The 144,179-nt window shown below is 38.7% G+C and overlaps 1 non-coding gene across 1 annotated transcript; it reads left to right on the plus strand.

Moving 5' to 3' along the window:
* Window positions 1–96,879: 96,879 nt before the first annotated feature.
* LOC111762795 (U2 spliceosomal RNA) lies at window positions 96,880–97,069 on the plus strand. The gene has a single exon (XR_002795819.1). It is a non-coding gene; the product is annotated as a U2 spliceosomal RNA (small nuclear RNA).
* Window positions 97,070–144,179: the final 47,110 nt, after the last annotated feature.

The raw sequence follows: 144,179 nt of genomic DNA on the forward strand, positions 1-144,179 counted from the left end.
GAATCAGTATAATTCAGACATTCAGATATTCTCTTTTTTTTTCTTCTTTCTTGTCCTTCTTTATTATTTTTTAAAAATGTTACATTAAAAAAATATGAGGTCCCCTATACCCCCCCACCACCCTCACTCCACTCCTCCCACATCAACAACCTCTTTTATCATCATGGCACATTCATTGCATTTGGTGACCATATTTTGGAGCACTGCTGCACCACATGGATAGTGGTTTACATTGTAGTTTACACTCTCTTGTCCAGTCCTTCCCCATTGGGTATTGCCAGTTTTCCAGTCATCCCCCCCTACCGCCCAAAGTATATCAGGTTTCCTTGATCTGGTATTTCTCCCATAGACATTTTCTTATAAGATATCAGGGCAGAAGTAACTCACATATTAAGACAAATGTACAGTCTGATACTGTACATTCTAAGTATTTTATGTCATACCTTGTCTACTGGGCAGTGATTTGAGAAGAATTGCCAGTTCCTTATAAAAGGTGGGTACCATTTCTTCTTCTATAATTTCTATACCCATGTGCAACTATCAGGATGAGAAAATGACTTATGACATTCCAGAAATGAGGGGTATAAAGATTTTGAGAGATGTGGATCTTTGTAAATATATTTTTAATAATAGCACTTCAATAAATGCCAGGTCTCATTTTGCTATCATTAGTTTAAAAAAGAAAGAATATTAGCTTACTTTATTTGAATGTGATGAGAAAAATATAATTCCTAATAATATGAGCAACATTCACATTTTAAAGAAAAGTATAGTCTTTCTTTTAAATATATTATTATGAATGTTTCATTTTTAGTGTATCGAGGAATCAATATTACAAATTGTCCATTTTCCATGATGTCGTAATGAAAGTAAATTAGAAGACAGGTCTTGCTTGGCATAAATTTGCTTTACTGAAATTTCTTGCAATACCTCTTCTCCAATGGCAAGAAATATTTGACTGCCTACTGTGATTATGAGTGCCATGATCTGATTTACATTTTAAAAGGAGTAGAAAGGTTTTCCACATCTTTTTTTATAATAGTTCATTCATTCAATTCATTTATTCTCTCACTTGCTCATTCTATCATTCATTTATTGAAGAAATATGTATTGAGTAAATACTTTGTGTGGAAGTTTTATCCACTTAACATCTATTTCCCTTTCTAAGAGCCCCTTGATTGCCTTTTGAGGATTTAACTTCTTTCCATTGTTTGAAATCTTGGTTGGGTGGCCAATCAAAGTTGCGTTCCTCCTGCCAGAGAAGCCAATGGGTTCCATGGAGCCTCCTTTTCCCAGATCTTTCCTTTCACCATCCTAGAAAAGCCAAAGGGCAGGCACAGGCATAGGACTGAAATTGGCCATTCAGATGCTCTCTGCTAGGGTGATGAATTTGAAGAGAATGACATCTAGGCACTACAGAAAATTGGCTAAAACTTGTTCCTTCATTATGGGATGAGGGACCTGGAGTCTTTGAGCATTTCCTGCCTCTTTTCTGGTACTTCTTTAATCCTGCTCTTTTAGTTTCCTAGGCTGCTTAAAGCAATTCAACATGAAATAGTTTAGCTTAAACAATAGGAATTTATTAGTCTATGGTTAGAGTCTGGGAAAATGTCCACATCAAGGCATCATCAGGCAATGCTTTCTTTCTGAAGACTGGCTGCTGGCAATCCTGGGCTCCTCCGCCATATGGCAAGGCACATGGCGGCATTTGCTGCTCTCTCTGCTCTTCCAGGTTCCGTTGATTTCAGCTCCTTTGCTTCTGTGGCTTTCCCTGTCTCTGTGGATTCATTCTGTTTATACAGGACTCCATTAAGAGGATTAAGTCCCTTCCTGAATGAGATGGGTCACACTGTAACTGAAGTAGCTTCATCCAAAGATCCTACTTACAATGGGTTTACACCCAAAGGGATGGATTAGATTTAAGAACATGTTTTTCTGGGGTACATGCAGCTTTAAACCATCACACCTGCCTAATCCCAACTGGTTCTTTGGGCCTTCTCTTTTATCTTCCTTGTGAGCCCCTCCATATTCTTTCCTAATGTCCATTTTTGTTTAATTTTACCAGGATTCATTTCTGATGATTTCAATAAAGAACCCAAGTTAATAAACACGTAAACCCTGCCTTTGTGGGGTTTACAGACTAGTCAACACATAGAAATCTTCAGATCAGAACACTTTTGAATGACAATAGATACCTATTTTTGTCCCCTTGCATCATTTATTTTCAAGCCACCAGCATTTCAGACTTGTGAAGTGTCAGAAGCACACACAGTTCCCATTTTACTTATCCCATGGCAGGAGCACAGCAGTGTATTTCTTCTGAGTTGCTCTGTTTCTTTGGCAGGGTGGGATAGAGTAGCAAATAGGGGTGGATGTATAGCAAGTAAAAAGGAAGCAAAGATGACTTTGTCCACTACAATGGTCAGGGCTGATATTAAAAATAATTTTAGATCTCCTCTAGCTCTACTCATTTGATGGTGGATGAAATCTTCTACCACACAGACCAAATCTAACCATTCAAGTGAATGCATAGAACAATTTAATTTTTGTACTCCCAAAAAGCCTACTTTGCAGGACTTTTGACTTTTGATTCCATTAAACAAAAATGTCAATCAAAGGAATCAAGACATTCAATGCAATTTAATAAGAAATAAGTCTATTAGAGTCTATAATTTAAGAATAAGTTTAACATTTTTCTAAATGGATATAACTTGACCACTTTCTCTCACACAGCATCTGCCTTAGAATTTAAAGAGATTTTATGCATAAATGCCAATAATGGTTTTAAACAATATAAATACTTGCTTGAAGATGGATACTAATGCCCTCTTTGGAACTATTGTGGTCTCTCGGGTCAATAAGACTCATTTACAAAACTCTCCAAAAGTGTTTTCACCCTGAAGATAATGAAAGGGCCATTACAGTCTTCTGAGTCAATAATCTATGTTTTAATGCATACTCCCAAATTCATTTCCTTTTCTCTGTCAATGTCTATTTAAACTATTTCAATTAATTATTGTTAAGAGGAAGAGTTGTAATCGGTTTGAACTTTATCTTAAGTCATTCATCATTCAGTTCTCATAACCGGTTACTTACACTGAGAGGTTAAGATAAATGGTTATCTATAGCTTACAGCAGTGGAAGATGGCAAAAGTCATGTGGTAGAGTGAAACAAGAGTAAATATGGAAAAAATGGGCAAAAGCGGGTATGCATGCTCAATTGGTCAAGTTACTAATTGAGATAATTTAAGGTTTTTTGGAATTTTTTTTAAAATTTCATTTTCTAAAATGTTTATATCAGAGATATTAAGTCAGGCCAAACCAATACAAGCACGACCGAGAGACATAAAATTTCCTCCTTTGAGCTATACCTCATATTTATTAGCTTTTGTGAGTGTAAAAAATATCTTAATGTTTAAAATATGAAATTTTGAATATATTTTATATATTTAGTATTGATGATTGAAACTAAAATTGCTTGTATGCTTATAGAAACTGTGCCAAGGTTTTAAGGACAAAATTGTTAAATTTATTCTGGAGGGAAACACAGACAAGTTGAAATAAGGATACCTTTACTTTTTAAACATCTTGTTTGTATGTATGTATGCATGATTTAGAGCATTGGTATTCTATGATTTAACTGTACGATATAATGCTAACTGTACTTTTGGATGTTCATGAAAATATGTCACCTGTTCTCCTTGCTTCTCTACTGAGCAATATTTCAATAAATATTGTCTTCCCCTTCCTCTTTATTGTAGTTTCATTAAAATATCTTTTAGCCTAATTATTTAACTTTGAAACCAAGGGAGGGAGGGGATAGGCCAGAATGTTGGCTGTGCTCTGTTGTTTGCATCTGGCAAAGTTCACAAGTTTAATGAAGCTGAAGTTTCTAGCCTGCTGGTCTACCTTTGCTGGCTGCAGTGAGAGCCCTGTGGCAGTAAGCTAGAGCTTTGAGGGATCACACAGCTCTGGGAGTGAGAAAAGGAAGGTGGACCCCGGAGCGATCTGAAATTGTAGCAAGTAGGGAAGTAACGTGGACTTGGATGGAGCTAGGATTGGAGAGCAAGCAGGACTGCACACTGAAGACGTGCCAAAGATATGGGGACGTGGAAGTAAGGAAAGTCCTACAGTGTTCTTTGAATTGGGAACAGAAGTGGTGGCTAGTACAGGGCCTGAACTGTACAAAGATAAACTGTATTAGGAAAAGAAAAGCCAGGGCAGCTTGCCTGGGAGAAGGAATATGTGAGGCTCCTAGCGCAGATTCTGACTTCATAACCACCATAACCAGTTCTCTTCCATCTATCTTATAAGATCTGCTTAGAGCAGGTGTTTGAGTTTCCAAGACTAGCCCCTGAAATTAGAGCTGTTGACACAATTGGTTCATTCAACAATACTTATTGAGGACAACTATGTGCTGCTTCCTAACAGCTTGGGGAAAAGTGGTGAGCAAAAGCAAGATCTAGCCTCTGCCTTCATGGAGCTTAGTATTGGACAGACATTTACCAAAGCATCATAAGCAGAAGTGGAAAATCTCAACCTCCCACCCAAGAGAGAAAATAGGAGGAACTGACCTGGTCAGTGAAGGCTGCCCTTGGGAAGGAAGGGTTCAGGAGAAAGTTAAAAAATTGTTAGAAGGTAATAATAATGCTAATGCTAGTACTACTACAATTGCTAGTAACAGGTAATATTTGGCCTGTTTACTGATGAAGAAACAGGTAACATTTACCCAATATTTACTATATTTTGGCCACCATTTAAATGTAACAATTCATTTAATCTTCAAGTGTTTTCACTTGAACTTTTTAAGGTAGTTATTATATTTAGCCTCCATTTACATGTAAGGAAACTGAGGCACAGAGAATTTACATAACTTCTCCAAGATCACACAGTTCATAAAGGAGGAAGTGGAATTTCAATCAACACAGTCTAGCTTCAGAGTTCTTGCTTTTAACCCTCACCCTTGAAACTTCTTAGCAAATAAGATCCGGAATGCTAGTTCTTATAGCACTACAAAGTATTATAATAGCTCTTGCTTATAGAGTACTGTCCATGTGGCAGACACTGCTCTAATCCTTCTGGTCATATTAACTAATTTAATCCTCAAGTGATTCTATTATTATATTTTCCTCATTTCCTGATGAGGAAGTAAGTTATGGGCAGCCTCCAGAGTACCTGCTCTTAATCTCTTTGCTGTTGGGAGTTGTGGTAAATGTAGTAGAAGTACATGCCCCTCCCTCCACTCTCACAGCCATGCCACCAGAGGGGTCAATTCTCTACTCTGGATCAAAGAATGCCCTGGAGAGCTGTTTATAAGAGGCTGGAGGGAACAGTTAGAAGATAAAGGAGGCTGTACCGAAAAATGTCTCACTTCAATAGAGTTCATATGTATGAAATCTCATCACGAATAACAGGAATGGGGGATAAAGAAAAAGCTGGTCTTTAAAGTTAAAAACGTAACTTTGCAGACCAGCCTGCTGAGTAGAGATGTAAGGGATAAACTTATATACAAAGTAAACCAAAGGCTATCCATCATCTCTAATAATCTAGGAATTGCTTTACTGGGGCAAAGTCTTTTGAGATAGTTCTTTGAAGAATCAAGTGAATTTTAAAACATTTGATCCTTCATGTATCTCAAGATATTTACAGACAAATTGAGCTTACTGGTATTGTAGCACCATATCAATTCCTAAAACATGAGTTACTTGAGTGATGGCCATTAGATTTTCTGTAGAGTTAAATCAGAGATGTGCTATCTACAATTTCAGAACGTTAAACACAAATATTTTTATTAGTTAATATCTGTGTCTACAACTGCATATTGCTGCACACAATTTCAAAACAATTTACCTGAGACACTACGCATAATAATAGCCTATTTTCTTCCATATTAGATTCATATGCTTTAAAAAAGTTAAATCTTAAAAAGAAAACACAACTGTTACATTAAAGCTTGTTTTGATATTTTTGAACTGATTTTTATAGTGTTCATCTTTTGCTTGAATGTTGTGACAGTTTAAAGTTCTTTTTGAGTGTCCAAAAGAAAAAGATTATGAACTAATCCACTCCTGTGGGTGTGAGACCATTTTGATTGGACTATGTTAGTGACTCAGGCTGAGCCTCGCCATTTTGCTGGGTTTCACATAAATGAAGACACAGAGAGACACACACACAGGAAAAGGGAGCTCTGACATTGTTAATCCTACTATGTGAGAGAGGACTTGAGAATTTCTAGCAGCCAAAGCTTAAGCATGAAGCCCCCAAGAGGCTGAGTCCGTGGAGAAGCTCAAGGCTGAAGAGAAGAACCATATGACGAAAAGCCCAGAGCTGAACTCAGGAAGAAAGCAGAGCAACTGAGACTGAGAGAAGGCTCAGAAAGAGACAAATCCTAGGCTTAGTTGCCCATAGCTGAGCTCCAGGAGATGGTAGATTCTAGAGAGGATGTCAGAGACCTCAGCAGAGATCAGCGGCCATCTTGCTTCACCAGATGGCAGGACCCCAGGATCACCAGTAGCTGACTTTGATCAGAAAGCATCTCTGTTGATGCCTTGATTTGGACATTTCAATGGCCCTGGACCTGTAAGCTTTTACACTAAATAAAATTCCTGAGACAAATGGTCATTAAAAGATAACAGCAGAGTAAGCCAAAGTGGAAAAAAAAGGGGGAATTACTGAGGGGTTCATGGAATCTCCATTACCACAGATTGTGTATCTGGTCTTCACACAGCTGAAGAATAAGGAGGTCTAGTTCCCGAGATTTAAGAGTCATCCTGTTAGAATAAATGTTTTGGAAAAAGTCAGTTCTGATGCTCACTTGTAGATCTAGACTGTATCAGCTAGTCAGATGAAACAGAACCTTGAAGTAGAAAATCATTACACAACCTTGTGTTTGTGTAAATCTGCATATAGTCTTCCTCGACACGTGTGAAGGAATTCACATCCCTCTGAGGGTTGCTGAGCCAGGGTCAGGAATGTCCTCCTCGAGAGCCAATCCCAGCAGGACAATTCTGGAACAAGCTTCCCTAAAGGGCAGAGATGGTTGGTTCCTGCCGATTGCAGAGGCAAACATTCACCTCCATTTATATACACTTCAAATGTCAGAGGTAAAATTTTTAGCCAAGGTGATGACTGATTTCCTAGACCTCCGTTTTTCAATTTCTCAAAGGCCCATATTCCAAATCAAGAAGTTAGGAAAATCTGAGGTAGAGACGCACATACAACGTGCCTGCCTGGATCCCACAGGACACACAACCTTAAAGCCCTTAAATCTGGAGATGGGCTACTATGCACTTGACAGACATATTCCTAAAGACTTCCACAGTTCTTTAAGATCTTGTGAGGAATTTCAGGTCCCTCTGTTAAAAGATAGTCATAATTCCAGATTCTCAATTTCTGGTTTAGCAATATTGTAAATTCCCTTCTTGGTGTCACTTGTTCCTAGGCCCTCACAGATGAGAGAGAGTCTTTGGAACATATTTGGTGAATGAAAGCATATATATTTGGACTTGTCAGCTTTAAGACTTCCAATTAAGAAATGAAGATGCACAAAAATGAAAGCAATTATTAGAAAAAGCTAATTTTTAAAATGTATATTAGTAGAAAGCCCTGCCTACTATTTCTTCTATGAAGAGCATGAAATGTTACTTTTTCCATCATTAGATTTTTAGTTACTTTTTAATAGTCATTTTTTAAAAAACTATTTTAAAATCATCTATAAAAATAAGTTTTAAATACCTGTCTTCCTTTCATCGTAGCCTTTAGAATTTATGACGTGTTCTCCCTCTTCCTCTAAGCTTGTGATCTAAGAAATTCACAGACTTTTACTTAAACCATGTGAAAATAAAACCCAGGTACATAATTTCAGTCACATAATTTCAGTAGAGACATCTTTCTACTCCTTTCATTCTATTTGATCATGGACAATGAGATATATAGTTGCGTAGAAGTACATAGATTTGTCTTTCCACAAACGTAATCCTCACTAATGCTTTGTCCATCATTCACCTTGACTACTTTGATTTTTCTCCTCTCATTTCTTTCTCTCATATCCATACTGAAGATTTCTGTCCAGTCTACCATTTTTTAATTTTAGTTTCTTTTTTTTTTTAATTAGAAAATTTAGAAAAGTCTGTGAATTCCCATTGAGCAATCCTTTTCTGAGGGAGTGTTTCTTTATCAGAACAGTGAGGGCTGGCCATCTATATTTTGCTTAAAAGGGAGAACTTTCCTTCAGTAGAATTTCCTGGGAGAGGGAAACGTAGGTCCTTCCCTTCCCGTTGAGATTTTAATATGGGAGAATGTGAACGTAAATCTATGGCTAGACTGTTGAGTCCATAGTAAGGCACGTTTTCCAAAAGTACTCATGGGGTTTACTGCCTCAGTAATTCCCATTTTATTCCACATTCTGACAATCAGGTCCTGGAAGCAGAGAACTGAGCTTTGTTTTATAAAAATGACACCAGGGTTATTTATGAGGGTCATGTTTGAATTACCTATTCTTTCATGCTCATAAGTCAGAGGGGAATAGTAGCTACCGTCGACTCATCAACTTTTTTAATTCTGGGAAGCAAATCTCTCTAGAAAAATGAATATTAATAATTAGACAATATCCAATTAGGGGCCATAGGCCAGAGCTAATCCCTCAACTCAAAAACCCACAAAGCACAAGCAGTAGTAGAAACTTAAGTTAACAAACCCTATTAACATAAAATTAATGATAATAGTACAGCGAGATTTCAGGCCCCTCCAATTAAGAGCCTCTTGACGTCTTTTCTTCTTCCTTTTTTCAGGAATTCATTTTCAGCATAGACTTGAATGTTGCCCTTTGAAACAAACATATGATTTTCATTTAACATCGCTTTAAGGACCTGTATTTTGATCAATTCTTAAACGTGAGCACCTTTTCTCCCTCAAATTAAAGATCTTGTTCCAAGCTGTATTTTATTTCAACAGCTAAATTACAGTATCTCCAACAAGCTAAACAAGGAACTGCCCCATTCTTGCCTGATTTAGAAATGCCGGTGTTGTCATAATAAATCATTCCATCAGTAATTCAATTTACTGAAGACGTTTATGTCCATTATCACAGCAGTCTTTAAATGGTAGTTATGGACTCAATCTTACACATATTGTCTCTGATTAGTTAAATGAGTTGCACAGGATCACCAATAAATAGCAGCTGAATGAGCTGACATTTTCTTACACTTTCCCGTGCACGGCACTGCTTATCCACACCCATAAACGTCATTTCCTGCCAGCTACCCCTTTGACTCTGGCCTCATCGTCACCCCTGGCCTAGCCAAATGGAAACAAAATCGAGTTCCTTAAGCTCACGCCTGCGTTCCCTCTCTAGGCTAGGGGTTTTCTTGATTTCTTTACAATATAATAATATATTGTCCTATCTCACTCCTTCATGTTGCTGGCAAATAAGCAGGAATCATGAACAGACCTCAAAAATACGTATGTATCTGTCTTGTAGACACAAAACTGGAGTCGAACCCTCCATACTCCAGTTCACATATGTAAATAAAATCGACCAAATGCTACTGGGGAGGAAGGTAATGATTCAGCTTCTGCACAATGAAAGAAAAAGGACTCCAAATGTATTAGGGCCTAAATTATACAGTACATTCGAGTAGGCTCAGGGAGGAAGAGTCCACAAACTGTTCCCCTTATGTATAATTCAGTACGCAGATGCTTTTTATCTCACTAAATCAGAATTCAATCAGAAGTGCTAAAGTTTCATTATTAACCAAATTTCCCCACACCCCAAAACGTGCTGATGCTACTTTTCAGTTCCAGAACTTAGAAATTCTTTTCATGGATACATTTTGAGGATGCTGGATCTTGTTTCTTTCCTTAAAATTTTCTAGAAGACAAATGTCTATGGAATGCCAGTGTTTTTCTTTTGGCTAGTCCCATCTTTTCCAAATCAGAACCTGTTCATTGTGGTTGTCAATGGCTCTCGACTATTCCAAAGCAGACAAACGAGATGGAAGGACTAATTTTATCCCTTCCATCCATGTGCTCATGAAGTTTCATTTTGACATGGGATCAAAATGAAAACACTTATTTTAGCCCATAAAAAATTAAACCTCAATGGCTTTAAAAAGGCAGATTTAAAACAACAAAGAAACAACAGTTTTAGCCCATCAAATTGGCAAAGCTTAAGGAGAATGATAATGTTGTGTGTTGGCTAGCATGTGGAGAAATGGGTATAATTACCCACAGCTGGCAGGATTTTAAAATTGGTACAGCATGTCTGTAGAGCAATTTAGCAACATCTGTCAAAATATATTAAAATGCACCTAGCTTTTGATCCAGAAATTACACTTCTGGGAAAGTAATAAGGAAAGTATCAGAGGCGCATGTAAAGATATTTGTTCAGAGATTTTTCTCATGCAGTTATTTATAGTAGAGAAAACTTACCAAAAATGTCCGACAATGGCAGTGTAGTTGAGTACGCGTAGGAACATCCATATTATGTTAAAAATCATGTTGTGGAAGAGTATTTAACACATGAGTAAATGTTCATTATTTTTTATTTTTATACAGTATATTCAAGTAAAAGCAGTCTGTAGAACCACATGTACAGTGTAATTCTGTATAACTCTATTGAAATCTATTTCTGGAAAAAATGCTATTGGTGGTTATATCCATGTAGTGGATTTCAGATAATTTCCTTTTTTCTTTTCTTATTTCTCCTCTTTCTTTCTCTTCTCCTTCCCTCCCTCCTTCCTTTCTTTTCATTTCTTTTTCCTACTCTTGTTTGTTTTAAGGAAATTTAAAAAAAAAAGCAAAAAAGATTTTTTGATGTCTCCACTGGAAAATTATGCATTGTTTGGAGCCCATTTTTCCAGGTTCCCTGAATTTAGCCTTTCATTGCCTGTGTGTTATTTTACATCTCTGTACATTGTAGGCAACTGAGAGCAGAGAAAAATATGTTTTGATTATGGATGTGTGTCTTAGTTTGCCAGAGCTGCTATGACAAATACCATTCAATAGGTTGGCTCAAACAACAAGAATTTTCCATCTCACAGTTTGGAGGCTCAAAATCCCTGGTCAAAGTCATGCTTTCTTCTGGACTCAGTAGCATTTTAGTGATGGCAATTCACCATTACAGGGCAATCTCTTCTCTCCATCTTCTACATCCAGCTTCTAGTAGTTTCCCACTTCCCTGGCTGCCTCTGAATTTCCTCTTTATAAGGCCTCCAGTCAAATGGTGGAACCCACCCTGATTCAGTTTGGCCACACGAATACGCCACATCAATCCTAGTCACCAATGGATCCACACCCTAACTGATAAGATGTCTTCATATTTAAAATGGATCTCCACCCAGGGGAACACAGACTAAGACTTGATCAGGTCCTCTGTTGGGTATCTGAGTCAATCCCAAGCAACACGCTAAATAATTTTGTACAGTGGATACATCTCCTTTTCTGCAGCAAAAACAGTCTTCTGTCCATTCATAAATTCATTCTAACATTCCTTTGGTTCATGTCAATCTGTGCCTCTTTAACTTCCCCTTTGAGCTGATTGTGACATCTCTTCTGATTCCCTCATTTAAATCAAGTATTTGATGTGCTCATTTTTGATCTGCATGAGAGTCATGATTTTACCTTCTTTGAAAGCTATCCTATAACTTTGTTTTATAAATTGAGCATGTGTCATTTTTTATTAGAAAAAGAAAAGAAAATGTGATTTAAAATAATAAATTGGGTTTCAAGTCCAATGTTAAATGGCATTTTTATAAAACATCTAATATGAAATTTTTGTAACATTTCTATAAGTAAATGTAATAAACCCTTATCAAAACATGTTTCAGGTCAGTGTGCCAGACTGATATAAAGATTAATAAACAATGGCCCTCATGCTAAATATCTTGTAGGATCTACTCTTTCAGTACTATTAATTGATAGTAAATATCTACTATTTCATTGATAAATATCTAAAAATCCCTACTATTTCAATATCTATTTTTTTCAAAATAGCCTTGGCTCCATGTCACAAAATGAATACAATTTTCAGAAAGAACAGAAGCTGCTTGAGGCACAGCAGTTGTTGATTTACAAAATTAGCACTCGTGGGTTCCTATAGCCTTACTTTTCACAAAAAGCTATTTGACTTTTACAATACAGTCTAGCAGAGATCAAAAAGTTCAGTATGGCGGTGCTAAAGAAAGTGTGAGCCAGGGGAGCTAAATCAACTGTGTTTATGCATAAAAATAATGCACTAGAGATTGGAGAAAATACTGGCTCTGATCTCCCCGGGATTTGTTTCAATAATAAATTATCTTTTATGAGAAGGGAAAGACTTTTTTGTTTGCTTTTGTCAAAAGACCATCATGTAGAATGTGTGGATGGAGAGAAACGCTGTTACTGGGTGTTTGGGGAAACTTCTCCTTCCCCATCCCCTCGGTGTTCTTGAGAAGTCTCTCCTAAATCCTTCCAGCTTTTTGCCCCTCTCCTACTCTTTCTTTTGGAGATGGAGTGAGGGGGGCTGTGTGTTGGCCAGGAGCATTGAGTACGAGGAAGGGAACATTAGAAAAGAGAAGCAGGCTCTTCTCCTTAGGTGTGATGGCGGGTGGGCAACTGCTCTGTGGGAGTCTGGACTTGACTTCGTCTGGATATGCTGGTTCCTGGGAAAGCTCTGCATCTCCTCTCTGTCCCCACTGCCTGGGTACCCCTTCTGCAGGCTCGCTCTCTAGCTGCCATTCATCCCAGCCTGAAAAGACAGAAAGAACCCAGCACATGCACGACCACATCATCCCGCTAACTCCTGTCTCATCCCAGGAAAGAACCCATAGTGAGCAAAGGGTGAGTCCTATTTTCTTTTACATCATTAGGCTAGTTAATAGCATGTGATATAAAAAGGCCTGGAAACCATCAAATGAGTCTCCCTTTCCAAAGCCCCCAAGCGAATGATCTCTCATTTACTCAGCAAGATCTAGAAGTAAATAATGGATGCTCTTGAATTTCCAAGAATGTGCTTGGTTTCCCAGAGAGACATATTTCCTGATCCAATTGATTTGAAGTACAAACAGAATGAGGCAGCTACCTATTTGAATTGTCATGACAGCGGGTCTTATTTTCTGTCTCCCTTCTTTTTTTGTATCATCAGGTAGAAGCCATTCACTTTCAATTTCCCCAGCCCCAGTAGCAAACATTTCAACCACCGAGGTCTCCAAAATAAAGATAGAATCTCTTCAACGGGACACAGAAAATCGGTCAAGATTTTCAAAAATTCCTCTCTGTGCTCTTTAAACTCCTTAAAGTCCTCCACCATCAGACCTTTGTGCTACCCACTGAAGCACATTTGTTAATCTTCAATGAAAATTTGTATGCAGCACCTTCTGCTTCATCTTTTTCCTTTGTTGAACAATGGAACTCTTTGCCCAGAGTTTTCTGTGAAATCTGAATTGCACATTTCGTGACTTCTTTTCAACATTTCTTCACTTTTATTTTCTAACATTTTCAAATTAATATCCCGTTTCATAACTACAAAATTTCATTCATTGTATAATGGTTATAGATTGTTTTCCTAAGAATAAAGCAGTCTTTTTTTAACAGTAGAGAACCTAGAAAAGACTGAAAAGTACCAGAAGGTGCGAGGAGGGAAGAGATCAATTCTATTTCTTAATTCTTATTGACATTTTTGCATGTTTTGTTAAACTTTCTCCCCCTTAAAATTATAATATTTTTAAAAATATTTTCTTTAATCGTGCTACACAGAGATGTGTGTTGCAAAAGTAGAACTGAAGTGTCCCATTTGCGCCTTGCTCAGTCGAGATTACCCCAGCCCCTCCTGCATTTATTCCACCAGGCTCCAGCCATCAGGGAGACACAGTGCACAGTGTGACTAGCAGTCTGGTGCTTTGTTGTGTAGATGTGCATTTCCACGTTCTTTTCTCCCAGAGACTCCTTTTTCTTCAGGCTTTGGCAGGGTCATGGGGCAGCACCTGCAGGTCTGGATGGGGATCGTTGGGTCTCTCCCCGTTCAGGAGGAGGCTGTGGATGGCACAATGCAGCAGGCGAGCGGTCTCCTAAGCAGCTCAGGACGCAGGTAGGTGCCTGGCCACTGGCTTTGGAGATGCCCCTGGCGGCTGTGGCCCTGATGGCCTCATCCCAGGTGGCAGGGTTACAGTTCACGCACCACACGGGCTGCTGTGGGGCAGCCCTTTGGGGCACTGGCGATTTCTCTTCTTTCCTTGGTCATCTTGCACGCGAGCCCCCAGGGGCGTGAGAGGTTTGTGTTTTTTCTTTTTAATTTTTCTGGCCCAGGCTGGCGACGGTTCCAGGAAGGTGAGAGAAGGGCTGGGTGGTTTCTGAAATTGTGCCCTGCTCTGAATTTCTGATTAAAAAAGTAATTCGTTAATCTTATTTTTAAAAGAAGTGCATGATCATGAGTGAAGACACAGAAACCATGAATAAACACAAAGAAATAATTTTTTTTCAAGAAGCAGTGAAACAAACAAACACAGCAAAACACTCCCCCCCCCAACCGCACAAAGACGGCGAACGCCCCTCCTTTGGATGTATTTACTCGTTCAACCTGTAGGTATTTAAATGTGCACTTTATGCCAGGCTCTCTTCTAGGCACATCAGTAAACACAACATAAAAATTTCTTGTTCACCAGGAGCTTAAATTCTGATAGAGAGAAGTGGACTTTAAATAGAAAACCAATTAGGAGGAAAATCATTTTACGTTTGTGTTTAGATTGCTGTGAAGGCAAGAAACGGAGATATAATAGTTGCAGGAGGAAGAGAATATTTATTTCCTTCTATCCATTCAACCATCCATCCACCCACCCACTTCTGTCTATCATCGATCTATCTAATCTATCACCTACTATCAATCTTTCATATACATACATATGTATGTATCTGTCTAGGAACATATATTTTCTTCTTTGCAATTTCTGTGAAATCCTCATTCTCCCATTGAGGGGAGTTGAACTATTTTCCCTTCGAGGGGGAGAAATTGGGCTAAGTTTCAGAAATACCTTAAAGATCACAGAATTATGACAGGGTAGTGTTGGTCAAATAGTTTTATTCTATGCAAATCACATTTCTTGTCTGTTAAAAAGTGATACAGATGCATATCTTAATCCGTTATCCGTGGAAGGAGGCTGCCTCCTGAAATAGTGTGCAGACTTCTATTTTTGCACTGTCGAAGGAGATGGTCTAAAGATTTCGTTCAAGTTTCAAAGAAATCCATAGACTCACGCTGAAGAACAACTAACTGGATTTACTGTCTAAGGCCTTCCTTTAATTCCAACGTTCTATGAAATCTTGGCCATGGGAACTTAAAAGTTGGTGACATCCTGATAAACAGTATCAGGATGCATCAATATTTACAGTAATGTCACATCTGGGACAGATGAGTTGGTTAAGGTTTGGAGCAATATTTTAGTATTTCAAGTAAATTTTACTTCCGGTGTTTCTCTAGAGAATCTGCTCTCTGCTTTTGTGTCCTCCAATCACTGCAGATTTTCTTCTCTGCTCTTGCAGAGTGGGTTTTTTCTTGTGTAGCTGCTGTGCCTTTGAATAAAGAACCACACACACACCCCCCATGTAAGTTCTGATGAATTCAAAGAGCAGAACTAAAAATGGCAAATGACTGCACAATCATAGGCTATGGTCTAGAATATGATAATTTTCATTAGTGATCACGAAACAAAGTATGTGTGTGTTGAAAACTATGAAAATGGGAGGCAGTTGCCTCACCCCCTTATTAGAGCAGGCAGAGTTATGTATAAATGAAGCAACAACAAGCAAGCAACGATGCGAGCATCTCTACTCTTTAGAATAGGCAGAAGCTTCTGGATTCCTTTATGTGTGCATTTTTTATTCTTACAAATCAACAATTCCATCTCTTTGCAGCTCATTCTTCCCAATAGAAAATGTAATCAATGATAGCTGTATTTATTTATGTAGAATTTTATTCCTCATTGACATTCTCAAAACAAGATCTTCAACATTCATTAGGAAAGCTCTCCAGTACATGTCAAGGAATGTAAAGTATCCCGACTGACCAGTATTAGCCACAGAAACTGACCCTGTCCAAGGAAAATATTTGTGTTCCCTCACTGACTTGAAAAGCATCCTCAGTCTTTTGTCTTCCTAATATTTATTGTTTGCATTGATCCCTTTTCCCTAAAATTCAAAAGAAGAAAGTTTCAGATTTTAGATTAAGAGAAAAAAACTTGTCAATGTGTGTATTTTAGTGACAAAGGAAAAAAAGCTCAAGAGCTCACATTAGAAGTCTGCCAACTAACTGTATCATCTAGCTCATTTTGCTCTTACTATCATTTCTTACATGGACAGGTACAACTCATACATCTTTGTGCATACCAAATTTCTCTAAGTTAATTCATATTTAAAATTCACTTTAAATGCTACCTTACTCAACTCCATGAGGGCAGGTATCTGGTCTACCCTATTCACTCTCAAGTTCCAAATATTAGCAAGTGCCTGACATGTTCGATGGAGCCACTTAATAGAATTTTTGAATGCATAAATAGATGAATATATGAGTTAATTGATCAGACATTAGGAGATATTGCTAGTTAAAACTTACAGTGACTTCTTTAATTTATCTTCTGTGTAAATATATGTTTTCATGATATCAAGTTCTCAAAACTTCTTATATATGCTAATGATCCTTTTATTAGAGGACCCCTTTTTCTTCCCTCACTTTTGTCAATGGCTGCAATAACCTAAGGCTTTTGTACAATATCTCTACAAGAATTCTTTTTTTGTTTAAGTCTGGGTTGACTGGGCAATATTGCAAGCCTCTAGCAGATCCTCATTTATAATACAAGGAGTTGTTCTTAGTTATTTTATTGTCTTCTTGAACCTTTCTATGGCTTTTATAACAGTTTTCTGTACATTATAATTTTTTTTAACTTATTTTTACTCGACTGAGTTAGAATTGGTGCTAAAAGATTTTTGATGTACAATATCAAAATGAAGCTGATATCAATAAAATATGCATGAAAGAAGTTAATAAGGTCTTTTAAAATGATATTTTATAATATAGATTTACATAGATGTCTATGTGTATGTATTTATATAATACAGACAGCATCTTATCATTTGTAACAAACCAAATTAGGGAATTATGTTAGGCTGGAATTGTTATCCTTGTCTCATAGACAAGAAAACAGAACTTTAGAGAGCTTAAGTGACTTTGGTGTTTAAATCTGGTGGTTGACCTTGAAATCGCGTCTTCTCTGTACTCTGAGAATTCAGAGCCCTTTTCTATTCATTCTTAGGATGCCTTCAGGAGGCCCCTTGGAAAGAAGGGTCTTCAGATTTTCTTTTAACTAGGCCGTAAAGATCCAATTCCAAAGTTTGAATTCAGAAAAATTGTGAGAGAAACCTTCCTTGAGATACAAATTATTTATTAGACTGAGACCTTGAAAATAAGACCCAAATGCTTTCAGTGTTACATCCTCAAGAGTTAGCACAGGACTTGGCACAAAAGACATTCTTGAATTAAATGGAAGTGAGTACATGAACAAGTTGGGGTGCGAAGGCACACAAACAATACAATCAAGATTGGCATAGATTCCAGTGGTCCAGCCTGCTGCAAGGAATTGGGCCTCCAAGGAATGGTTGATATTGGCATGAGGAGGAGGATGGCCGTTGCTGGTCTAGGGAAACACAGAGCCCCAGAAGCACAAGAATTAGATTACTGTGATAAGCATGGCTGGGAATATGCCTTATGCGTTCTCCTCTTCCCTCTAGAACCCACTGAGAAATCTATACCTCTATAGCTTCCAGGAAGGTGAGACTTCTTACCTGTGGAGAGGCTGAAGGCAGGGACATGGAGCTGGAGAAACCTACCTGGTTTGGGAGCTAGCCATCCATCTTAAGTCAATGGTTTTGTCCAGAGGCTTGATGTGGACAGGAACCAAAAGCAATGATGTAAACTGGTGGTTGAAGCAGGAATACAGGTAGCCTAGGATGGTCAAAAGTAAACAGGTGATGGCGATGTGATTTCAGGGCCAGATCCTAGGTGGGATGCTACAAGATGGAGGCAGACCTCATGACAAGACATTGCTTGTGGAGTCTGCTTTCTTGGCCTGGAATCAAGAGGATATGGCCTGGGAGAGGTCACAATGTGGAGAAGGAACACATAGACACCAAAAGGAAAATCCAGGCCTGTCCTACACCAGCTCTAAGCTGCTGAGCCTACCTTTGGATGGTAAGGCTGGTTTCATCCTCCAGGCTGAGAGTCACAATGTCCTTCTAGCTCCCTTCTATAATGCTGCTGAAGGAGAACTGAGATGTGGGAAGGGCAAGGACAGACAAAGCCAAGTCCATCGAAAAAGTCAGTTCCAAGGTGAGTCCAAGAATGCTCATCCATTTGTAAAGAAGCTCTAAATACTATTGTTAATAATAGAAAAGGGGTGATGCACCCCAGTGCTTTCCCTCCTACAAAAACCATTTCTCCAGACACCAGCTTAGTATTTAGATAGGAGCTCAGCCCTGGGGCAGGCTTTTCTCTGCTGGGTCTTACTCCACCTCAGGAAGGTTCTAGAACCCGATATCAACCCTGACCTCTGCTTCAGGCATGTGCTTTTTCACCTCAGTCCATGCTGTTCTAGGTGCCTGAAGGAAAGAGAAGGGACGAGATCATTGAAGTGACGGCGGGAAGGTCTTGTTTCCGGTTCTACTGCCTGGGCACCAACATGGCCCAATTCCTGGCCATCAGGATCAGTCCATCTGCTCAACTTATGTGAATTTACGAGATTCCCTCTTGGCTGCATTCATTTTCCCATAGCAAGAACCACTGATTGGCTTAAATATACTGAGAGCATTCAGAATCTTGACACCATGAATATTAAATTTCTGGATGACTGAGTTTTTTCCCCTCTTCGTCATGTTAGTACAAAGTGTTGACTTGGCCAAGGTCAGCTAGGATGGCCAAAAAAAGTAGCCTTATCTAGACCTAATGACCGATAAAAGAAGACGTGATATCTGGGTGCAAACAAAACCATCAGGAAGTGCAGTAGCACTTTTTTTTCCCCGAGAACACATAAAAAAATAAAGATCCATATGCTGCCAGGCCTCTGGCCTTTGAGGCAACAGAGGCTGGCGCAAGCATAAATATACTGCTTCTGATTAAGAAAACACTTTTTAAAAAATTCATATGAAGTATTTATTAGGTATTGGATTTTATAAACTGTTTGGTCCTGGAGTCTTTATTTTAAAAAGGTTATTCTGAATGCATTACCAAATATCCTGTGGAATATTTCACATAAAAGGAAGCAGAAAATGTATAAATGTAAACAGGCTAATTGTATGCAGATATAAATTATGGATGTTGGTCTTATGAAAAAGCATTGCTGATTTGCAGGGGTCTTACTCAGCAGCTCTGCGTCTTGTCTAAAGGGATATTAGTATGGCTGTGATGTGCAGAATTTAAAACAAAACTTTGCATTCTGGAGAATAAAATATAGCCCAACTGTGATAAGACCACACTTTTGGGAGAATGCGGTTTTTATTTTATTTTATTTCGGTTGAAGTCGACACTCATTAGGCCTGATACCCTACGTGTGTTCTTGTCTCTAGAGGCTGTTCAAAGGCATGGCTTGGTGAGGGCTATTCATGGTTATAGCTACTTCTCAGTAGTCATTGCAGGTAATCCTGTCTCCAAACTGTCCATTGTTGTCATTGCTCAAGAAGTCATGTGTTGGAACAACTAGTCAGCACTTGTATACACTGCCGGGTGAATGCAGAATGGTTCAGCCACTCTGGAAAACAGTTTGACAGTTTTTTTAAAAGAAGTTAAACACATACAACCCAGCATTCTCATTCCTGGGTATTTACCCTAGAGAAACAAAAACTTATGTCCATGTGAGAACCTGCATATGAATGTGTATAGCAGCTCTATTTGCAATCACTGAAGACTGTAAACAACCTGATGTCCTTTACTGGGTGAATAGATAAGCCACGTGGTGCAGCCACACACTGGAACACTACTGGGCAAGAAAAAAAGCTGTCAATACATGTAACAACTTGGATGAGTGTCAAATACCATATGCTGAGCGAAATAAGCCATTTGCAGAAATGTTATGTACTATAGGATTCCATTTATATGCCATTCTCTAAAAGACAAGGCTATAGAGAGGGATGATAAACAGATCAGTGATTGCCAGGGAAGCTAGCGGGTATGACTGCAAAAGGAGAGCATAAGAGGATTTTGGGGAGGAAAAGAGGGTGTGTCCTATTCTCAACCGTTAGGCTAGGGAGACACCTGAGGTCTCTGGGCACATGGTTATTAAAGCTCCTTTTTCACTATCAAAAAGATTTTATAATCATGACACTTAGAAAGAATGACATAAGATGATAAGACAGTCAAGTTGATTGGTGCAAACTAAAGAGCTGTATCTTTATTCCTTGTGCTGGATGACCTACCCCTCCAGTATCCATTTTTCTCTAAGTTATACCCTTTAAACTCTTGAGTTAAAGAAATTGTCCCTATCCCATTCCAGAGCACTGAGGAAGAATGGGAAATGAACAACTTTTAAGTAAAATAATGCGCTTAATATTTTATGATATATGACACAAAATATAACAGAGATTTACGAGGCTAGCATAAACCTGTAGCTGACCTGTGATGTTAATGCTTTGTGGTAAATAATGAACTAGAGCAGGCTAACTTCCCTTTCTGCAATCATCCATTTGTTAGTCCAGAGGAAAAGCACGGATCTGAAATATGAACATGGCAGTGTTTTGTTATTCTAAATTATGAGTATTAAACTTAGTGTTTAGCAACAAGAGGAACTTCTGAGATAGACAGCGATAAAATATATTTTAAAATAATTTCATATTATAGTGTAAAGAAGGCAGCATAATTATTAACTCTCTGAAAGGAATGTAATTTATTTCATTGCAGAGTTTTCCTTACAGGCTAGAATTAAAAAAAAAACAAAAAACACAAGGTTTATAGTTGTGCAAAGGATCTACGCTTTCCCTTGAATTGTCGTGTCTGTATCTGAGTCACTCACCAAGAGAATGTTTTATTGGGTGGATCAGAACAATTACCTGGAATAAGTTTGTCCTTGGTTTCCAGTTATTTTCTTAACATGCTTTATCTTCATCTTGCCGCTCTTTGCCTACCCAAGTTCAAGAGCTTCTCCATAGTGAATTTCTCTTCTCAGCAAACTCAAAATTTCTTAGCCCGGACATGATATCCAGTACATGCACCAAAAATTTAATGGGTTATCTGATTTGAATAAACTAATTCTTACTAAAGCATTAATAGATTGGCTTCCCGGAGCTGACATACTTACCTTGCCATTGGTAGCTTCCAAAATAAACTTTGAGTTAGGACTATTGAAGCACCTATTTGGCAAATTTTTGTTGAGTGCTTACTGTGACCCAGTATGATGCAAAAATTTTTCTCTCAATAATCCTGCAAAGGAGGCATTAGCCCAGTTTTCAGATGATAGAAATTAGGTTCAGAGATATTAAGTATTTGCTGATGCATTATGCTTGTCCTTTATGATTGTCCTTGAATGTTGTATCTGCAAAGCTCTGAGTCAAGCAGAGCCTAGCAAATTATTCGGTTGATTTAAGATGTGGACGGCCAAATCTCATTCCAATGAGTCCTTGTTAATCTAGTTCAATAATCTGTACTGCCTAAAATTGCCCAGGTAATTGCCAGAAAGACCCTTAATTGTGTGCTGGATATTCAGTTTTGTTATTTTTTTTGAAATTGGAGGCATCTGTGATTTCCATGGACAAATACTGCAATTTCTCCAAGTTTAGGTCTAAAGGAGGTTCTTGAAAGAGCTGGAGGAAGGTGTGACTTTTTGTTTGGTTTCAGGGGACCTAAGCCCTTTCCCACCCACACAGAAAGAGTCTCACTTGAGACAGCCATTCATTCTGTGCCAGAATAGAGCTGATGAGTAAATGATGAAGTATAGGACACAATTTAATACCTACTAGGTTGGACAAGTTAGTTCAACCAAGGAAATAATTTTCTGAAACCTAAAATCTAAAACAAATTTTTATTACTACTAAGATTTATCTGTAAATATAACAACAACTGTTAATAAAGACTATTGCATCTGAAAATCATTGCTATAATAACTAGAACTCAATAAAACTTCCAAGAAACTCGATGGCTTATTCTCCCTTGATAAAAATTATCCTTGTACATAAAAACTTTCTGATGGTGTAAAAATGCAGTAATAGGATGCTGGAAGGCCACTTCCTTGTGGAGCACATAAGAACTGAATTATCAAAGGGAACCCCAGAAAAGTGGAGGGAGGTCATCTGAACTTGGAAAGGCTTAACGAGCTTGTCTTTGACCTTTCTTTGACCTTTACTCAGCAAATGAGCTGACAGCCAGAGTCATTTCACAGAAAGAAACCTGGACTTTGGTGAGCAGCCACCAAAGAGTACATGACCTTTGATTCAGAAGAAAATGAAGAGCTATTTCTGGCTATTGAGATGCTAAGGTAGTGTAGGCATCCCCCTGAGAAGCACAAGCCCTGAACTTGAGGTTACTCAGTCATCTGTAACAGTAGACCTAGATTTATTTTGGACTAGTAAGTGGCAAAGACAATTTTACCAAAGCATCAGAACACTGTTCTTATTCTTTGTGTTGGCTAATTCTCAAGATGAGTTTGGACCATGAGTTTAGATTCCTATTTATCATCCAATTAATTAAAAGTAGTGCTTTGGAGATGAGGTACATTATAATTTTTTTTTCAAATGTACTGCCTCTCTTGGGTCCATCCAAAAATTTGAAGAACTGATTACCCCTTTTAGATGTCAAAACATTCAATGCCACCATGTTTAGTTTCAGAAACAGGTCAACTTTAAATTTCAGATCCTAAAGATGAATTATGAGCACTAGACATGAAAATATTTATAATATCCTGTAGCTCTTCTCATTAAAATGCTGAATACATTTAATCGTAAGGTAAATAAGAATAGGGCATTCCGTTGGAAAAAAAATATCCAGTACGTCTATGCTTGAACAAGAACCTGATATAGATAGTTAGAAAATGAAGAGCAGGGACAAACTAACTGAAAAATATAAAATTTTTGTTTGAAAGTTGTGTGAACAGAAAGCCTGGCTTGTCTAGTAACATGTATGTGCCTTATGAAGAAGAAAAATTGTTCAGAATCACTTATTTCAGTGCGTGAACAATGTAGCTTGCACAGTGTGTGTAAACTCATAATTTCCATTGATTTATGTGATTCATGTCTAATTTATTCATCAGGACATACTGAATAAATACATGTGAAACAAGATTTTAAATATGTGGACCTAACATATAACAAATTTTTTGGTTACTCATCCTTATATCGCTAACCTCAAAACTTAGGTTATATTATTCAGAATCCAGGACTGATTTAGTCCTTCCCTTATAACGGCACCACGCTGGGCACACAGTAGTTAAAAGAAGTGTTGGTGAACTGATTGACTTATTTCAGGAATGTAGCTCAGACTACTATCAACAACTAAACATAGTTTTCCTTACTCAAAGTCTCTAAGATGTGTTTCCCCTGCATGTTTGTTGGTTCAATTCTTGATTTCTACTCTTTTTTTAAACTGGAAAATGTTTCTCTAATCTTTACAGGATGTGTCCCTGGTTTGCTTCAGCTTCTAATTTCTCTAATAATGCCAGAAGAAATCCAATATTATGGGAACTGTGCCAGCCTTGTAGGCTTTCACTGGCTTTTTCTAAAGAACCCAATCCCCTCACACCCTGTAGCTCTACACATCCACCTCTTGGAGATGACCGCACTGTGGTAGGAACAAAATAAATAAGCTGCCATTAAATATAATATTCTTCCTTCCACATCATAGCTGTTTTCACATAATGGTAACATATAATTTTATCATTTATAAGCTTACAGGAGATACTCTTGATTTCATTATAATTAGATCAAGTACATATTTCGTTTTAGATGCAGAGGGATTACCTACTTCGATTTACTGATGACACACCACTTATTCCTTAATCTCTTTTCTTACCAGTGTTATTATGTATTTTTCTGTTTGATAGTTTCAGCCCAAAGCAAAGCCAAAGAAGACTGAACTGTAATAACGTTTTCCATTTATATGTTAAATTTCAGTTTACAAAGCATTTGGAGAATTTTCACATGTTTATTGTCACAACAACTTTACTAAGTAAGAAAGACAAACATTATTATCCCTATTTTACTGATTAGGAACATCATGGAGTTGAGTGACCTGCCCAGGAGCCCATGGCGAGTATACGGTAGAGCTAGCAGTCAGGTCTCCGGGCTCCAAGCTGTGTGGGGAGCTTTCAAAGGGGAACATCAGAGTGCGCTTGGGGAGAATGAGAAGCCGCTGTGGGAACATGTGCTTCTTCTCGAATGTCATTTCTCAAGGGTAATTTCTTTCCCTCCTTTTCTCCTTTCATCCCTCCCTCGCCTCTCCCTCCACCTCTCTTTCTATCAATAAACATTTATTGAACATGTACAATGTCTATATGAGTCAGCCAAAGGGGTGTTGATGCAAAATACCAGAAATTGGTTGGTTTTTATAAAGGGTATTTATCTGGGGTAGGAGCTTATAGATACCAGGCCATAAAACATAAGTTACTTCCCTCACCAAAGTCTATTTGGAGCAAGATGGCTGCCGACAGCTGTGAGGGTTCAGGCTTCCTGGGTTCCTATGTTCCTGGGACTTGCTTTTCTCTAGGTTTAAGGTTCCTTTCTTCCTAGGGCTGGCTTCTCTTTCCTCTATGTGCTGACTTCCCCAGTCTCCTGCTTAAGTCTTCAGCATCAAACTCCAACATCAAAACTCCAACATCAGAAAACCCTCAACTCTGTTCTTCACCATGCCTTTTATCTCAATGCCCTAATCATTACTCAGTCATGCCCAGATTACAAGCATAATCCAATGTCTATGTTTGGAATTCATAACCATATCGAACTGCTACAATGTCCTAGGCACTGTCCTAGCTTTTGAAGGCACAAAGGAAAAAAAGGAAAACTAGGCATGATAGGCTATAGTATGCTGTGGTACCAAACTAATCTGTACAACTCAGGGGCTCAATATGACAAAGTTTATTTCTTGTTCATGTGCAGTCCAGGGCAGGACTTCCTTCTACCCGTGGCTATGCAGCCTGGAAAAGGTAGCCCTTCAGACGGGGCAAGAGAAGTACAGAGGAATCATCCTGGCTCTTAACTGTTTGGTCCAAAAGTGAAGTCACTTCTGCTCACAGTCCATTGGCCTCAACCTACCGGAAAGGGAGGCTGAGGGATATTTGGTGAGCACAACTGTCTGCACAGCTCCTGTCCTCAAGGAACTTTGAGTCTGTGGGTGGGGGAAGACACAGACAAACAAGTAAGCATGTAAGTGATTGCAAACTGTTCAGTGCAGTGACAGATAATAATAGATAGCATGCAACTGAAATTGAGGAGTCAACAAGTCCTCTCTGAGGAGTTGCATCCAAGCCACAAATGACTAGGAGGAGTCAGGTGAAAAAGGTCCCAGTCAGATGAAGCCACATTTCCTGTTTCAAACATCTTTCAACAGTGTACTGGGTAGACTTTAAGGTGGCCCGTGATCATGCCTCTTGGCAGGCATGACTTTGTGTTAGCTCTGTCTTAGCATGAAGGCGGGACATGTGACTTGCTTCTAACCAATGGAATGTGAGGGAGGGGATGGGTGGTGATTCTTGTGGTCACATGGTCGCACTGCATTGTTTAAGAGTCCATCTTGCTGGCAGACACTCTCCTAGGGTCTCTCTCTGTTGCAGCCTTTGAAGAATCAAGCTGCCACCAATCCTGCAGCCTAAAGGAAATGAATGCTTCAACAACTTGAGGGAGATTGGAAGTGGCTTCTTCCCTGGTCCAGCTTTTGATGAGAATCCAGTCCAAACCAATACCTTGACTACAGCCTTTTGATTTGGAATCCAGGCAAGACATGACCACACTCCTTTCCCATAGCAACTGTGAGACTGGAGATGTGTATTGTTTAAGTCACTAAGTTTGTTGTGATTTGATATGCAGCAGTATATAACTAACACAGACACTGACACAGGGTTCTTATAATCTCTTAATAACTACTCTAAATAAGTTTTTATTGTGGTTGTTGGTTTGACTTCCTGTTTTTAATATTTCTGTTAAAATTTGAATACATATAAGTAAATATTTAATGCTTGTGTAAAGAATATAAAGTAAAAAAATAATACAAATACCTCCTAGCTTACAAGATAGAGTTTACCGATTCCCATTAGCCCCTTGCATGTACCCCCCAACCCCTATCTACTAGATGTAAACAAAATCCTGAATTTTTGGTTTTTACTCCCTTGTTTTTCTTTATAGTTTTAGCACATATGTATCCTATAAACAAAGTGAATTTTGCTTTGCAGGCTTTTGTACTTTATATAAAAGACTCATGCAGTGGGTGTTTATCTACAAATGCTTTTCTTGTTCAATATTATATTTGAATTCTATCCATGACAATGTGTATAATCTTAGTTATTTTATTTTATGTTTTTACATCACTGGATAGTATTTTCTCTTATGCACATACCATGATGTATTTATCCATCTTCTGTCACTGGTCATTTGGGTTGTCTGTTTCCAGATTTTTTCTATTTTAAGCACTTCTGGAATGTACATTCTTGTATGAGACTGCAGGTGCTTCAGCTGCATTGTGGGTTATGCACATTTTCAAGGCTATTAGAAAATGCCAAGCTACTTTCTTAAGTGATTGAATCAAATTACTCTCTCCCACTATTGGTTCATGAGAATTCCCAATATTCTACATTCTTGCCCAAACTTGTTGCTATCAGGCATTTGAATTTTTTGCCAAACTGGCAATGTGATGTGCTATCCCTTGCATTTCATTTGGCATTTCCATGACCAGTGATGCTGTTGAGCCACTTTCATGTGCTTCTTGACCATTTGGACTTCCCCTTTCTTGAGGTGCTTCTTAAAGTCATTGACCAAAACAGCCATGATGCAAGGAGGAAACAGATGGCACACTCACAGAGGAAATTTGGGGACATTTTCATAAAAGGATGCTTTACAAATATGTGGGCAGGACTGCTGGGCAGGTAACAGTGCTGCTTCTAGTTAGCACCTTTGGGTCTGAAGAGATGAAGGGAAGGGAGCAGTGAGAGGCTCAGAGACAGGGAAGTGATACAGAGGGGATATAGCCAGCCTCAGATGGCCCCCCAGGAAAGGTCTGAGGGGAGGCAGATGAACGCTGACCTCAGTCTCTTTCCTTCCACCGATGTTCTGCAGGTGCTTCCATTATTTGAACCCAATGGGAGCCTCAGGGTACCAGGGCTTTCATTTCTTTTTCTAGTTGTATTCTAGAATTGAGATTGTCAGCCTGGAGGGTAATTCTATAGGTTTAACTTTCTGAGAAACTGCCAAACTGTTCTTCAGTTTGCAACTGCACCATTTTACATTCCCACCAACAATGTAAAAGGTTTCCTGCCACAACCTGTTTTATTTTTAGCCATCTTTGTGAGTGTGAAGTGGTATCTCATTGTGGTTTTGATTTGCATTTCCCTAATGACCAATGATGGTGAGAATCTATTCATGTGCTTATTGGCCATTTCTATATTTTCTTTGGATAAATGCCTATCTAAGATATTTGTCCATTTTTTAAAAAATTGGCTTTTTTTTTTTTTTTGCTGTTGACTTGTAGGAGATTGTATATATTTTGGATATTATGCTTTCTAAATATATTCTCCCATTCTATAGGTTAAAGGACATTTTCAAGAAAATGCACAAATGTTTTTAATTTTGTTAATGTCCAGTTTATCTATCTTTGTTGTTGTTGCATATGCTTTAGAGGTAAAATCTAGAACACTATTGCCTGACAAAATAACCAGAAGATACTTCCCTATGTTTTATTCCAGAAGTTTTAGTTTTGGTCTGTTACCTCCTTCGCTAAATTTATTCCTATGTATTTGATTCTTGTAATTGTTACTGTAGATGGAATTTTCCTTGATTTCCTCTTCAGATTCTTCATCACCAGTGTATGGAAACACTACTGAGTTTTGCATCTTGATCTTTGACCCTGCCAATTTGCTGATTTTTTATTAGTTCTATTACTGGTTTGTGAGTATTTCAAAATTTCTATATATAGGATCATGCCATCTGCAAATAGGAAAAGGGTAATTTCTTCCTTTCTAACTTGTATGCCTTTTACATCTTTCTTTTTCTTGCCTCATTGCTCTGGTCACAATTTCCAGTAGAGTGTAGAATAAACTGGGGATAGTAGGAACACTTGTCTTGTTCCTGATCTTGGAGGCAAATCTTTCAAGCTTTCATCATTGAGGATGATTTCCACTGTGGGTTTTTCAATATGTCCTATATCATGTTGAAGTGGTTTTCCTTCCCAAGTTTTCTAAGTGTTTTTATAAAGAATGGGTGCTGAATTTGTCAATTGCCTATTTGTCAATTGAGATGGTTATGTTTTTTTCCTTTATCCTAATAATGTGATATATTACCTTAACTGATTTTCCTTTGTTGAACAATGAATCCATACCTGGGGTAAATCCCATTTGATCAAGTTATATAATTCAATTAATATGCTGCTATTGGATTTGGTTTGCTAGTATTTTGTTGTATGTATTTGCTTCTATATTCATGAGAGATATGGGTCTGTGATTTTCTATTCTTGTGGTACATCTATCTGGCGTTAGTATTGGGGTGATGTTGACCTATAGAATTATTTAGAAATTATTCTTCTTCCTTAGTATTTTGGAAGAATTTGAACAGGATCAGTGTTAATTCTTCTTTGAATGTTTGGTAAAATTCACCAATGAAGCCATCTGGTCCTGGGCTTTTCTTCATAGGGAGGTTTTTGGATGACTGATTCAATCTCTTTTCTTTGTTATTGATCTGCTGAGATTTTCTATTTCTTCTTGAGAATCTTATTTCTGAGATATTCTACACATAAAGAGGTATAAGTGTGCTATCTATTATATATATATATATATATAGGTAATATGACTATTTCTAGGTATTTGTGCATTTCATATAGGTTATCTAATTTGTTGGTGTGCAATTATTCATAGTATCCTCTTATAATTTTTTTTATTTCTGTAATGTCAGTATTAATATCCCCCTTTTCATTTCTGGTTTTAGTTATTTGCCTCCTCTGTCTCTTTTTCTATCTGTCCAGCTAAATTTTTGTTAGTTTTATTGATCTTTTCAAAGAAGTAACTTTTGGTTTCATTGATTCTCTCTACTGTTTCTTTATATTCTCTATTTCATTTATCTCTGCTCTAAATTTTATTATCTTCCTTCTGCTCTCCTTCCTTTTTAGATCTTCCAATTGTGAGGTTAAGTCTCTGATTTGATATATTTCTCCTTTTTTAATGTAAGAATTTAGAGTTATAAATTTCCCTTTCAACATTGCCTTTGCTGCATTCTGTAAATTTTGGTATGTTGTGTTTTGTTTCCATTTTCCTAAAGATATTTCCTAATTTCTCTTGTCATTTCAGTTTGATCCATTGGTTTGTTGAGTATATTATTTAGTTCCCACATATTTGTGAATTTTTCTGCTCTCTCAATTATTGATTTCTAGCTTCATTCCATTGTGGAGAGAGAAGATACACTATGTGACTTCGATATTTTTAAATTTTTTGAGATTTGTTTTGTGACCTAACATAGGATCCATCTTGGATAATTATATATGTTTATTAGAGATGAGTGTATAATCGGTAGTCTAGTTGGGTTATTGCATTGTTCAAGTATTTGATTTTCTTACTGATCTTCTGTCTAGATCTATCCATTATTGAAAGTGGTGTACTGGGGAAACGGACTTTGGCCCAGTGGTTAGGGCGTCCATCTACCACATGGGAAGTCCGCGGTTCAAACCCCGGGCCTTCTTGACCCGTGTGGAGCTGGCCCATGCGCAGTGCTGATGCGCGCAAGGAGTGCCGTGCCACGCAGGGGTGTCCCCCGCGTAGGGGAGCCCCACGCGCAAGGAGTGCACCTCTAAAGGAGAGCCGCCCAGCGCGAGAGAAAGTGCAGCCTGCCCAGGAATGGCGCCACCCACACTTCCCGAGCCACTGACGACAACAGAAGCGGACAAAGAAACAAGAGGCAGCAAAAAGACACAGAAAACAGACAACCGGGGGAGGGGAGGGGAATTAAATAAATAAAAATAAATCTTTAAAAAAAAAAAAAGAAAGTGGTGTACTGAAGTCTCCTACTACTAATATAGAACTATCTATTTCTCCTTTGAAATCTGTCAATATTGCTTCATATATTTGTGACTCTGCTAATAGGTGCATATATTTATGTGTGTTATGTCTTTTTGTTGAGTTGATATCTTTATCAGTATACAATGACCAACTTTGTCCTTTTTAGCAGTTTTTTACTTAAATTCTGTTTTACCTGATATTAGAATAGCCACCCAGCTTTCTTTTAGTTACTATTTGCATGGTGTATTTTTTCCAGCCTTTCACTTTCAACCTACTTAATTTAATTTAAGGTAAGTGTCTTGTAAACAGCATATAGTTAGGTCATTCTTTTATATCCATTCCACCAATGACTGGAAAGTTTTGGTGGAAAATTTTGACTGGAAAGTTTAATCCATCTGCATTTCTAAAAAAACTACTGATAATACAGAACTTCTGCTATTTTCTATTTAGTCTTTGTAAACCTTATACATTTTTGTCCTTCAGTTTTTCCATTAATGCCTACTTCCATATTTATTTGATTTTTTTGTGTTGTATCATTTTGAGTTCCTTCTCATTTCTTTCTGTGTATATTTTGCATATATTTTTTTCTTTTGCAGTTACAATTGGGCTTAAATTTAATAACCTAAAACTATAACAATGTTTGATTTGATATCAACTTTATTCAATAGCATACACATACACCATTCCTATACCCTTCTTAGGTCCACCTCTTTGCTGTACTTGTTAGAAATTATGTCTGCATTCATTGTATGTCCAAAATCATGGGTAAATCATGACAGTTTTCATTTATGTTTTAGAAGCTTCAAGCAGGAAGAAGTGGAGTTACATACCAAAAATTGCAATACAATACTACTGGCATTTATAATTATCCACATCGTTACTTTAACTGGAAGTCTTTATTTCCTTATGCCACATCAATCCATTGTATAGTGTCCATTCTTTTCAGTCTGGAGAACTGCCTCCAGCACTGCTGTGCGGCAAGTTTAGAGGTGACAAACTCCTTTAGCTTATCTGGGAAGTCTTAATCCCTCCCTCCTTTTTGAAAGGCATTCTTAAGGATATAAAATTCTTAGTAGGCAATTGTTTTTTTTCAAACTTTAAATATTTCCTCCCACTACCTTCTTGCCTCCATGGTTTCTGATGAGAAACTGGCATTTCATCTTATTGGGACTCCCTTCTATGGAACATTGTTTTATTTTTCTTGCAGCTTTTAGAACTCTCTCCTTGTCCTTGACATTCAAGAGTTTGACTACTATGTGTCTGAGTGTCATTCTCTTTGAGTTTATTCTGTTTGGTATTCACTTGACTTCTTGAATGTGCATATTCATGTCTTTCATTAATTTTGGGAAATTTTTGCCATTAATTCTTTGACTTGTCCTTCTGCCTCTTTCTCTTTGTTCTCTTTCTTGGACTCCCATAATGAGTATAATGGCATGCTTAATGGTGTCCCACAATCTCTTAGGTTCTGCCCAATTTTTTCATCCTTTCTTCCCAGTTCTAGAGCAAGCACAGTAGTCCTTTGCACCAGACTACTTTGATTTGTTTTTCATACCACTGTAGGTGTTCATAAGCTGCTTCTGCCTGAAGGGCAAGTTCTGAGAAAGCGAGCCTGATACTGGCTCATTCTTTCATGTTGCAAGCTCATAGATTGGCACTGACATACAGGCATCACAGCATGTGCATAAGGGTTACTCTGTTTCCCCTGGAACAGGGCCAGGGACCCACAATGGGAGCGGAGGCTGGCTCCACAGCATGCCAGTGTCTCCTACCATTTTTAAAGCTGTGTTTTCATCATTTGGCACTCAGTTACTGCAACCCTTTAACAGTTTTCTGGAATTTTCACTAAGGTGGCTCTGCCAGTCTTTGCTAGTTGTTCAAAGATCTTGTGGGGAAATGGCACCCTGAAGCATCTCACACCCCTGTCTTGGTTGTTAGTGTCACCTGCTTTTTCCTGAGCTTGTGTTATGTCCAGGGCATGTGCACATGACCTTAAAAATTCCCCTGTTTATACATATCTGAATACATTTTTCCCTAAGAAATAGTCTTTCTTTCATTTGCTGTGTTTAATGTCTTGAAGCTGGTAATCTTTTGCCCCCAGGCTTCTGCAATATGCTTACTTTCTAACAGCAAAGTAGCTACACTTGTAGGCTTCTATGTGCTGGGAAAGTTCTGGGATGATAAGCCTGTAATGTGTGTCCTTGAAAGTACTGCAGGGTACCAGGAAATAGGTTGGTACAGACATCCGTGTACCCTTGTATGTGCACAAGGGTTGCTGTGCTTGCTCTAGAACCGGGTCCAGGGACCCACATGGGAGCATAGGACAGCTCTGCACTGATAGGGATGCTATAGAGGGAGGACCAGCAAATTGCCAGGAGATTCTCCTACCATTTTTATGTTTCCTTTTTCTGATTCAGTGCTTGACCCTTTGCTTCCACATTTTAGCTCTTTTCCAGAATTCTGAGAGAGGTGCTTTTGCTTATTTAAATTTACTTTAGGAGGACAAAATCCAGGAGTATCTCACTATATCATCTTGGTGACATCACTCCTCAGCCTTTTATAAATCAGGCTTCCTCTCGCAGTGACCTGCTTCTGAGCTTCAGTTTTTAAATTTAATCTAATTAACTAGTTAACTAAATCTAGTTAATGCAGGATATTTGGTGGTCATTTATTAGCACATTTCTTGTACAAATCTGATCATAAACATTTTTTTCTCCAATAAGCAGCATGTTACACGTGTTCTCATTTCTGCTGTCTGATGAATTTTTGTGCAACCTGCTATGGTGATTGGCTTATATCAGTCAAAATATTTTTAGTTACTAATGTAGTAATTTTCTTGGCTTCTCCGTGGATTTCTGGGGAGAGTCGTTGCTGGATCATAGAGCTACATTGGCAGACTTTCATTTTGTTTTACACTGTACCCTCCCCTCCATGTTTGCTTCAGATGGCCTGCAACATATTCATAGGATTCTTGGAGCCCCGAACATTTGGCTACATTAATGCCTGCCTCACACATTGTCATTCAACATGACAGTATAGCAAGGTTTCCCTGGAATAGTAAAAGCAGAGAAGCAATATTTGCCTTAAGGAGTAATATTATGCTTTACTCAGCATTATCATTTGAAGGTACATGAGAATGACACAAAAGGTTTAAAATCACAATGACAGAATCTGTAATGTTTACTAACAGGCAAAGATAAATGATAATTTAGTGGTTGAAATTCTGGGGCTGAGCACACTCAATTTGGATTAGATGCACATTACCAAAATGAATACCTTTTATTTCTGCATAATGTTGGATCATGAATCAGATTTTTATTTTTTTCCCCTAGACTACAGAAGTAATCAAAATTCTGAATTCACCCCAGATTAATTAACAACAGAAGTGTAACAGGTTTTCATATTTCAAAAGGAACTAGGTTATTTAAGGGTAACTATTTAATCATAGTATTAAGATATTTGGACATCAAATCTATCTCTAATCTGGGGAAAACATTGCATGTCACAAGGAGAACTGCTCAATATTGTACTGGAACGATGATAACTCACGTTTTATATATGGATAAAGGAAGATACCATGGATGGTGCATTGCCTAGCAAAGAGGAAAGCATAATCAGGAAACACATGATTGTAGAAGACAGTTGGTATTAACTGGGTCTAACTTGGAAAGAGGTTTTGAAATATTCAGTGAAAATGTTATCTGCCATAATCCAGAAAGCAATAAAACTTTTCTTGGGCATCCCAGGAGGGAGTTGCCAGTGGGGACTTGGAGATTTGAGGGATGTTCATGAATATATTTAGTGAATGAGAATTACATAAGGTATGAGCTGTCAGTTCAGAAAGGAGGCCAGCCTGCAGAGCATGTGTCTCATCCACAGTGGGATGGAGCGCTTTGAATTACATGTACTTTCTACTCAACCAAGTATTTTAAGGTTTTCTATTCCAAGTAATATATAATTTATTATGCCATATTTTCCTCTTCTATCTCCACTGGATATACACATACGTACAGACATTCTGGAATCTGAGCATATCTATTAATACTGAAATATTGTGTAAAGTAAATATACATGGCACACCAAACAATTACTCACTTCCTCTGTCCCCTCTCCATTTTAATTATTGAAAGCATTTTCACATGACATATTTCAAAGCACAGCTCAGAGTAAGTGAAATGTCTTCTCGGAATATATTTTTAAAGGAATATCTTACAGAGACTAAAAAATATTTAGCTTATCCACCCAACTAACTCCACATATACACGAATAAAATATATATAACTTTAAAGGCACCTTGCTACTGTTTACTACAGGATTTTTTTCTTTAAAATTTCTTTCTATTTAAAAAGAAATATATGAGTTATAAAATAGGTTGGGATATTGTAAAACACTTCCATTAAAATTGAGTTAATTCACATTATTACCTGGCTATTGACTAGTTTTCCTTTAAAACATATTTAGTTAATTTTTTTAAAAAATTATTATTTATTTATTTATTCATTCATTCCCCTGTCTTGCAGCTTCCTTGCTGTCTGCTCTCTGTGTCCATTCGCTGTGCTTTCTTCTGTGCCTGCTTCTCTCCCTTTGTTGCGTCATATTGCTGCACCAGCTCTCTGTGGGCATAGGTCATTAGGTCTCCACAGGCATGGGCCAGCTTGCCTTCACAAGGAGGCCCTGGGATGCGAACCCAGCACCTCCCATATGGTAGATGGGAGCCCAATCAATTGAGCCACAGCTGCTTCCCTCCAGTTAAATTTTATAGTATGAAATTTCAGTAAAGTAGAAAGATTTAATAAGAAATATTTCTGTCTTAGTCTTGTCTACACTTTCTAACAAATTTATTTTATTGAAGATTCTCCATGTTGGCTTAATAGTTTGTTTCATTTTCTCAAAATTAACTATACAATGGCTTAGTAATTCCTTCGTGTCCAGGAAATTGTTCCCATTCCCCCATGTTGTTTGCAGCAAAACTTTGAATACCCAGCTTCCTGCGCTGTAGCAATTTCTTAAGGTTTTCGCCATGGACTAACCCACATATGGATTGTTCTACCAGTCATTTCTGGTCTTCCACTAATCACAGGGTATGATTTATCCTTTCTTCTTGCTTTGACACCCTACTCCTTAGTCCAAAGAATTACCTCTTCATTTACCCTGAAGTTTCTTATGTACAATAAATCCAATATGTCTCTGCTACTCCCTAGATTGTTTATATTCTAGAAATATTCAGGATTTCACTGTTTCATCATATCTCTCAAAGAGTCTATGTTATTTATTTGAGAATTTCTACTCCCCCTACTCATTTTATCCTATAATTACATGTCTCTATCATTACTATCTTGTAATTCTCTTTTCCACATCTAGTGCCTTTTCTTTAGATGATATATACAGAACCACCATTTAAAGCATAAAATGACATACCCAAAATGAAGTAAGTGAACAGGATGGCAGTAGAAGAGCAGGGAAACAATTCTAAACCTTTAAGGACTATTATTGTTCATGAACTTTTTAAAATACTTAACAAGTGCCCATTTGGGACACAAATGATTAGTCCCATGTTAAAGATCTTTTACAAGGTTTAGAAAAATAAAAGAACTTGCTTACAGTCATACAACTATTAAATGATCACATAGGAATATTAAATGAAATTTTCTAATTGTGTCATCCATTGCCTTTACACTAGACTGTGCCACCTCCTTGTGAGTACAAATAGATGTCGTATCTCGTGGTGGTCGGTCCTTTATAGCACACTCTGGATCAAGTAGATTTAGTTCCAAAGGTCATGAAACAGGCTCGAGTTTGACTACCTTTGAGATAAGGCTTGATATTATTTGAAGGGCAAGCCGTGGACTGGCAGGATACCAGATAGTTACATTATTTTGAACAGCTCTATAAGTAATCCTAAATTCTGGGATGATTCTAATAGAACACCTGTGTTCTACTAGTGGCTAAAGTTGGAACACAATCCCGAAGTTAGCTCTCCCTTATGTCTGATTTTAAATGAGAATGGCATCAGAAGTCCAGAGGTCTCATAAAAGTAAGACCACTGGTAGGGAATCGAGGTGTTTCAGACATTAAGAAATGACCAAAATGCTCCCATTAAGAAGAATGCTAACAAATTTTACCACTTTAAAGGAAAAAAAAAATACATGGTAAAACAATATAATGTCAAAAGACAAAGAATAAAGTAGGATATATTTATTTTTTATATCACAAACCAAGGGCTAAATTCTTAATATACAAATATCCATAAAATAGGTAGGAAAAGAAATAGACAATTTACAGCAAAAGAAGTATAAACAGTGCTTAAATATATGACAGGAGGTTCAACATCAATGATAAGAAAACAAGTAAAAATGAATGCTATACAGATCTCCTGGGTGGGGTGTTTCAAGAACTTCATATGTGACAGAGAGTAAGCTATGTGCTAATATGAGTCTGTCAGATTTGGTAATTAAGTAGTCACTTCTGATATCAGTTACAGCAGCTTCAGAGTTATGATGGATGCCAAATATCAGTGGGTTAAAAGGTGAATGGAAAAGGAAGATGTGGTGATAGTAATTACAGCCTGTTCTTTTGAAGAACTTGGCTGTGAAGATAAGGCATTCGATAAAACAGACTTAAAGGAGACACACAGAAATGGAGATTATTTTTATGAAAATTTTAATGTTAGACATGAACATGTTTGTAGATTAAAGTACAGAGCCAGAAGAGGAAAGTTCAGCTTTTGAAAACTGAAGTTAGGTATTTTTGATCAACTTCTCTATGAAGATTAGAAAATTTGAGCCAAAAATAAATCTGCTTGAATACTTTGACAGCTAACAAAGCAAGGAAGAATTGTAAAGACAAGATCAGAAAGAAGACAGAAACACAGAGAGGTGACCATAGTTTATCCTCTAGGGATGTCCATTGATTACAGAAGATACGTTTAAGTGGCTGAGAAGTTGAGCTGGAGTTGTTGGACTCAGTAATAGGATGCACAAAATGGGGTCAAGGTAACATTGAAGACCAAAACATATGATAACTCCCAATGCTTTGGATTGGAAACAAGGAATCATTCATTTGTTGAAATGGAAACTGGCATCTTAGGAGGAAGAGATAGTCAGAGTTAAATTGGCCTTTACAGGAACAGAAACCCTGACTGGAGGAGGTAATCTAGAATAAGACAACATTATACTAGGCTTCAAATTAGTTCTACTAATTTTTAAATAAAATATCAAGCACTTAAGTAAAAATAAACAGTCAAGGCGACTGGCAATAAGAACAAAATACAACAAAATCAGACAAGGGAAAGAGATCACAGGAAATTTCAATAGACTTTAAAATAACTATTTTTTAAAAATATTTTCAAGGAGACAAAATGTAAGATTTAGAATTAGGATTGGAAACTATTTTAGAGAAATTGAATTTATAAATAGAAATTTCAGAACTGAAAAATACAATAATCACAATTAAAACCTCAGTAAATAGGTTTAGCAGCATTTTAGAGATGACAGAAGAGAGAATTAGTGAATCAGAAAATGGGTATAAGAAAATATATGAAATGACACATGGAGAGACAAAAGGATGAAAAATACAGGGAAGAGATAAGAAACATATAAGATACAATTGAGAAAGTCTAACATAAATATCACTGGAGTCTCAAACAGGAAAGAAAGAGAAAGAGAGAATGGATTAGAAGCATATTAAAAACTTTTCCTAAAGGCATCAAGTCACAGAATCCAGAACTCTTATAAGACCTGAGTAGAAAAAATATAAAGAAAACCACAACTTGGCACATTAGAGTAAAAACAAGGACAAAGAGAAAAATTTTGAAAGACAGCCAGCAGGGATAGGGGTAAATCACATCATTTTCAAAAAAGCAACCATTCAACTGAGAAATGACTTCTCAACAGGAACAATGTAAGTCAAAAGACAGTAAGATGATATCTGCAGAGTATATCTAAAATTTTATACCTGGCGGAAAAAATATTTGAAGAAGAAAGTTTACATAAAGATGGTTTCTTCTAACAAATCAGGAATTTATCATTATCAGATCTACACTAATGGAAATAGTAAACAATGATCTTCAGGCAGAAGATAAATAAAGATGAGGGAAGAAATAGAAAGGGTAAATTTGTGACTAAGTAAAAATTATAATTAATTTACATAAAATAGTGGGATATAAGTTTGGAAGAGGGAAAATGAAGATTATATCTGGAAATGTGGTAAAGATACTAAGTAATACTAGATTTGGATATATCAAAGATATTTTAACCGCTAGTATAATTCACCTCAAGAAAAAAATAAAAGAATACATAACTGCTAAACAAATAGAAGGGAAAACAGAGGGATAAAAAAATCCAAAAGATAGGAAAAAGGAAAATCATATGCAGTGAATGATATAAATATAAAGCTACTAGTAAGATACTTAAACCCAAATAAATCAATAATCACAATCAACATGATTGGAGACTAAGTGCTCCAATTAAAATATGAAGATTGACAGACCAAATAAAAAATAAAAGTTAAGTACATGCCATTTACAAAAGACACATTTGCGGCGGCTTGCTTGGTCGGTAGAGGTGGGGTCTGGCTGCGGACGAGGGGTCGGTCCAGCTCTGGACGAGGGGTCGGTCCCGCTTGGGACCAGGGGTCGGTCCGGCAGCAGACGAGGGATCGGTCTCACAGGGGTTGCGTGGTTCGGCTGATGGGGTCACCCGGCAAAGCCGGCGACGAAGGGGTCGCCCGGAGAAGCAGGCAATGAACTGGGACAAGGGAGGCCAGGCCCTTGTCGGGGGCTCTCAGGACTGGAGGGCGCACAGCAGAAGAACTACCGCGGAGACAAGGTAAACACGCAAGTCCACTTTATTGAGGGAGAGGCAACAGTTTTATAGGGGCTGGGGAAGGCTGATTGGTCAAAGCCACGCCCTGTTCTGATTGGTTGCCGGCGAAAGGTCAGTGGGCGGTACTGGACGGGGGAGGGGTGGTGGTTAGGGATTGGCTGTCGCTGTTGCTGGGGGAAGGGGCAGGGTTTAGGGATTGGTGGCTGCTGTTGCTGGGGTGGAGGGCAGACTTGAGTTTCCCGCCCACGCCTGGCTGTTGCTGCTGTCGGGGGAGGGGAAAAGGGCAGACTGGAATTTTCCGCCCTGCGCCTGCGCAGGGAGAAAGAAGAAGAAGGGTGCCGCCCCACAGGCATCGTGTGGCGCCATCCGGGAGGAGGGGCGGCCGCGGAAGCATGGCTGCCGAGAAGGGGAGACCCGAGGGCACTCTGCGCCCATGCCGAGCTCCCTTCAGGGGTGGCGGTGAGGCCGACCAGCCACCCTATTATGGGGCAGCGGCTTGGCCTGCCGCGGCTGCTCCCCCGCCAGGCCAGCAAACCACACTTCAGCCCGAGGGGTGACCGCACACATTCAATATATAAAGTTACAAAAACAAAGAAAGTAAAAAACAAAAAAATATATTCCATGCAAATACTAGCCAAAATGAGCTGATTTGATAATGCTAACATCAGATGGAGTAGACTTTAAGGAAAGCATCATTATTAGAGTAAAGAAGGACAACTAATAATGATACATGACTTAAATCACCAAGAAGACATAATCCTAAATTCTCAATTTGTATGCATGAGTAAGAAAGTCATAAAACGTGTACGGCAAAGATTACTAATGCTAAAAAGAGAAACAAATTCCCAATCATAGTGGGAGATTTTTTTAACACGGATATTTCATTAACTGATAGAATACAGAGGCAAAAATACTCTACCCAACCCCTGCATTATTTTCAAGAGCCAAAGGGAAAAAAAAGATGAAAGTTTAAGAGTCTGAGAAAGAGGCCTTCTCTAATAGCACAAGCCACAACCACAGGGAATGACTTTGGTCTCTTGAACATGCCATGATCTTCCACATTTCCACATTTTCCACTTTCTATTTTCTCTTATTTAAATATCCTAATTTACTTATAGTCTCAGTTCATATATAATTCCTCTCTTCTGGGCTCTCATTGACTCTGTTGTAACAGCATTGATATTATGACAAACTTTGTATTTCAGTACAGGATTTACTTAGGCATTGAACTCTTTGAAGAAAGGGACTATCGATGCACAGGAAGCAAAATTCTTAGTATTTAAAAGAGGATCTATACATTTATTAAATTTATTTACCATATACAACATCCATTCTTTTTCTCTCTCCACCTCTACTTTAAAAGTAAACATTTCCACACATGTGCACCAACAGCTCAGATTATCAAAAGTTTAGAAATATTTAGAAATCTGGAGGCACTGACAGTTTGCTGGCGTGTGTAGGAAATCCTTGGTTGCATCCTGAGTATCAAGGTTAAAGCCTAAATACCAGCCAATATTAAAAGTGAAGGATGAATAATTAGGAAATCGGTTAACTGTACCATTTTAAAGTTTCTATTATCAAGGCTTAACAGTTAAGTAAGGCCTCCCGCTTTTGGCATAAAACAATTAATTTAGGATTAATAGTGCTTGGAAATGTATTTTCAAGGTCTGAAAGGGTGAAGTGAGAGATGTGTCACCGTTTGTCAGATGCCCTGCCTGCAACTTTGTCTTGTTATTTCAGTCCCATGGAAAAAGGAATATTCCTTTCTAGTGAGTTCATCCAGCAGTATTCCAGGAAACTCTTGGACCAGGTAGCACATGTGGTATTTTGGACTCAGAAAATTATGATGTTTCTATCTTCTTTGGAAATAACCAAAGGAAACAATAAAACAAAAGCAAGTTAAAAAAAAATCGAACCTTAACTTTTTCTTTGCAAATGCTTAGAAATTATTTTATAATTTGTAATTATTAAATGTCTGTATGATTTCCAAAAATGTTTTTTCTTCCCAGTGTCCTCAGTTTGGGACATTATCTGGTTCATGGTCTGTAATCAATAAATGTTGGACTGAATGAGTAAATAAATGTCTCATTCCACAGTACCTTAAAAGATCTTGATTTTAAACCATAAAATGGAAAAGATACATGTTTTCAAAGAAAAAAAAAATGCAAAAACAATTCTAATGTCGTTAAGTGTGATAGGATCTTTTGTTTCCAAATTTATTTATTTATTTATTTATTTATTTAAAAAGATTTATTTATTTATTTAATTCCCCTCCCCTCCCCTGGTTGTCTGTTCTTGGTGTCTATTTGCTGCGTCTTGTTTCTTTGTCCGCTTCTGTTGTCGTCAGCGGCACGGGAAGTGTGGGCGGCGCCATTCCTGGGCAGGCTGCTCTTTCTTTTCACGCTGGGTGGCTCTCCTCACGGGCGCACTCCTTGCGCGTGGGGCTCCCCTATGCGGGGGACACCCTTGCGTGGCACGGCACTCCTTGCGCGCATCAGCACTGTGCATGGGCCAGCTCCACATGGGTCAAGGAGGCCCGGGGTTTGAACCGCGGACCTCCCATATGGTAGACGGACGCCCTAACCACTGGGCCAAAGTCCGTTTCCCCAAATTTATTTTTGAACACTTTTTTCATTTCCTCCTAGTTCAGATCTTGAACACAAGAAATTTAAAAGCCATATCTTAACAACTCACCCTGAAAGTGGCTGGCTCTCTTTGAAATTTGTTACTGTCTTTCTTCTTTCAGACATCTGAGTCTTCCCACAAACTCTTGCTTTCTCTAGAAGTTCTCTCAACACAGTGATTCCTCAAAAGTGAAACTTCCATACCAACAATGGTCAGAAATCTCCATTTAAATTTTATTTTTCCTTGTGAAGAGTGATCTTTCCCTCCTGATATCATTAAACCTTTAAATACCTAAAGGAAAAGTAGTTAATAATTTATCCAAATTTAAAAACTTGTTTGTTTACCTAAAACTAGTGGAATTCAATTTCACTCATAAAATGAAAAGCTTTTTTTACACTGTATACTGTCCAGACATCAACGTTTATAACCTTTTAGCAAAACAAATAGAGAATTAAATCTCCTGATGGGTGTGTAAACATTAGGCTGCTCTTCTCTTCTTGCTGCAGCAGGTATTCCAAGCTATTTGTCTTTTTTAAGCTTTGCAAATGTAAAATACATTAATGTACATTACTCGGTCTATTACAAATTCAACTCACTGTCTATTAACATATCTCAGCTCTAACTCAATGGCACTTCTACCTGTATTATTCATTTTTCATTATCCCATAAGCCAGGTCTCTCTGCCGAGATTCTAAGAACACAATTGTTAGGCTCCAGCTCAGGGAGATCTCTCTGCTGGGACATGGGTTAGATCATTAAGTTAAAAACCTACTGCCATTCACTGATAATGTGGGTCTCCCACCAATGCCAATGCTGGCTATAGTCCATGATTAAAAGTTTCCTTATCTACTTCAAAGTGCCTCTTGCACTGACTCCTGTTAACTTGACAAGGTATTGTTCATTTCTAGTTAGTTAGCCAATAAACTGGCAGCTTATTTCTCTTTCTGTATATATTTTCCTTCAAATGAGGCTTCACAGAGATCAGTTTCCCAAAAGAGACTTCACACTGGACTGGAGACAAAAACTTCACATTTTATCAATCTCCAGTCAGAACATCATCTGTCAAAATCAATTGTTTTTCTTCTCACTTTTCTCCTTATTAAGGATTCCTAAAAAATATGTGTGAGGTGAAACAACAGAACAAACATTGTAGCCCAGAAAGTTTTAGAGTTTTAAAGTCTTCTCAGTGTCCAGGCAGAAAGAATGAACCAGAGCTATGAGTTACTGAGGTTTATTAGAGCACTTTTTAAAATGTTGGTAAGTTGGAAAAACCTAATTGTCCAGCAATGGGGGATGGGTTAAATAAATCATAATGTATCCATTCAGTGGAATGTGAAGTGATTGTTAAAAGTCATGATGGAAACAATGTTTTTATTGCCCTGAAATGCAAAGCATTTTACTTCTATTGTGTGTGTCTACACAATTAAGGGAGATTATTACAAGTCATTATTTCTAGGTTAGAAAATTTCAATTAACCTTGTTTTTCTTCTACTTTTCTGCATTATCAATATTTATTTTTATTGAGAACGGTCAACCCATAGACATTTGCATCCAGCCATGATGGAAAAATAGGGACCAAATATACCCTTCTGCTGTAAGCAACCAAAAACCTATGTTGTATATTTGTACAAAATATACAAATCAATGGTTTTCAAACATTGGACATTAAGCAATGCAGGGTCTCACTGAGCAGAGGGGAACAAATGAGGTGAGCTTGAAAACTATCCCAGCTTACTGCCTCGAGTGTTTGCAGGCTGTAGTACAGGAAAGAAGAGCCCAAACTGAGCCTGGAAGTATCCTGGAATTGAGGAGAGAGTGTTGAGAATTGGGGAATCCAAGGTGGCTAGAATAGTAGAGGACTAGAGAGGAGAGGCTGCAGCTCAGCACCACTAAGCACATGTGTGGGAGGACACTAGATGAAGTTAGAGAAAGCCTCATGAGAAAGGAGAAGTCATATAAGGATGGGAATCATTCATGCTCTCAACAACCAGTGTGGAGAGACTTCAAAATACACACTATCAGGTTGATTACTCAGCGGGATATTGCCCCAGGAGTGGGATCAAATTAACCCTAGATTAAATGCTCATCTTCTTCTTCCTAGCAAAGTTTAAAAGAATGCCTAAGAAGGGTCAGAAGGATCAGTTTGTATCCAAGTGACATAACTGTATCATAGGACAAAGCTCTAAAATAGTTTTTAAAAAACCTCAGCATCCAACATGATAAATCTCATAATGTTTGGGATCTAATTAGAAAATACAAGGCAAGCAAAGAAGCAGGAAAAAAAAAGATTGATAATAATAAAAGTGAATCATTAGAAAAAGTACAGAAATGAAAACTATGTAGGATTAGTGACAAAGATGCTTTAAAATGTTAAATATACTCCATATGTTCACCCAAGTAGAAAAAGCACAGGTAGTACATTAAGAAGAAAAATGGAAGATAGAAAAAGACTGAAATTGAAATACTAGAGTGAAAAATACAATGACTGAGCTGAAAATACACTAGATGGAATTACCTTCCAAAGAATATGACAAAATGCAATCATTAAAATTGCTCAATTAACCCTAAAGTTGGCATAAAAGTAGAAAAATAGAACAAAGAACATACAAGATAAATAGAAAGAAACAGCAGGATGGTTGAGTAATACCTGTGATGGTTAATTTCATGTATCAACATGACTAGGTTATGTGATCCATGTGTTTGGTCAAACAAGCACTATCCTGATGCCACACATGGATTTAAATCATTAGTCCATTAGTTGTTTACATCTACAACCAACAAAGGAAGTTTCCTTCAGCAGTGAGAAGAATCTTCTATTCCAATCAGTTGAAGGCCAGCCTTAAAAGCAAGAATTGATGATTTCAGCAGTCAGAAAGAAGAAATTCTATCTCTACTCCAGCCAGCCCAGTTTTCCTAGGGAATTCAATGTCAGCTTCATTGTGGAGTTTCCAACACGCAACCTGCCCTATGGAATTCAGACTTGTCAATTCCATTGTCTTGGTGCCAATTCCTATTATCAATTACTTAATATATATCCTGTTGGCTTTGTTTCTCTGAAGGTGGCAACCAGCAAGACAACAGGGACCTCAACCCTACAATTTCACAGAATTGGAATCTGTCACAGTCACATAAAATTGACACTGAACTCCAATGGGAATGCAACCTAGCCAACACCTTGATTTTAGCCTTGTGAGACCCTGAGAACAGAACCCAGTCACTCGGGATCTCAGCTTATAACCTACAGAGCTGTGAGCAGCTAACACGTGCGTGTCTGTTAAGCTGCTAAGTTCATGGCAATTTGTTACACAGCAGTAGAAAAGAAAGACACTGACCATTCCACATGTGGGTGCAGATGTGGAGCGACTGCAAGGCTCACACACTGCGGGTGGGATTGTAGAACTCTCAGTGAAATATCCTCTACCTCAAACACAGGTAATCCAGTCCCCAGTATTCCTTCAACAGAAGTGAAAACAAGCCCCCCAAGACATACGCTAATGTTCATATGTAGTGTATTTATTTATAATACCCCTGAACTGGACACATCTGAAACGTCTATCAACAGGTTGATGGATGAACAAACTGTGGTATGGAATACAACTCAGCAATAAAAATGAATGAAGTATTAATAAATGCAATGACATGGCCATATCTCAAATAATTTTACTAAGTTTTATAACAGGTCAAAAAAAGAGTGTCAACTAGGTGCAGATATACTATGATTCCACTTTAAGTAAAATTCTGGAAGATGCAAATTACAAAATCCTGATAATTAGTTGCTGGGACAGGTTGGAGAATATAGGGGCTAGATTATACAAGAGCAGGAAGAAACTTTTAGGTGTGCAGGGTTGTATTTATTATCTTGGTTGTGGTGGTGGCTTCATGGGCATATGATATGTCAAAGCTCATCAGATTGCCTACTTAGAATATATGGTGTTTATGACATGACAAGTATTTTTAATAAAGTTGTTTTAAAAATCCCAGGTATGGTCTGTAAAATAAAATAAAAACAAAGGGGATAGGGAGCAGATGTGGCTCAACCAGTTGGATGCCCACCATGGGAGGTCCCAGGTTCAGGTTCCAGTGCCTCCTAAAGAAGATGAGTGGACACTGGACCTGCTGCAACAAGCAGATGCCACAAACCAGCAGACACTGTAGCCCAAAGGAAGTGGATGTGGCTCAGGGCATTTGGTACTTGACTCCCATGTGGGAGGTCCCAAGTTCAGTTCCCGGTGCCTCCTGGAGAAGGCAAGCAAACAACGGGCAGACAGACAAGAAAACCATCTGGGCAGGGGAATTAGTTTATTTTTTTTAAGTAAATACATCTTAAAAAAAAAACAAAAAACCAAAGAGGATAAAGTTTATGGTTTCCCAGTTATGTTCTTAATTATTTAGGTGAAGTTAGGCAAATAACATACCTAATGTCAAAACACTCCTCTGTAAAATGGACTGGTAGGGTAAGATGATATTTAAGGATCTTTTCAGTTCAAACTGTCTATGACTCTGTAATAATATCTGCTACCTTTTATCATATGTTTACTAAACATCAAGCACTGTATTCATTACTTCACAACAGGAGATGTGGCTTAGAGAAATCAATGACATTTCCAAGATCACAAAGTGAGTAAGTGGAGGATTCAGAATCCAAACAGTTGTGTTGGCCTCTGCAGCCTGCACTTCCGCCACTCTGCTATGCATTAGTAAATATAATTGTTTGACCAGCATGTTCACTCTCTCCTAACAATTTAGATTTGACATGTTCTATTACCTATCTTTTGACCTCCCCAGTCCCCTCCTATTTCTCCTATTTGCTTTCTTTTCCCTTGGTTTAACAGCCAGTGCAGATAATTTGTCATGCGATTTGTGGAATTTAGTAGCACAGCTCTTATTAAGGTTAATATGTGGCACGGAGCAGAACTATATCCACTGTGCTGAGAATATGTACTAGCTACAATTTCATCACTAACAACAGCTCACAGATTACAAAAGCATAATATAATTCTGAACCTTACTTCTTATTTTCTATCATTGCCTTTTCACTCAAGAAGAAAAGTGGAAGGAAAAAAATCCATTGTATATAGGACAATGTGCGATTTATTTCTCTTATGGAATTTACCTTCACTTGGAGAAGGGATGCTAGAAATCCCTGAAGAGACCACTCAGAGGACAGATGGGTTATCTTAAGCTTTCCCTTTCTTTTGCATGTATGTATTTCTCAAGAGACAGCTTATGAGTGTGTGTCTACATATAATCAAATAAAAAAATACAATGCTAATTAATTAATTAGCTTATGAAACAAAGGAGAATAGATTCATCAGAAACTTTCACCATCACAAATCAGTCCTTGGACCCTCTTCCCATCCTAAGTGGACTGTGTTGCTGCTGAATTTATAATTGGCAAGAGGATGAGTTGATTAAGAATAATCTGTTTTGCCTTTAAACCCTGACAGAGCAGTTCTTGTTCTTTATTCATACAGTGGTTTACACTTTTTTTTAAAAGGGTTAACTGTGTCATACAGTCCTGTATTTTATCTTTAATTTTTATTCTAGTAACCTATCCAGCCTAAAGTTTCCCCTTTTAACCACATTCACCTGTTAATTTCACTCACAATGATGTGTTATCCATCAGTACCATCCATTTCTTTTTCAATCAACCTAAATAGAAATTCTATACAAATTAAGCATCAGCTCCCCATTCTCTAGCCCCGGCTTATCCCCTGGTTGCCTATATTCTAGATTCAAACTCTGAGTTTGCTTATTACAAATAGTTCATATCAGCGAGATCACGTGGTACTTGTCCTTTTGTGTCTGGCTTATTTCACTCAGCATAACGTCCTCAGGGTCGATCCAGATGGGTGCGTGTCACAAGACTTCATTCCTTTTTAGGGCTGAATAATATTCCACCATGTGGATAAACCGCCTGAGGTTGTTTATGCATTCCTGGGCTGCTTCCAGCTTTTGGCAGTTGTGAATAATGCCACTGTGAACATTGGCCTGCAAACATCTTTTCGAGTCCATGCTTTCAATTCTTGTGGGTATATTTCCAGTAGTGGATTGCAGGGTCATAGCGCAGTTTGCTAGGCTGTCCTCAGCAGCGGCTGCACCATTTTACACTGCCACCAGCAATGAAGGAGTGTTTCTGTTAATCCGCATCCTCTCTGTCACGTGTAGGATTCTGTTAATGGCAGCTATTCTAGTGGATGTGAGGTTTACACTCTTTTATGCTGGGTCCAAATAAGGGTTTCAGGAAGTAAGGGGAAGACCTTGCCAAATCAATTCCATGGGGACAGGATGTGGGCACCACGTCTGTTTAACCCTTTCCTTGCCTCCACCTTTTCATCATTCCCCCATCCAGGCTTTTTCTTTTTTTATCCTCTCCAAAATGATTCTATCATTTCATGGTTAGAAATGGGAGACTAAAGACACTCAGAGCCTGAGGGACAGGCCTCATGTCTCGTATCCTCTTTGTTCCTTTTATTCCAAAGTGCTTCTGGAGGTCCACGGGTTCTGCTGGCCTGATCATCGCCTGATGATCATCCTGCTCTATGCCATTTGCATCAGGCGTATGGGACAAGCGATGCTGGAAAGCCTTTAGAAGTAGGAAATACATTTATTTCAATTTGATTTTTCCAATATTAGAGGAACTGTATTACTTATAAAACCCATTAAATGGGAAGCGGATTTGGCCCAGTGGATAGGGCGTCCGTTTACCACATGGGAGGTTCAAGGTTCAAAACCTGAGCCCATGTGGAGCTGGCCCACCAGCAGGGCTGATGCGCACAAGGAGTGCCGTGCCACGCAGGGGTGCCCCCCGCGCAAGGAGTGCGTCCCGTAAAGAGAGCTGCCCAGGGCGAAAGAAAGTGCAGCCTGCCCAGGAATGGCATCGCACACACGGAGAGCTGATGCAGCAAATGACACAACAAAAAGAAACACAGATTCCCATGTCGCTGACAACAACAAAAGCGGACAAAAAAGGACACACAGCAAATGGACACAGAGAACAGACAACTAGGGTGGGGGGTGGGAAGGGGAGAGAAATAAATAAAATAAATCTTTAAAAAAAATAGCCTCATTGCTGTTCAGTTAGCATGCAACAAGGTGCACCCATTTAGAGTGCACGAGGACACATTTTGATGCATGTGGACATGGCGAAGCCAGCACCATGGTCAACACAAGAAACGTCTTCACCACACACAAGAGCAAAACCCACTTACGACGTCACGCTTCCCTCCCCCAGCTGGCCACCCCCTCCTTCTCAGCCTCGTCCCCTGTGATGCAGTTTCTCCCTGCAGCCACCTCCTGGGCTGGAGAGAGCCCCTCCCTCCCTGATTCAGGTCCACCCAGAGCTCTGGGCTGTGATCTTCTGATGTGCTTAGCCACGATGAGGTCCTGCTGGACTGGGTGGGGCCTTGATGCAATGCCTGGTGTCCTCCTGAGAAAAGGGAGAGCTGGACACAGGACACAGGGACACGGCCATGAGAAGAGATTGATGTGCCACAAGCCAAGGAGGCCGGGGCCACCAGAAGCTGTACGAGGCAGCAAGGGGCCTCTCTGGAGGCTGCACAGCAAGCTGACGCCTTAACTTCCTGCTTCATTAAGTCAGCCATCAGTTGTCTTGAAGGGATGGTGACACAGAACTTTATGAAATAAAAGACAGAGAGAGACACACACAAGAGAGGAGGTAAAGATGGGACCAGGGGACTCAACAGCATCTGGAACTGAGAGCCTCAACCGTAGTTTTCACATTGTATTTATTTGAAAGCTAATGAGCAGCTGTTTGCTATAGGAAGCAACCTGCAACATCATCTACAATAGCAGGAAGCAACTTGCAACATCTACAGTAAGGTAATTTACAATAACAGGAAGCAACTTGCACCTCTTCTACAATAACCGGATGCAACTTGCAACATCATCTCCAATAACAGGAAGGAACAAATTAAGTAAGCCAGTTTCCCACAACACTTCTGACCTCCGGCCTCCAGCCCTGCGAGAGGAGAACACGTTTCCGTTGTTTGAACCTTCTAGTCTGTGGCCCTCCGTTATGGCTGCCCTAGGAAGTAAACGCATCCACAGGTGTGTTCTGTTTGGCCATCCCAGAGTGTGAACATTTCTGAATCAGTTTTAAAAAATATTTGGTAACATGATGCAGCCTAAAATGTCCCCTTTGCACCATATTCAGATATGCAACTCGGTAGCATTATTTACATCTAAATTGGTTTTCAGTATTAAAAATTGGTCTATTTCACATAAAAGTCCAGATCTCTGTCTTCTCTTTAATCCCAATTCTGGGCCGGCACTTCAGCTGGAAGCCACGTGTTTGCTGGAGCTGTGCCTGCTGGCCTCTCCAACAAGAGTCGCTCTTTCTGGGATGCCCCTGTCTCCATATGATGGCTTTACTAATGGATACGTCTGTCTAGTCTTTGTAGGCAACTCTTATCTATCCTTTCTCCAAAGGTAAGCATGTTCAGGCTCCCCAAATGCCATAAACATGCCTGCTTTTGTCTTTTATACCTTTCTGGAAAGTCTCTGTTCTCTACATAGTGAACTCAGCCATTACCTCTTGAGTAATGCTTTTCTTTTTTTAACCTCTTTTGGTGGTCCTTCCTTGTGGCATTCTTTCTTACATTACTTGGGAACACTTTGCAGTTAGTTCTTTGTTTGCATGCCCATCCCTCCTGCTGGAGTGTGAGCCCTCCAAACCAGGACAGATACTTTGTAGGCCATCTCCCCAGCATCTACCTTAGTGCCCTATGCATAGCGCGCCTACAATCATTTTTTTTAATGTAAAATTAAATAGACTCTTAAAAACGTAATGCCTTTATTCTACAAGAGTCTAGGAGAAGAAATCTCTGCACACACCCCCAATTTTTTTTCAAAATGATTTTATTGGCAATTTTGGTATATATAAAAGACTGCTGCTGTTGAGTGATTCGGACACAGTAAATGAATCCAAAACCATACCTAGTAAATGCTCTTTGTTTAAGCCAGCCCATTGTGAGATTTATCATAGCAGCTTGGAAAACTAAGACAGTTTGGAAGTTTCCAAAGATAAAAAGATCTTTCATGTTTTACAAGAAACACTCCTGGCTGGTTTGTCTGCATTTTGTTGATTGTCTGGTTGAATCCATCATCTTTCTGACCAGAAGTGATCATATTTCTGCTGGTCTACTCAGTAAAAGTCTTTAAAAAAATCATGCTGCAAACCTACTCTTTGATAAAGGATGTTGGAGTTGAATGCCATTTCTCAGCAGCATTCATGAAAAAAAAAAATACCAGCTTACATTTTTCAATCCAATTCTTTAAAAAAAGCATTTTGTGACTGCCCACCACACTCAAAAGGCTCTATAAGCACTGTGGAGCACAAAGAAATGAATAATGCCTCGTCCATCCCGTCAAGGATCTCGCAATCTAGCAGGAGTACCTGAAAAATACATGAGAATTTCAGGTGATGGAAACAGCTCAAACAAAAGCTGAGAGATTGGGACGCCAACCAGTATATTCATGAAATAGCCAAATACACCACCCCTTCTTGAAACACCCTGCCTGGGCTGGGGTGGAGAGAAGGCGTGGGGAGCTGGGAGTTGGGAAGGAGTGGGAGTCAAATATATCCCCCGTGTTGAAGGTTTAAATGCCAATTGGCCGCATTTGGGTTTTTATTGCATAGAGGTAATAGACAACTATTAATTTTTGTAGAGTGAAGGGTTTGGATTGGAAATGAATATCTGAACCTCTCTGCTTGTCAGGACCTGTGTTCAGCATTTATACATGGAATTTTAAGGTAAGGGAGGTTTTGCTTGCTCTCTGCCTCTTTGTAGCTCTTTCTAGATGCCTTTCTCTCTCTTTGTCTTTAAATAAAGTAGACATTTATTGAAGATCCCAAGGGTAGTTTCAAAATTAGTAACAGGCTAGCAAAGACCTCATGAAAATGAGCCATCTCTACAACACCCAAAATTCAGTCCCCAAGAATAATTTTGTAGCATGTTTGGAATTTATGTGTCCATATAGTTCTAAGCACATTTTATTTTTCTTGAAAGAACGCTGTTACATTTGTTTTGATCTGGTGTACAAAGTGACTCCTACCCGGTGAGCCCTGAGCCTCCGGAGGTGTAGCCTGTTAGCCCCTGCACCGATGAATTGGGCTGTGTTAAGAGCAGACGTTTGGGAAGGAGGCAGAGAGCGAGCACAGGCAGGGCTGCGACGCAGAGTGACAGTCGTAAGGCTTGCTTCCTGTCTTCTTCATCACGCTGATGGATGGTAATAATTTCCTTTTTCTCTGCTGATAATAAATTTATGCTCTCCTCTCTCAGTGTGAGAATGTTTTCCAGGGTTTTTTTCAGCTCAGCCTTGATCAAATGATCCTTTGGAGGAAGCTGATAGAGCTCTCTCCCCGCCGGGGCTCCCCAGGGACAGACATTTGGGGATTGCCTTCTACCCCTACCCTCGAAAATGAACCAAAAAAACCAGCGTTGAGACTTTTTAAGCCAAGCTGAGCATTCCCCGTATAACACAAATGTCTCTTTTTGTCCCAACCCAGGGTGAAGGACCCAATGAAATTACTTTCAAAAGGGCAAAACAGATGATGGTATTCCATGCGCGAGGAAATAGCTGGTCCGGGAAGCCAAGGAGGTGGCAGCCTGCTGGCCGTGCTGCCCTAGACACTGGGGAGCTGGCTTTGACACTCCACTTTCAGTACTCCAGTTGAATGGAGGGAGCCAAACGCCAGCCGGAGAACCTTCTGGAACCCCATCTCAAGAGTGTGACCTCACTGATATGAAGAAATTCGAATAAGCAAACTTGTCGAGTCAGAATCTAGAATATAGGTTATTAGGGGCTGGGATGGGGATAGGGAATGGGAAGCTGAGGCTTAAAAAGTATCTGGTTTCTCTCTGGAATGATGGAAATGTTTGGTAATGGTGGTGATGGTAGCACAACCCTGTGCATGCAATTAACAGCACTGTGGTAGATACATGAATGTGGTTAGAAGGGAAAATGTTAGGTTGTATATATGGTGACAAAATTTTTAAAAAATCCATGGAACTGCGCTACACAAATAGATGATCCTTAATTAAGCGGTGGCCTGTAGTTAAAAGTACAATTTTAAAATGTGTTTTCATCAGTTGTAACAAATGTAACAAATCATCAGTTGTGACATCAATGCAAGGTGTTAATGGTATATAGGGATCCTGTCTTTTATGCATGACTGTCTCATAAACCCACAACTTCGCTAATAAAGAAAAATAAATAAAGAGTGGCCAGGTTACCCCCAAGTCTGCGTCATCAAGACTTGTCTCACGGGCCTCTCGCCTGCTAACTGTGATGATGGCAGACTGCAGTGTCCCATGTCCTCAAATGTTCCCCCACCCACACCAGTTGTTTCCTGGCTTGAAAACATGTTTTGTTTTGTTTACATAGACGTCGGTGGAAAAATATTAAGCGTGGGGTTGCCTGAAGTCCTTGGCTCGGTCATGTCAGTGCGCGATGATGCAGGGACCGGGAGTCCCAGCCTTCAAGTGGAAACAACAACGTTTTGAGAAGACTTGGGATGCTCTGCTCTCCTGCCAGTTACCTGTCCCTGTCCTCCCAGCTTACAAGTAGAATATCAGTGACGCCGTGTGAGCGTACTTTTAAGGAAATCACTGTTAGCGAGAACCTCTAGCTGCCAAGGTTCCTATTTCATCACTGAAGAAACCATGAGCTGAACCTGCTCACAGTGGTAATGTGAGGTTTAATTCATTAAGGTCTAAAGTGCTTTGGAAACACAAAGGACTATAGAACTGCTAAAGAGTATTAAATGTTAATAGCCATGTTCTCAAATAACACTGATATTCATTTAAATTCCTAAGCCTTATTATCAGAATGAAATGCATGCTAATGAGGCCTTCCTAATAAATATTTTGTTTATGATGTATTTACAATGATATTGCTTATCTTGCTAGAGCAAGTATAAATTACAGCGCATGGCAAAAGGGCTGCTGCCTTTCTCCATGATAATTAAAATGGAAATGTAGAAAAATATAATGAATATATTAGGCCAAAATAAACCACAACTGTTAGAACCACTGAGGTTCACTTTATGATTCTGAGCCAGGGATCCCATTTCTCCATCGAGAAGTCCCATTATTTTGTTGTCATATTTGCCTAGTGGGTCTGGTCTAATAGAACGTACTGAAATACAGTTACATTTTAAAACAAAGTGACTTAAAATAAAAATTTTCAAGGAAGTTTCTGAACATCTCACATTACCTTTGAGATATCTGGAGATTGCCCCGATCCTCTCCATCAAGCTCGGGCACTCCTGTTTTATTCTGCTTCTTGCCTGGGCTAGCTGACATGCCACTATATTGCCACACAGACAGGAGGCGGGTTTGCTTTGCTTTTCATTTAGTGCCTTCACTGGGTAATCATTTCAGAGCCTGCTTCTTGGGGCGCTGAAAAACTTGTGCTTCATTCAATTAGTGAAGCCCTCAGTGAAATCATCTGGTAAAATGTACTCATACATTTATTTATTCATGGTTTTTGCAAACTGCTGTGGCTGCTTATATTTCAGATGAAGTTGGGTTACTTAAAGGATCCCCTTTCAGTTTAGAAGTCTGAAACGATATATACTCCAGAATAGAACACAGAAAACTTAGCTTTTAACGCTCTCCTTATTGATAGGATGGCCAATATTCTTAGCCTCCCATATAAAAATAATACCTAATATGTATTAAGTTATGTGGTAGCACAGTGCTAAATCATTCACATGCATTAACTAATTAGATCTTCATGCAAACTCTATAAAATAGGTAATGATATTTTCTCATTTAAAAAAATGTCCAAATGTACACACCTGTTTAGTCTGAAGCTTCAAGTTTTAACAACATGCTTTTGAAAAGAAATATTTCCATTCTTCAGTTTTGTTTTTTTATAATTTATTTATTTTTAAAAGATTTATTTATTATTTATTTCTCTCCCCTTTCCCCCGACCCCGGTTGTCTTTTCTCTGTGTCTATTTGCTGCATCTTCTTTGTCCGCTTCTGTTGTCAGCGGCACGGGATTCTGTGTTTCTTTTTGCTGCGTCATCTTATAGTGTCATTTCTCCGTGTGGGCGGCGCCATTCTTGGGCAGGCTGCACTTTCTTTCGCGCTGGGTGGCTCTCCTTCCGGGGCGCACTCCTTGCGCGTGGGGCTCCCCTATGCGGGGGACACCCCTGCGTGGCAGGGCACTCCTTGCGCGCATCAGCACTGCGCATGGACCAGCTCCACACGGGTCAAGGAGGCCCGGGGTTTGAACTGCGGACCTCCCATGTGGTAGACGGATGCCCTAACTGCTGGGCCAAGTCCGCTGCCTGGTTTTTTATAATTTAGAGTGAGGTAAATTATTGATTTGATTTTATACATTAGGGATAGTAAGCCTTTTATGTTTTGTTTTAGGCAAATAATTTTCTAGAAGAAAGAATTTTTTTTTTAATTGGACTACTAAAATTTAAAAAAAAGGTAGTTGTATATGGCCATATTTTCCTTTGGGACCTCCTCTTCTATGTTTAGAAAGCCTTTCTCCATTAAAATATCAGAAAATTATACATGAATAATGTTTTCTAGTTCTTTAACTACCTGAAATTGTTTAAAGATTCTTTCTCTTTTTTACATTGACCTCATTACTCAGTCTGAAATTTATGATGATGTATTATATAAGGCTAAGCTCCAAACAGATCTTCTTTCCTTCAAAGCGTTAACCATTTTTTTCTAAAAGCTTTATAAAACATGGCTAGAAATTGGAAAAGAAACCAGGCTCACCAGTGTTATCAGTAATTCTAGAAAGTGCCTCAATGCTTCATCTGGCCAACAAGGTCTTGTAACGCAATAATCTGTCAAACTAGAACTAAGGAGCCCTCAGAATGGCTGCCAGGCTTGGGGCGTTTTGGTTGAATCCTCAGGAAGGGCCAACTATGTCCTCATGTCATGACCTGGAATGGTTGGCGTGACCCACAGAGATGGCTGCCCTGGGAGATGGCGACCTGGGCTCTGTGATGCTCCTACCATTTTTTCTAAGAAGGCCAGGACTTAAAGCCACATGTTGATATAGACAGCTGGGGAACATCTCCAGACAACGTGCCAGTGATACACCAAGCCAGGATGAGGCTGCGGTGTAGACGATCTGTGTGCGCAACGGCCCCAAATGCTGTCGAAACATGGCTACGTCCAGGGCTATAGGAAATGGACCTGGGTGGCCTGAAGGCTGTTTCCCAAACAACAGCTACAAGTAAGGCCAGTAGATAATAGATCTGCCATTAAACAGAAAAATACAGCCTTTTTCTGGAATTGTTACTCCCAGAAGATGAAAAAGAAATTAACCCATGTCCCATCTGGATGGCCAAGCTGGTCTCTGCTCTCACACGCTGACCACTCACTTGTGGGGGCTCTCTGCTGGGCAGTCGATGCCTCTTCCATCAGAATAATCTTGTGCAGGAGCATCCATCATCACCTGTAACAATCATCCTTTTTTTCTTAAAAGATTTATTTAATTTATATCTCTCCCCTTCCCCCGCCCCCCCATTTCTGCTCTCTGTGCCCATCTGCTATGTGTTCTTCTGCATCTGCTTGTATTATCCAGCAGCACTGGGAAACTATGTCGCTTTTTTGTTGCATCATCTTGCTGCGCCAGCTCTCCATGTGTGTGGTGCCACTCCTGGGTGGGCTGTGCTTTTTTCACATGGGGCGGCTCTCCTTGCAGGGCACACACCTTGCGCATGGGGCATTCCTATGCGGGAGACACCTCTGCATGGCACGGCACTTCTTGTGCGCGGCAGCACTGTGCATGGGCCAGCTCACCACATGGGTCAGGAGGCCCTGGGGATCAGACCCTGGACCCTCCAGGGTGCTCTATCAGTTGAGCCACAACCGCTTCCCAATTCATTCTAAGTGTACAGACACCTACCTAGTAGGGAACTAGTGAACCCAGTTTGATTCCAGAACACATGCACGTAGCACTAAATTGCCCATTTGAATTGGGTACAATGATACTTAATAATTTTTTGAATAAATGAATGAATGACTATATTAAATTATGGGAAAAGTATGCAAAATAACATTATAAATATTTAAGAGCAATGGAATTACTTTAATTATCAGAGCAGGATTTACCTGTTTAGTACAACCTATAAAATCTATTTAAATAACTTTACAAGGTGAAAATGTATCTTTGGCTTATAGAATAATGGAATAAACACAAAGTAACATCTATCAGAAAAGACCAAATGGCACCATCCTATTTTAATAACATCAATTATAAAGAAAGAATTTAATTTAATCTGCCCATTTAGTCTTTTAAATATAGATTATACAGAGCTATCAGTAAAGAGGCTGAAACTGATTCCATGAGGTTTAGCTCCCTAAAACAATTGATAATTTCAGTCTAGTTTTTTTCTTACTACATTTATGTACACAGTAAAAGAAGTAAAGGATGCCTAAGAGAAATACAAACCAGGAAATAGTCATGAAAATGGATTATTTTGAGTGGTTAGCTCAAGTATAAATGGGAAAAACTAATAAAAAACTAGATTGCAGATCTTATAGAGATATGTATAGGTGTACCTAAAATAAATATTCTCAGTTTCTATTTCCAAAACTAAAAGCTATTAAGTCAATAAATCCATAGCCACTTAAATAAAGAATTAACAAATTCCACAGGTAACTACTGAGGAAATGTTGCATCTATTCACATGATCTTTCTTTTAAAAAATCTCAAAGAAAATATTATAAAATCAAGACACATGATGCATTGTTACTAAAACTTATAAATTCAAATATTTAGGAAGCATTTTAATTTCACATTGTAAAAATTATTTCAAAATGAAAACTAAAAAAGAAAAGCACCATTATTTTAATGTTTCCTATTTGTCTTGAGCTGATCATTACGAACATCAGGGATTTGTTCTGGGATGAGGACATGAAGAACATAATAAGTAAATGTGAAATGGAAAGCTCTTTGGCCTGGTGGATGACGTGGGACAAAGAAATAAAGATACAGGGAAAAGACTAAAGTTTGAAAGCATCGTGATAAATAATGGCAGATAATTCCAACAGGATAGTGATCAATTGGCAACCCCAGCATCAAAAGATAAAGACAAGTGAAGGTAGGTTTCAGCTCCCAGCCTTCTAACTGAGGTCTTCCAGCAGAGCATACATGAAGTGCCCATTCCACATCGGCCTAGTATTTTCTCAACACACAGCCCAGTCTAGCATCTAAAAGTTCCCAAACTTTGAAGATGCTACACTGAAGTAAAGATGATGATGTATCTCAGGCAATTATCATGCTGTTACAATCTTGGTCAGATTCTTCTTTGTGCTTTCCTGTACCTCCTCAAATTTATATAGCAAAAATGTATTTTCTGGAATTATTTAAAAGAAGAAATATGTCCTCTCATAGAAATTTACAGTCTTGCAATTCTTTATAATGGAATACAAATAGTATTTAAATGTACAATTTTCAATGCAAGGCTTTCTAATCAATTATGGTACTTCATTCATTCATCAATCATTCAAAAATATTTATTAAGTGTCCACAACAGGTCAGACTCTGTCTTACCCTTGGGGTGGTAAGACCACCCCAATTTATTCTTACCAGAGGTAAAGTTCCACTAATTCAGGAGTTCAACATTTAGTAGGGGAAATAGACATAGCATAAGGCAATTGAAATAGGTTAAACTATGATTAAAACTCTAGCAGCGGGTCTCATTGAGGCAAAAAGGAGGATGTGGACAATTCAGTTTGGATGCACAAGGAAGAGTTTGCAAAGAAGACTCCGCTGAACTGAGGGACTGCCCATCCAGCTGTTGGGCATCTCTAACTCCTGGTCCCATGGGACCAACATGGTGAGCAAAGGGTGCTTTTATGGAAGGGTGGGGGGATTATGTCAGAGACAGGGGTGCTGCAGGGACGCTCACGTTCCCACTCACGTTCCTCCTTACCACCCTCGAGGAAGGAAATGAATTGGAAAGGTTCACAGACATGCTTGGGTTGCCACGGGCCCTGATGCTATAGCTCTTCTTGTCCCGAAAGGACTTACACGTCAGAACAGGCTTTCTTTGCACACCTCTGCTTTGGGGGGACCTGTAAGGTGAGAGGAGCTGTTGATGCCCCTCTGGGAGAGGACCCGGCTGTCTTCCTCCCACTTTGTCCCCTAACTTTGGCTCTTGTCTCACGTTTCTTCACATGGGTCTGATGGATCCAGGGCTCCACTCTTCTTGTAAAGACTCCGTTCCCCCTTACCACCCCATCCGTTGGCACCCCTTCCACCCTTTTAGAAATGCAAGTGGGAGATGGAGTGAGAGCTTGGGGACAGGACTTATGGAAGCCCACCTAACCTAGGCGAGGATCCTTCCTGGCTGCCTGTGCTGTACCCCAGTCCACCAACTTCCACCTTCGTGTTGGGGCCAGAGTCCCTGCTAGTAGTAAAAGGTGCCTTTGCATGATATTGGCCTCTGTTCATATATTTCTCCCTGGGAAACTTTTCGAGAACAGTGCAGTGATTCAAAACTTGAATGCTCTCAAGTTTCCTAATCGTAATCTCTCTCTCTCTCTCTTTCTCTGTATGTATGTATGTATGTATCTGTTTATCTATCTATCTATCTATCTATCTATCTATCTATCTATCTATCTATCTATCTATCTATCTATCTACCTACCTACCTACCTACCTACCTACCTACCTATCTATCTACCTACCTACCTACCTACCTACCTATCTATCTATCTATCTATCTATCTATCTATCTATCTATCTATCTATCTATCTATCTATCTACCTACCTACCTACCTATCTATCTATCTATCTATCTATCTATCTATCTATCTATCTATCTATCTATCTATCTATCTATCTATCTATCTCCAGCTAGAAAGGGCAATGCCACAAGGGTACATGTAATGCCATGTGCCATGTGGTACATGTAAGTGTCCACTGAAGGTTTTAAACCAGGTAATCAGATAAGCTTCTCCAAATGATCACCACATGACCATTTGGGCATCTGTGTTGAGAATGGATTGTGGTGGGTAGTAGCTAGGGTAATAATACAAGAAGCAGAGGGCACCAGCAAAGTTGAGGAGGAAAATGGTAGAAGATATGTCAGTCCCTAAGCTTAGCAGTGAAGGCAGTGCAGGATCTGACCCAGAAACTGGGTGATCCAACTCATGAACTGGAGAACTTGCTCAACGTGGAAAAAGACAACGAATCTTATTTTGAACATGGAAAGTTTGAGATGCCTGTGGGAAATAAAGGTGAAGACTTCCAGGTGGCAGATAGGAGAGACAGGTCCAGCCCTTCCTTGTGAGAGAAATCAAAGTGTGTGGGAGTTGTTGAAATATAAAGGCCAGTGAGCTAAGAGTGGAAACTTTGGGAACATCCATCTTTAAGGTGAGTAGAGTAAGACAATGAGAGAGTAAAGAAACTTAGAAGAAACTTGCAAAGACAAATTTCTTTCAGAATTTCTCTATAACTTTAGAGCAGAGGTTGGGAAATTATGGACTGTAGGTCAAATCCAGCCTTAAGCTCTTTTATGTTAAAAAGTAGCTTTAGTAGAACGCAGCCACCTTCAATCATTTGCTTATTGTCTACAAGGCCTTCATGCTAATCTTGGCAGAGTTGAGTAATTGTGTAGTTGCATCAGAGACATTTTAGTCTACAAAGCCCAAAATATTTTCAGCTCCAGGGGCATGACATGGCTATAATTTTTCTTATGTATCAACTATAAAAAGAGTGCTAAAGACTACTTCAGGGGCTCATCTGTCTGTTGATCTTTGCAACCAGTGGGAGAAGTGAATTCTGACAGCTGTAGAGTAAGTTCTTCAGCTCCAGTGTAGACTGATGACACAAGGGATGATGCGTTTTATCAAGAAAAATCGTGTGCTCACTAATCAGTGTTCCATCACTGGGAGAATTAAACAGATCTCGTCTTCAGTTTGGAGGCCTTCACTCTCTTCTCGGCAGCCAGGCTCAGCGAGCAAAAGAGAACATTGCGGGAGCCAGAAGACACTGAATACCTGGGGAAATGTCAAAACAGGACACTTCAAAGCAGTCCCATATTCAGAAACCTAAGGATTGAGACAAGCTACGCTACTGATGTATATGTATTTTAAACAAGACACAGGTTGCTTCAGCAAGTCCACGCAGGAGTAGAAGCTGATTATAGGAGTGTGAAAGTTTGACGCATGTAGCAGTCAGTGGAATGCTGCGAGGAAAGCCCACGTCCTTTCTCCACTGTGGCCCTGGTGTCCCAGGATGACTTTTGAAAAGTAGATGCTGATGACGTTGGAGGTGCTCTTAGCAGAAATGATGATTTTTTAATATCACTGCTGAAATATCCAAAATTTCATATTTAAAATGTCAATATCTAAAATTAATTGGAGCAACATATGTGAATTTAAGAGAAACAAAATAATCTACCTTCTGTGAAAGACTCAAGAAGATTAAAGGGAACTCAGTGAGCTGGCCCTGAGCTTTAGCCCCTCGTCTTTGATTATCTGCTCCCAGATAATGTGGTTTATTGGTTGGAAAGAAAAGATATCAATGATTGCATTCTGTTGAGAACCCTAATATAATCACATCATTTGTCAGACTTTGCAGGAATCAGAAGATGGTGTCTTACTATCTCTTACAGACAAAGCCAGCTACATAATTTGGGGGGCCAGGGCAAAATGAAAAGATGGGACCCCTTGTTCAAAAAGTATGAAAAAAATGCATTTAGAGATACTATAACAGAGTTCTTTCCTTTCTTCTATGGTTTCTCAACCAACTTATCACAATGTTGTTGTTTTTTTACTTTGTTATTTACTGTTGTTCCAAGTAAATGAAATTGAAATGTTAAATCATCATCGCCTACAGTTACAGTGTGTCTTGCCAGTTTAAAATGCAAGTATAAGGGCATTTAACTAGTACTCAGAATCACTAAAATTACAAAAATTGTACATGCTCGTACACACATACACAATTTATCCTTACCGGAATAATGGAAATTCTACACGAAACGAAATCAAATTTTTAAATTTCACTTTGTGAAATGTGACCATTCTACCAGCACTCTTTATCTTAAGCTTACTTAGGAGTAAAGGAAGGACAGAAAGGAAAGAGCCCTGTGAGTTGCCCTCTCTTTCCTTTTCCTCTGAGTCTCCACGAGTGGGTGGCTAACACACAGAAGCAATACAAGTAAGAGAGGATGATGTTTCCTAGAAGGCCATTATCTTCTTTCTGGATTCAGGGTAAGCTCTGGTTCGAATGGAGAGTGGCCTCTCGGGGACAGCAGCACCCGAGCTTGCTCAGCAGTCGACGTCCAACTTGCTTACCTTGTACTTGCATTGCTTCTCGTTGCACTCCCACCCATGCTGGATTTCTGCTCATGGGCATCATGAATTCTGTATGCTAGCAGGCATCATGGAGGGGCAGATACACACACTGCGCATGTGTCCTCTGCATGCGTGCTGCGTCATCCCATTGGACTTCACCTACAGAACACAAGTTCAAAGACAAAATTATCAGGAACCTCAAGACAGCGGCAGCAGAGTCCAAGCTGCTCAGTTCCTTCTCAACGTCATCCAGCTGCAACTGTGCAGGTCGAATGCCCATGGAGCTAGCTTGCTCCAGGGTTCCAGAAGGAGGCTTGCTGGTGGCCTGTCCTCTCTAGCATCAGCGGGCACTGATGGTGCAGGGACTTCAGTCCATTCTTTTTTTTTTTTTAAAGATTTATTTATTTCTCTCCCCTCTCCCCGCCCCCCCCCCTCCCCCGCTGTGGTTGTCTGTTCTCTGTGCCTATTTGCTGTGTCTTCTTCGTTCGCTTCTGTTGTTGTCAGCAGCACGGGAATCTGTGTCTCTTTTTGTTGCGTCATCTTGTTGTGTCAGCTCTCCGTGTGTGAGGTGTCATTCTTAGGCAGGCTGTACTTTCGCGCTGGGCAGCTCTCCTTACGGGGCGCACTCCTTGTACGTGGGGCTCCCCTATGTGGGGGATAACCCTGCATGGCAGGGCACTCCTTGCGTGCATCAGCACTGCGCATGGGCCAGCTCCACACGGGTCAAGGAGGCCTGGGGTTTGAACCGCGGACCTCCCATGTGGTAGACGGACGCCCTAACCACTGGGCCAAGTCCGTTTCCCCAGTCCATTCTAAGCCCTCTCACTTTCCACTTCTCCAGGTCCAGCTGCAGCCAAGGTGATGCATTGTGGTCCCACGGGCTGCTCTCCTGCTCTGCTCAGCTCCACCTGTTCTTTCAGAAGCACCTAACTGAGCTTCCTTCCTGAATGTGAATTATTTTGTGCTCATGTGACTCTGATGAGGATGTGACTGGGCGTTAGAAATATCCAGCTGTCAAGAACCAATGAAGGTTTCTCTTTGCCAGGGAGAATGCCACCCAGACCCATTCCTGCCCCAGCACCCAAGCCCTCTGGGGCCACACTGGCAATTTGTCTCTCCTGCCTCAAGCGGTGCCTTGTTTGACCAGGATGTGCAGCTTTGGAAGCAATCTGTGCTCAGGCACCCACAGAGCTGGGCACTAGGGCGGCAGTGCCTGGGATGCTGGACACTGCCCCCGAAGCTCCCAGTCCCCAGGGCCCTGTGGTAGAGTATTGAGAACAGGTAGCATGACCTTGAGGCCCCCGCCAACACCTCGTCCAGTTTGCTGTGTCCGTGATGGATCACAGGCCTTGTCTTAGTTTGCCGGGGCTGCTGTACAAGCGCCACTGATGGGCTGGCTCACCGGGCAGGAGTTTGCTCTGGTTTTGGGGGCTAGAAGTCCAAAGCCAAGGTGTCGATAGGATCACTTCTGTGGAAGCCCATCCTGTTCTGGTGGGGGCTTGCCAGCCATTGTAGATCAGTCTCTGCCCCCGTCTCACGGCCATCCTCTCCCCATCTGCCTCCCACTGCGTCAAATTTCCTCTGCTCATGGGGACTCCAGGCATATTGGATTAGGGTCCTCCCTGTTTCTGTTTGGCCCCACTTTAACGCCTACCATTTTTAAAGATCCTATTTATAAACACAGTCCCGGCCACGGGACCAGGGCTAGGACTTGAACATGACTTAGGAGAGCACGATTCAATCCAGGACCGACGCGGACCTCATCTGAACCTCCTAAGATTGCCAACTTGGTGACTTGCCTTTCAATGCAATTCTCAACGGTTGTAAGCATGTCCCGTTGCACAAAGATGAATAAGACAGAGCCTACATCTGGACTGTCTATTGAATGATCAAATCTGCCTTCCTTGAGCTTCGAACATTAATCTTATTTACATAATTTTTATATACTTCGTGCTTCACCTATTTCTCCACTGAAGTTCCTCTAATGATGGGGGAAGAAGTTTGAGGGCAACGCTGGAAGCAGCCACCTCAGAAAATAGCTTTGAAGTCTCATGTTTTAATCTTGCAAATTCATGTGAATTTTGCATTCTATCCATAAATTATAGACATTTGTCTTAATATAGATCTACTTTAATTAACTGTTAAATTACCTAACTTTGCTCTAAAACTTTTCAGGGAAGTTGACCCTTGAGAAAGAAATTTATCCCGTGGCCTTACATAACATTTCTGTCCAATTCGTGAAGTACAGATGTACACTGTTTATTCATTTTTTAAAATAATTGAGCACTCACTGTGGAGAGGCAACATGCCGCTCACTGGGGATGCAAAGGTAAGCAAAATCAGATGCCGTGCCTAGACTCCAAACATTTATCGTCTGACACTGGCCAGGACGAAGGATTGAAATAAGGCTGTGATTCCATTTGAATCACATAATATCATTTGGTATTCTTAATAACGGAGACTCATAAAAAAGTAAGACCTGGTGTCCTCTGAAACCACTCTTGTTCTGAGGTCTTTCCAATTCTTAATTTTCATTCTTATCTCCCTTAGCATAAGAAATGTTGACTTGAGGGGGAAGTGGGGTAGCAGGTAGCGCATTTGGTCCTCGAACTGGGGTTTCGAGGTGGATTCATTAGTAAAAATGAGCCACCTCCCTGGTTAACTGATCTGAGTTTAATTTCTATGAAATAATTCAGCACCAACTGGTTGGGTCAAATGACCTTCCTCCTTGTATTTCGTTTCTGGATTTTTATGAGATTTTGCTGCCCGGCTGGAAAGCCGTTTTAGTCAATCAATTTTATGTATTTGGTTTGGATCACTTTCCTGAGGAAGATTAAGATCCAAGTGTGCTCTGTGTTTTGAGCTCTATTAAGTGCTTGATCAACTCCCACCTCTGAGAAGCTCGGTGAAATGTTTGCACTTATCCCGGTATTCCTCTGCTTTGCCTCTTTTCATTTATTAACCCTGTCCTTGCCATGCAAATTATACACATTCTGCATTTCCGGCACTAGTAAGTTACATTGAATTCCATTCAAAGCTTTCATGTACGATTGAGCTTGTGTATATTCTTCTTTTCTGATCAAATGACAGCTCTACAATCTGTCTCTGACCCAATGGTGAGGTAAGCAAAATTTATCCTTATGAAAATAATTTCCACCTGCTTCAAAATGGAGGAAAGAGGAAGAAAAAGTGTCATCAAAAGCAGATATTTTTCTTTTTCTTTGAACAACTGAATTCCTAGAATTTTTCAAAGTTTAATAAAGCATTTTGTAAGAATCAATAACCCAATGAGAAAAAATACACTATCATTTGAATGTTTTAAATTCTCATATCAAGGATAACTATTATTGACAGTTTTCAAAAACTCTGTAAGGTAAAAACAAAACATTGAAATAATTCAAAATGGATTTGGATATTCAGGAATTCCATGTTATAAACGGGAATTTACCTCAGTTTTGCCATGAATAAAAAAATCTTCCTCTTAGAATTTGTGGGGACGTTTTTAGTCTGATCACAAAGGATAGTGTTAAGTAAAAATGGACAAATTCTTTCTAGAGAATTATAAATAATGAGATTGTAATGAATAAACAATCCATCTCCCATTTTGTACAATATCTTTAGGTATGTCAAATATATTTTTTAATATGTTAAAATAGGACACAATTAAGAATTAATTGATTTGCTAAAGCATTTTAAATTTTGATATTCTCTTACCAAAGAAGTACAATTAATTTGGAAGACTTGTCTTACAATAATAACTCTTTACTTGAGAAGAAAAACAAAGAACGTTATAAGCATAATTGGCCTTGGATAATAACCTGAAATTTCTTTAAACACCAGGTGTGCAGATTTAAATTCTTATGAATATTTCCTATGCCCCATTTCTGATTTCTTAAACTCCTAATAAATGAACTCACATTATATATTTTTGTCTTTCTTGTCATTCCATTGGTTGTTCTGGTTCCACTAGACTCCACCTAGACTGAATTAGCTGTTGGTCCCCAAATATCTCTATATTCCCAGTGCTTTGGTTCATGTATTTCCTTTTGCCTAGAATAGATTTTCCAGCATCTATGTCTACCAACATTCAGCCTGCTCTCATTTCTTAACATGGATACCTGCTTCTCTGTAAAATTTTCCTGAAAGTGAATTCTAACACCTTTGAAACATTATATTTAGAATATTCTGAAGTGTGCCATTAGACAAAATGACAAGAACTGGATGTTGGACTCAGAGGTGGGTTTAAATTGCAGCTGAGCTTGGCTGTACATTCTGATCTTTGGAGTTTAAGTTTCCTCATCTGTAAAATATCCTCATCTGTATAATACTGCTGTGAGAATCAAATGAGATAATTTACATAAAACTTTGGGTCCAGCAACCGTCCAATAGAAATGGCTCAAGATTGGTAGCTATTATATCACTTCTCAAATTTCTTCAAGAGGAATTGTCTGCTTTAGTTGGAAGAGGACAAGTCTATTTCCCTAACCAATTGGTTATTCTAAGCTAATATCTGACATTTATTTTTTATAGTGCTATACGATGTCATGATACTTAGTATATCTTTAACGACAGATTCTCCTTAAATGGTTATTCATTAAAAATTTTTAAAAAAAGAAAAAAGAAGAAAAGGAAAAGAAATCCAACCTGTATTTGTCTGCCAAAGGGCTGCCAATGGAAAGTACCAGAAATATGTTGGCTATTATAAAGGGGATTTATTTGGGGTAAAAGCTTACAGTTCCAAGGTCATGAAAATTCCAAACTGAGGTACTGTCAGAGGGGTTTTCTCACCAAAGTCAGCTTCTGTTGATCCTGGCCTGTTGCCACATGGTAAAGCAAGATGGCTGCCCATCTTTGTCAAAGTTTCTCCTTCCTGTCTAGGCCTGCCGCCCTTTCCTCCTGAGCTCTGTGGGCCCAGCCACTTGAGACTTCACACTTAATTGACCCTGTACTCCTCTCTTTCCTGGCATAGGGCTTGTTCTTCCAGGCCTCCTCTATCAGTCTCAGCTGTTCTGGTCTCTTCCCAATCTCAGCCGTAAACTATCAGACAAAATGGCTCATATCTCCCCCGGCCTCAGCTGTTTGAGCCTTCTCCTTTCTGTCACATGGACAGGGCAAAAAAAGACAGAGCTCTCTCTTCCCGTGATTGTCCGTGTGAGTGTCCCTTTACATCAGGCCCAGCAAGGGGGCGGGGACTCAACCAGAGTCATACCCAACGGCATCAAAAGCCCAAAGCAATCTTATCAAATAATCTACTCAAAAGCCCCTCAGCTTAATTTAATGCACGCAAAGGGCATCACACACAGAGGAACAGATTAGTTTGCAAATGTAATCTTTCTATTTCTGGGATTCATAAAATAAGCTTCACTCCTGCATGGGCAGGCCAGCACTCCACGTGGGCCAGCTCACCTTCACTAGGAGGCCCTGGGCATCGAACCCTGGACCTCCTACGTGGTAGACGGGAGCCCAGTTGCTTGAGCCACATCCACTTCCCTCAAATTGCCACACAACCATTTTTCTTGCATGTGTGTGTGTTTGTATGCTCAAGTATGCTTATCTGGCAACTTCTGAATTGAAATTCAGCTAACTTTGTGCTCCTATAACAAAATAAAAACGAATACTTCCAATGGAGGGTCATTCTCACCAATAAACAAAATGTAATTAGATACACCAGTATTTGCAGAGCACTTTTCACTAGAAAATAACTCAAAACAACTTTTCCTAGTAATATATTCTTAACGATGTAATCTAGCCAATGATATTTAGCTGAAAATCAAGTTTTCAACCTTTTTATAGCTTTTGAAAATTATAATTTCTGAGTAAGTAAAACTTGAGAAATAAAAGACATCTTGCTAGCATAATTTGTAATACATTCAGTGGTTAAAAAAGAAAAATTAGCCTTTGAGTGAAACTTAAAACACATTTGTCAAAAGCTAGCAGCCAAAACACAGGAAAGCAATTTATCTAAAATTAGATTGCTTTGGAATAGTAAGGTTAATGGAATCAAGAGGAGGAAAAGGTGGTGAGATAATTTGGCATCGTTAAAACCTTCAACCTAGATGGAAGATAATCTAAGTTAACTATGGGAACATTAACTGATGTCTTAAAATGCTCTAAACAGTTGGGAGCTGTTAGGAAAATATCGCAAGAAAAAGAAGCGCACAGGGCGGTTTTTCTCTCTGTCTTTTTCAAGGGATAATGCAAAGCCCCTTGGTATCCTATTCTGGTGGAGCTGTTTTCAACTTATAAATAATATGATTTAAAGTCCAAGTCTACAGAAAGAAAATCAAGGAGTTAACAGTAATATAAATACGAGTCTAATTTGTAGACTTATTTGAGAAAAGGTGGGTGTTCCATCTAAGGGACTGAAACAGAGCTCTGGCTGTTATTTGGGGCCTTTGGAGTGATGGAGGAAAATGACATAATTAAAACTTTGGAGTTTGGACATGAGGCTGCCTCAGAGAATCTGCATCATTTACTTACATTCATTCCCCTCGGAAGTATTTAAATGCAACCTAAGGCATATGAGCATTGCAAAAACAACAGAAATCTGTATCATGAACTCTGCTTTCCTTATGTAGAAATGAATGAGAACCATGTTTAATATATCAGGTTCCCTTGGGTTGGAGTCAGCATTTAACATATACCTTTTATTTCCAGTAATTCTACTAGAGTGACCTTTTCACCCTTACCAAGCAGAAAAATAGAAATTAAATGTAGTTGTATCCAAAGCTATAGCATTTATATATTTTTTTGAAAAGAGTAATATTATTTGTTAGAGATCTTGTTCAGTCATTTATAAATAGTCACCTTTGTAAAGCAAGAAATAACCTTGCTTTAAAAAAACACGGACATAGTTGTTCTATTGTTACCTGCTGGTAATTGAAAATGTGTTTCTGTCAGTGCTACCTCCGATGGGATGTAATTCTTCCTAAGATCTTGATCTTAAATTGGTAGCAAGAAAGCCAAAGAGGAAAAGCAAGAAGTCTTTACTTGTTCTTTGCACGAGTAATTTTGTACTGCTCTTTCTGATAATGTGAGTTATTTTTCTTACTGGCTCTAAGAAGGAAGCCATGGCTTCTATTTTGTTGTGTGTGGTTTTTTTTTGTGTTTTTTTTTTTTTACAACTCTGTTTTAATCAGTTGATAAGGAATGTGTCTCTTCCTGACTTTGGAGCACACATTTGTAATGTTTATTTTAAAATAAAACCCAGATTGGTTTGTTAGAATCTAGACATGGTAAATAGCTAAATCCTTGCACAGTCTCCTCAGCTTCGTGCCTTCTGAGAGGCCACCAACTTCTTCCAAAACATGTGTGACCTGATAGCCCAGAGGACAACAACAATTCAATATTATAGGAAATTGGTCTTGGATGGGCTCAAGATCATGCATCTAGAAGTCAGACTGTTATCAGCCTCCATGGGATAACGACCCACACCTGAGGGTTTTAGAATGATCACATTCTGTGGTGCTTATCTAAAGTGCAAGGAAGGCAAACAGAATTTTAATTATACTGGCAACACTGCCTGAGGTAATCATCTCACAGAAAAATACTGACTAGCTCCTCCGAAATTTATTTATTTTTCCTCTTCAGTGGAATAGAGGAGGACATCTGGAAACGAGAGCACATTTCTCTCTTAACCATCAAGGAATTTGAAAAACAAACTAACAGGCAGATTTGGAAGAGATTACACCTTCTCATCCACCACGTATAAGAAATCACTTAATTGTGGAGTTGGAATAAACTGATGACGTCATGTAAGCACATTTCTCACAGGGCACCTGTTTCCTCTACATATTTTTGGATGCAGGTCCCTGTGGCTATTTAAATGCTTCTAGAAACAGGAAGTTTCCTATTTGAGCAATGCAGACCAGCCTAACCCATGTATTTAGAGTTCAAAATATTAAACAGTTCCTCATATCGAGGCAGAAAATTCCTTTCCCCTCGAACGTCTTTTTATAGTTCTTCACACTGCCCTCTGGAGTTGGAGTAAATTTAATGAAACTCTGTTTCACATGACAGTCTTTCAAATATTTGAGGATACTTGTCATGACCAGTGTTTGTGGGTGCTGTGGTTCAGTGGTTGAAATTTAGTTCTTTTGATCTCCTGCAGTCCACAGGGAGCTGGGGGTGGGTTAGCTCCTCCTCCTTTTTCTTTTTACCACAGTAAGGGTTTTCTTTGTTTCTTCCAATGCTTTGAACATGTCCTTTGTTAACTACAGTGCCCATTTTAGCTCTTCAATAGATATGATATTTTTTAATGTAAGTATATAGACTTTCAGCGTGTTTAAATTTTCTAATAATTAGGCAAAAAAAAACACACCCCACATTGGAATTTTTTAAACAAAGGGCCATCTTGAAGATACCATGTATGAAATAAGTGCAATGATTATAGTGTAGGTTAAAAGACCAGACTTGAATATGCCATGGTTTTTTGTCCTTAAAGCATTATTTTAAAAAGGGTTTTTTGTGGAGTATGAGTGTTGGAAAAATAAATCTGAAGCCAAACCATCCTATGCTCAACTGCTTCAAGGGAATGTGATAAATAAGATGCAGCACATAGCTGCATGCTCATTTATCTAGTTAGTATAAGGAAGACAGATATATGCATAGGTGGATGGCAGGAATGTAGTATGTCATTCTCAAAATTGAAGATACACTTATGATGCACATGTAGTAAGTTTTCCTGGGAAATTTTCTTGCTAAGGCATTCTGACATCAGCATTTTTGCTGAAGGTGCATAGATGACTTAACCGAGCCTGCTGCTCCTTTTCAAAATCCTGAATCCCTTTCACACAGTGTCGCCATGCCACAGGGGCAGGGACAGTGCCGTGTGACCTGGGAAAGATCAAAGGGAAATTTTCCCAATTCCGTGTTGTGGTAGGAGTGCGGGCATTTGTCATACCTAATCGGACTATGCATTTCAGTATATACAAATTATACCTCTAGCAAAAAGTCAAAGAACACAATCCAATGCATTTTAAAGGAATCTTCGTGAGACCGCATTACAATGGCCAGACGTGGCTTTGTTTTATTTTTTGTTCAACAGACATGGTTTGCAAAATCATCAAATTCTCTTAATAAGGTCTTCCGAAAGTTACTGTCTGAAGCATGAGAGCTTCAATGCGCTGTGGGAGCAGGAGGAGAAGGAAGATTTAATTTATGAGGGACCTTCCATACAGCCAGGGGATGAAACCTGGTTTTGTGGTCTCACTGGAGCAGAAATCCCATAAAGCTAGTCAGCCATCGGCTAATGTGCTGAAATCCCTCAAGCACTCAGTGCCAGGGAAAGAAGTCCCATTTAACCGGGCATCTAAGATGCTTTACTGATAATGCAGGACCAACAATTCTGTCTGAGATGTTTCTGCAGAGAGTTCCCCCAAGCTAATGGGATCATGGTACTTTTAATAGCCTTCCTTTGGAAGCTTCCATTTAATGATGCTTTGGTTAGGAATTAACTTTCGTTTTCTTTTGGTGCCCAAAACTTCTCTCTGGTTAAGGTCTCTCCATTTAATAGCATTTTTCTCATTTCTTCTCAGATGTACCAACAAGAGAGAGGTCTCAGTTCCTTGCCTCATGGAGCTGGGCAATCACATTCCCAAATGGGAGTTCCCATTAAACAAGCCATGAAGAGCACGCAGTAAAAATGCAGAACCTACGGTTTCCTGGACCAACTGTAAATACAGTCACATAAAGATTAATGATTCTAGAAAAGGTTCAGAGTCAAGGATGGCAAGACTTTTCTATATAAAATTTTCAAAAACAAAATCTCAGATTGCACATATATCTCTAATTTTCTCTGTCTGAAATTGTATTTAAAATATGGAGTCAAAAGCCTTCTAACATTTAGTGTTTTTAAAGATTTACTTAACCAGAATTTTAGAGAGCAGAATTTAAAGAGTAATTGAGATTTCTTACAAGAACATGACTTGTAGTTAAATATGCTTTCTTCTTATATGGTGTCCACTTAAAATTTGGTGCTAAAGAGTTAGGAAATTAAGAATATCAATTTTCAATCAAATATCATTTATCAATGTATGAATTTAAATGTGAAGAATAGAAAATAAATATATGAAAAGGTCCTTACTTTAATGATATTTTGATGTGGTTAGGAGAGTAAAACTAACACACTTAAGCTAATATTTAAATGATACCAAGACAGGAATAAGTGCTAAATAATCTGGGAAAAAATTAAAATGCCAGAGGGATCTAAATTCTAAGAAAAGAGGTAGTATGGATGGCAGTTGCCATGGCTGGGAGGACAGAAGACGCCAGTGGTTCTGTTTTAGTTTCCTAGGCTGCTCAAGCCAATACCAAGCAATGGTTTAGCTGAAACAATGGGAAGTTATTTGCTTATGGTTTTGCAGCTAAGAGATAGTCAAAATCAAGTCCTCATCAAGGTGATGCTCTCTTCCTGAAGGCCGGCATTTAGGGGCTGGCTGCTGGCAGGCCTTGGTCCTTAGCTCGTCACGTGACGATGCACCTGGCAGCATGCCCTGGCCTCTCCCTCCTCTTCCATTGGCTCCAGCTTCTGGCTCCTCCCTCTGTGGCTTTCTCTCTCTCTGTCCGAATTTCATCCTGCTTAGAAAGAACTCTATTTATGGGATTCAGACCCTTCCGGATTGAGGTGAGCTATTCCTTCTTAACTGAAGCAACCCCATCAAACATCCTGCTTACAGTAGATCCATCCCCATGGGACGGATTAAATTTAACGTGCTTCCACGGTCTGGAAGCATGGTAAGGTTGGATTTGATGAGGGTGAGGAAATGAACATTTTCATGGAAATTTTGGCAGCGCAGTGAAAGGGTGTTTCTTATTGATAATGAAGAATAGTAGATATTTTAGAGACAAAAGTTTTTGAAGGCCACAATGTCAAGCATCAGATTTAATGTGAGAAGGAATAGTCATCTTTGATAGGTTTTTAAGGAGGGTAGAAATAAGATGGGAGTGTGTAGAGGAGGCAAAGCAGAGTAGGGGAAGGGGCACGACACTTACACCCTGAGGTTCTGGGTGGAACGCAGGCTGCATCCCACCACCAGGGCCAGCCAGGACTTCACCTGAGTCTACTTGAGTAATATGACCAAGGGATGGAACAGTATTTGGTAAAGGATATAGCATCCCATCGTCATGGCTTTTTTTGTTTTATATATATATATATTTTTTCTTTTTATTCATTTTTTAAAAATATTACATTCAAAAAATATGAGGTCCTCATTCATCCCCACCGCCCCCACCCCACCACTCCCCCCACAGCAACACTCTCCCCCATCATCATAACACATCCATTGCATTTCGTGAGTACATCTCTGGGCATCGCTGCACCTCATGGTCAATGGTCCACACCATAGCCCACACTCTCCCATCCAGTGGGCCATGGGAGGATCTACAATGTCCAGTAATTGTCCCCGCAGCACCACCCAGGACAACTGTCATGGCTTTTTAATAGTACTCTAAGAATAGTGTGCACAGGAATGAAGAAGGTTGGCAGGCTGTTGTTACAGGCATTTGTGTGTAAGGGGGAAAGAATCTGGACCAAATGTGTGTGTGTGTGTGTGTGTATCAATATACATCAATACATATATACTTCATTTTTTAAGGTACTGGGGGCCGAGAATTGAACCTGGGACCTCGCATGTGGGAAGCCAGTGCTCAGCACCGGATCCCCTGAGTTATTTTTTCGTTTATTTTGGTTGTTATTTTCTGGGTTTTTTGTTATTGTTGTCTGTCTTTTAGGAGGCACCTGGGTCTGAACCCAGGACCTCCTATGTGGGAAGCAGGCGCGCAACCACTTGAGCCGCATCTGCTCTTGGACTAAATATATTATTGACTCAAGGTAGAAATGGGGACCAAAATATAGGGATTGAAAGGATTTAGTCCTGCTATATTCTAACTTCAGGTTTCCATCTAACGAGGCCAATGTCTTTCCTACTTTACTAGTCTCAATGTATGTATCAGGTCATCAACTTATAACTCTGCATTTGCTGACATTTTAGGTAAAACTATCATTTGTCATAATATGTTCAATTATTGCCTAGGAAAATATCCTACAAGTAGCACGCGCTAAAATGTTGGTCTTTAGACAGTGATTGTGTCTAACATAAATTAGCTAAAATGTCCCCTCCCCAATAGTAATGAATGAATAATGCGCTGGCTCCCTTATTTTCGTTTGAGAGATTTTCCAAATCTATACTGCTCATCAGACAGCGTGCGAACAGACATGACGATTCTACTACCCGGCCAGCCAGGAGGGTGGAGAGGACTAGCAAAAGCCTTCTAAAATGAAAGTGAGCATTTTATCCCCACCGGAAAGCCAGCAAAGGCTGCTTTTTAAAAATCCACTAGGAGAGGGAGATAAGCAAAGTCTTGTTTCAAATCCATAAAATCCCAGCGAGGCAGATAGTTGGGAGTTGGGGCTGCAATTTGACAGCGTTTATATATTTGCACACATACTGTTAGTGGTGAAGAAAGAAAATGAAAAAATCCGGTGCGTATATTTTCTCTTTATTCCAGAGAACCCTATGAATTGTGCGAATCTATCACACAAGCTTGTGATAGCAATAAGAGATAAGACCACGAGTAAAGGAAGGCCTTCCGTAAAAAGTGCCTTGGGAACTGTTCATCACACAAGACTGATAAAACCTCAACATGCAGCGCTCGTGAAGGATGCCCAGGGCTGAAATGAGATTGGATCCCAATAGAACGGTGTCTGGTAGAGCCAGTTTGTAACAAAGGATGAGATGAGGTGAGGGTGTGGATAACGGGAAAAATACTTTAGAACCTTCCTGCAAGGGAACCTGCTCCTAAAACAATACTGAGAGGCTAACCAGTTACAAGAGCTTTTCACTAAGGCTCGCCTTTCCTCTTCAAGAGCCTTTCCAATGGTCTGCTCTACATTTTTTGTTTTTAGTCATGTGCCAACTATCATCCGGTGTTTACTGTCTTGTGCGAATGCCCTGTTTTCCTCCATGAAATGGCAATCTCCAGGAAGGTAGGGTCCCTGTGCTCTACTGTCTTTTCTGTCGTGTATCCCCAAGTTCCTAGCTCACTGTTAAATAGAAACTGAGCCCTTCATCACAACCACTAATGACAGCGAGATTCCTGAGCAGTGTTGTGGAGTACAAAGTTAGGTCTACTGAACAGGTGGCAAATGGGTGCTAAAATCTGCTGGATGCTAATTGCCAAATGGATGAGGCCTCTGGAGTGTATTTGTCCTAAAGCAAATTGCTGTATGTTTTACTTCGTAATTGTTACCTAATGATTTCTGTGTTATCTACGTCGATAAAATATTTTACTTGAGTGATGCAACTAACAAGAATGAACCAGGACAAGAGGAAAATGAAATGGGAAATGTTAAGGAGCAGAAGGATAGGAAAGATCGAGTTTCAGCAAAACAAGTTATTATGGTTATTATAACTGAGTTTTAAATAGACCTCTGAGCTTACTGGCAGCCAAGGAAAAAGGGTTTTATGGCTGGTTTTGGACAGAAAGGGAAACATTTAACTTTACCTGAAGAGATGAATTTTCTCTGACAGTACAGCCTTTAAGAATTTTTTATGTCAATTCTTTTTTTCCCCCAGTATGGATGTCATGTGACTTTACTGAGTTTTTTTTTTTTCAAATTAAACTTTTAATTTTGAAATACTTTCAAACTTATAGGACAGTTGCAAAAAATAATACAAATCCCGTACAGAGAACTCCAATATACCTATGGATATACAAATCCAATATACCTATGTCCCCAAGATACCAAGACCCACCAGCTTTAACAGTTTGCCACATTCATGTTTGCCATACAATTCTATCTATCCATCAATATATCAATCTATCCATCCATCCATCCATCCTCCATCCATCCATCCATCCATCCACCTTTTGATTAGTCTGTTTTCTGAACACTTTAGCATAGGCTATATACATCTTGCTCTTTGAACACTTAAACTGCCATGCGTATTTCTTACAAACAAGGTCGTTCACTTATATATCCACCTTAAGTGCAAGTGTCAAGTTCAAAAAATTTAGAATTGACATCAAGCTTACAGCCTATACTCCAATTTTTCACATGTTCCAATATGTTCTTTTGAGCCTTCTCTCCACACTTGTTAGATCCCATCCAGAATCAGCTATTGCATTTATTTGTCATTGTCTCTTTAGTTGCTCTTTCTTTTATATATATATATGACATAAATTTTCCCATTGCAACCACTCCCAAACACTACCAAAATAGAATTCAGATTCATAGCCATTTGCTTCTCCACCTCTCTACCACTGGCTGGAAGAGAAATTTCCAGTCTGAGGTTAGAGAACATCAAGAATGATCTTCTACACCGGACTTCAGATTTATTGTTTTATGTTTTTTTCCCCCTTCTTTTTCCTAGAGTGCCCTGAAAATACTACACATAACTTGCACTGAAAGCTAATTTACCAATAAAAACTCCATGAAGTCTTCAGCTGAGATCTGTTTCCACCTTCCTACTCTAACCTCCTACTCTCCCCCCATGATATAACTTCAGCCTATTGTGCTTAGATATATTGATTCTTTTCCTTTTGCATAAACCTCTTACACTAACACCTAGAGAATATTCCCAATTGACTCTTCCATATTCTTGGATTTTCCCTTCAGTGTGTATACCTTAGAGGGGTGGGGATAGAATAATAAAGAGACACAGTAGAAAAATGGGAGAATGATAAAATATGTAAAGAAGGAAAAAAACACATAATCTCATTACACAGAGATAACCAATGCTTAAGTTTTGATGTGTATCTTTCTAGTGTTTTCTCTGTATTATATATTTTTAAACAAAACAAAAATGAATGTTGCTTAATATTATGTTGTGAACTTGCTTCATATCATTAAATATTTCTTGAAAATAATGACTTTTTAAATTCATAAGTATAAGTGCATATGTTTCTAAGAATAAACACATTTTGTTAAATTACATTATTGTACTCCCAAATTTAGTCAATACAGTGATAGAATGGTATTTTCTAATTAGTACATATTCAAAATTTCCAAGTTGCCCTGGTAATGACACTTTTAAAAATTTAATTTTTAAAGAAGCTTTAGATTCCATAAATGAAATATCAAAATTACAGGGGAATTCCCATATACCCCACCCGTCCCCCTCTCACACTTTTCCCCATTAACAACATCTTTCATTACTGTGGTACATTTGTTACAACTGATGAACACATCGCAAAGCATTGCTACTAACCACAGTCAATAGTTCACATTATAGCGTATTCTTTGCACCACACATTTTTATAGGTTTTGGCAAAATGTGTAATGGCCTATATCTGTCATTGCTATGTCATCCAGAACAATTCCAATGTCCCAAAAATGCATCTATTCCTAATGTGAATTTTGATGTGACATATATATTCAAGAAACCAAATTGTTAGTTTCTTTGACAACTGTTTTGCAAAAGACTTTGACAGGTTTTGCAAAATGGACGTTCTTTAAGTAAATCCTAAAAGCATATTGATGATATTTATGGATTTAAGTCATTCATTCATCCCACAAGAATTTTAAGTGCCCAAAATGTGTTGGGTCCTGTGCAGGGTATGGTCACATTTATACACCATCTCTTTCCTTAGACAAGTGCCTGGTTAGCGGGAAGAAAACTCCTAAGACAGAAATTATAATAAAACTTGGTAGGCACAATGTCAAGAAAATGGGCTGGACACAAGTGTCTGGCATACATGGGCTTGGTAGGATGTGAGAGTCATCAATATAGAGATGGTACTTAAAGTTGCAGGCCTTAACGAGATCACTTAGGGCTGGAATGCAGGTAGATAAGAAAAACACTTCTACCTGTAGGGATTTGGTAGGAGCCTACACAGGATGATAGGAATGGAGTGACCAGTGGAGAAGTGGAAATCCAGGGTAAGGGGTATCAGGACAGCCTAGAAAAGCCAGGAGAGTTGACCTCATCACCTGCTACTGACAAGTGAAGTAGGGCTTGACTCTCCAAGCTGCAGGTCATTGATAACCTTGATGAGAGCTGGTTCAGCAGCACAGTGGGGGTCAGCTGCTAATTTGACAGGAAGCTAGAGAATAATCTAGGGACTGTATAACAGTGATCAGGATGGTGGATCAAGATTGTGGTTAATAGTATAAATGTAAGAATGTTCTTCTTTTACACAATGTTAAGAATTTGGTGATAGATGGGAAAATTACCACTATATAATTTGTGGACGATCGTTAACAGTAATATTGTAGTATTTTGCAGCAATGACAAAGAAGATATATCAATTTTAAGGGACAGCAATAGGGTGGATAAGGGGGAACAGGATTTTTCCTTTTGGAGTCATGAAAACATTCTAAAATTGACTGAGGTGATGAAGGATAACTGTGATGAAAACGAGAGCCACTGGGAGTACACTTTGAATGGATTTTACAAAACATGGGGCAGTATAACACAGTGAATTCTGTGGTGGAAGGTGGACTGTGGTTAACAGGACAAATATGAGAACTTTCTCTGATGAACTGTAACAAATATATACCACTAGTGCAGGGTGTTATTGATCGGGTAGGTTGGGGAAAAGTACACCAAATATAAGATACGGACTATAGTTAGTAATATTTTGACAATGCTCTTTCATAGTTTGTAACAAATGTTTCACAATTATACAAGGTGTTAGTGGTGGGACGATGTGTGGGAACCTTGTATGATAATGTGCATGTTTGTTTTGTAAGTTCACAACTTTTACTATGTATTTATTGTTTATGTATGTTCATGGATGAATGAGCTACTTCAATAAAGTTTTTTAAATAAAAAAATGGATTGAGAATAGAATGGGAGGTAAGGAAGAGAAGCAGTGAGTTTAGTTAATCTTTTGAGGAATTTTGTTATGAACGTAAAAAAAACAGGGTGATGTCTAAATATCTAGAGGGAGATGTAGAGACAAGGTAGATTTCGTTTTATTTTATTTTTTACAAATCAGTTTTATTGATGCATATTAATAAGGCATACAATTCATCCAAAATTCACAATCAGTGCTATTTGATATAATAACATAGTTGTGCATTCATCATTTCAATCATTATTAGACCATTTTCATTATTTCAATAATAGTAACAATAATAAACAAAAAACAGACAAACCAGCAAGAAAATTCTTCACCTCTCAGTCTCTCTGTGTTTCCCTTGCTGTACATACCTGCTATTTCCGGCTACTCTTACACAGTTATTTATTTATTTACTTAGTAGTTTTATGGAGATATACTCACATGCCATACGATCTATCTTAATTGTATAATCAAAGGCTTTTAATCACAATGTTTTTAATCACACTGTTGTACATTCATCATCACAAAAAATTTTAGAATTATTTCATTACTTCAGAAAGAAAACCTCCATATCCCTTAACATGCCTTCCCTAGCCCTACATAACCACTAATCAAATTTCATCTCTATAAATTGATTTATATTTACATTTTATATAAATGAAATCATACAATATGTTACCCAATATATTTAGTTCATAGTGACCCAATCATACAGTATTTGTCCTTTTGTGTCTGGCTTGCTTGATTCAACATAATGTCCTTTAGGTTCATCCATTTCGTCATGTTTTACAACTTCACTTCTTCTTACAGCTGCGTTAATAGTCCATCATGAGAATCCACCAGTTTGTTTATCCACTCATCAGTTGGTGAACACCTGGGTTGGTTCCAACTTTTGGCAATTGTGAATAAAGCTGCTATGAACATAGGTGTGCAGATGTCTATTCACATCACTGCTCTCAGTTCTTCTGAGTATATGCCCAATAGTGGTATTGCAGGGTCACATGGCAAATCTATATCCAACTTCTTTAGGAATTGCCAAACAGTCCTCCACAGTGGCTGTACCATTCTACATTCCCACCAACAGTGAATATGTGTTCCTATCTCTCCACATCCTCTCCAACACTTGTAGTTCTCTATCTTTTTAATAGTGGCCATACTGATAGGTGGGAAATGATATCCCATTGTAGTTTTGTTTGCATTTCCCTAAGCATTAGTGATGTTGAACATTTTTTCATGTGCTTTTTAAAGTATTTTTATTTTTATAAAGATACTTAGATTACATAAATGTTGCATAAAAAATATACGGGATTCCTGCATGCCCTGCTCCCCACATCTCCCATAGTTTCCTGCATTAACAGCATCCCTCATTAGTGTGGTACAATCATTACAGTTGATGAACACATTTTGGAGCATTGCCACTAAGCATGGATTACAGTTTACATTGTAGTTTATGCTCTCCCTCATGCAGTTCTGTAGGTTATTGCAAGATATACAATGGCAATAACCACTGCCATTGTCATTGCCGTGTCTTTCAGAACAAGTCCCAAGTCCCCAAATGCCCCTGTATTACACCTGTTTTTCCTTCTCCCTGCACTCAGAACCTCCAGTGTTCACTGCCTCCACATCAATGATATAATTTCTTCCATTGCTAGAATCACAATAAGTCTATAGTAGAATACCAGTAAGTCTACTTTAGTCCCTAGTTCATTCCCCAATCCTGAGGACCCTGGGATGGTGATACTCCACCACTAATTGAGAGGGGGCTTCAATCCCATGAGCCGATGGATGGGACTCTTGCTTGCAGTTGTAGACGTGGATGGGACTTTCTTACTTGCAGCTGTAGACCCTCTCGGTTTAATTGGTGTAGTGGTTGTCCTTTATCACTTTATGTCCTTTATGTCCTTGTTAGTTTTCCTGCTTGTGACAAATGAACTGGAGAGAAGCTGTTGCAACTCTGTTGAGACTCAGAGCCCATCTGGCAAATGGACAGCGCAAAGATTCAAGTCTCTTGGACGTATAACCTACCAACTCTAGTACTAATTATAAGTTCAACTAGTAGGACAGAAGAGTCACGAGTAGGGAAACTACAAGTGAATCTAACTGTGTCACATGGAGGGGAATAAATTCTGAAGTAGAGCCCACTGACAAGGCACATAACTCCTGAGCTATCTGCCCTGTCTGTAGTGTCTGGACATCTCCAGAGTCCTCAGGAGTCCCTCTATTTGGGTTGTATCTACTTTGACAGTCAATGAGATTCTGCTGAGACGTGCCTAAGTATAACCTCTGGAATGACCTCCAACTCACTTTGAAGTCTCTTAGCCATATACACTCATTTGTCTTTACCTTTTCTCCCTTTTGGTCATGGAGATTTTGTTTTAAAAGATGGGCTATATCAAGACATGATTGGCAGTCCTGGGGAAGGAGCTAGTAAAGATGATTTGAGTGATGTTGCAGGAGAGAAAAGGGAATAAAGTACTGACAAAGATTTGAGGGGAAGGATTCCAATCACAGGTTTAGGACAATCTGTGTGGCTGCTGATGCAGGTTGGTTGGTGGGATTGGGGATAAAAGGTGTTGTAGTAATTATTTGTTTCTATTTCTCTGTAAGGCATGAAGAAAAGCCATCAGCTGTGGGAGGAGGGGCACCCGGCTTGCCTCAGTGGCAAACAGTGCGGCAAGAGGTGACACCGCCTCTGCCCACTGGGCCTAGACAAGGTGACCACGCCTGACTGGGCCTTTGCTGCTAACGGCTGGCCGGCACCGCCCTCCCCCTTCCTATCTCCCGCCTAGCCCAGCTCTCACTTCCCCTCCCCCCTCCCTTAAACCTAATCTCTTAGTACGCTGTTTGCCCAGCAACAGCTTACAACCACCTATCAGCTTAGTAACAGTGTCAGCCTATCAAGAGTTAGCACATACTCTACTGGCCAATCACTAGCCCAATGCCAGAACATTGCCTTATATGGAAACAGCATTTGCCCTAGCCAATCAGAACCCGCCACACCACTCCCCAATCCTATAAATCTGCATCCCCTTCTGCAATAAACCAGACTTGTGCCATCAGCCTGTCTCCGCGACTTCTTCCTGGGTCGTGCGCCCTCCACGCCTTCGGAGCCCCCGAGGGAAGCCTCAGCGGCCGTACGAGGCTTTCTTCCCCACGCCAGGGACCCCTCTCGTCCCACAACGGGACCCCACTCGTCCCGTAACAGGGACCCTGCTCGTCCCATAACAGGGACCCCGTTTCGTCCCTCAATCAGCCAATAGTGAGAGGTGTAGGGGATGGTGGACATTTCATAAGAGGAACGCAGTGAAAAGTCACCTCTGAAAACAGGGAAGTAAATTTATAAGTGAAATGTTGCTAATTGTTGGCTGGATCATTCCAATCATGATTTGAGTCATATTTGAGATGCTACTTTCCTAAAAAATCTTCTCTTAGCTGCTCTAACACTCAGCATGTCCCCTGTCACAGCCCCTACCCCATTATGTTGCCATGGATGTATACTTGCCTCTATTCCCTCTTACCACTCCCTGCCTAAATCTGTGTCTGGTTTCAGAGTTAGAAACCCAGTACCTGACACCAGGTTTGGTATAGAACACTCTCAACAAATACTTGTCCGTTGAGTTGTTGAATTCTAGTTGTATGTTGCATGGAAACAATCCTGTGTCAAAAGAGTTGATATCTAACTCCAGTAGATTTTAAGGCACAAACGATTATTTTCGACCAAGTCTAAAAGAACCCCGTGAAGGGTGGAAGCAAATAAAGGTTGATTGTTAAGCAACCAATAATATGTCACCTTGACTAAAGATTTAAATATAATTCCTCCTAGAGAAAACTCACAGGTTGTTTTTAAATAGTCGTAGCAATTGTGCATAATAGTCTGTAAGATAAATGCCTTTAAAATATAGAAAGCTAGTATGGGAGAAATGTCTCACATGGATGCAATGTTCACAGTCCAGATTTTGGAAGAAGAAAATCTCAGCAAACCAATGTCAATGTTAGCATTTAAGTTGATGAAATCATATTTGGAGTGAAATTAGTTCAGAAAATATTACCTTGTTCTAGACTTCTATGGGCTCCTTATGCTCTTGAGAGACTGAAAATACTTCTTTTTCCTTCAAGAAGCTATATCTAGATTTGAAGGAATAAGTTAATATTATATGTACCAATTAATCCTCTAATAACTGAAATCAGTGTGGTCATCTGACATTTAGATGCTCTGAAAATTACTTCTAAAATGTTGTTGTGAAATTACGTAAATATTGGTGTGAGGGAATATGTTCTAAAAAAGCTAAATCTGTTACAAGTAGATTCTCTTTAGATTCTACTCTTCCCACACCAAAAAGGATATTTTTTTTAACTTTTGGAAAATATACCTCAACTCACACTCTAGACTAAGGGGAAAATATAAAACATTTATCTTTTGGGCTTAGAGTTATATTAATAAAATTATAGTTTTAAAATTCTGACTTACTTGAGTTAAAACATATCTTCTTTTCCTCCATTTCTTCTTTCCTCCTTTCCATATTTCCTCCCTCCCTCCTTTCCTTCCAGGCTTCCATCCTTCCTGCCTGTCTTCTTCATTATTTTTCTTTTAAACAAGGGCCTACTCTGCACTGGGAATGCACAAACAACTTAAACATGGAAGTCACACTCTACTGTATCAGAAAAATACACCAAGGAATAAAAGACAAAGGGATATGTGCCATAATAAAAGAAAAAGTAAAGTTCTGTAAGAGAGGGTCTGTGAAGGAATTCATGTTTTTGAAGATAAGGATCAAAAGCTAGAAGTGTGCCAGAACATCCTCAGGGAAAGGGTAATAGCTGAGTGGAACCAGTAGGCAAATAAGTAGAAGGTTTATTGGACTTACCCTGGCCAGCTAACAGGGAGATGAAGATCAACCACCACACCAGGGACCTAAGAGTGCCTACAACAGCAAGCAGGAGAATTGCAACCATCATCCATGTGGAATCTAAGCCCCCTTTTGATGTAGAGGGGGACTGGAGTTAACCATCCCAGGGTCCACAGGATGGAGGAATACAGTATAGATTAGAATGGACTTACTGGTGTTCTTCTGGGGAACTACTGTGATTATTAAAGGAAGAAATTGTAAATTTGATGTGGAAAAAGTGGCCACAGTGGCTGCTGAGAGTAGGGAGAGGGAAGAAGAGATATGATGTGGGTGCATTTTCAGGATTTGGAGTTGTCCTGGGTGGTGCTGCAGGGACAGATGCTGGACATTGTGTGTCCTGCCATGGCCCACTGGGTGGACTGGGGGAGAGTGTAGACTACAATGAAGACCACTGTCCATGTGGTGCAGCAGTGCTCCAAAATGTATTCCCCAGGTGCAGTGAATGTGCCACAATGATGGAAGAGGTTGTTGATGTGGGAGGAGTGGGGTAGGGGGGTTGGGGTGCATATAAGGACCTCATATTTTTTGAGTGTAACATTTAAAAGAAAAAAAAGAAGAAAAAAAAGAATAGATTAAGGCAACTAATATGCTGCTTTAAAGAATCACAAATAAAATTTTAATGGGATATGATTGGTTATTTAAAAGTATGTTGGACTTTTTCTAGATAGATTATTGTTAGTGATTTCTAATTTTTATCCCATTGTAGCTAAGGATTTTGAAGGTTATTAAAATCTGATTAATTGCCTAGCATATGGCTTATCTTGCTGAAAGTTCATGCTCACTTGTAAATAAAGTGCAATATGAAATTTTTGGATATGTTGTTCTAAAAATAATAAAGTCATCATGGCTGACAGTGTTTTTCAATTCCTCTTATGTCATTCTAATTTTTTTGCCTTGTTGTGTCAATTACCTCAGAAATTCATGCTTAAATCACTATCCATGATTGTTTATTTATCTATTTCTCCCTTTTAATTCTGTCAAATTTTACTTCAACTATTTTGAAGTTCTGTAATTAGACATACACTTCTGATTTTTATGTCTTTTTGATGATTTGACTCTTTTATCATTTTGAAATATCTCATTTATCTTTGACAAAACTTTGTCCGGAAGACTACTTTATTCATAATAATACATCCATGGCATTCTCCTCAGACTCAATAATATGTCCTTGGCAACCCTTGCAAACTCATTACTATATGTTTTCCATCCTTTTACAATGAATTTATTTGTGTTTTTATATTTAAAATGTTTCTGTTGTTGAGAGTGTATAGTGGGGTTTTGCTTTTCTATTCTGTTAATTCTGCCTTTTAATTGGAATTTTCAGTCCATTAACATTTAATATAACTACTAATATGTTTGGATTTATGTGTACCACTTTACTATTTGTTTTCTATTTTTTTGTTTTTTTCTTCCTTTCTTGATATTTGGGGGTTAAATAAATTTTAGATTCAGTATAATCTACTAGAGTCTAAAAATCTATTAGAATTTTAATTTATTTTTTAGATTTTTATAACTATACCTATTTGCATTATTTTTTAGCGTTTGCTCTAGATATTACAATAAACATTTCTCTTTAAACTTAACACCTTTTTTAGCATCAATATTGTTCTACTTCATGTCAAGGGGGAGAATCTTAGAACTGTGTAAGTCCATTTATCCCTGTCACCGTCCTTTCTACTATATTTGTCATGCTTTTTTACATTTATGAATATTATAAACACTGCAGTTCAGCATTATAATTTTTGCTTTAAGCAAAATTTTAAGGGTTCCTGTTCCTGGGATTTTTATAATTTCCCATGATAGGATTTTCTTTTGTTATTCATGGTGGACTCAGGAACATATCTGATAGTTGATATTCTAAAGATTGACAATGGGATGGGGCCAACCACATCTGTAATAATAGGTTGCCTGTAGACCACCAGAAAGGTCATGTCATATCAGCCCAACCTCCCTAAACTCTGAGAGTGGTGTAAGCTGCAGATTGAGTGCAGCTTCATGTGTATCGATTCTACCAGTCATGCCTATGTAAAGAAACCCCATATAAACTAGGAACATTTGAAACTCTAGTGAGTGTCCCTGATTTTTAATAATAGTACTATGATGAAAAGATGATGTGTTCTGACTCAACATGAAGAGGAAACAGAAGCTTCCATCTGAGAACTTTTGAGACCTTTTGTGTCTCTTTTGGCTTCTTTTTATTTATATACTTTTATTATAATAAACCTCCAATTATACCTATATCACTTTCAGTGAGTTCCATGGGTCATTCTAGAGAATCATCACATCCAAGGGGGTGGTGGGAACACTCAAATTTGTAACCAGGTGGTCAGAAGTGTGGGTTGTCTTTGTTCCCAAATTTGCAACTCAGGCCTGAAGGGTTGTCTTGTAGAGGATGACTCTCAACCTGTGAGGTCTGCCCTGACTCTGGTTAGTTAGTCAGAATTGAATTAAATTAAGTTACTGCAGTATTTCCAGTTGTTATCAGAAGCTGTTGAGAGTTGACTGAAGATTTTTAATCCAAATAATCTGTATGTTTATCATTTCTAGTGTTCTTAATTTTTCCTGAAAATGTAATTTTCCTTCATTTCACTACAGCCTGGACAATATTCTTATGCATTTATCTGTAGTGCTGGTCTGTTAGTGATTAATTATCTTCATTCTAGTTTATCTGATGCTTTATATTTCCTTCATTCATGAAGGATATTTTTGCTGCACATAAATTTTGGATTGACAGTCTCCCAGCACTTTGAGGGTATCTTTCCACACTGTTCTGGACTCTTTTTCTCCAGTGAGAAGTCAATGTCATTGTTTTTCTATATGATATGTGCTCTTTATCTCTAGCTTCTTTCAAGTTTTTCTCTTTGTCTTTGGTTTACAGCAGTTTGACTATGATGTGCCTATGGTACATTTTAAAAATATTTTATTTTTGTTTTTATGCATCTACTCTTCTTGGGCTTTACTCAGTTTCTTGATACTGTGACTTTATGTCTTTCACCATAGCTTGAAATTTATGGATTTTTAAAAAAATATATATGTTTCCCCATTTTTTTCTTTCTTCTACTTCTAGGGATCCAAATATAGCTACCGATATAATCCCATGGATTACTGAGGCTCTTTTTTCTAACTTCTTTCTTCTCTATCCTTCAGTTTGATTATTTCTATTGATTCATCGCCAAGTCCACTGGATACTTCTGTGATCTCCAATGCTTTAATTTTTTTTTTCAGTTCTAGAACTTTCATTTTTTAATCAACTTTATTGCGTAATAATTTACATACCATACAATTCACTCATTTCAAGAATATAATCTAATGACTCAAGTTTATAAAGTTGTGTAACCATCACCACAATTTAATTTTAAAACAGTTTAGTCATCCCTAAAGAACACCTCATATTCATTTGCAGTCTCTGTTCTCACCCCCAGTCCCAGACAGCCACTAATCTTTCTGTCTCTATAGATTTGCATATTCTGATGTTTCTTATAAACAGAACCATATAATAATGTGCTCTTTTGCATCTGGCTTCCTTAGCATAATGTTTTGGAAGTTAATTCATGTTATACTATGTATCAGTATTTTGTTCCTTTTTATGGTTGTAAAGGATCCCATTATATGAATATATCACATTTTCTTTATCACAATTTGATAGACATTTAGGTAGTTTCTACTTTTCGGCTATTATGAATAATACTGCAATGAACGTTCATATATGGGTCTTTGTGTGGACATGTCTTTATTTCTCTTAGATAGATACTTAGGGGTAGAACTGCTGAGTCATACTGTTAATCTCTCTTTAATAGCCTAAGAACCCATCAAACTGTTTTACATAGTGACTGTACCATTTAGTATTCCTATCAGCAATTTATGAGGGTTCTTGTCTCTCCACATGCTCTCAAACATTTGCTATTTTATGTATTTTTTATTTCAACCATTCTTGTAGATATGAAGTGGTATTTCTTTGTGGCTTTAACTTGCCTTTCCCTAAATAATCTTTTCATGTGCTTATTGGCCATTATATAGCTTTATAATATATGTGTATTTTGATTTTGCCCATTTTAAAATTGGATTATTAGTCTTAGTATTTAGTTGTAAGAATTCTTTTTATGTTTCAGAAACATATAATTTGCAAATATTTTCCTCCATACTGTAGCTTATGTTATGTTTCTTAATTATACCTTTTAAAGTGCAAAAGTTTTAAATTTTGGTGAAGTCTAATTTATCTTCTTTTTATTTTTCCATTGAATGCTTGTGTGTTTTTTGTTGCTTCCAAGACATTTTGCCTACCTCAAGTTCACAAAGGTGTACTCCTGTTTTCCATTTAAGAATTTTAGCTCTTATATTTAGGTCCATGATCCATTATGAATTAATTTTTATATTGTCCACTGAGAGAGATTCTAAAATATATATTTTTTCCATATAGAAATCCAGTTATTTCAGCATCACTCATTGAAAAATCTATCCTTTCGTCATTGAATTCTTTGGCACCTTTTTTGAAAATCACTTGACCATAGAAGTAAGGGTTTATTTCTGTACTCTCAATTATGTTCCATTAATCTATATGTCTATTATTATGCCACGACCCTACACTCTTGATTATTTTAATTTTGTAGTAAATTTTGAAATCAGCAATTGTAAATCTTTCAAATTTATTTTTCTCTGGTCATCTTAAGTAGTTTATTTTTAATAGTTTCTGTTCATTTGCTGAGATTTCCTATTTGTTTGTCAGGAGTAATTCTATAGCTGTTTTAAAGTTCTTGTCTAGTAATCTCAGCATCCAGATAATCTCAGGGTTCCACTGATTTCCTTTTCTCTTTGTATTAGGTCATTTTCTAACTTATGTCTTTGTATGTCAGCTAATTTTGAACTATGTTCTGGACATTTTGAATGCTATGAAATATGTCTGAATTTTGTTATATTCTTCAGTTTCAAAGAATATCATCCACTAAATGTAGAATGATAAAATTAAGAAAAATCACTCTTTGCAACTCTTAATATTCATTCAAGAACTAATCATCAAAGGAGGCAGTATCCATTGGAGCAGAATAATTGCATAAGACCAATATATAGGCCTGCAGATTACTTGGTAATTATAAAGAGAAAAATGTAGTTGACAATGAAATGATTTTAACTTCCTAGTTCAAGTGATCAATCTAACATTACTCAGAGTAAGGGACAACCTTACATAGGTCTTTCCTGATATGATATGAAATCCACAACTTCACCTTTGATGTATTCTGTAAATATGTTTAATCTGAATTTAATAAGACCTTTAGCCAGCTAACAGGAGAGAAACAATGAGAAAAATCCAAAATATGCAACATTTCTATGACTAATTAGAAAGCTAATTTCATGGAGTTTTAAAAGAGGGGAGAGGGGTTTCTAGAATAAAATAACTAAAGAACTATAATCAAATGCACATAATATAAACTTGTTTGGAGTTTGTTGAAAAAGACCAGCTTTAAAAGTTGTTCTTATTTAGATAAAAGAATTGAGGAAATTTTCATAGGGATAAGCATTATCTCACATTAGGATTTTTAAAATTAATTTTATTAAATATGGTATGGGTCATATGTTTATAATATAAGAAGATGCTTTTATTTTTAGAAGATGAAAAAAATAAAAGCATACTGAAGTATTTTTGGGTGTCACGTTGCTTATAACCCTTTAAGTCTTTCAGAAAAAAAACACAAAACAAGAGATAGAGATTGGATATCTAGATAACTAAATCAAAGATAACAATGTGAATAATTGCTGAACCTAGGTAATGGGCATTTGAGTGCTCACTGCATTGTTCTGTTATTCTTTCTACTTTCCTATATGCCTGAAAAATTTCATAATAAAATACTAAAGGAAGCCCAGCCATTTCAGCACTTGCTCACTCAACTTATGCCAGCCAACAGGTACAAGTGAGACCTGATCCCAACATGGTTTTGCTGTTCTTTCTTCTCCCAGTTCTTTGTTATTATTTTTCCTATGGAAAGGATACAAAGTAATCTCCATGTCAGTGTCTTCCTGTATCCTGATACCTGGAAATAATTCTTTCTTTATCCACATATAATATCAGACAAAAAAAAAATTGAGGCCAGGGGAGAGAAGCTTCCAGTGTCTCCGAGGCTTTCCATTGCAATGAATGCTGAAGAACCAACCTTATCTCCCAGTTCTAGATGTAAAATCCAATCTTAGTGCCATAAGCACAAGCCTATGCTGACCCCAGAATGTGATAGTATAATTGGTGGTAGTTTGATGAAAGTTCCCTGTGACAGTTTGAATTTGGTGAATCAAAAAAAAAAAAAAGAAGAAAGAAAAAAAGGTTATGTTTTTGAACTAATCCATTCCAGTGGGTGTGAGACCCTTTGGTTGCATTAGATTCCGTTAAGGGACCTTGATTAGTTACTTGATTATATTGCTTTTGATTGGTCTATGTCAATGAGGCCTGACTCAAGTTGGGTCTCTGCCCTCTTATAGGAGTCACATATAAATGGAGACACAGAGAGAAATAAGACACAGAGAAAAGGGAGCTTTGCTGTTTTGACCCAGCCATGTGAGAAAGAGGGCTCAAGGATTGCTAGCAGCTGAAGCTGAAGCACGAAGCCCACAAGAAGCTGGGCCATGGCGCAGCTCAAGGTTGAAGAGATGAGCCAAATGCCTCATCAGCACATCTGGGCTCAGGGAGAAAGCGGAGCACCTGAGGCTGAGAGAGAAGCCCCAGAAAGAGACCAGTTCCTAGTGATCCTGAGCCTCGAGGGGAAGGCAGGACCTCTGCCATCCTGCCATACCCTGTGGCAGGATGCCAGGGTCACCAGTAGCCAACTTTGGTAAGAAAGCACCTCTGATGGTACTTTCATTTGGACATTTCACAGCCTCAGAACTATAAGCTTTCACCCTAATTAATTTTCCATTATAAAAGTCAACCCATATCTGGTATTTTGCATTGGCTGCTTTTGGCAAACTAAGACACTCCCTTTGAAGGTATTCTGTCAGTGGTTCCATCTTTCCACTGCCCAAGAAGGTCCCTCCCCAACCATTCATTCCCGAAATAAAAGCTGTTGAATACTTCAATCAGTTTCATTGGGTTCAAGTGTCAAGTGTTATTATGATCTCCACTGTGATTTGATGCTTTCCCATCACTTTGTTATATCTCGGCTCCTAATTGCACCCTATATTTTTGACATCTCTATTTGACTGATGCTAATGTCAAGTTGTCCTGATTCATGTGCTTCACTGAAATCTGGTACTGAGGCGGCTGAAATATGAATCAGTTGAGGACTTTTTGAAGTGCTCTGCCTATGAGCCTTTCTTTTTTTTACTTCTGTAGCACCTAGAAGTAGTTTTATTTTTGAAAAAAGAATAAAGGCTTATGAGTTTGAAGTTTTATATGATGTTGAAAGTGCATCAACTCATGCTCAAATTAGAAAGGGAAAGGCATGAAAAGTTGTAAAATAATAATAGTGTGTAACTTTTTGGACAAACTGAAATCGTTTTTAAAAAATTATAAAAATACATGCTCATAGGCAGAAAATAGAATAAAAGAAAGTGAAACGAGAATCTATACACTCGTGTGAACGTGCACACACACAAACATGAGCACACTCTAAAAATATAAAATGATTCAAAGAAGAAAATAAAAATCAACCATAATCACCACTACCCCTAAGTTTGTAATCTTTTTGGTTTTTAATTGTAGAGATGTTTCTCTTTGCATGCAAACATACACTTACGTAGGTTTTGTTTTTTGTTTTTGTTTTTTTTAACAAAAAAAATGGAATGAAATAATAGACATTTGTTTTACAGCCTGCTTTATGCATATTATATGCCATGGTCCTCTTTTCATGCCAGTAATTGTAGTAGTCTGATACCATACCATGTTCTGATTCCATACAATTACTGCCTTGTATTCAGTTTTTGTGTGTCCTCTTGCCAACTCATGGGCAAATGTTTTCTCAAAAATACATGATCATTTTTACAATAATGATTAATGAAAAAATTCAGCTTCACTTCAGTTAAACATTTATTGGCTATTGGCTATTTGCCAGATATTGGAAAAATTAGTGAGGATGAAAATACCCACAACCAAGATTATGTAATTGAGGTGCCAAGTTAAGGCTCTGAATTCAAAGTATCTTTCCCATCATTTTCATTTAGGGTATAAGATTTGCCTTCAAGGCACATAGATTTAAATAAGATTCCTCCCACTCCATGTCTTTTTTTATCCTTCTTCTTGTCTGATTCATGGGAGGAAAATATGCTGGCAGAAGCATGGGTATGTTGGCCATGGAGAACCTTAATATGAGTACAAATTGCTGTCTCCGAGCCTTTAGGTTTATAAAACCATCTCGATTTGGTTTCCCAGAATGGAAAACATGCTGCTTTAACATTTTCATCTCATTCATCCAACTGCAGAAAATATTGTGTAGGATTCTAGCCTTAATTTGACTGTACCTCACGTCCTCCGGCTCTATGAGATCCAAATATCAGCATTGGCAATGGTGTGCCCTTAGTCTCCCTGGAACTATGTAGAAACAGAAGCTAATTTTCTTAATAGGCTATTCCTCTAGGGCAGAATTTCTCAAAGTATATACAGAATGTTAGCTTTTGGTCTGAAAAACATTCAAAAGAACAACAATACCTATGTGATAGAGGACAGACTCTAACTTGCAATAAATCATGACAGCATGGCATATGGAATATGGAAATACAAAAGGAACTGGTGCTCAGAAACAACTTAGGAACTTTAAGCCTAACTTCTCTTTATTTTAGACATTTGATCATACCCTACTTGTGCCAGTGGGAAGCCTGGGCCTTACTATTCCATGAAGTTGTTAAGTGAGGACAGAACTGAGGTTGTGGAAACAGGGTCTTCATCAGCATTGGGAGGCTAATCTCTGCAACAATATTGTCCCTATTTCCCTCTGCTTAACATAAAATTGTGCCTTATATAAGCTGGCTGAAATTCTATGACAACACTGGCGTATAAATAAATTTTGTAAACATGATACAGTCGGTTTGTTTAAAACGCAGATTAAGTGATATTACATATGATGTCCTTGCCAACTAATTCTAATTTGCTCATCTGCAATATCTGAGAAACTATTCACTGCAATAAACAGGGTGACAAAAAAAAAAGAAAAAAAAAACAAGCAAAAACAAAAGCAAAACAACCAGAGCTAATACACAATAGGCCAAACCACAGATGAATCTGAATTAATAGAGATCAATTCAATTGATACACGGGAATCTGAAATTACATTAAATGCCTACTTGAACTAGTTCATTTTGGTTGGAAAGCTTTGTTGGGACTTCATCAGTATCCTGTCTCTCATGCCAAACATCAGCTTGTTTGTAGAGTCTGACCCTAGGCCATATAAATGTGGAGGGAGCCAGGTGGGTCGTGAAGCACACAATATGCAGCATGGGTATGCTTCATTTCAGAAGGAAATCACTCCAAGTGCTCATTGTGTTTCATGAGACGTTGCCTCCAGAAGAGTGAAAGATGCTGGGATCTGAGCTCGACCAGAATGATTTCAGGCACCTGCTGATTGGCTGTCATTCAATGAACCTGCTCAGTCATGTAGTTTGCTTGACCCAAGACAGATGACTTACGGTATATTGGAACATTTTGGTCTTGGTTATGCTCCCAAAGTAAATAGCTGTGCATGGATGCTTTCCCTGAAGTTTGATTTTGTACCGCTTCTCTCCAGAGCTTCTCCTGCACCTCTTTTTTGTTGTGCTTAAAGGCTCCTTCTTCTGGACTATGGACGACATGAATAATCCCATGGCGAGGCTGCTAGCCTCTGGTTAGTTACTGGAAAGTCAGTATGCTTTCATGGAAGGAGCATGGGATTCGCAGTCATAAGAAACGCCCTTAAAAACTTTTCACCTTGGGCAAGTCAAACAATTTGAGCTTCAGGTTTCTTATGGGTAAGTTTGGCTCATAGCAATGTCTGCCCTATGTTCTTGTAGGTTTTTAAGGACCAAATTAAATCGCACATGTGAAAGTTTTTTGTAAACTGAGAAGTAGGTTTTGAACTTTTCCTATTGTTATTTAAAGCACTTTAACTTGCATATCATTCATATAAATTTACATATTGCAATTTCATGATAGATAAATTACCAAAAATCAGCAAATGCATTATACTAGAATTATATTTAAATTTAATCTTTGAGATTCAGAATACCTGAAGCAAACTGTTGGCTTATATGCTGTTGAAGCAAGATAAAGAACCAGCATATCGTTGCCATATGAGAGGACCAGAATTCTTTCCTGTATATTAATAGCAAAATGCTTGCAAAATCCAGGAAGGCCAAATGAAGGGAGTTTCATGTCTTTGAATGCTGTTTTAGAAAAGGCAGAAAATGCCCTGGATTTATTTAATATTATAGAACTGCAATTATTTAAAACTTTGCCAGCATTGAAAAACGGTCGTATTTATAGACTCCTCCTCTGGCATTAAATCTGTTTCCTTTTTCCACCCCCTGCAAAAGAAGATAGTTAGTGGTTTCTAAGAGGTTCCCCTGGTTGAAATCTTCTGTACAATACTTGTTTAATGAGCTGATTAACAACTGTTACAGAGAATTAATGAACCAAATCACAGTGGTAGTTACCATATTGCAAATCACTGTGTTGAATTAGGTTATGATGGAGCCATACATTTTACAGTGATGACTTTTTCATATCGTGAAGGTTTCTGAGCAGATTGTACCCCAGGTCTCATTGAAGAAACCAGTAATGTTTTGGGTAATGGAAGTCTTTTGGAATTCCCTAAACAGTAAGCAACAAAAGACTCTATTAGTAGAATATTATTCTATTAAGCACATAAAGCACTTTGATTTTAAATAATTATTCAGAGTGCTTTTGAAATATCTTTTAGTTTTATATTCTTGTCATAATTCAAACAGAAATTTTGCCATCTGATTAGGCATCTGTTGTAACAGGATTTGCAGCGGAATGGCAAATAAAACATAAATGGCACTGCAAGGGGATTTTAGTTTTGACAATTTGTTGCATTGCCAGATAGTTTCCAGTTTAAAAAAAATTAATAAAATCAATTTTTGCAGTTAAGAGAGTTCTCAAAAATTCTTAGTCTTGAGGTTTGAATTCTTTTAGGGAACATTTAACAATGAATACTTATCTCAATAAAGCTGTCATTAAAATCATGACTAGATAACTGATTCTGCTATATAAGCAGCAAATAATGTATTGTCATATGCTAATACTGACATCAGAAGTATAATTTATTGTAGTTCAATTTCTAAGTATTTAGATAAAATCAGATTCACTTGTTAGTTTTACATAAATTACGACATTTCTCCTTTGCAAGATAGCCTCATGGCTTAGGCATTTAAAAAAGTAATTCAAAATGATATATTGCAATCAAATAGGGGAATTTGGCTGATTGAATTCAAATATTTTTCCTTAATTACTGTACTCAAGCCACGAATGTGGGTTAAATAGAATTATGTAAAGGAAATATGTCAAATTCAGTATAAATGAAATAAATTAAAATTTCGTAACTTATTCTAATAAACAAATAAGGTCATAGAATAAAAACTGCACAGAAGGGAGATCCTAACTTGGATTTACTAAGCAAGGGCCATGTACAACAAAAACTTTCTAATTGCAAGTCAATTCATTTCAGCTGGCTAAAAGTCCCATGTACTTTGTAACCAGGTTTGTAAACAGCTCTGCCTTTTTATATTGATAGGCAGAGATATTAACTTCTAAGAAAATATCTTGAATTACTGTTTAATTTATTTTGAATGCGTGCCAGTTTTTCCTCAACTTGACCATAGCGCAAACTACTCTTACCCGGATTAATGAAGCCACTGGCCTCTAAACTCGATTGAAACCCCCTCCAGAAGCAGGCTGCAGAGGTGAAGGGTGGCGCCTTCGGGTACTGCACCTGGTTCAAATGCCAGCTCCACTACTTACCAGCTCTATGGCCTTGGCAAGTTATTTCAATTCCCTATGCCTCAGGGTTTTCACCTGTAACGGACTAGCATGTACCTCAATTCACTTTGTGTAGATAAAATGAGATGATAGACACGTACTGCTTGAACATGCCCAACATTTAGTAAGCATTCCTTAAAGGTTATTTATAACCAAAGGAATGAGAAGCTATTACGTTATTTCTAATTGTCTCAAGAACCCCTAAAGCAGGAATTGTCTCATTTTGCAGATGGGGAAACTGAGATGAAAGATTAAGTAATATATACTCTTAAGGTTGCATTCAGCGTTCCACGCTTTTAAAAGTTGGATGCAGCCGGGAGAGCTTTTAAAAATGACTGATGTGGACTTTTGGTTTCAGCTCTAACAGGTAAGAAAACTGTAAGTCACAATTTGAAACAAAAAAAAAAGCTGCACAAACTGAAAACCAGTGACTTTTCTTGACCAATCGAGAACTGAGTTTGTAAGACAAAGAGTCGCCCTGAAATTTGGAGAGATGGGCACATCTAGAGAGTTGCAGCTGAGGTCAGCCTACATTGACCAGAAGCTGCTGAATCCATAAACTGGCAGGAACATTTAAATGGCAATTTTGACAAATTGCTGGAGACTGAGAGTGTACTAGCATGACAGTGAGAAACTCCTAGGGGCTATAGTTTTAGGGATGCTACACATTTTTTTTAGGTTCTTGGCTATGCTGCAGAAATGAATTTCAAGAGCACCCCAGGTGAGTTAGGCCAGTAATTTATTCAGGTAGGGAGGGAAGAGAAATGGGAGATCAGGGGTCCCAGGTAGAGAGGAAGGGGTTGAGAAGTGATAAAGTGGGATGATTTACAGGCTACCATTTCCCATTATAGATTATAAATGCCCAGGTTTATTTGCATGGCCATATGGCAGAGGAAAAATGGCAACAGCGGCACACAGACGGCAGGAATGGGTCCAGAGGCAAGAGTGCAGAGCAAGGGTGAGCGAGAGATCGCAGTCTGCTTTATGAACTATTAATTATTCCACCCCTTTGCCAATGGCAGGGGAGGGGTTCCAGCTGTTTGCTGTTTTGATTGATCACCCCACCCATCAATCCCCCATGAGGGCCCAATGATAAAGTCCTTAGGGAACATCCAGGTCTTCTCCTTGCTTCCAGAAGTCTTTGTTCTGGATAGCAGAATCTTGGGGGTGGGGGTCTTTCAGCAGCCATCCTGGGGGTTACTGATGTCCACGTGGGCTCTCTGCCAGGTTCCAGATCCATCTATTGTTTCCCTGTCTTACTAGCCTGCTTCAGTTTTACCTCCAAACAACTCCACCAGGAATTGTCTCTCTCAGCCTTTTAGCTAAGATGAAGTGCATTATCTCCTCTTATAGTTTAATATCTGATATATCCCTTCTCTGAGGACAATATATGAAATAGATTTTTATAGCAGGGAGATGAAATAGGAGCTCGTTCCATCCACTCTGCAATCCATCTGATACAGTAGTGGCTCGGGGAATGGTATACCCCTTCAGGGGAGAAAAAAAAGGAAAAGAAAATCTCCCCCACGTTCTCATGGAGAAGAGACAAAACAGATCCCCTCCTGGCTTTGGAGAGGGACAGAGAAGAGTAACAATTGTGAAATGTGCTCAGAGCATTCTCCATAACAAAAACCTACTGTCTGGGGGAAAGCCTATCAGAGGCTGAGGGGCACTTCTCCTACCTCAACTCCCTCTAGCTTTTCCATCTAAGCTAAGGAGGAAAGGGGAGCTCAAAAACGCTTGTGAAAGTCACGGCCCAGGGGAACAGCTTCATGAGAAGATTGAGATTTAATCATAAGATTATAAAATGCCTCTTCTTCCCCTCAACAAGATGGCAAATGTGGATTCTCTCTGAGGAGGAGTACTTAGGGAAGTCCAAAGTCAACAAGACAAACACAAGAACATTGGAGGGATTTGAAACCTCTGACACCTACAGCTACAGCAAGCATTAAACACGGCACAACTACTAGACAGATGAACGTAAAACCCATACTAAAGACTTATTTCACTCCATTTCCATTACTTGATAAATATCATCTAGTTTTCAACAAAAAATACAAGAAGGCTAAAAGGCAAGGAAAATGTAGTCTGAAGAGATAAAAAGTGAGCATTGAAATCAAACTGATGTGACCTGGATTTTGGAATTATCAGACAGTCAATGTAAAATAAATATGGTTAATATATTAAGAACTCTAATGGAAAAAGTAGAAAATATGCAAGAACAAATGAGTAATAAAAGCACAGATATGGAAACTCCAAAAAAGAATCCAAAGGAAATGCTAAAAATCAAAGACATTGTAACAGAAGTGAGGAATGCCTTTGATGGGCTCATTAGTAGATTATACATGACCAATGAAAGAATGAGTGAACTTTAAGATGTGTCAGTAAGAACTTTCTACAATGAAATTTAAAGGGAACAAAGAATGAAAAGATAGAGCATCCAAGAACTGTGGAGCAGTTTCTAAAGGTATATGACATGCATAATTGGAATACCAGAAAGAGAAGAAAGTAAGAATGAGCAGAAGACATAGTTGAAATTGTCCAGGAACTTACCAATATTAAAAAAAAAGATGCCCAACTATAAATCCAGGAAGATCAAAGAACACCAAGTAGGATACAAAATTAAAAACAAAACAAAACAAAAACTTCACCTAGGAATATGATGTTCAGTCTACAGAAAACCAAAGCAAAGAGAAAATCTTGAAAGAAGCCAGAGAGAAAAACACCTCACCTATAGAGAAACAAGGACAAGATTTATGATGGAATTCTAGTTAGAAACCATGTGAGCAAGAAGAGAGGGGAGTGAAATATTTAAAGTGTTGAAAGAAAAAAGCCACCAACCTAACATTCTAAATGCAGTGAAAATAGCCTTCAAAAGTGAAGGAGAAATAAACTTTTTTCTAGACAAATGAAAACTGAAGCACTGCACCTCTAGTTGATCTACCTTGAAAAAAATGTTCAAAGAAGTTCTTCAGAGAGAAGGAAGGTGATATAGGTCAGCAACTCAGCTCTACAGAAAGAAAGGAAGAGTCTTAAGAGAAGGAATGAATGAAGGTACATTATATTGGGCTTCACTTTTCAGGAAGTTTTGGATCACAGAGTGGTTCAACAATGGCAGTGGAGGAATACTGGTATGGGATGTTATGGACAGGCGATATATGGTTGACAGGGAGTTATACAGGGCATATGTCCAGGGGGCATGGAAATGTTTGGATATACTCATAGTGGAAACAATTAAAAACAACAGCTGGGGGGGTACTGGGTTACTGGCCGGGGGGGGGGGGGGGCTCTGTCGTGGTCCCTAGGGGAGCAGCGGTCCCCCAGGTGCAACAATAAGGATCAGGAAGGAATGAGGGTCCAACAGTGAGCCCCTGATACTAATGACTATGCTTGTGAGCCTATATGCCTGAAATAAGAACAAGGCCTAGAGCAGCACTGTGCCTAGGAGTTCCCTCCTGACAGCCTCCATGTTACTCAAATGTGGCCAGTCTCAAAGCCAAACTCAGCATGTAAATGCAATGCCTTCCCCCCCCAGCATGGGACATGACGCCCGGGGATGAGCCTCCCTGGCACCGAGGGATCACTACCAAGTACCAGCTGATGATGCAACTAGAACAGGAACTTGAATTAAAGGTTCAACGCAGACCAGCAGAATATCCCTGTCTACATATAATAACAGGAGTTAAAAATGCTGTTTGACCTAAATTAAGGGGGAAATGGAAAGGACAAATGAGTTTATATGGCTATGAGTCTCTAAAATAGAGTCTGGAGGTTGTCAGAAGGATTGCCCTTATGCACACCTGAGCAGAGACTCAGAGACAGATAAAGTAGATACAACCCCAGGTATTGGTCCTTTTGAGGGCTAAAGAGACCCACAGGTTCTATGGTCATGGCAGATGGGGTTCACTGCCATGTCAGTTGGCCCTTCTTTGGAGCTGGTGTTTCTGCGTGATGGAGCTGGACTCAGATGGGATCTCTTTTCACAAGCCTTTCATGCTACTTTACTGGAATTGTAGTTGGTGCTGGCGCTTAAGATATATCTAGGGGATTTGAATCTCTGGACTGACAGTATGATAGCCAGGCCCTGATCTCAACAGACTACAGCTCCTACACTCTGATTTATTGGACTTACTCCACTCAGCTAACATGGAGTTGAAGAATGTCAACCACCACACCATGGAGCCTAGAGTGCCTACAACTGAAAGCAGGAGGATTGCATCCAATATCCATGTGGAATCTAAACCCCCTCTTGACATAGATGTGGAATGGACACAACCAAGCCAAGGTCCACAGGAAGGAGGAATACAGTAAGGATCAGAGTGGACTTAATGATATTCTATTCATGAACTATTGTGGTTAATAATTGAGAAAATGTGGCATTGATGTGGAAAAAGTGGCCATGGTGGCTGCTGGGTACGGGGAAGGGGAGGAAGAGAAGAGATGTGGAGGCGTTCTCAGGACTTGGAGTTGTCCTGGGTGGTGTTGCAGGGACAATTGCCGGATGTTGTATGTCCTCCCATGGCCCACTGGATGGAAAGTGGGAAAGTGTGGGCTATGGTGTGGAACACAGGACATGGGGTGCAACGATGCCCGGAGATGTACTCACCAGATGCAATGGATGTGACATAATGATGGGGGAGAGTGTTATTGGGGGGGGAGTAGTGGGGTGGGGCCGGTGGGGGTGAATGGGGACCTCATATTTTTTTAATGTAATGTCTTTTTAAAAAATGAATAAATTGAGTAGAATTTGAAAAAAAAAAGTAAAATCTTTTATTTTATTCTTCTTGCTCTTAATTGATTTATAAGATACCTATATAAAGTAATAATAGTAATAATGTATTGAGAGATTATAGCATATGGATGAGTGAAATGAGTGACCAAAATATCTTACAAGACTGGAGTGGGGAATGGGGAATACTCTGTTGTGAGATACCTTCATTACATGTGAAGCAGTGTAGTGTAATTTGAAGATTATATAAAAATGTATGTTGCAAACTCTAGGGCAACCACTAAAGATAAATTTTAAAAGAAGTATAATTAGTATGTTAAGAGGAGAGATAAAATGGTATCATATAAAACACTCAGTTAAAACCAGAGAACGCAGAAAATGAGGGAAAATAAAGCAACAAAGAACAAATTTAATGAATAGAAAATAATTAGAAATGGGTAGATATTAATTCAACTTCAACAATAATCACTTCACAGTGCATTGTTTAATATACCAACCAAAGGACAGAGATTGTCAGAGTGGATAAAAACAAAATGAAACCAGAAAACAGGACTCAACTCTATGTTGCCTACAAGAAAAGAGTTGTTCAGACTTTCTTGTTATAGATGACGTTAACAGTTGTGAGCTGGACTGGTCAGGTATTTTGTAGAATGTACCAAATTTGAATTTGACTGATGTTTTCCTCATGATTAGACCAGGGCAATGGGTTTTGGGGAGGAAGACCCCAGAAGTAAAATGCCATTTGCGTCGAAGCACTTCAAAAGTACGTCCCACCAACATGACTTCGCGCTGTTGGAGCTGGCCTTTAGCACCTGGCTGACCATGGTGATTCCAGTGGACATCCATGGTTGACAGCACAGGCCTATCTCCTGCTTCCTTGTCCATCCTATTTCCCAAGCCATGCTGACCTTCTTCTTCTCCCTGATAGTCTAATCCTTCTTTCAAAGTTCAGTTCAAAGTCTGCAAGTTCTCTAAGATTTTTCGTCACCTGCAGCCAGGGCTAGCTTCTTAGGTGTGTGAGCTGCGCAGTGACCTGCATTTAGAAGAATTCCACACTTGGTCAAGTGCTCTACTGACGCCATCTGAAATTCTTAATACTTTTAAGCAAGGTATTTGATCCTGCCAGCTGCAGCCCAGCAGGATCTCTATCTTTGAACACCTAGGCCATTTATCTGCTGTTATCACATGCTTCCTTTTATGCCCTCTTCACTTCTGAGGTCTGTATCTTCCCTTCTAAAGAAATTATACAATCTCTAATATCTGCATTTTTATTCATAGCTGTATCCCTCTGGCATTAAGCCCAGAGCTTGGATATAGTAGGTACTCAATAAATGCTTGTTAGCTATTATACAACAGTGCTAATATTTAACTCATAGAAACACTGTCATGATGTAATTCAGAATAAAGAGCCATGTAAATTACAAGGCCAGAAGTAGATCACCCCTGATGAAGCATGAATCAATGGGGGCTTCTAGGAGGAAAGATTCCCACAGAACGGTGTTCACTGAATCCCACCAGAAGACACGAAAGGAGTGAGCTAACATCTGGACGCGTCCAGCTGAATACCTGGTACATGAGGACTTTATGAATGTTGGTTGAGTAAAGAACTGGAAATTTGACCCTTTCCACTTGTTACCGTGGAAACATGTCATCACACCCCATCTTGGCCTGCTCCCCCATGCCTTTGCCAGTGCCTGCTGTGCCTCTCCATTATCTTCCCAAAAGTGAGCTGTGGGAACCAGCAGACTGACAGGTCACCTCTTTGTGTGAGGGAGGCTGAGTGCCAGCATTTTAGAAAACATCTACAATTGAGTTGATGGTTCTCATGATTAGGAGATTACAATTCATGGGACTGCAGGGAGGACCTGAGAATCTGCATTTTAACAAGTTATGTTTGTGCAACTGTGGGCCGCATTGTGCACATGGCAGCCTTTAGTGAGACAGCGCCCCTTGCTAGAATAATTGCCTGGTATGTGTGGGCTTCTCCGATCACCAGTCCTTTCTGCATGCTGTTGAATTTTCAGCTGCCACCATGGATGGTCACAGTATCTGCAGTGGTTGGGAGGCCTGTCATTGGCCCATCATCATCCACCTTGCTGTTAGTCCAGCCACAGTAATTTATATTAGACCTTAATGTCTGTTTCATTTTTGTCAACAAAATTGTGTTCTCTCTATCTTACTCAACTTCCTTCTAGAGGCTCCAATGAGCCTACAGCCTATGGCTAGAAAGTTTAGTCCCACTTGTCTTAGTCCCTTTAGTTAATGGGATTGTGTAGCAGTTTGATATTATTGATGAATTCCAAAAAGAAATATTGGATTATGTTTATAATCTGGTATTTTCCTCTGGGCATATGGGATTATATTGGATTCAGAGGTCTACTTGATTACTTATTCTTATGTCATTAGGGCATTGAGTTACCTGCCCCTTGGTGTGTGGGGACTGTCAGATAAAAGGCATGGCAAAGGACAGAGTTGAGGGTTCTTGATGTTGGAGTTTGATGCTGAAGTCTTAAGCTGGAGCCCCAGGAAGTAAGCAGGCAGAGGAAAGAGAAGCCAGCCCCAGGAAAAGAGGAGCCCAGGAAGCCTGAACCCTCACAGATGTCGGCAGCCATCTTGCTCCAACATGTGAAAATAGACTTTGGTGAAGGAAGTAATTTATGTTTCATGGTCTGGTATCTGTAAGCTCCTACCCCCAATAAATAACCTTTATAAAAACCAACCAATTTCTGGTATTTTGCACCTGCTCCCCTTTGGCTGACTAATACAGATTGTATAGGCTGGGACCCAATATTTGTCAAGTGTAGCTTGCAGTGCAATATGTTTATATCCATTCCAGTATCATTGGTTGAGCTACGTCTCCCAAAAGGAATGTTCAAGTCCTAAGCAGTGAAGGTGACCTTATGTGGAATGGGATCTTTGAAGACTATTTAAGAGGAGGACAAATTAGAGTAGCATGAGCCCTAAACCAATGTGACTGGTCTCCTTATTCAAAGAGGAAATTTGGATACAGAAGTAGACAACTGCTAGGGGAGAAGAGCGCCCCATGCAGGTGGAGGAGCCAGAGCCTGGAGGGATGCCCCTACACAGCAAGCAGCACTGGGGATGGCTGGCAAACACTGGAGGCTGAATGGAGGCCTTGCTGTCACCTTGACTTTGGACTTCCATCTTCCAGACCTGTGAGATGACACATTCCTGCTGTTCTAAGCTGCGTCGTCTGTGGTGCTTTGTTACAGCAGTCTTGGGAGACTTTATTAGGTATCTCTTTTCCATTGGAAATCTATTGTATTTGTCCTTTTCATCGGCTGATCTGAGAATTTAACCAACCGTTCTTACCTTGTTTCTAAAGGCACTCTTTGTCTAAGTTCCAGCAGAACTTTGTCTAAGTACCAATCAACTTTTGAAACAGCCCTGTTGTGAACTGGGAGTTCTCTGTAGTCACTGATCCCAGGATGTGCAGATAAGAAGGAACGTGAAGCAAACACATGGCAACATTCAGTCAAATCTCTGTCCCCAGGGAGCCCACCCTCCATGCCAGGGAAGCCAAGAGGGGCGCAGCAGCGTTCAAGGACACATGGAGGTCAGCTGTCATTAACTGGGAGGCAAGAGGCAGACAGAGGAGCCAGCACCCAGCCCTAGGGCAGCTTGGTTCCAGCAAAATATCACACTGATCCTGGGAAAGAGTGGAGAGCCACGTGGGGCTGGAAGTGGCGACGGCTCTTCACCAAGGGGCGGATAATGCCTAAATCGGTGTGAGGTAAGTGTCCAGATACGGAGCAATCTTTTCAGAAGCAATTCCTTACATAGGAAGAAGGGACCACAGCCACTCACTGGCTTATGGGTAGAAGAGCTGACATTATGCCCTCTGATTTCAAAACTCACACACACACACAAATGGAAAGAAAGAATAATTTAGGATCCACTCCCCCTTTCGTAGCCATGCAAGTTATAAATTATAGTGTTACAAAATGTGGTCGTTTTAGTTCCCAGTGGGTCTCGTTCTTTGTGTGTGTATTTATCCAATTGTCTGATTCACTAAAATTTGTAACTATAGGGTCTTGCTCTGGGTTTTAGAAATGAATAGGTGTAAAAAGTCAAAGCAACAATCAATTCTTTAAAACCCAGGTTTGCCCTGCATGGAGTCATATAAGGATAGCTGCATGATTATCCAAAACAGCACTGACCTAGAGACAAAAAATCTTGTTAACTCTCCATAGCAGAGGGACTCGTGGTTTTTTCTTTGCTTTGTGCAGTGCTCAAGCTGTCAGAGAAAAACTACTCGGGGCTACATTGATTTCCTGTGCCTTTGTCAAAAGTGAGATGACCGAAGCACAAAAGCAGTTAGTGGGGTCTATTTGAATGACAGTAAAAAAAGATTCTGACTTCACCTTGAGAATAAATAAAATGATCTCACCTGACCCTTTATTTCTTTCTCACTTACAGTAAGAAGAAATTAACCTACTCAACGTGAAACAATCCTCTTTCCTGCTCAAGCATTGTGATGGTTTACAAACTGTGGAACCTGATCTGTATCAGGCCTTAATAATGTTTAAGTCACTGGAAGAATAGCGCCTCTTATTTTGTATTAGCTACTTCCATCTGTGCTAAGCTTCACGACTGCAAACTTTTGAAAGAAGAGGCCATGCAAGCTCTGCTCCTCGTGCTCAACTTAATATTTCTAATACAGCCCCTGCACCATCCTGATTCCTAAGCACCGTCTAGGTCTTGCTGTACATTTGTGAAGGCAACTTATTTGTTTATAGATCACATACAAAGAATGCCTGCAAGTCTGGGCTGCAACAGGAAAGATTATGAAAATGGGGTATGATTTTGATCATCTCTTGCGACCAGTTGGTTTAGTGACTTGCTTGCTTGTGGCTACACTTGCTTAGTGAACATCTGTTATGTGCCAGGTACTTGCCAGAGCTGGGACTTGACTGAGAAGAGAACAGGCATGCTCCATCCCCTGGCACGGGCAATCTTCCATGTGATCAGAGAGAAGCAAATGGGCAACTGCAGTATGCTTTGTTGAAGTGAGTTCATAGCATTTGGGAACACAAAGAAGGGGCACCACCATGAACAGTCAGGGAAGGCGAAGTAGCCTGATGTGTTGTGGGAATTGGAAACCAGTTCACCAGGTTGCAGGAGCCCTAAACTCAATAGCAAGTAGAATCATTCCCCTAGCTCCCAAGTTAAAAAAAAATATTTATCCTCGTAAAACACAAATAGGGTGAAGGGTACAGGAGAACACTCTGTACTATTTTTGCAAATTCCTATGAATCTATAGTTATTTTATTATTATTTATTTTTATTTTTATTTTAGGGGGTACCTGGGATTGAACCCGGGATCTTGTATGTGTGAAGCAGGCACTCAACCACTGAGCTACACCTGCTCCACTATAGTTTTTTTAATCCCCCTTGCCACTTTTTGCTTGCTGTCTGCTTTCTACATCTATTTGCTGTGTGTTCTTTCTGTATTTTATTTTATTTTTATTTTATTTTTTTATTTACTCCCCCCTCCTTGCAGCTTGCTTGCCATCTGCTCTCTGTGTCCAATCACTGAGTGTTCTGGGTTTTTTGTTTATCTCTCCTTTTTTTTTTTTTGGTTGCGTCACTTTCCTGAGTCATTTCTCTGTGGTGTTTGCGGGCTGGGCAGCAGCTCCCTGCGGCATGCGGGCAATCCTGCCTTCACAAGGAGGCCCCGGGACGTGAACCCAGGGCCTCCCATATGGCAGACGGGAGCCCAACTGATTGAGCCACAGCTGCTTCCCCACTGTAGTTATTCTGAATACTTCAAAATGAAAAGTTATTTTTAAAAAGCACACTAAGGCAACATTTAATAAATCTTCTTGGAGCAGCTCGTGGTCCAGGCTGTGCCTAGTGGCCTGTGAGCTGTGTAGTTACCAGGGTTCTTGCTCAGAAAGATCCTAAAATGGATTCTGCTCTGTGGTCACCATCTTGAAATCCTTTTTTTTTTTTTTTTTTTTTTTTAATCAAGAGGCCCTGCACTTCCATTCTGCACTAGGGCCCAGAAATTTTTGTAACCATTCCTGCTGTTTTCAATGAGTTTCTTGCTTTTTTAAGAAAAGGTGATTTGATTAGAAGGGTTTCTGGGCTGAAGGGGTTGGGGAAGGGGGAGGATGTGAACAGAGAACTCCAAAGAGAATGAAACCAGGTACCTAAAGGCACTTTTATTTCTGACTAGTTCAGCCATGTCTAGGGCTGGATCTTTTGATACAGAAATAAAAAAAAATAAGTCACCAGGAGAAACTGTATATTGACTCTGTATAATGATTACCTGCCACTTATTTTTGTAATATGGATTTCGCTTTTATAACAGCATGGCAAGTGACGTGCTAATTGGATTATTAAGTAGCCAGTGCTGTGTGCATTCTGAGTCCTGATGAAGACATCACGTCATGTTTTGTGTATTGGGAGATGCTTTCTGTAAAACGAGGTTCCTTTTTAGAGATAGACAGCAGACACATGGAGGAAGGGAACGATGATGGGAAAAGAAGAGGGGATGAGGGACAAGAAGATAGAGAGAGATCAGGGCAGACAGAGAGGCAGGCCAGGTGGGAGAAGAGAGAGTGAGAAATGGCTTCTCAGTGGAAGTGCCTTTGAACAGACACCTGAGGGAGGGAGGAAGCAAGTTCTAAGTGCCTGAGAATAGAACAGCAAAGAAGCTGTGGTTGGAGCATAGTTGGCGAGGGGGGATGGTGAGAAATGGAATCAGAGTGGTCTAGAGTGGGGGCCTGGTGGACTGTGCTGAAGAGACGGGATTTTATTCCAATTTGACTGTTGAGACATGAGGTTGCAGGAATATTTTTGAATTATCAACTCTAGCATAGGCTGAGAAATGTCCCCTAAATATGTCAGCTTCTAATCCCTCTAATGGGGTTTGACGGCTAAGTTCAGGTGTTACCTTGGCCAGGTGATGGTGTCCAGTTGTTTGGTCAAGCAAGCACTGGCCTGGTTGTTACTGGGAGGGTATTGCATGGACTTAAGTCATCAGTAAGTTGATTGCACCTGTGGCCAGTTAAGTCTACATCCAATTAACGAGATTGCCTTCAACAATGAAAAAGTCTCATTTGATCAGTGAAAGACCTTAGAAGGAGAACTGATGATGTCAGCAGTCTAAAGGGAAAATTTTCATCTCTACTTCAGCCAGCCAGTTTCTCTTGGGAAATTCACTGAAAACCTTCTTTGGAGCTCCCAGTTTGCAGCCTGCCCTACAGAATTTGGATACGCAAACCCCCGTGATCACATGGGACAATTCTTGTAAGTATCTCACAATATTTATATAATATGTGAATACAAAAAACTTCAGGTAAAGTTTGATAAAAAACAAAGCCTAAGTAAAATGATTTATTATGCTTTGTTTGATCCTTTTTCAGGAATTAATTAATGTCCATGGAGTATATTGTAAAATACTGAGTTTAAGTCATAGCTTGTGAAATGGGAATTAGATGATGTTCTGGATATGACATCCCATGCTTGTTATAATCTGATTTATGATGGAGCAGACAGTAATCTCTGACAAATTTAAGCTCCAGTACAAAAATATATATGTCTTCTTCCTGGGTCAGTGGAGACTTTCACAAACTTGGATGATATACTGCATCATTTTCAGTAACTTGAGTTAATATTTTCTTTGTGCAAAGCAAAATTAACGGATGAACTATGTGGTTCTTACATGACAGAATGTGCTGGAGGAACAAAAATTCTCTGAACGAGACTGAATAAGTAAAATGTTTCTAAATAAGAGCAAAATGACTCCCACCAAGGGAAAAGGGAACAGGGTGATTGGGGTCTTGGGTGTGTCCGTGTGGACACAACTGAATTTCTTTTTTCATGCAGTCAGTATCTTATGAAGGAAGAAACCCATACCGATTTATGGTGCCAAAAATCTAATCAAAACAGAGATCCCATGGAGAACGGCCGTCTGGCTATGTTGTAATTACAAATTATTATTTTCCCTTTTTGCCAGCCTTCCTCTATCCCCAATCCTTCACTCTATTTCTTTCTCCACAAAGATCCTGTTAGCACAGACAAATGAGGCAAGTCAATAACATCACCAAACAGACAGGATATATTGAGCCAATTCGAAGGTGGGTGAACAGCAGCTGTGGGCTTGCCTGTGAGATTAGTTCAGAGGTGACTCTGTGCAGTGAAGCATCAGAGCACTTTCATTTACACTTTCATATAAACACTGAAAGATGTGAACTTAGATAAGAAGTATTTGTTCAGATTTTAGCATCTAATTCTGTGTGCAAGAGAGAAGTAGAGGACAAGAAAAGTAAAGAAGGGGCTTCAGACTTTTCTGAACATTTTAAAAGCAGGAAACAGAGTGACCTTTTACTACTTTTGAGTTGAAGATGGATTCTCCCTTTAAAGTTTCAATTATATTTCAGAGTTTTTTGAATGATGACCTTTTACTACTTTTGAGTTGAAGATGGATTCTCCCTTTAAAGTTTCAATTATATTTCAGAGTTTTTTGAATGATTTTAGAGGATACTGAGGTACTTTAAGCAATGAACCCAAACTGGGCTGTTCGATGTGTTGAACTGTGTACCATAAACCTCTTTTATCAATTCAGCAGCAGACATTGCTCAATTACAGCTTTTAGCTTCATTTGCAATTAGAATATATATCTTATAAGAAATACTAGATCTAACAAGAAAAATATAAAACAGGTATATATAAATTATAGATTAATTCCCTGTTAAAATTTGAAGGACACCTTAAGAGTTTTATCAAATATGGACCCCTTTATTATTCTATTCTTGGTGATCATATTTCAGGAAAGATTAAGATTTTCTAAAAATTATGCCACATTTTTTGTGGAAAATTATTTTATAATATGGAAAATTGTCCAACAAAGTAGGAGTGGAAAAACAGGTTATAAAAACAGTACTAATTATACGAATACAATTTTATTTATAAATATTTGTTTATATATGCATATTTATACATGCAAATTCACTGAAAAGATAGAAAAATGTAAACAGCATGCTGGTTATCTCTGAACACTGGAATTAGAAATTACTTTCTTTATTATGCTCTGCTTTTTGTTTTTCCAAATTTTGCAATTTGAAAAATATATTTCAAATATATTCAAATAATAACTTCAATTTCCAATTATGTTAGAATAATAGGCATAGGCCTTGATAGCCTGCTACAACTATAAACTAATGAAATGTATGAAACAATTGTTTTCAGGCGATGTATGATCTTTGGAAGAATGGAGACATATAAGGATTGCTCAGCGTTATCCCATCTTTCCGTCTAAGGATTCTTTCCAAAGACAGCATAAGGAAGTGGAGCCCAAAGAGACAGCAATGGCTGGAGGTAACAGAAGTTGACATTGAGGCAGATGAGGTGGTAGGTTCCAAAAAAAGGAAGCTGTGTAGAGAAAGAACACCAGAGATCTGCATGAGATCTCTTCATCTTTGGCCAAATCCTAAATAGAGCTTGTGTGTAAATATGAGATATAGTAGAAAACAGCTCCTGGGGGGCTATGAGCTAAGAAAAAGATGAGAGTTTGGACAGTTCTGGGAGATGTGGGCTTCAAATCAGTCAGAGTGGAGATTCGAGGTCCCTGAAAGTTCTACCTTATGAATAGGGCTGTACTAATCCTGTATGAACAGCAAAGCCCCACACCAAATCTTGACAGGATCAAGCATGCCAGAACAAAAGACAGCATTCTTTAAAGAGAGACAACATGACATAGAAGCTCAAATGTGTAATGCAATGGCAATATTCAGCATATAATTTAAAATTACTAGAGATATATAGAGAAACAGAGAAAAGAAGTAAAGAAAAATATAGATACAATGAGTAAAAATATAGGAAATCCCAACCAAATTATAGAAACCACTACAATTGAAACTTTGGCATTACAAATACAATATTTGAAATGGAAATTGTTTTTGGACAAAATTCAACAGAAAATTGAACACTGCTGAAGAAAGGATCAATGAATTTGAAGAAAGTTGTATCAGACTGGGTCCAGGAAGGAACCAAAATCATAAATTGATTTAAATAGGGGAAGTTAAATATAAAGAATTAAATTATGATAGTGGAGTAACTATAAAATTTAGGAAAAAAATAGGATGAGGTTTAGACCTTTATGGAGGCTTGTTTGCAGTGCATTGGATGGCAATGAAATTTGCTGGGTTTTTCAGGCTAAAGCTGATCCACAGTTGCCAAACAATCAGGAAGAAACCCTCTGCGGCACAGGTGAACCACATCTGGTAAGAAGTAATCAGGGCACCTCTGTAAGCATGAGACATGGAGTACACAGTATCTGCCCTGGGAAGGCTATGGGACATAGTCCTTTAGGGTATAGATGAACTACGATCAGTGAGCTGGTACACAGAAAGGGCTGTGATGCAGTATCTGCATTAGAAGAGTCACAGGAGACAAACTGAGGATGATGGGGAGAAGGGGCAGGTATGCAGAAGAAAACATTTTTTCACTGTGGTTGGAAGATGTGGAGCATGTTGGGAGGGCTTTGAGAAGGTCAAGCTGGGAAAAATTTTCATGGTCACTGAAATACTGCATATTTTGAACACTTGGCTAGGGCAGAGAACTACCAGGTATACACACATCTGCACCTCTGACCAGTCATGCAGGAATCAGTTCAACAAAAGCAGCTCCACTCCTTCTGCACTGTCCCTCCATTGTCCTCTGCTGCTAAGATTAATATCATTAAGATGTTAATGGATCACTTTAAGTAAAACAGTTTGCAGGAATTACATCCATTATTACAAAGCAGGTATTGAAGGATGAAATTTTACAGGGAAACCATAAATTGATCATTATCACAAGAGGGCAATAGAAATTATACAAACTGAAGTGCAGAGAGAAAAAATGACTTAAAATCATGAACAGAGTCTCAGTGACTTGTAAAAAATATAAAGTTGTGCAACTTGAGCAAAACTGGAGTTCTAGAAAGAGAAGAAAGATCAACTGGGATGGAAAACTACTGAAGACATAATGACCAAAATGTCCCCTAATTTGAAGAAAAACAAAATCCCTGTGATCTTAGAGGCTCAACAAACCTTAAGCAAGGAAAAACACAAAAATTATAATGATGAACATCATAATAAAATATTTGCAAGTCACAGATAAAGAGAAAAAAAAACGGAAAAAAAACGATATAGTGTAAATACAAGGGAATAACAATAAGGAAAATGGCTGGTTTCATGTCAGAAACACTGAAGACCAGAAGACAGTATTTAAAGAGCAGAAAAAATACCATGAATGATAATTCTATGTGCATCAAAAATATTTTTTAGAAACTGAGTGAAATAGCTACTTTTTCCTGGACAAATGTTGAGTAAATTGATCACAAGTAGACCTGTACTATGAGACATGCTATACACATTCTTCATTCAAAGAAAATGATATCAAATGGGAGGTCAGATACTCAGGAGTAAATGAAAAGTGCCAGAAAATGAAGAAACATAGGAGTAAATATAGAATGACTTGTAATTACTTTCATTTTTCTCATATCTTTCAAGGACAATTATCCAAATAATAGCAATGTGTCATGGGGTTTATAACACATGTGGAGATAAAACATTGATATATATATCAATGTTTTATATATATATATTTACACACACACACACACACACACCAGTGCACAACAGAGAGCAAGGGACTTTAATAAAATTAAACAGTTGTAAGAGTCTTAGATAGGTCATGAAGGAATCTTCTATTTGAAAATAGGCCATGTAACTTGAAGAAGCATACTGTAGTACCTAGAGAAACCATTAAAATAAAATTTAAAACACAAAGCAAAGAAGGTGTAGCCAAAAAACCAACAGGGATATTAAATGGAATATTAAATTGTATTAGTTATGCCAATGAAGGCAGGAAAGGAGAAACAGGAGGAACAAAGAAGAGGTGGAAACAAATACCAAGAAAATATACTTAACATAAATATGCAAATAATTACATTAACTATAAATGGAATAACCACTCCAATTTAAAGGGACAGATTGTCAGACTGGATTAAAAAAGCAAAACCTAACTGTATGCTGTTTATAAAAGTAACATGTTCGTATTTGGATGGGTTAAAAGTAAATGGATAGGAAAAGGAAAGACATCAATCATAAAAAAAAGTTAAAGTACCTGTATTAATATCAGACACATTATTCATCAAAAATGCCTGTGATAAAGAGAAATATTTCATGATGTTGATGTTAAAGATAATAGAATATATATTTCATAAATGCCAGTGATAAGGATAAATATTTTGTAATAATAAAGGGATCGATTTCACATAACAGTCTTCAATATATATGCCCGTAATAGAGCTTCAAAATACAAAAAGAAAATACTGAGATAAGAATTATATATAAAGAGTTTAATACTCCTTTCTCAGTTAATTATAGACCAAATAGACAAAATTTAGTAATAATTATAATTAAAAACCTTCCCACATAGAAAACTCAAGGCCAAGCATTTAAGGAAGTAATAATTCCAATATTACACAAACTCTTTCAGTAAATAGAGGATGAGGGATGAATCAAGCATCAACCTGATAAAACCAGACATGAAGTTTACAAGACAGGAGAAAACAAAAGTCCATCATGAACATACACAAAAAAGTCCTCTGCAAAATATAAGCAAATTAAATCTAGATATATAAAAAGAATAATATATTATTACCAACCAGTGTTTATACGAGGAAAGCAAGGTTAGTTTAATATTTGAAAATCAATTTATATAATTTACCACATTAACAGAATAAAAAAGTCATATTGTCTCAGATGACAAAGAAACACTTGATAATATTTAAAACTATTCATGATAAAAAGCTCTCAGCAACTAGAAATAGAAACTTCTTCAATTTAATAAAGAACATGTATGCAAAATGTACAGCTAACATCATACTTAATTGCAAAATAGTTCATACTTTTCCAAAGATTGAGGACAATGCAAAATATGCACTCACCTATCTATTAAACTTGAACCGAAGAGCCTAACCAGTGCAATGAAGTAGGAAATAAAGAAAATTAAAGCGCTACATATTTAAAAGGAGGAAGCAAAACGTTCTTTGTTCACACACAAACTGATTGTGTGAAGAAAAAATCCTAAGAAATGTGAAAAACTACTAGAACTTATGAGGGAATTTAACAAGGTCAAACAATACAAAGCCTAGTACAAATTTTTATGTATTTCTTCAGAATACTTAATGAGCCCTTGGCAAATGAAATTAAAATTACTGTTTTCAACAGTATGAAAAACAAAACAAATAGAATTGTATTCAACATGAGATGTGCAATACTTCTACGTTAAGATCTACAGAATATTACTGAATTTTTAGAAAATGTAAATATATGAAGCGATCTTCCTGGTGCATACATTGGAAGACTCAAAATGCCAAACGTCTCCAAATTGATCTGTAGATTCAGCACAATCCCAATTATAATGCTACCATATTTCTTGGAAGAATTTGAAAAGTTGACTTTAAAACTGATATGAAAATACAGAAGAACAAATATGGTAAAAAGAAAACGAAGCAAAACTATAATGGTATTAAACTGGAAATCGATAATAGGCAGTTACACACCACATTTGTAAACATTGAGTGGACTTGTCACCCTTGCAAAAGTCAATTAGCCATGCATTTATGGGATTATTTCTGAACTCTCAATTCCACTCCATTAGTCTATGTGTCTGTCCTTGTGCCAGCACTGCATTGTTTTGCTTATTGTAGCATTGTAATAAGATTTGAAATTGGAAGTGTGAGTCTTCCAACTTTATTCTGCTAGGGGGCAATTAAATTTTTACAGAGTTGAAAGTGTAACTTCATATAGAAAGTTTAGTATTTTTAATAAATGATGCCAGACAAACTACACATCAGTATGGAAAATAATGGCTGTCACTTGCTGTCTACTTCCATATACAATATTAATTCTAATAAGATTCAAGAATGTGAAAGTTGCTAAAGGAAAACAGAGTATTTGTTTGAAAACTGGAGGTAGGTAATAATTTCATAGAGAAAACAGAAAACAAAAGTCATAAAAGAAAACATGACAAATTAGATTTTATAATAATTTAAATTTTTGCTCATCATAAGATACTGTTAAGGAAAACAAATAGAAAAGTCTCTGACCAGATGTTTGCAGAGCATATATCTTTAAAAGGACCTATATCCAGAAAATATAAGACATTTAAATAGCTCAATATTAAAAAGATAAAGTTATCATTAAAAATTGGCAAAATATCAGAACAGATATTTCATGAAGGAGAATATATGCTCACTAAGCATATGAAAATGTCATCAAACAATTACTCAGAGAAATAAAAATCACCACAATCAGATGCCACTACAAAGTCACCAGTATAGCTAAAATTCAAAAGGTCAGAAACATCAAATGTTAGGAAGTATGGAGAATTGGAACTCTTCTAAACTTATGGTGGAAGAGTACAAGAGTATAACCATTTTGGAAAATATTTTGATAGTTGCCTAAAAAGAGAAAAATACATGAACCCAATGATTCAACAATTCAACTATTAAGAAAATTTTCCAAAAAAGTAAAAATATATTACCATAAAAGTAACTGTACAAGAATGTTCATAGATGCTTTATTCATAATAGTCAAAAATTCCAGCCTATCAATAAAAAAATGAATTTGTGGCATATTCTTAGGCGGGAATACTAATTAATAAAATGGAAAAAATCTGATACACACAGCAATGGATGATCCTCAAAAACATGTGAGCAAAAAGTCAGACACAAAGGAGTACATACTATATAATTTAGATTATGTTCAAAACAGGCAAAATTAATCCATAGTGAAAAATAAATCACAAAAAGTGGTTGCTGCTGGTACTGGGAGGATTAAAAAGTGGCATGAATTAACTTTCTGAGGCGATTGAAATTTTCTGTATTGCTTACCAATATGTATGCATATGTGAAAATATTGAATTATATAACTAAAATTGGTGCATTTCATTGTTACTGTATATCAATGTTAGCTTAAAGAACTGCAAAAAATATTGAACTCTTGTTAATAGGTATACTTTTTAGTGTAGTATGGGTTAGGAATTGTGAAACTACTTTTTGCATGTTCTAGACTAGAACAAATGAACACATATACATATATTAAAAACAATGACAGGTTTCTTACTGTTGCAGGAGAGAGTTGCAAATAAGAAAACATAGCATGTGTCCAGGGGTGTCAAATTGAAATTGGAGGTATAACCATAAACTCCTTGCTTTATAGATTTATAGATATGTATGTGTTTCCTAAATTGCATAAATTTCCTAAATCCTTTTACTAAGATGACCTGGAAGCAATGAGCACCCCTAATGCTAAGATCTTGGTTTCTAAATACCATCCTCTTCTAATACATACCAGGTGGCCCTTGAATGAAAGGTTGATCCCACAGATGGGGCAGGAAAGTCCATGATGATCCTCGAACATCTCCTTTGTCACAGGTTATGAAGTGCTCAGAGATTGATGGGGAAATCTGCAGGACACAGGAACCAGCCAAAAGGGGCTCTCACTGGCCAGTTCTAGGATAAATCAATAATCTAAATAAGTAATGATAGAGATGGATTATGATCCATTGAATATGATCCATTCTGATGTAAATAATAAATAAATGAGCAAACAAAGCAGGCAAAGGGAAATCTTGCAGTAAAATGCTAACTAGTAAACATTGCAGAAATGATAAGTTTAGAGATTCATCAGTTAATACTAAAGCAATTAGATGACAGTTGGACAAGGAACATGATTTTCATAGTTTTAAAGCATCTCTCCACAAATTACTTATCATTTATCAAGGGAAAACAACTTCTGTTTTGTAACACAACAGTTACCATTTTAACCAAACAGTCAAAGTTACTGTTAACTATATTAGGACAAATTGACATCAAATGCCTCCTGATATTATTCACTTATGAGGACATATCACTCCAGTGATATTCCTGACAAAAATATATGATCATAATCTAGTCCTGAGGAAATATCAGACAAACCCAAATTGAGGTACATTCTACTCAATATCTGGCTGGTATTCTAAAAAATATTAGGATTAAGAAAGGCAAGCTCTGCAGAACTATTTAGATTAAGGCGTTTGAAGACACATGACAACTAAATGCAATGCATGTTCCTGGATTAAATTCTGAGATCCTGGAATGGGAAATTTTATATATATATAAAATATATACATACACGCACACACACAAACTCAAAAGAAATTGGGACAATGACAAATTTAAATATGGACTGTGGATTAGAAAATGTATTGTTTCAGTATTAAATTTCCTGATTTTGACAAATGTACTTTCATTATGTAATAGAATGGCCTTTTCCTTAGGGAACCAATAATGAAGTATTTAGGAGAGCAAAAAGGCTTGATATTTCCAATTAAATCTTAAATGGTGAGACAGAGAGAGAAACAGAAATAAAAATGGGATAGCCTAAAAAAGATCGGGAAAAGATTACATGGGAGTTTCATGTACTATTCTTGCAACTTTTTAGGAGGTTTGAAATTAGAGCAAAATAAAAGAGTTAAGGAAAAAATGGGAAAAAGGCTTGGAAAGACACTTGACAAAGGAAGGTATATGAATATGTGGGTTTGTCTTCTGCTGGACTGCTGAGGTGTTTGTTATGGGTTGAGTTAGTGCAATGGGCACTCATCACCAGAGGCAGCTCTGTGAGGGACTGTACAGCACGGAAGGCTAAGGAACACCTCAGAATTGAGTCAGAACTTGTCCTATAGAAGCTATGCGAGGTGGCTGCATGGCCTGAAATCATGAGCCCCAGTCCTTGTGCATTTTCTTGGGAAATGATGGCATAGGTAGTAATTACTGGAAATTTTATTGATCTCTCTTTTTTGTAGGAGAGGTTTTTACTCAGTTAAAACCAATTACCTAGAGAAAGCAATAAAAAAGAAAGGAAAAAAGTCTGCTGTACGACTTAGAGTAATTGAAATGAAGTTGCATAATTCTTTAAAAGCTTAACAATGTTAAAGGAGAATATGATGTTCTAGACTCACCCTTAGAAGTGCCAGCTTTCATGTAATCAGCAGGAGCAGTGAGGGTGGAGGCCACTAAGGAAAGCTAAAGAGGGACAGCGCTATTCTTCATAGGGATAGATTGTAGAGAAAAAAAATTACTGAAAGGAAAAGCCTAAATACTCAGGACTACATGAAGTGATCACTGACATTCCCAGAAGGATAAAGTTCCCCAAATGAAAGTGAATAGTCATCCCATTACCCAAAGTTTTTCCAAGTAGAGCCTTGGGCAGATATAATCCCCATAAGGTGCTTCTCCAAGGGGTTGGTTTTTAAAAGCCGAGTTTGCTTACCTCTATCAGATTCCTGCCCTTCTTTATCCAATCCAAGGTCCTTTATTGCTGGTGGAATCAGGACATTCATGAAACAGACTTCCTTTTCCTCCAGAAAACAGGTGTGGTGGGTTGACTGATGTACTCCAGTTTAGATGTTTTCTTGGTCTTGACCTGTGGGTGTGAACCCACTGTGAGCAGGATCACTTGAAGTAGTTATTTCAGTTAAAGTGTGACTCAACTGAATGAGGTTGGACCTTAATCTGATTACTGGAGACCTTTGTAAGGTGAAGAAATTCATGCACAGTCAGAAAAAGCCATAGGGAGGAGCAAGAAACTGGAAGTCAGCAGGATCCCAGGAGAGAAAGGAGATGACCTTGCCCCTGGAATGAGGCAGAGAATGCAAACCAAGGAACTAGCCAACATCAGAAGACCCCAGCACTAGAGGAAGCAGGTCTACCAGCCTCCAAACCCAAGAGAGAATAACTTTTTGCTGTTTAGGCCAACCCACTGTGTGGTCTTTGTGCTAGCATTCAGGAAACCGAAGACAACAGGTATGGATCACCTGGAGAAGACTCTCTGCCAAGGGTTTAATTCTGATCGAATACATCCTTCAGTAGGAATAAAAAATCCTTATCAATCAAGAAGTTTTCCTGCCACCCCCACATGCTGGTACCCCCATTCTGACCATGACAAACCACTCAAATAGTGACCTTAACTGTTGAACCAGCTTCAAACAAAACTGCTGAAGCCAGATACTTGAGGCGTTTGTCTCTCTCCAAAGGAATTTTGAATCTTTTTTCTTTTTTAGCTTTGGAAACTATTACTTCTTAAAAGAGCATGCTTTTGCCCGAATGGAAGATTTATAGAATTATAATTCTCAGAGCAGTGTTTAGTACATAAATTTGATTCAAATATTAAAGAAAGAGAAGCTAATGAGATCCTACAGAAGAGTTTGATGAGGTCTTGTATGACTTGACTTGCATGAGACTTTTATAGGAATGTTGGGGGCTAACCTGGGAATGCTGCCCGGCCAGCCCCGTATTTCAATGCAAATGGGGAAAAGCTGACTCCTGTGTAGAATTCTTAATGAGTATAGCGCATGTGGGATGTGCAGAGAGAGTTCCTCTTGTTACATGCTGCAATGAGCCAGAGTTCCGTGGTATGCGGATGCCAGATGTATTCTGCATTTGTGATCCATTTACAAACACTTGTCATCAGAGATTTGATTCCTGTGGGACTGGATCTGAGAAATAAAAAGAGGGCACACCAATGGAGCTGGCTCACTTGTAGGAGGGAGGATTATATGAACATAAATTATTTGTAAGACCAGACACAGAAGAGAGCTCTTTTTCAAATTGTGTTATTATAGTAGGCATTTCTTTCCACTTCCTTCTCTGTGTGTATGTGGATAATAGTGTGACTTGGTTTTCCTTCATAAATCATCTGACCTATCTGAGGTTACCCCCAAAGGCTTGTAATAAATACAAATGGAATATTGGCCCATATGTACAATTTTGGGGAAGGATTATTTAACAAGCACCATTTAAATATATTAAATTCATATATATAAAATGCAAGAAAGTCTGACACTAATTAAGTGTGAAGTATTTTTATTATTACCTCAAAAAAAAAAAGAAAACAATTTAAATAACTTAAAAGTTCTCTAAGGAAAAAAAAAAAGAACTCCATGACTAGAATTGTTTTATTTCTTATAATTATTAAAAATTTCCCTCAGGCTCTGAGTTAGGAGAGGTGGGAAGGAGAACAACTGTGAATAAGAACGGGCTTAGAAAAAATGTTATAATATGTGAAGAAAAATAATCCTTGGAGGAGAAAGAAGCAGATGGAGAAAAACAGTGGATAAGATAGTTTCCTGTGCCAGCCTTCAGGTGGCGCTCTCATCCCTTAAGAGCTAAGTTCAGGTCCGGCTGATGGCTGCTCTGAGCTGAAAGAGGAGGGTGTGAGGTTCTGAAAGGAACAGGTGTGGTTAGAGAAGGAGAACGGTAGAAAGTCTGCATGTGGTAGGTGATAATAGACTGCACCTCTGTACCTTGGGACAGTGTCTTTAAGAGGAAGGGGAAAATAAAGCCTCCAAGGACAGAGATTCTATATATTGTTATTACTAAATTAGATCGTCTTTTTCTGGTTAAAGCAGAATGGTTTGAGTTTTGGGGAAAGAAGATTTTGTTGTGTTTCTGATGCTTCAATGTGTTTGATCTGGCTTCTAGAGCTCTGGGAGCACAATAATGTGTGGTTGACTTTTTATGCTGACGTGTAAGTAACACTGACTAACGTACTTCTCTCTGACCCTCTATTTGCAAGCTAATATTACAAACAGTATTCTGCCTAGAAAGGTCTTATTTCTCTTTTGTCTTGGTGCCCATTCACCTGTCCTTAAAGGAGGAAAGGACCAGCCATTTTAAAAATCCATTTCAAGAGCGATTATCACAATTACCTATCCAGCCAGCCTGTGTCATTAAGTATAAATGAGTCTGTGATGAGAAAAGTCAAAGCTCCATTTTATTAGTCTTAGTGTTAGTTTTTATTTTTAGATACCTAATTTGCTTTCACATTTGATAACTTAGACAAAAGCAGAATCAACTGCTGATCTCTTAGTTTTCCCTGCAGTGAGTGTAATTGGACACTCTTAGCAGTGACACAACTGTTTGGGGGAGATAGCACAAAGCAGCGAAGACTGCTTGATTGAATAGAAATCTTTTAATATATTTGTGATTAACTGGCAACTATAATAAGGCATTGCAAGGAAAAAGAAATAAACAGAAAAGGTTAACGAGGTAGGACACAGAGGCGATTATTTTCACAAGGGGAAGAAGGCAAAATACCAGCCACGTTTTCTATCGGACATCAACCTGTTTGATAAGTAATAGGGAAAAAGGAATTCTGCCCTCAGATGTACACGTTTTGCACGTTTCTAGCTGTGACCTTTGTACACGGCCACAAACCTGATGTGAAAGACCAAGTCTATAAATTACATAAAATAAGAGATGATTTGGAGCACTTGCATTAGAAATATGTAGCTTTGCTTTTTTCATTCTTTTATTTTATTTTTTTCCCGGTCTTGTTAAGGACAGAGTTCTCCATGAGTAGTTTACCCCTGTAACATTTTGAAGCAATATAGTTTAATTTACTTGACTACTTGGTTTACTTACTTATCCGAAAGGTTGCCCAAAAGAAAGGCATTCTGCCTCAAGGAGAGCAGAGCTAATTGTGAGAATTAAAGATTATTGTTATTGATATCTACAGAGACTTTGAGGGGAAATGCTGGGTAAATGACAGTCTAAAGCAACACTCTGTAGGCTTATTTCCAAAAGTGCCCATCAGGAAAGTGGCACAGTTTTGCTGGCAAGCCCTGGAAGGTGGCATTCATGACTAGGACTTTAATGTCAGAACTGGATAAGTAAGAAAGTGACAGGTGATGGACCACGGCTCTGCAATAAGGGCGGTGGGCGCAGACTGATTTCTGGTCGATGGTTTCAATTATGCTAAAGAGGATCAAGAAAGAGCTCACTGAACTTGCTCAAATGGAATAAAAGACACCGAAAATTAGAAAAGTGGTGATGATGAGCAACATAGATATTAGCCCTGTGCCAGTCGAGGCCACAAAGCAACCTTGCAACCCACCTTTGGGGAGGTAAGTACTCCTGCTTTTGTGTTGGATAAGTGGATAAAGAAAGTGAGTCTTCTTAAGCTGAGCCCTCTTTCCTTTAATTATAATAATATTGCCCGGGTTTTTGAGCATTTCATAGGCCAAGCTCATGCAATCGTTCCAATAACCCTGGGAGGTACTTACTATAATTCACATTTTATAGATAATGAAACAGCCCCAAAGAAGTGAAGCTGCTTCCTCAAGGTCAATTAGATAGAATTAAAATTCAAATGCAGGCCCAACCAGAGCTACTCCTCAATGCGCCCCCTCACTTTCATCCTTTGTGTCCTAGGAGAGCTTATTTCCACAGCCTGGCCCCCGTGATGAGTAATTTCATGTATCAACAGGGCTAGGCTGTCGGTGTCCAATTGTTTGACAAAACAAACACTGCCCTCATTGTACCTGTAAGGGTATTTTAAATGCAGATTTAAATGATGTCACTTGCATCGATGGCTGATTGCATCTAAAATCAACAAGGAGATTGCTTTCAGCAATGAGAAGAGTCTCTTCATCCAATCAGTTGTAGGATGGGAAGCAGACTTGGCCCAATGGATAGGGTGTCCGTCTACCACATGGGAGGTCCACGGTTCAAACCCTGGGCCTCCTTGACCCGTGTGGAGCTGGCCCATGTGCAGTGCTGATGCGTGCAAGGAGTGCCGTGCCACGCAGGGGTGTCCCCCGTGTAGGGGAGCCCCACACACAAGAAGTGTGCCCTGTAAGGAGAGCTGCCCAGCACGAAAGAAAGTGCAGCCTGCCCAGGAATGGCACCGCACACACGGAGAGCCGACACAGCCAAGATGACACAACAAAAAGAAACACAGATTCCCGTGCCGCTGACAACAACAGAAGCGGACAAAAAGAACACGCAGCAAATGGACACAGAGAACAGACAATGGGGGGAGGGGGCGGGGAGAAGGGGAGAGAAATTTAAAAATAAAACATCAGATCAGGAAATTAAAAAAAAAAAAGTGAGAATGAAGGATTTCAGCCGTCAGAAAGGAGAATTTCTATCTCAACTCCAGCCAGCCAGCTTCTCCTGCGGAATTGTCACCTTTGGAGCTTCCAGTTTGCAACCTGCCCTATAAGAATTTGGACTTGCCAATCCCAATGGACATATGAGACAATTCCTATAATAAATCTCTTAATATTTACATATATATCTCCTTTTGGTTCTATTTGTCTTGAGAACCCTTTCTGGACAGTCCCCCATGCTTTTCTTCTGTGTAGGCAGCCTTTGGTGCCATTTAGGGAGATCAGCTTTTTAGGGTCTCAGTACTGTTTTACTCTCATAATAATCCTAACAATTGTGTTCTCTTGTCACTGTCGGACGGTCCTTGTTTCTCCTCTCTTTTTCTTTCTTTGTCCAAGACCTCTGCTTGCCCAGGGCTTTCTACTTGCCTAGCTGGTGTTCAAACACTCTGTGCATCATGCATTCTTTATGTCATGGCGCTTCACCTCCTCAGTCCTCGCAAAGTAGAAGATCCATGGATTTGTGCCTATTGACTCTGTGACACTTTAAAGGACCTGCCCGTGTCTATGGCCTTTGAAACATGGATCCATTAGATTTGTGTCGGTACCAAGCTTTGATTATGTACCTTGAAAAAGTAAAAACCTGTGATTAAACCTAAATAAAACCTGGGAGTTTCTAAGTCTCTGTAGGGAAAAACCACAAATCTATTCACTGTTCCAATTCGTTTTGAGGCAACTAGTAATATTTATAGAGTTTTATGGGTGCTCACAAAACTTTCCACCAAGGAGCCTAAATCGTGATGCTTAATAAAATATGATATTCTACAGCCTCAGAGAAAAATCAGGTGATTTCTAAACAGTAAGAACCATTTATTAGAACAACAAAATGTTTAGGGCGTATTGAGAATTTTTCCCCCTATATATTAGCATCAAGCTCTTAAAGCATAGGCCAAAAAAGTCAATGTAAGTTATATTATATTGAATTTTCTTCTTTGCTTGTGTAATTATGGATTACCTGACAATCCATAAATCAGAAACATTGCCCATTTGGACAATGGCTAGGAAATTGCGGGACTGGCAGGCTCAAAAATGGGCCCCCAGGCCTTGAGCTGAGAGCAGGTAGTCGTTTGGTCCACCTGGGTTACAGCAGTTCTACTTTAACCTTGAATGGTTTTACTTGGGGCCCATGAAATAGGAAGATTGAGAGCTAAGATCATATGGGGAAAAAGCAGTTGAGGAATTCTTGTCTAATGATTCATTCACATCTGCAAATACGTTTATGTTCAGGTATGACCGAGTTTGATAAAAGATATTATTTCACAAAAAGATTGGTCAATACACTTAATCAGGGATGTCTGGAAGTGACATCTTCACCCTCTTCCTGGTCCTTTTTATCTTCTCCTTGAACATTCCCAAACCAGTCTTCTTCAATGTTATGGTAATGACCTCAATGTAGAAGACCCGCTCCATGCTTAACTTTTTAATGGGATTTGACTACTTTGCTTTCCCTATTAAGGTAGTTGAAAGAATGATGCATTTTGTTACAATTCTTTTTGCAAATGGTTTCCTCAAGATGTCCATGGAAGCCACATTTTATCATTCAGTCTATTAATATTTAATTGAACAACTACCATGTAGATTTTTTAAGCACTGTAGTGGGTTTTAGGGATATGGAGAGGGAAAAAAAGAGAGACCAAAAATCTCAAAATGCATGTGGTTTACATTCTAGCTGGGGGCATCAGCACATCTTAAAAATATTCTGTAAAATTTGTATGTTATGAAACAAGGTGTAGATCTACATACTCACCAATCAACGTATACATGAGAACATTACTGATATTGAAGTTCTCTTTGCTTCTTGCCAATTTCACTCCCTGGCATGCCCCCAACATGTAACCAGCTAATGAATTTTGTGTTTATCCTTCTCAAGCCTCCCTACTATAACTTTTTTTTTAAGGAGGTACTGGGAATCAAAGCTGGCACCTCACACAAGGGAAGCAGACATTGAACCACTGAGCTCCATTTCTCCCTGACAAAAGCTGTTTGTTTGTTGTTTTCAGAAGGTACCTGGGATCAAACCTCGCACCTCGCACGTGGGAAACTGGCACTCAACCACTTGAGCTGTATTTGCTCCCCCCACATAATAGTTTTAATTATAAATATTAACTCCATTTTACAAATGGCCAAACTGATGCTCAAAGGAGTATAAAAAGACTTGCTCACAGAACTAAAGTTACTAGGTGCTTCTATTGGACTTTAAATTCAGTCTGATCTCACTCTCTCTGAAACTTGCGGTGACCCTCCAGTATAACAGAATGTCTCGGGACAGTCATGAGCTTTTTTCCAAAAATTGTTTTACAACATGTGAATGCATTGCTTGTTTTTGAGCCTCTTAAAAATAATACCACAAAGGATGGAACCTTAAGCAACTTACTTTATTTCACTCAATATGATGTCTCCAAGATGCTTTCCAGCGGCCACATGTAACTCAAATTCATTGATTTTTCATTACTGTTTGACCCTTCTGTTGTGCAAATGGTGCAAATTTGCTCCTTCTCTTGTTGATTTCCCCTCAGTTTTGCTACTGAGAACAACACTGCCAGAGCATTCTTATCAGTATCTATGTGTGTCATACAAGGGCTTTTCTAGGTTATAGGCATAGGAATGATGTTACTGGATCAAAAGCAATGTACCTGTACAACTTTACAAGACAACAAAAAATGCTTTACCAAGTGGGTGTGGCAATTTACACTCAACACCAGTATCCCAACTCTTTCACATTCACTTTTTTAAAAAGATTTATTTATTTATTTATTTCTCTCCCCTTCCCCCCCACCCCCCCGCCCCAGATGTCTGTTCTCTGTGTCTATTTGCTGCGTGTTCTTCTTTGTCCACTTCTGTTGTTGTCAGCGGCACAGGAATCTGTTTCTTTTTGTTGCGTCATCTTGCTGCATCAGCTCTCGGTGTGTGCGATGCCATTCCTGGGCAGGCTGCACTTTCTTTCGCACTGGGCAGCTCACCTTCCAGGGTGCACTCCTTGCGCGTGGGGCTCCCCTACGCAGGGGACACCCCAGCGTGTCACGGCACTCCTTGTGCGCATCAGCACTGCACATGGGCCAGCTCCACACAGGGCAAGGAGGCCCGGGGTTTGAACCACGGACCTCCCATGTGATAGACAGATGCCCTAACCACTGGACCAAGTCCACTTCCCACATTCACTTTTTAATTCAAACTTTATTTCAATTCAAAAATATGCAGTAACAGAAAAAGGCAGCTCAACAAGTATGGAAGTATTAGTCCTAAAAAGCTCTTTCCAGACACTTTTATCTCATCTAATTCCACCTACTAACTCAACTGTTCCTCTAGTGTTCTTAACAACACACAGGTGAGCACAGATTAATTAAATGACATAGTCAAGGTCTCAACAATGAAAAAAAAAATGAAAAAGAGAAAAAATGCTTAATCATATTCATATCTCACAAAATGAAACCCCATATTCTTTTCTTTTTGATGTCTAGAATCAATATGACCAATTTTGCTTTTGCTACAGAAACATTACAATTCTGTTGTTAACTAGAGTCTATAAATTACATGTTACGTTTCCCCATGTATCACTACATTCCTAACACCTTGTAGTAGAAGCACATTCCTGTATCTATAGTATTAATCACAATCTTCATCTTCTGCCCAAACCGTTGTTATATTCCCTATATTATCCTCCAGCTGTCCTGGACTTCCTTTCTCTGTTCAAAGCATTGTCTCAGTCTTACAACTTATTTTCCTCTTGGTTTTTGCATCCAAAGGTCATATTATTCATTGGTTACCTGACTCAAGAGGACCAGTCTCGGTCTACCTTATACCCTTGGAGTTTCTGCCCTGCCTTCACGGCAATCAGTGGGTTTCTCTTTGGACTCACCTTCTGTCCTGAAGGCTGCATGGCTGCATTCACCGCATGGCCTCAGGCAGACCATCCGCTTTCTCTGAGTTTCCTTGGCTCTCAGACCCCATTGAGAAAGCTGTCCAGCATGTGAGAGAGGCTGCCACTTAGAGGCTTTGGAGTGGGAAGAATAGTTTCTATTCCAATTACCCCCTGGAAGACAATCCTCCAGGAACAAATAGGCCATTTTACTCTATGACTTTTTTTTTTTTTTGCCAATGACCCTTTAGAAAAAGAAAACTGTCCTTCTTCCAAGAAACAAAATGGCTGCCTTCCTCGGCAAAATGTGCTTTTCAGCACTTTCACATCATTTAGCTCCTTCCGGTCTCAATGCATGCGAGTTGCATTTGTGCTTGAAATCCTGTGTCTTTGCCTCTGTACTTATTTGTTCTGTGGCTGGAAAATCCTTTGAGGCATAGTTTATTTCAAAATTTTCTCTCTTTGCATGCCTGAATTATATCATTTTGACTCACCTAACACCCAATACTTAAGAAATCACCATAGGCGGCTAAGCACATAACAAATGCTTCTTGATAAAGATGACAATCCACTAAAAATATTTATCAGCATTAGGTTTTCATAGGTTCCCAAAGTCCTTTATGCACCATGAATAGTATAAAACCAAGAACTAGGTCTGAATAAATACCAGTCTTTTAAAAGACTGTGGTAAAACACAGATATGCACGCTTGATCTCCATCAGTCTGCAATTCTCCGTTTTCCTAGCGTTCCTTCGTTTGTCCCTTTGGCTACAAACTAAGCCAGTATTAAGTGCAGTTTCCACACCTCCGACCAGAGGTCTCTGTGATACCTTCTCACAGCAGGCCCATTCTGACTGCAAACTTTGGGGGGCACAGAGCTGTGATGGGCCTCTCTCCTGCATGTCACTGTTAACCAGCCTGCTCTGCAGGGGTTCAGAGAATGGGGGTGGAGGCTAGAGGCCAAAGGAACTCCTGCCCCTGGTCCTGGGTTGAGAAGAGACGTGGGTCGAAGGGCTGGTAGAGACGCTTACCCACATCCTGAGAAAGGAACAGGTGAGTCTCTAAGGTCCCTCTTCGTCCCCTCTCCAGCTCTTGATATCATTGTGGTCAAAATTCGATCACACGCTGTGATGGAATTTCACAATTCTGGCAAAAGAAATAGTCCTAGTGGAGCACATGTAGCTCAGTGGTTGAGTGAATGCTTTGCAGCATGTATGGTTTTGGGGGAGGATGGGGAAAGAATCCCTGAATTTTCAGAACCTGCCTGCCTGGCTCTTCCTTGTCCTTACATCTCTCATCTTCCTGTACACTTTCCATATCTTGAGAGAGAAGTAGAGCAACGGTGGCCTTCAGAGTCTGGCAAATCTGGCTTTGAGTAAAAGCATTTTCAATTTCTTGTTAGGAGACCTGGTTTACTTGAATTCCCCAAGTCCGAGTCTTCCCATCTGTTTAGTGGGTGATACTTGTACCTGTCACAAGGGATAAGTTTAAGGGACTCATGCAAGATGTTCAGCCTGCTGCTTGGTTTATGTAAAGATGGCAATACACATTAGCTGCTATTTTTATAATGCAAGTGAAATAATGATAATGAAATAATGATAGTGAATTAAAGAGGACTTTGTTTTCAGTTATCTGAACTGCATACTGAACTAGACTTGAGATCACTCTCATGTTGTTTGCCTGGGCATATTTTACTGTCTTTGTAGTTTTTTAAAAATTGTCATTTTATATATATATATACATGTATATGTGTGTGTGTGTGTATATATATGTTTCCATTTTTAAGTATGCAATTCAGTGGTATTAATTACATTCACAATGTTGTGCCTCCCTCACCACCATCCATTACCAAAACTTTTTCATCACCCCAGGCAGAAACTCTGCACCCATTAATCAAAGTTCCCCATTCCCCCTATCCCTCAACCCCACCCCAGCCCCTGGTAACCTGCAGTCTTTCTGTCTCCATGAGTTTTCTTATTCTAAATATTTTATTTAAGTTGAATCATACAATATCTGTCCTTTTGTGTCCGGCTTATTACACTCAACTTTATATTAATCTCTTCGAGTTTCATCCATCTAGTAATATATATCAGAACTTCATTCTTTTTTATAGCTGAATAATATTCTATTGTATGGATATATCACATTGACGGAAACTTGTTTGTTTCTTCCATTTGACAATTGTGGCTAATGCTGCTATGAACATTGGCATGCAAGTATATGTTTAAGCTCTGTTTTCAATTCTTTTGTTTATATACCTAGAAATGGGATTGCTAGGCCATATGGTAATTCTTTGTTTAACTTTTTGAGGAATAGCCAAGATGTTTTCTGCAGTGGTTGTACTGTTTTACATTCCAACCAATGATGGATGAGGGTTCCAATTTCTCCTCATTCTCCTTGACACTTATTTACCACTTTTAATAAATAGCCATCCAAATGGGTGTGAAGAGCTAACTCATTGTGGTTTTGATTTGCATTTCCCTGATGATTAATGATGTTGAACATCTTTTCATGTGCTTATAGCCACTTGCGCATCTTCTTCGCAGAAGAAGATGGCTTACTTTGTCCTTTTGTTGTTGAGTTTCAGGAGTTCTTTGTATGTTCAGGATATTAAAGCCTTATTAAGGTATGATATCCAAATATTTTCTCCCATTCTGTAAGTTGCTTTTAATTTTCTTGATAATGTCCTTTGATGCATAAAGTTTTAAATTCTCATGAAGTCTAATTTAGCTATTTTTTCTTTTGTTGCTTGTGCTTTGTGTATGAAGTCAAAGAATCCATTGCCTAATATAAGGACTTGAAGATATTTATTTTCCTCTCTTTTCTTCTAAGAATTTTATGATTTTTAGCTCATTTTCAGGTCATTGGTATATTTTGAGTTAATTTTTATACATGGTATGATGTAGATTTCCCCTTTAACTCTTGCATGTGATATGCAGATTTTCCCAGCACCATTTATTGAAGGGACTATTCTTTCCCCATTGAGTGGATTTCGAAACTTTGTCAAAAATTCGTTGGCTATAGATGTATGGAGGAAAAGTGTTTTCTATTTCACTGGACTTCCTCAGGTTCCTCATGCATAAAATGAAAGAGTTTAACTAGATGATCTCCAAGGTATTCAGCAGTTTATTTCTAACATTCTATTACACAACAGCCCCAAATACGCATCTCTCCTAATTACATGAGCCTTTTCCAAATAGCAAAGTCGAGATGAAAAATATTTGTACCATATGATGAAAGCACCAATATCCTCACCATTTAAAACTCATGAAATACACAAACAAGAAAATTCCTCACCTCTCAATCTTTCTGATTCCCCTGCTCTACATAGCTGCTATTTCTGGTTATTCTTGCGCATTTATTTATTTATTTATTAAGTAATTTTATTGAGATATATCCACATACCATATGATCTAGTCAAAGTATGTAATCAATGGCTTTTGGTAAAATCACAATGTTGCGCATTCTTCATCACAAAAAATTTTAGGGCGGTGGACTTGGCCCAGTGGTTAGGGCGTCCGTCTACCACATGGGAGGTCCGCGGTTCAAACCCCGGACCTTCTCGACCCGTGTGAAGCTGGCCCATGCACAGTGCTGATGCGCGCAAGGAGTGCCGTGCCACGCAGGGGTGACTCCGCGTAGGGGAGCCCCATGTGCAAGGAGTGCGCCCCGTAAGGAGAGCCGCCCAGCGCGAAAGAAAGTGCAGCCTGCCCAGGAATGGCGCCACCCACACTTCCTGCGCCGCTGACGACACAGAAGCGGACAAAGAAACAAGACGCAGCAAATAGACACAGAGAACAGACAACTGGGGGGGGGGGTGGGATTTAAATAAATACATCTTTAAAAAAAATTTTTAGAATTTTCTTGTTTGCTTTCAATAATGATTGAAATAATGAAAATGTTCTAATTGAAGTGACGAATACACAACTATGTGATCATTTTAAATACCATTGATTGTACAATTTGGATGAATTGTGTGCTTTATTCATATCAATAAAATTGATTTGTTAAAAAGATATGTAACTTATGAAATATAGACTCCTCTAGGCCATAAGCTCCAAGAGAGCAGGGATTTTTGTTTTAGTTATTAATGTAACCCCAGCATCTAAAATAGTATATGACACATAGTAAATGTTCTAAAAAATATTTGTGGAATGAAAAATACTAATACCCTATATAAAAACAGATGTTTTATGAAGAACAAAAGTGACTGGCAATTCATCATTTTCAGAGTCGAAACACTGACATATATTGCTTGTCACCTATTAAATTAGCAGAAGGCAAAAAAATTAATAATACACCATTGTTAAGTGATGGGGAAATTATCAGTTTTGGTACAATCTTTATGGAATTCAATGTGGCACTATTTATCAGAAGCCTTAAAAATGTGGATATGCTTTGACTCTGCATTTCCACACCCAGGAATGTATCTTGAGGAAATAATTAAGAATATACAAAGATTTCCCTACAATAATGTTGTTTATACTTGAAAAATTTGGAAACAACTGAAATGTCGAACCAACAGGCAATTTAGTTTAATAAATTACTGAGGCGATGCTGTCCTTTAATTAAATACAAATTAGACATTTAAACGATTGAAAATGAATATTTATTAACAAAAGTACTCACAATATCTGCAGTCAAAGGGTGTTTTATGAAATAGTATGGACAGTATAACTCCATAAAAATTACACATAGATCTATAGAAAAGATACTGCTTGTGTACCACAGGGGGTACAGTGGTTATATCTGGGTAATGAGGTTATACAATTTTGTAATTTTTGTCCTTTTTGCTAATTTTCTCCTTTACTTTTACAATGGCCCTAAATAGCTTTTATAATGAAATAATTCATTTTAATTTAAAAATTTAATTTTTGGCCTTAACAAACATAGACTCACAAGTAGCCTTTTTAAATTAATTAATTACTTTGAATCTGCTCATCCAGACTATCAAGAGCATGACTCCTTTAGTCAGAATTTAAGCTCCTCGAGGGCAGGGTTTTTCTTTCTTTATCCTTTAAAATATCTTCTACCTCTTCTGGTTGCTTAATAAAAACTCAATGCTCTGAATTGAGCCAAGAGCAATTTTAATTCTGTTCTCATTCAATTTCTCCTATAAATCAACTTAAGAGGTTCTAGTATATCTCAAGTTTCCTTATTTTCTTTTCATTTGAAGCCACTTCCTCACAATCACTTGTCCTAAGGAAGCAGCGTCCAGGGTGACGGCATGGAGAAGCAGGGAGATATTTACTTTATGTTGTTCTAGGGTGGCCATGCAAAGGAACAGGGAGGTGAATTCAGCCCACAATGAGGAAGAACTTGCTCGTCATTACAGATGGACGTTGATAGGCGATGGCTAGGAGATGAGTTTTTTAAAAATTAATATTTTATTTTTAAAGAAGCTTTAGATTACATAAATGTTACATAAAAATATAAAGTATTCCCACATGCCCCACCCCCCCATACACTTTGTTAACAACATCCCTCATTAGTGTGGTACGTTTGTTACAATTGATGAACACATGTTGGAGTACTGCCACTAACTAGGGATTACAGTTTACATTATAGTTTACACTCTGTCCCACACAATTTTGTAGGTTATGACAAAATATACAATGACTTGTATCTGTCACTGCAATGTCATGCAGGACAAATCCAATGTCCTGAAAATGCCCCCATATTATACCTGTGCTTTCCTCTCCCATCCCTCAGAACCTCTGGGGGCCATTGCCTTTATATCAATGATAAGAGTTCTTCCATTGCTAGAAAAATAGTCTGTAGTAGAATAATAATGTCTACGTTAGTCTGTTGTTCATTCCCCAATCTTGAGGATTTTGGAGAGGTGATGCCTACTCTGTTTCTAATTGAGAGGTGGCTTTGATCCCATGGGGCAGATGGATGGAGCTTTCTTGGTTGCAGTTGTAGACTCTCTCTATTCCTTGGGATGGGCATTGCCCATCATCATCTCCTTGTTAGTTGTCTTGGGTGAGTCCAATGAACTGGAGAGGAGGTGTTGCAACTTCGTTGAGATTCAGGGCTCAACTGGCACATGGATGGATCAAAGATTTAAAATGGGATATATATTTATTAAGTGTAGCACTAATTATAGGTTCCAGTAAAAGGGGCAGAAGAGCCACGTGTAGAGAACCTATAAATGAGTCTAACTCTTATACTGGGGAGCATCAATTCCAAAGTAAGGCCCACTGACAAGGGCCAAGTTTCTGTGGTGTCTGGCCTGCTTAAGGTTTCTAGAGCCCTCAGGAGCCCCACTATCGAGGAGCTGCTTGCCGTGGCAGATCAGAGGGGTGCCATAGGAGCTTGAGGTTGGACACAGTAGCTATCAATGACCTTTCTAACCTGAAATGCACCTCACTTTTCTTAGGCTTCACCTGCTGCTAAGAAATCAAGGGTTCAAGTTAAGCTCTAGTATTCAGATAAATGTTCTGATGCAGCTGAACCATTCCCAGGGCTTCTTCTTGGATGGCTGACCCCAGGCCCTTGCCCCAGCACCACGTCATCCCTTGCCCTTCCCTGGACTCCTCTCCCTCTGTGTACCTGTAAACGGCACCCCTTTTCAAACCTCCAGCATCTGAGATGAACATGAGCTGCTGCTTATGGGACGACATTCTAAAAGGTATAATTTTTTTGGCCAAGCATTATGGTAAGCAATCGATGTGAATTACTTCATCTCCTTCTCCCAAAACCACCCAAGAACGTAGGTTTGTACAGATGAGAAAACCGAGGTAAATAAAGGTTCAGTAATGCACCCAAGGTCACACAAGTCAAAGACAAGACAGAATTTGAACCCAGGTAGGACTGGCTTAAGGTAATGTGCCTGATAACACGAGGAAAGCTTGTCCAGGATTTCACAGGCAGCAGTGTTTCCGGCAGACGTCTGCCCCTGGGCTCCCTCCCCGTCCCTTCCTGGCCTCCTCGCTGCCACAGGCCAGAGCAAGTCTCCTTCTCGCTACTCTAGACAGCCTTCCTGCTCCAGCCCTCCTGGTCTCCACATGCTTCGTTCCAGTCTGTTTCTTCTCATCCCTTGCCACCCAAAACTCCTGCGGTTGTCCAACCCATAGCACCTCTTTGAGAAGCACTTGGAGCTCAGGTCATGACATTCCTGGGAAGCTGACAAGGTCCCCCACTTCCCTTCTCCCCAAAGCAGCTTGGATTTTAGAACTTTCAACCTACCCCCAGTCAAAACAAACCATCTCCAACCCCTCCTTCTTCTTCCCAACTTGTGGGTTTCTAGAAGCATCCTAGTGCTCCCAAGGCAAGCCACCCTCATCACTAAGAAGCTCTGTGATTCGCTGTCTTCTGAGGAGATCGGCAGCCATGGAGAGGCTTCATTTGGGGGCCACATAGTTATCTCCTGTTCCCCACCATCCTTCACTGATTCCTTACTTTCTCTTCCATCACAACTGTGCCTTATGATGCTGGCTGGAAAGTCTTGCAGATCTCTTCCCCGTGATGTGTGAGGAGTTCATCTGATCCCATTCTCCTCAGCAGCACTGCTTGGCTGTGTTCCACCATGCACATCCGTCCTTTGTTTTCCTCTGCATGTAGTTCCAGGGTCCTAGGGCTTGGTTTATCTCCCACAGCCAGAGGAGCTGGGGAAGGTGCTTCATAGCTAACGTTAGCAGGCTGAACTCGTTCATAAATACGAATGGATACTGATGTCCCATTCCTGGGCACTCTTAAGGAGACTGCATACTTGCCCTCTAGGTTTTTTAAATAGTGGGTCATAAAGTAATGTAGCAAAATCCCTTTTAATACTGCTCTTACGTCTTCTGGATACTCTGAAAATAAATGTCCAAAGGACACATTTAAGAAGCATGACACCAAACAAGGAACTGAAGGAATTCTAATTCTCTCTGGCCACCGTTTTATTGTTTATGATGTTAAACCCAGCCTTTCCTTATTTCCTTGGCTGATGTACTTTTGTGGTGTAGCTTCTCTGTATTCTGTTTGCTTGTCCACATTAGTTTAGGCATGTCCTTGTGCAAGGTCATGTTCAGACACACGTGCAAGATTTGTTTGGTAGTCTCAGTTGATGAGAAGGTATCTCTTTGGCTCTGTCTTTTCCTGAATGCCAGGTCTTGCTACTGCATAATGCACCTAGCCATTTGCCAGTTTATCATTCGCCAGTCCCACCTCATTCAGCCACGCTCGAATGGGAGCTCCCTAAGAACAAGGAGGTTGATTGCCTAGAGAACAGGGAGGTTGATTGCCTAATGCACTGCTGTAACCTCAGTGTTCGGAAAACCAGACAGTCAGGAACAAATCATGTTCATCACAAGAGCCTGAGGCTTGTTTTCACTGGGAAAATCAGTTAATGCGATTCACCACACTGAAGAATAAAAGGGAAAAAACCTGTGACTATCACATTAGATGGAGAAAGAGCATTGGGTGAAATTTAACATCCATTCGTGATAAAAAGATTCCAGGATAGAAGGGAATCTTTTAAACCTGATATAGTAGATCTAGAAGAAAAAGAAAGCATAGTAAACATTATAGAACTTAACTTAAAGACAATAAGACATAAATAAATGGAGATATAATCTGTGTTCAGAAATAGAGATTTAGTGTCCTTAAGATGTCAGCTGTCCTCCACTGACATCTAGATGGAATGTAACCCCAGATGTTTTCATGCTTGAGAAGCTATTTCTATAGTTTATAGGAAAGAGCAAAAATATTTTTTAAGAAGAAAAATGTATGGAATTTTGGCTTAACAGATATCAAAACTATATATAAAGCTATGGTAATGAAAGCAATATGGTCTTTATACCAGAGAACTAAAGCCACATATATAAAGAAATGGCATAGAACAGAAGTGCATTGCAAGGAATGAGAAAAAATCAATAATTCCATACATGGTGCTGAGAATATTGGTTCTTCACATCATGCATGAAGTAAAATTTCAGTAAGATTAGATGTCTAAATATGAAAACCAAATGTGAAAAGTTTAAAATATGACATAGCACATTATTGAGGTATTTCTTAAAGAAGAAGTAAAATGCAATAACTATTAAAATTGACTGATAAATTTAACTTTGTTAAAAATAAGAATTACCCATACATGTAACTTTCAAGCATAGTATCCAAAATATATAAAGAATTTCTAAAAGCTCGTAATAACATTAAACAACTGTTTAAAATGAATGAAGAACATAAAGGGAAATTTTTGCAGATGAGAGAAAAAATGCAAATGACTAACACATTTATCTAAAGATACTCTATCTTGTTAGCAACCAGAAAAGACAATAATTTAAAAAATAACTTTTAACATGCACTAGTTCAGTTAAGGTTTAAAACTGACAATGCAATGTGGATTCTGCACAATAGAACCTCTGTGGTTCTATTGGAAAATTTAAATTGGTATAACCACTTTAGAAAGCAATCCATCCTTGTCTTGCGAAGTTGAACATGTGGTCCCCTTGGCCAGCCCTGGAGGTCAACTGGAGGTGGACAGTCCCATGTATGCTGATGGTTTCTTAAGAATCTGCCAAGACTTCACTCCACCTGCAGCAGGCTGCAAGTATGAGGACCCAAAGGCAACCCTGAACAACGAGGGATAGGAAGCGGAGGATAAACATAGAATGCCACTTGATGGGCAATTCTGGGAGGTTTAAGAGCCTCTCACAAGCTCCCACTGGGGTCTGGTTCCAGTTGCCCACAGCATTAACTACTCATTAATCCACCATTAATTAGCTTTTCTTCTTTTCCTGCTTCACTTATCCATGCCCTCAGTATGCTGCCTGTAACAGCCTCCCAAATAAAGCCATGCCCTCAAATACTTGCCTCAGAATGTGCATTTGGTGGAATCCAAACCGAAGCACCCAATGTCCCAGCAGACCCACTCCTAGATATATGCCTTAGAGAAATTCTTACATGCCTGCCTCAGGAGATAATTAGAACACTACTTATAAGAAAATCATGGTATATGATAGGGAAAAACATGGTAACAACTAAATGCCCATCAGTGAAAGAATGAATATATATATAGTCATTTAATGAAATAATATACATGAGTAATTTAATTAATCAACTACAGCCACACTAATTGATCTCAATAAATGTTAAATATATTATGTTGAGTGGAAAAAGATACTGAGAATACATTCAGTATTTTTATTAAATTGAAAAACAAGCAAACTGAATGATAGATTGGTAAGAGTTATAAATGTACCTAGTGAACTTTTAAAGAAAAGTAGGAGAATGATGAGAAATGAAAATGCAGGTCAGCAATTAACTCTGAGAAGGAGGCACAGGAACTGGATCAGGTAGGAGCCCAAGAAACCTTAGAAGGATTGGTAAAATTCTGTATTTTATGTTAGGCGGTAGGTACACAGGTGATTGCTTTAATATAATGCTTATGATTTGCATGCTTATCAATAAAAAATGAAAAAAAATAACTGACACATATGCCAGACACAATGAAATACATCGATTACATCACCTGTATTGTTGTGGAGAAAGTATATGATGCCATATACTAAAATATATCAATTAGTTGAGAGGTATGATTATTATAACCAAAAGCTTTATATATTTCCCATGGTTTTTCTAGTACATCTTTCATATTCTGGAAGTCTCTAAGATTTATCAAGGCCCTTCTATAGGGAACATTTACTTTAATCATTTTCACTATTTCTTGAGGTTTCTTTGAATGGAGTTTTAATGTGATAACTTAGATTCCCTAGATTTGTAGCAGACACCTCATAGTTGTTTTAAGAGCCAAAGAAGTGATAATATGTTGGAGTTTTATACTGCTCTCTTAATCCGTCAAGGGGTGCTGATGCAAAATACCAGAAATCAGTTGGTTTTTGACAAAGGGTATTTATTTGGGATAGAAGTTCACAGTTACCAGGCCATAAAGTCTAAGTTACTTCCCTCACCAAAGTCTGTTGCCATGCGTTGGAGCAAGATGGCTGCCGATGTCTGCCAGGGTTCAGGCTTCCTGGGTTCCTCTCTTCCTGCGCTTGCTTCTACCCCATTTCAGCTGTCTGACTCTCTCACAAGGCCAGCAGTAGGTTATCAGGCAACTGGCTCTGTCTCTCTCCCTGGGGCTCAATTCTCTCTAGGCTCATCTGCTCTGCTCTTCTGTGCCCTGACTTCCCAGGCTCCAGCTCAAAACTCAAAACTCACTTCTCTGCAGTGCAGTTTCACCAAGGAGGCTGGGATGCAACATCTTACTGACGTGGCCCAATCAAAGCCTTAATTATTATTTAATCAAGTAAAAGTGAAACCTCTGAATTCAATATAATCTAATATGCCCAGGACAGACCAGTTTACAAACATAATCCAATATCTATTTTTGGAACTCATAAACAATGTCAAACTGCCACAATTACCTAGTCCCATATGAAACTAACTTAACTTTGTCACACTTGAAATCTGTGTGCATTTTAAAGCATGATGTTATACATTGTGAGTGCTACTAAAATCAAGCAGGCAAAATGACCTGCACATGAAAGGATGACATCAACCCTGAATTCTCTTGTTTTTCTACTTAAAAGTACATGCCATTAATCTAAGTGTTTATATACTTTGTGGAGGTTTTAAAAATGTCCCTTTATCAAGGTTATAAATTAATAAATCATTTAGTGAATAAACTTAGTTTAACTGTCTAAGTTTAAGTCAATTTTAAATTGCTCAATTCTATATTACGAGGCTGAAACTCACTCAAGAATCCAAATGCCAGTGACCAAACTTACAAGAGACCTATGTGGAAAGGCTAACTATGATGCAAAGGAAAACTCACATGTGCTTTCTTCTTCCAAAATACCATAGCTATTTATAAAAACCATTCAGCAAGCCAAGGAAATAAATAAAAATAGTTGTTTTGAAATTATGGGACTTACAGTGATGTGAGAAGATTTTAAAAATACACAAAATAAAAAGAAATGTAGCCTTAAAATCTATCTAGGTTATTTCCTCAATTCTGTAAGTAGACATACAAATAATTAATTTAAAATAATTCAGCAAAGGATTGCTATGGATTGTAGATCCTGGACTTGAAATACTAATGATGAGAGAGCCAAGAAAGTCATTTAGAAAGAATAGATACCTTCCCTTAAACTTTTTATTAGCTAATCATTGCAGATCTCAACCACTCTCATTTCTATAAGGATAGAAAATGAAACATAGCTAGTATTTGCAAACAGAGAGATGTCCATTTACAGAAGTCAAACATGGGTGTATCAAAATACTTTTTCAGTTCTTCTCTTTGTATATCAGATGCATAAAATCTTGATTTTTGTCTAAGAAAGGAAAATGTTTTGGATTTGGTATTTCTCTTTCACCATGTTTATGACCTCCAAAAGGATATGTTTGATGTTAGAATAGAACAACAAAGCAAAAAGAAAAATTGCTTTGATGTAGGAAAATCCTTTGTTTGGCATGCCATATTTGTGCTAATAAGTGACAGAAAGTTTGCAAAATAGAGACAAAGATGAGTTTTATTTTACCCTTACATTGTGCCAGGTATTATAACTAGATTTCTTCTCCCTTTCTAAAACTGTTATGTAAAAATCCTAAAGGAACATGCTACTGATAAAAATGTCTTAGATGCACATGAAAATTTTATAATTTATTAAGCAGTCTTCTAATATGGGGGAAGGAAAACAACATTTATTGCATGCTGGTGACATCTAGTTCAGGAGCACGGAGGGTTTATGCATTTTAAAAATGTATTGTTTTATCTCTCTCATGTTTCAGATGGGAAATAGAGATTTAGGGAAGGTGGGTGGACTGTCCAAAGTAACATCTAGGAAGTGTTCCAGCTGGTTTTCAAGCAAAGACCTTCTTCATCTTCTCCGTCCGAGCTGGGAAGTGTCTCTTCTGCAGGGGCTGCCTCGAAGCCATGAGGTAGCTATTAAGATACTAAACATCTGCAACTCATACAAAGGCAACACTGCAAGGTTTTGTTCTCCAGGTCTATGTGTTTAGCATCAAAAGCACCCAAGAACCTTGATTCACTCTGTTCTAAGCATGTCTAAAACAGAGGAGGTCATAAAAATTACAATGGCTACTTTTAAGAAGGAAATGCCCTTTATTTTCCTTTATTTTGCAATCAGATTCCTGTCTCTTTGGGTAATAACCCATAATAACATTTTTCTAACCTCTCAAAGGCCTTTGATGGTGGAAGCAATTTTGGACCTCAAAGACTTGGCCTAAAACAGAAAAACCCTCAATGAGGTAAAAGAAAGGACCAAGGTCTATTGCTGAGAATATTAAGGAATTTGAGAGAATGTCTTCTCTAAATATCAACTGAGAAATAATGAGTCTAAAAAAATAAGGAACAAGACTTTGATATTTAAGGAATTGAACTTCCCAGGTTGGTGGTAAATTCTTTCACAAACTGATGCTCTAGCTCATAGACTCTCAAATATTTAATTAGATTAAGCTTTGAGAAGACTCTAGACATTTCCCAATTAATATCTATACTTAATTTGTCACAGTCCAGATACTATTATCTATACAAAAAATGGAGGGAAAAGGAAAAATATTCCTTTTCAAAGATTATACCAATAAAGTATAACATGCTGGGGATATCTTGCTTCAGACAATGTCTATTTGCTCCTGGAATGTACCTGCTGTTTCATGCTAATCAGATTGTTTCCATTTTTCATCCGTTTGATTTTCCTAATGCTGAAGTTTCTAGGAAGTAAACTGACTGTCGATCTAAAAGTACTGATTTTCACATTTCCCTGAATTTAACTTTGAGGTATGCAGGACAGCAAAACAAAATTTAAGTGCACGTAAGTACTTGAAAGTTACTTAATCTACCAAGTATGTGCCCCATTTTGAAAGAAACAACTGGTACATTTTGTCATCGCTCATGTGTTTGACAAACCATGCTTCAGCTTAAGAAGATGGAGTGGGATGAAATGATGAAAGACAGCAACCACGAGGCTGAAAAGTGACCTAGAAATCTTAATTTTAGCAATCATGGCTGTCGCTGGATTCAAGTTTACAGCAGCAGGGGTGAAATTACAGTACAAATTATCATGCTAGGCCTAAGAAATTATTCTCTGCTGCATGGTTATTAAGTGATAGATAAATAAATAACACTGTAGGACTGATTGACAAAATATGAGCGACCTAAAAGCTAAAAGGGGCACCGTGCAAATAGTACTGTGTAATCGCTCGGCCTTTTAAAATTGAAATGAGATTTGCCACAGCAGAGAAATCGTAAAATAGGATCTGTGCAAGCCAACACTAAATCATTCTCAGGAGTGCTTAATCCCAAGAGACTCGTAACCCACGTGGCCACATGCCAGTGTGCCTTTTTCTTTGAAGAACACTAAGGAGCCATGGTAAGGAGAACATGTGTCAGAGTTGATCTTCAAATACAGTATTTCATCAATTTTCAGGGGCATTTTTCCATGTTTTAACATCTTTGATATCAGATGATGTCTTAGATTTGATGGCATATGGTAGCAGTGACAAGTATACATGGATTCTTCCGTATCTTCTCTCCTGCTGGTTAAAATGTAGAAAAGTAGTTATTAGTAAAGGTAAAATGCACTGCCACCTACAAATGTTCCATCTGGCTGTCACCTCCAAGAGCTTGTTAGCCAACAGAGGGCCCTGAGCCCAGGCAACTTGGAATGCAACAAAGTAACCAGCTGTGGTAGGAAATGGAGACCATGTTCACTTTGTAAGATGCCGCTCCCTGGATTGTAAGGTTCAACACCTGGAAAAGCATATAGTCTGTGCTACTGAACCATTTATGTTTCTTTATTAAATTTGCTCGATACTACCCAATGATAATAGACATTTTTCCCATAGACTATTTAGCCTCCAACTTTCATGTTTTTTTTTTTTAAAGATTTATTTATTTCTCTCCCCTTCCCGCCCCCAACCCCGGTTGTCTGTTCTCTGTGTCTGTTTGCTACATCTTCTTTGTCCGCTTCTGTTGTTGTCAGCGGCACGGGAATCTGTGTTTCTTTTTGTTGTATCATCTTGTTGTGTCAGCTCTCCGTGTGTGCGGCGCCATTCCTGGGCAGGCTGCACTTTCTTTCGCGCTGGGCGGCTCTCCTTACGGGGCGCACTCCTTGCGCGTGGGGCTCCCCTATGCGGGGGACACCCCTGCGTGGCACTGCACTCCTTGCATGCAAATTAAGAAGGAATGTGTAAAAGAGTAATCCTCGTGGATCTAGAAATGGGCATGTTCAGCAAAGAAAAGCTTCTATAATGGTCCTCTCCACAAACCAAGTTTTTCTTCTGGAGGAATTGCTGGTCTGCTACTCTAGAATCAGAACCTGTGAGATAAATTGCCAAAATGGGGAGGTTCCTGCCTTATTTTGCTAGGACTGCTACAACAAAATACCACAGATCGGGAACTTAAACAACAGGAATTTATTGGCTCACAGATTGGAAGGTAAAAGTCCAAAATCAAAGTGTCAGCACACTGTGCCTTCTCCAAAGTTGTTCCGGTGGCGGCAGGCAGTCAATCTCTGCTGTCACATGGCCACCGGCCACCTGTCTCTTTCAATATCCTCCTGGGGCTCGTACTTCCATGTCAAGTCCCCTTTGCTTCATTATAAGGACTCCAGTCTTACCACATTAAGGCTCATCCCAACCCATTTTGGCCTTATTCAAATAGGATCTTCAAAGATCCAATTTACGAACGAGTTCACGCCCATAGGACCATTTGTGAACAAGTCCTTGTGCAGGACATGATTCGATTCACCACGGTTTGCAAGGGCCATAATTTCCAGATAGACTAATTATAATACTAATTTGGGATTAAATATAGATCTGAGTGACAGAGGAAATGGATAAAATCCTACTTGTTGAGTCTCCGTCTTTAACTTACCCAGACTCCAGTAATTGCTCTCCTCTCCCCTTAGGTGAGTTCAGCTCCAAGCTGCAAAGGAATTAGTAGACAGCTAAGAAGCACAAGGTAAACAAATGCCAAGAAGTTGAAATCTTTGGTAGCACTTAGAAGGAAGGAGATGGGAGGCATAGCAAATAAAAAATGCTGAGCAATTCAAAGGTGGGGAAGCAGGCTGAGAAATAGAAAAAGCAACCCCCTATCTAGAAGTCAAGAGAACTGGCTTCCAGATGCAGTTCTATACACTTCTGCTCACATCTCTGAATTAGTGGTAATCTATTTTTGGTTGTGGATCATGTGTGAATGTGATGAAAACTCTGGAAACCCTTTCCAGAATTATTCCCCACACAGTCACAAGGTTTTACTTAAAATTTCAGGAGGTCCATGGAGGTTAGGAATTCGCTGTCATAAATGAGTCAAATTCCTTTCTCTACTCCCTGAAGAAAAACACATTTTACAGATAAGAATGCATTTTTCTGAGCTTGATGGCATAGTGAAGGTTATGCAGAGCAGTTGGTAAGCTAGCTGGGTGGAGATGGGCATCAGGACTCCTGCCTTCTGGCCCAGTTCTTCCAATTATAGCTTCAGTTTGAGATCTAAAAGTGCATACATCAGTTTTGTTCACATGTAAAAAGTGTGAAATATTTGAGCAAAGAGCATTTGCTCTTTTTGTGCTGCTTCTTATGTAATTATGAATGGATGTTACTAAATTTAAAATTGATGGCCTCACTTTAAGTTCCTTCAATTCTCTTATTTACCAACAAATTAACCTTTCAACAAAATACTTAAATACATTTTCTTGGGAAATTATAGCTCATCGTAAGTGCCAACTTCTCCCCCTCTCCAAAAAAAAAAAAAATGTTCAATTTGCCATTGAGAATGAAACAATTAGCTTTAAGTTCAGGAAATCCATAATGGTGGCTAATGCTTCAGAGGATCGCAGATTTCCCATTGTGAAATCTGCTCCTGACATTGTACACACAAGCTGGACTGGGCGCATTTCTGACTTTAGAATACTATACCTAAAACTGTCTATTTAATCTCAAAATCTGGCCTATAGAAAAATAGTTTTGAATCATATATCTAATGCAAGTATTTAAAAAACTAGAAACTAATTGAAGATCATCTTGAATTCTACCTACTTCTACTTTCATGTTTTAAGTTTGCCCTGGTCCTTGGTTTTCAGTAACCACATTCGTCTCCAATGCTCAGTGACTTCACTCTTTCTGTGATTAGTCTAGTCTCCTAATGAATTGACCAGGATCTCCATCTATTATCAATCCTTTGCTTCATGCTCTTAGAGTTCTCATTCCCTGCTCACAAATTTGACAAAATCATCAGTGATATAGCACTGATGTTGATTCAAAGTTATAGTTGCACTTTAACCGGAGTCTACCTGACTGTCAAGGTTAGGTTTATGTATTTGTTTATTTTGGTCCCCATCTTTCATGTTGGAGGCTTCCTGTAATCTATGATGATTTTGACTGGCATTCGTATTGAAGAAAAAGGCATTAAAAAAATAACTGGAAGAGCCTACTTGCATGGGCCGAGCTTGTTATCAGTGAGCTGGCTCTAGAGCAATAAAAACACGAGGTAGTTTTAGTTTGGAGGTATGTAAATGCTGGTGTCTGAGAATCTACGCTAGGGCAGTTCAGTTTCTCCAAGGAAGACTCCTTGCTCCCTAGTTTGAAATCCCCAACCCCCCACAGGACTAGATGTCCCCAGATCCAAGATTTTGCCAGATCAACTTTCCAAGTTGATAAACTTATGGTCTGCTGAAAGGATTAGGACATGCATGTCTCTAGCTGTATAGAGAAGATATCTGGGGACCTAACCTTTCTTCCCTTAGTTGTTCAGTTAGTGCCTCTACATTCAGGCTCAAGTCTCCAGCACTTTCCAATTCACCAGATCCTTTCCACATCTCAGCTTTTCTGTGGCTGTGTGGGATAGATCGTTTTGCTATTTCTCTCTGCAGGTACTCATAGTTGGAATTTGGGGATCATTTTAATTTAAGGATATTTTGAAACCACTAGGGAGTCTATTTAAAAGAAATATGTTACCAGCTACAGTTATCTACAGACAAATTATCTACAATACTGTGCAATGAAAAGAATGCAGAAATAAACAGGAAATAAATAAAATTTATTTATAAATAAAG

The sequence above is a fragment of the Dasypus novemcinctus genome, chromosome 28 (genome assembly GCF_030445035.2).
Source record: "Dasypus novemcinctus isolate mDasNov1 chromosome 28, mDasNov1.1.hap2, whole genome shotgun sequence".
In the NCBI taxonomy this organism is placed as follows: domain Eukaryota; kingdom Metazoa; phylum Chordata; class Mammalia; order Cingulata; family Dasypodidae; genus Dasypus; species Dasypus novemcinctus.